The sequence below is a fragment of the Eumetopias jubatus genome, unplaced genomic scaffold, assembly GCF_037043125.1.
Source record: "Eumetopias jubatus isolate StellerSeaLion01/CBP00866 unplaced genomic scaffold, mEumJub1_p1.0 scaffold_15, whole genome shotgun sequence".
Lineage (NCBI taxonomy): Eukaryota > Metazoa > Chordata > Mammalia > Carnivora > Otariidae > Eumetopias > Eumetopias jubatus.
The window spans coordinates 94,439,466-94,568,629 of record NW_028274821.1 but is presented as its reverse complement, the minus strand read 5'-3'; the positions used below and the strand labels follow the sequence as shown (position 1 = coordinate 94,568,629).

Below are 129,164 nucleotides of genomic sequence, written 5' to 3'. Positions count from 1 at the left end.
CAAAGCACTTGCAGTGAGGAAAATGGAAGCTAGAGTGCATGCTGTATCACAAATCAGCTCACAATGCTGAGCGAAGAAGCCAGACACAAAACAAAACGTGCAGTGTGATTCCATTCATATAAAGTTCAATCAATAGGCAGATTAAAACAGAGGGTGGCAAAACTTCCAGAAAGGTAGACCGAAGAGCTCAAAAAATCCTTCCCCTAAAAAGGCAACAAAATAAAAACAAAAGTTCTGGACTCTGGAAATTGACCAAAAGTTTGAGAAGCAGGGGTGCCTGGCTGGCTCAGTCAGTGGAGCATGGGACTCTTGATCTGGGGGTTGTAGATTCGGGCCCTAGGCTGACCGTAGAGATTACTTAAAAATAAAATCTTGAGAATAAAAAAGCATTAAAAAGCACTTATTCAGATCTCAGGGAGGAAGGGCATTTTGCCTGGAGTTGTCCCCAGTTTGCATCACGCAGGAATGATGCCAGAACAGGGCCAGCCAGAGGGCGCAACCACCTCTGAGGTGACCTGGAAAAGTCCTATTAAAAACCAGAGTTGTCACAATATATTATCTAAAATGTCCAGGGTATTTTTTAAGATTTTATTTATTTATTTGAGACAGAGAGAGAGAGCATGTGTGTGCACAAGAGCACAGGGAGAGGGGCAGAGGGAGAGGGACAAGCAGACTCCCCGCTGAGCGGGGAGCCCGATGCGGGGCTTAACTCCAGGACCCCCAGATCATGACCAGAGCCGAAGGCAGACACTTAACCAACTGAACCAGCCAGGGCCCCTAAAATGCCCAGTTTTAAACAGAAAAATTAGGAGATATGCAAACAAACAAGAAAGTGTAATTCACATACAAGGTGAAGACAGGAAGAATGTCTCTGAGGGGGCGCAGATGTTGGACTTAGCAGCCATTATAAGTATTTTCAAAGACATAAAGGAAACTATGTAAAAAGAGTTAAAGGAGAGTATGATGGAAATGACCCACCAAATAGGGAACATCAATAAAGAGAAGCTTTTTTTGAAAAAAACGGACTGCTTTGGAAAATAGTTTGGCAGTTACTACTTAAAATGTTAAAAGTAGAGTTTCCACATGACCCAAGATGCATCACCCTTTTCCAAGCCTCAGCGTATACCCAGGATAAATGAAAACATACGACCACACAGGAAACTGTATGCAAAAGGTCATAGCAGCATTATTCATAATGGTCAAAAAGTAGAGGGGCACCAGCGTAGCCCAGTCAGTTAAGTGTCCAACTCTTGGTTTCAGGGCAGGTCATGATCTCATGGGTCTTGGGATCAAGCCCCGAGTTGGGCTCCATACTCAGGGCTCAGCGGGGAGTCTGCTTGAAGATTCTCTCCCTCTGCCCCTCCCCCTGTGTTCATGTGCTGTCTCTCTCTCTCTCTCTCTAAAATAAATCAATAAATCTTTTTGTAAAAATAGCCAAAAAGTAGGAAAAAAATGAGATGTCTCTCAACTAATGAAGATATAAACACAACGTGGGATATCCATGCAATGGAATATTATCCAGCCATAAAAAGGAATTAAGCACTGATACATGATTGAAAACAGACCTTGAAAACATTATGCTAAGTAAAAGAAGCCAGACACAAAAGGACCAATATTGCAGGATTCCAGTCAAACAAACTGCCTAGGGCTGTGTGAGGAGTGAGTGCTAATGGGCATAGGGTTTCTTTTTGAGATAAAAATGTTTTAAAATCAGATTGTGGTAAAAAAAAAAATCAGATTGTGGTGATGGTTGCACAACTTTTTGACTAGACTAAAAGCCATCGAACTATGTGCCTTAAATGGGTAAACTGTACGGTATGTGAATTACTTCTTAATAAAAGAACACTTTTTAAAAAACATCTTTTAAGTATGTGCAATTTTGTAAAGCAGATTGTTTTTTAAAGTTTTTTTGTTTTAAAGATTTTATTTATTTATTTGACAGAGAGAGACACAGCGAGAGAGGGAACACAAGCAGGGGGAGTGGGAGAGGGAGAAGCAGGCTTCTCGCCAAGCAGGGAGCCCGATGCGGAGCTCGATCCCAGGACCCTGGGACCATGAGCTGAGCCAAAGGCAGACACTTAACAACTGAGCCACCCAGGCACCCCTGTAAAGCAGATTATTAATAAAAACAGAGATCCAGGGGCTCCTGGATGGCTCAGCTGGTTAAGGGTCTGCCTTCGGTTCAGGTCATGATCCTGGGGTCCCGGGATCCAGCCCCACATCAAGCTCTCTGTTCAGCGGGGAGTCTGCTTCTTCCTCTCCCTCTGTGTACTCTCTCTCTCTCTCAAATAAACAAATCTTAAAAAAAAAAAAAGTCCAGCACACAGTGGACACCAATACATGGAGAGTACGGTGCTCCCTTGACTTTGGACATCTTAAGAAGTGATACCTGTAATCCAGTAATGTGAGATGAAACCACCTTCGAGACACTCTCGAACATCAGTCTCATAACTTTACAACTTGGTCCCAAAATGTGTCATCCAACTTGGTCCTGGGGGACTTTGGATTATTTCAAAACCTGCAAAGCACATCTTCACAAGATGAAGCTTTCTGATCCTGAAGGGTGTTTAAAAGAATGGGCTACTTGTTCTGAAGGTCATTCTGAAAAAGAAGTTCCAGGCATTTTGCACATTCCTGGAAAAAAGTGTCCATACAACATTCTTTTTTTTTTTTTTTTTACTATTGCGGTTAAAAGTTGGCAGCATGGGAAAAGGGAGGAACAGGTGGGGAATTGGGGTGTCATTAAAAAAATACAGGCCCCCCCCCCAACTTGGTATGCTTCAACCCAAGAGGAATCAGAAGATCAAAAGCAATTTGGGAAGGCCAGAACTGTCAGGGATGGAGGGAGGAGGAAGGTCCAGGGGGTGAGGGGGTGCTGTTTGGCAACTGGGGTGAAGGGATTGCCCTCCCCCTGCTGGGATCCCCCCAGCCCCTCTGGTCTGGCAGGAAGGGGGCAGCCTGCAACCCCCATGGGCATCTGGCAGCCCCAGACCCTGCCCATACAACATTCTTTTAGATGCATCAATTCCATCACTTTCAGAAAAAAATCAAGGTGCACTATGGCTGCCCAGTCCCCTCAAGACAGGAGGGTGAAGCCCCAAGCTCAGACACCCAGGTAGTCATCGGGTGCAAAGTCACCCTCCATGCCTCTCCTCTTGAGCATCTTAGAGCAGAAAACTGCAGAAGGTCACCAACCAGACCCAGAGCAACGTGTGGTGAGTGGGCTTGTGGCTGAAGTGTGGAAACAACACTTTCTGACTGTTGTGAGCGTCTCATCCTGGGCAGTACTGACCTGTTCTGGAAGGACGGTGTCTGTTCGTCCAGAAGTCTCAGCTGCCCACTAATCACCGCACTTCACCCATCAGCAACTCCATACACTCAAAGATCTTGGCCTGGTTCTGTCATATTTTCCACTGGTCAGGCTCTGTGAGGTCATTCTGAGAAGACCTAGATATGTCATACGTTCCATTTCAATGTCAGTGATTTGGGTTTTGTAACAACACTCCAAATGAAGGTTAACTTGCTTCAAGCTTAGGCACTCCTTGCTTGTTGACCTAAGCCCCATAGTCTATAGCAAAACTAACCTATTTCCCTTGAGATTTTGCAGACCTCTGGGCTTGAGGAACAAAGGACCAGACTTTCCCGAAAGATATGGCCTGGCCTTATTTGAAACCACTCACCACTGCCGCCAGCAAGTCTGTTCAGGGTCGTGTGGATAAATGACTAACTGCTGAGCACCAGCTTCTCCTACATGCAGCCCCCTCACCATTTCCCAAGCCTTCCCCTTAAAAACTCTGCAGCTTTCCCTAGACTGAAAGAGATGGTCTTTGGACGTTAGTCTGCCACCTTCCCAGGTTGTCCACTTCCTGAATAAAGCCACCTTCCCTGTCTCACTTGTCTCTCAAGTATTGATTTTTGAGTGGCAAGCAGCCAAACATGAGTTTGGAAAGGGTCCTCTGTCTGATAACAGTCTCAGTGACCCTCTGATCATGTAACGAGATGTGCCAATTCTGACAGTGCAAGAACTCATCGCAGCTCCGAAGAGAACTTTGCCATGTCTTCCTTCATCTCAGCCACTGATGTTTCCAGAGACAATCTGATCCTTTCCTTTAGAACCTCCAAACATTGTTGTAGATTTCCATCACTTTCCATTCTGTCCACAAAATGTTTCAATTCTTCAAAAAGAGAAGATGTTTTGGCTCTAAAGCTCCCAAGATTGAAAACAATAATTTTTGTAATATAGAATTGGAAGAGAGAAGAAGAAGAAGAAGAAGAAGAAGAAGAAGAAGAAGAAGAAGAAGAAGAGGAGGAGGAGGAGGAAGAAGAAGGGAGGAGGAAGAAGAAGGGAGGAGGAAGAAGAAGGGAGGAGGAAGAGGGAGGGGGAGGGGAAGGAGAAAGGAGAAAGAAGAACCAAATGGAACAGCTGGAGTTAAAAAGCACAATAACTGAAATGAAAAGTCCATGAGATTCTGGTGCTGGAACAACTGAACGTTCACATGCGAACAACTAATCCAGACACAGACCTTATACCCTTCATTTAAAACAAACTGAAGGGGCACCCGGGTGGCTCAGTCGGTGAAGCGTCTGCCTCCGGCTCAGGTCATGATCCCGGGGTCCTGGGATCGAGCCCCGCGTCGGGCTCTGTACTCAGTGGGGAGCCTGCTTCTCCCTCTGCCTCTGTCCCTCCCCCCACTTGTGCTCTCTCTGTCTCTCTCCCAAAATAAATAAATAAAATCTTTTTAAAAAACTGAAAATGGATCACAGACTTAAATGTAAAATGCAAAACTATAAAACTTCTGCAAGGAGGAAATCCAGATGAGCTTGGGTTTGACAATGACTTTTGAGATACAAAATCAAAGGCACAATCCATGAAAGAAAGAAATGATCAGCAGAATTTCATTAAAATTAACAACTTCTGCTCTGAGAAAGACCACGTCAAGAGGATGAGGAGACAACCCACAGCCTGGGAGAAAATATTTGCAGAAGACACATCTGATAAAGGCCTGTTATCTAAAATATACAAAGATTTCCTCAAGCTCAACAAGAAAACAAACAACCTGATTAAAAAATTAGCAAAAGATATAAATGTACAGATGGCAAATAAGCATGAGAAAAGATGCTCCACATCACATGTCATCAGGGAGATGCAAATTAAAACAAGATACCACTACACATTATTGGAATGGCCCAATTCCAGAACACTGGAGTCAAATGCTGGAGGATATGGGGCAGCAGGAACTCTCTTTGCTGGTGGGCATGCAACATGCACAGCCACTTTGAGGGACAGTTGGGCGGTTTCTTACAAAACTAAACATACTCTTACCATATGATCCAGCAATTGTGCTCCTTCATGTTTACTCAAACTAGATGAAAACTTATGTCCACACAAAAGCCTGCACACATATACTTAGAGCAGCTTGATCCATAATTTTTCATGGTTGCCCAAACTTGAAAGCAACCAAAGTATCCTCCAATAGGTAAATGGACAAACTGTAATCCAACCAGACAATGGGATATTTATTCAGCACTAAAGAGAAATGAGCTATGAGGCCATGGAAAGACATGGAGGAGCCTGAAATGCATATCAGTAGGTGAAATAAGCCGATCTGAAAAGGCAACATACTGTCTACTGCCTGTATGATTCCAACCGTATGACATTCGAGACAAAGCAAAACTATGGAAACAGTAAAAAGATCAGTGGTTTCCAGAAGTCCGGAGGGAGAGGGTATAAGTAGATGGGGTGCAGAGGATTTTGATCCAATAATGGTGGATATGTGTCATTCTACATCTGTCCAAACACACAGAATATACAACATCAAGAGTGAACTCTAGGGGCGCCTGGGTGGCTCGGTCGTTAAGCGTCTGCCTTTGGCTCGCATCATGATCCCAGGGTCCTGGGATCCAGCCCCGCATCGGGCTCCCTGCTCAGGGGAAGCCTGCTTCTCCCTCTCCCACTCCCCCTGCTGGTGTTCCCTCTCTCGCGGTGTCTCTCTCTGTCAAATAAATAAATAACATCTTGAAAAAAAGAAAAGAAAAGAAAAGAAAGAAACCCATACCAAAAAACAAAACAAAACAAAAGGACTGATACACAAGCTCCACAGGGTCACGGGATCCAAGATCAATACACAAAATTCTATTTTGTTTTTATATGCCATCCATGAAGAGCTTGAACGTGACCATAGCACCATTCCACTCGCAATGGCATCAAAAAGAGTGAAGTGCTCAGGAATATGCTGAAGACGAGAAGTGCACGGCTCACACACTGAGCTACACCTCATCTCGACGAGAACTGAACACTTGGGAGCCTGAGCGGCTCCACGTCCGGGGACTGGAAAGTTCAACATTATTGATCTGGCAGTTCTCCCCAAACTGATCTCTAGAGTCAATGCAATTTCTATCAAAATGTAGAAATTGGGTTTTGGTTCGGGTTGTTGTTGTTCTTTTCTTCTCAGAAATTGGCAATCTGAATTTAAAATTTATCTAGAAAGGCAAAGGACCCAGAACAGCCAGAACAATACTGAAAACTGAGAACAAAGTTGAATGACTCACACTTTCCAATTTCAAAACTAACTGTAAAGCTACAGAAATCAAAAGAACGTGATTCTGGCATGGACACACAGATCAATAAAACTGAGAGTCCGGAGGTCAGCCCTCACCTTCGTGCCGGTTAATTTTTGACAAAGGTGTTATGACGCAGTTGTAGGTGACGACTTGGCTAGTTACTCAATCAAAACCTAATCTGGGTGTTGCTGTGAAGGCATCTTGTAGAGGAGATTCAGGTCCGTAATCAGTCGACTTTATGTAAAGGAAATGATCCTGCGTGACCTGGGTGGGCCTGATTCAATCTGTCTAAAAGACTTAGGAACAGAGCTGAAACTCCACCTCCGGCAGCTCAGGCCGGCCGGAGCCCCAGCCTGCCCTTCCCCGAGGCTTGCCCTCATGGGGATCTCCCACAGATGCTCTTCCTCTGTGGAACTTCAACTGCCATAGGCATCAAGGCAATTTAACAGAGAAAGGAGAGACTTTTCAAAAAACAGTGAGGGGACATCTTCACGCAGTAAGATTGATTTCAACCTTCATCTCACAACATGCATAAAAATTAGTTCAAAATGGTTCACAGACCTAAATGTAAGAGCTAAAACCTTAAAACCATTTAGAATAAAGCACAGGGGAAAGTCTTTATGATCTGGGAGTAAACCAGGAGTTCTTAGAAACACCCAAGTCGGGAACCATGAAAGAAAAAAAATGGATACATTTGACTTCATAAAAATTAAACCCTTTTGCACTTCAAAACGCATTTTTTAATTATGAAAATTAAGAAAAACCTATAGACTGGAAGAAAACATTTGCCACACACATCCGATCAAACACCTACGGCCGGGATACACAAAGACCTCTCCCAAGTCAACAGTCAGCGAAACCACCCAAATAAAGTGAAGGTCTACGCAGCACGTGGAGCATGCTCAAGACCATTAGTTATTAGAAAAACGCAAACCGAAACCAGCCCCTGGGACAGGTGTCATATAAGAGACTGTCAGTAACAAGTGTTGGCGAGCATGTGGCGAAGACTCATCCCACACACTGCCTGCCGATGGAGTGTAAAATGGTACAGTCACGTTGGAGCAGGTTGGCAGTTTCTTTAAAAAAATCACACAAGGGCGCCTGGGTGGCTCAGTTGGCTAAGCGACTGCCCTCGGCTCAGGTCATGATCCTGGAGTCCCGGGATCGAGTCCCACATCATCGGGCTCCCTGCTCAGCGGGGAGTCTGCTTCTCCCTCTGACCCTCTTCCCTCTCGTGCTCTCTATCTCTCATTCTCTCTCTCTCAAATAAATAAATTAAAAAAAAAAAATCACACAAAATGTTCTTCATGTGAATCAGCATTCTACTCTTTGGTATTTATTCCAGGTAAAGGAAAATGTATGCCCACACAATTTGGAGCAAATGTTCCTTGCACAATTTATTTGTAACAGCCAACAAATGCGAACAACCCAAATGTACATGGGATGCATCTGCCATGGAACGAGTCTGGTCCACGGAATGGAACACTCATCAGCAGCAGAAAGGAAAGCACTCATCCACATCAGCAAACAGGGCATGGCCAGGCTCCTAGAAACTCCTAGAAACCATGCCCTATGGCTTGGGCAAACCCCAAAAGCCGTATGCTAAGGGAAGGAAGTCAGACACATAAAGCTAAAAAGAGTCCATGTATGCAAGAAACTTTTAGAAAAGGCAAACCTCGGGAGACAGAATGAGCGGTTGTCTGAGGGAGGGGGGAAAACAGGTATTCACTGAAAATAAGCAGGATGGATCTTTCTGGGGTCATGGAAAGATCCTAAGCCTGAATTGTGGCAATATCTGCAGAAGCCTGCAAATTTACTAAAAATCTTTAAATCATCCACTCTTTTAAGTCGATTTTGTGGTATATAAATGATACTTCAATCAAGGTGTTCTGTTGTTTTGTTTTGTTTTGAATTAAGCAAACAGGAAAGCTACAACATGAAAAACAAACTAAACCAGACTGGTTAGAGTTGTGAAGTTAGGTGGCTGAAGTATGAAGGCCACAAGGCTGTACTTTGGTGAAAAGTTGGCTGGTCATCGCCTGGGGAGGGGAGGAGGGGCCGGGGAGGAGGGGCGTGGAGAGTTTCTAGGAGCCTGGCCATGCCGTTTCCTGACCTGGATGGGTGCTTGCTTTGTGATAAAAGTTTGAATATATATTTTGCTTTATCCACTTTTCTAGATGTATGTTATATTAGACAACATTAACCTTTTACAACACCAACCAAACATTATTTGGTTTTTAGGAATAAATCTCACAAAAGTGAGCAAGACCTGTCAGCAGAACATTATACAGGTGTATTCAAACTCGTGAATCAGGTCTCGTCAACCGCATCACAGGGTGACCGAGTCACACTCCCCACACTGTCCTGTGGATCAGTGCGGTTCCAGTTCAGATCCTAAAAGGTTTTCCAAAGACTTTGACAAAACCAGGGGTGCCTGGGTGGCTTAGACAGTTAAGCTCTTGATCTTGGTTCAGGTCCTGATCTCAAGGTCATGAGTTCAAGCCCTGTATTGGGCTCCACGTTGGGTATGGAGCCTGCTTAAAAAAAAAAAAAAAAAGGAGAAGAAGAAAAGATTTTGACAAAACCAAGTTCTAAGGAAAAAAGCCCCAGAAGAGCCAAGTAACTTTTCAAGAAGGCTGTCTTGACCCAGGGAAAACAAACTGACCCACAGCCGGGAAACTGTCCCACCTGCACAGAGAGAACCTTGGAACCCAGTTTCTAGCAGAATGGAAATTACAGAGCCTCGGGAAAAGAGGGAACTAGTTGATGAATATATCAATAAAATAAAATTTAAAAATCAATAAAAATGAACTATAATGTCTGATATGTGGAGTCGGATAAAAGGACGGAGTTTAAGTAGGCGGTGAGACGGCCCTGAGCGTGGAGAGGGTGGGCTGGCCCTCCGAGGACCACAAGTCGGGGCGCTGCCCAAGTGAGGGTGTAAGTCCTCGGTTGGCGGTATAACTGCCAACCTATCAAGGAGGCAGATGGGACCCTGAGGGGGACCACTACCAAAAAATAAAAATAAAGCAAGATATAAAAACGCATGAAAAGGCAAAAGACAAAGTCCCAAGAGAAGTGTAAGACGTCAGTACGCCGCGGCTGTCGCCCACACCCAGACGCAGGGGCCACGCCGGGGGTCTCCGAACTGGACACGGGCCCCTCTGGCACCTACTCGGCCTCAGAGACTGGGGCTCCTGTCCCCAGCTGCAAGTGCGGTCAGTGGACAGAGCTGGCCATGCCTCCCAACCCCCTGGGGGAGCAAAGCTTCCCAAGGTCGCGTGCACCTCCCCTCCTCCTGCGCCCACCCCCCCGCCCCGGCGGGTTCTCGGGGAGTTCTTCCGCCCTTCCCACCTGGGCCCCGGTCCCCGTGCTTCCCCCCGTGCTGCTTCCTTCTCTTTCCGGCAGACCTCGGCCCAGGGCCGCCGCCGACCGCCAGGACGAGAGGGGATGGCGCGGGGGTGCCCCTCCACGAGAGAGCCCCAGCGAGCCGGCCTGCGCTGGTGCCGGGGTCTGCGGGGCGCCGGGGGCGTGCTGAGCTGTGCCGCGGGTGGTGGGCGCGCACAGCCCCGCGCCGGCTCAACCAGAGCTTCGCCTCTGCTCCCCGAGTCCCCCGTTGGCAGTAGCGGTGGTCAGCGTCGTCGGCGTCTGTGCACGTGTCCCCGCGACCACGCGGCGCCGCCGAGCGGCAGCAAGGAGGCCACCCCAGGTCTCGAGGGAAGCGCGGCTGCGAGAAGTGGGGTCCACGTGGACGCGACCACCGCCCTCAGGGAGACACGCGCAAAAGGCGCCCACAGCGCCTGAAAAGCAATGTGGGACCAAAAACCTGAAAACCTCTGCAGTTGAGTCTAAGGGATCTCTCTACCTTGAGGCCTACCCTGGTTCGGCGCCCTGAAGCAAGCTGGTGACCAGGGCAGGGGGGTCTGAGAAGTCAGCGCCCCTGTCACCCTGAGAGAGCTCTCCCCACCTTCCAGAGCATTCGGGGGATTCCACTGGATCAGCTCATTCTGTGGAGATTCCCACCCATCCCGCCTTCCAGGGAGCTACTGGGCGCCGGAGTCCAGGAGAAATCCAGGGAGTCCGCACGATTCTCCTGGCCGGAGGAGCATCCAGGATTTCGGGGCCCAGGGGGTGGGCAGGGGAGCAAGGGCTGGACTGGACGGGAGTGTGTGTGAGTGTCACTGATGGCTGCTGCAGGCGCCCCACAGAGCTGAGGTCATATCCAGTGCAGGGGACCAACTATGTGACTCTGGGAGCCACGCACTTTCTCTGAGGCCATCCCTCCTCTGTACCGTGGAGACTGGACTGCCTGCCTCCTGGGACGCCTGCAATGAGGTGCACACAGCAGGTGCTCAGGAATGCAGGCTGAACTGAGGATTGGGAGGTGGCAGACTGGGGGCTGGAATGGGGGAATTGTTCTTGGAAGGGGGGCCACAGAACTGACCCACCCCCACCAGCCTCCTTAGGTCCCAGGGTGAACCACGGGTCGGGGAGGGCAGTGGGGGCTGGAGACAGATTTATTAGAGGCCTCAGGCAAATCCACAGGGTCCCCTCCCTCCTACTGCCACCAACAACCCCAAAAGTCCCACGGTACCTACTAGCGGCCATCATGTCCAGCTGCGCCTGTGCTACAAGAGATTCACCCTGGCCACCACCTGCTTGCAGCCAGTGACGGCGAACTCACGGCCAGCGACGCGGTAGTAACTGAGCTGCGCCGCCAGGAGCTCAGCGCGGGCCGGCTCTGGGAAGAAGCCCTCCCCGGCCATCTCGTCCCGGAAGCAGTTGACCACATCCCGCTTGTCCAGCAGCAGGAAGGGCACGATGGCCGCCGCCTGCCACAGCGGGTGCTCGCGGACCAGGAGCGCCCGCAGGCCCGCGCGCAGCTCCTCCTCGGCCTGCACCGCTGCCGCCCCATCCCGGTCACCGTGGGCACCGTGGGCGCCGTTGGAGCGCTGGGGCAGCACGCGGGATGCGTTCTGCAGCACGAAGCGCGTAATTTCCGAGCCGCCTGCACTGCTGAGGAGCACATAAATGGCGTTGCGGAAGTGGTGGGCACGCTGCGGCTGCAGGAAGCTATGCAGCTCGTCCAGCAGCGCCAGCGGCAGGAGCTCCGCCTCATCCAGCACCACGAGCGGGGTCTTCTCCTCCACCTCGGCCCGCGCCACCACGTCGTTCACGAGCCCGGCCAGCTCCTCACGGCAGTCCTGCGCAGCACGCGGCTCGGGGCAGTGGTGCCGCGCGTGGTACTGCAGCACCAGCGCGCCGTCCTCGAGGACAGCGCGGAAGTGGCGTGCCAGCAGGCGGCCCACGTGGCTCTTGCCCACGCCGCTGGGCCCGTGCAGCGCCAGGAGGAGCGGGCGGCTGTGCACGTGCGTGGCCAGGTAGTCCCGCAGCAGCGCCACGATGCGCCCCACAGCACCCGGCTGACCGAACACGGCGCGCTGCAGCGCCTTCTCCAGCCCGTCGAGGTCGTAGCGCTGCGCGTTATCGTCCAGGTTCTCGATGGCGTTGAGCACCTGGAAGCCCACAATGGCCACAAGCAGCAACAGGCAGCGCTGCGCGCGGCTCCGGCGCTCCGCGTGAGGCCGGCACTTGCGCGAGGTCTCGGGGTAGAGCACCACACGGCTGCGCCGGCGCCTCTTGCGCGGCGTCCTGGACTGCAGCTCCGCCGGGCCGTCGAAGGTGAAGAACTGCGGCTGGTCCAGGTCAGCGTGCGGCGCCCCGGAGCTGCAGCCGGGTCTGGGCGCTCCAGCCCCGGAGGCCGGCCCGGTGCCTGGCGGCAGGAGGCGCCGCTTGCGCAGGAGGCACACGCGGCGACGCAGGCGGACCACGGCGCGCAGCGGCGCGATCACGCTCGGGCCGGGGATGCTGGGGCCCGCGGCGGCGGGCGCCAGACTGGGCTGGTCGCCGTCCATGGCGCAGAGGCGGCGCTCGGCATGCAGGTCGACCTCCCTGCAACAGGGAGATGGGGAGGGTCTCCAGACTTCCGCCCGGCCAACTGGGACCCTTTCCCCGAATGATCTCACCCCTCTGAGAGGTCCCCAGGGAGCGCGGCGGGCGGGGGGGGCGGGGGGCGGTTCCTGGTGCCGGCCTTGCGGAGCCTGAGTCTCGCCCCGCTGACCAGGAAGCGGCTCCCCGCGGGGCCCCAATGCAAATCTCTCGGGTCCTCCCATAAACAGCTGCGGGCCTTGAGGAAGTGGCGGAGGGGGGAGGGCGCAGCTTATCGGGAAGCCACCCGGCTTCCTGGAGGAGAAGTCGGTGCCAACTAGGCGCCGATTAAGGGTGAAGAAGGGTCAAGGCCCGACCCTGCTGCCCGCCCCCCTCCCCCGCCCACAGCTCCGACTGCCAGGCGCCAGGGGCCCTCTGAATGAATCCCAAGCAGGAACCAAGAGAAGCAGAGCCCCGAGCACCCCTAGATTCCAGAGACCTCCCACACACACTTAAGGACACTTGAGGGGGGGATCTGGTCTCGCCCTCCACCCCCAAACTGGGAACCCCCCACATCCCTCCAGTGAACACACTGATGGAGTGGCCAGCAGGGAGCCCCCAGGGACCAGAGGGGTGGGGTGGAAAGATGGACAAAAAGGGCCAGAGGAGGAAAAGAGCCACCGAGGAGACAGAGCTGAAGAAAAGCAGGACAGATGGCCCTGGTCCCCGACCCGCCCCATACCTGCAGCTGTGTCAGCTTAAGCTCCTGCCGGTCCCCCAGCCCACCAAGGGCAGCCCCCTGCCCAGGCCAGATGCGGGGGCTGCAACTCAGGACACAGAAAACACCAGCTTTCTGGGGAGGGTCCCAGTGGGGTCAGGGGCCTGGCTGGGCCAGCTCAGGCCTGGAGGGAAGCAACACCTGCGGGTCCCTGGGGTGCAGTTAGGAGGGGAGGAAGCTCTGGGGAGGTTTCCGCTTCTAGGCAAAGGAAGTGAGTCAGGGGTGTGGCAAGTGGGCGGGACTTAGGCTGGACGGAGGCGCCAGAGGGGAAGGTCTGGCCGGCCCGGCCCTCGGGTCACCTATCCTCCTCGGCCCTACAACCCTCTTGGCGTGTCCTTGCCACCCGGTAAGGCTCGGGGGCGGGGGGCATCCCCACAGCCCCTTGCATCTCAGCCCGTCCTCCACAGAACCCCTACCTCCCCAGGGACATCAGCTGCGCCCGGCTCCCCACACGGAGGGGAGTAGGGCAAGAGCAGAGGGGACCATGTGCCTAGCGGGGTCTCCCCAATCCCTCCCTTCTTCCCCTCCCCTGGCCCCAAGCGGGGGGCTCCCAGAGTAGAGCTCCTTTCCTTCTCCTCCCCCTCCTCTTCCAGAGTCTGGGGCTCCATGCCCTCCTTCTGCCCTTCCCTCTTCCCCCATCCCCACCCACCCACCCCCTGCCCCGGCTTAGAGCCCTCCCACCCCAAGGACAGTTTAGCACACTGGGACAGAAATTTCTAGAGCTGGGGGAAGACCCCCATGTACAGCTCAGCGTCCTGGTCAGGGAGCAAACTTGGGAAGAACTTAGGCCAAGATGTGGCAGGTGGGGGTTCCTGTGTCCCTGCCGCCAGCCCCGTTCCCATCTCCGCACAGACGGGCCCTCCTGGATGACCCTCTCCTCTGCCCGTTCTGACCAATGGAAGCACGTCTTGGCCCAGGCTTGTCTGCAGTCCCCTCCCCAAGTGAGTTCATCAACCCACAGTGTGCCCAAAGCTAGTCCGGCCCTCTGTCCCTCTGGCACCGGCAGTCCAGAGTCCCTTGGCTGCCCTGCTCGGGGTCCCTCGACGTCACCCTCTTAGCCTCCCTTTGCCCACACAGGCCCCCCTGCCCAGCACACTGCCTCTGTAGCTTTCCTGCACCTGTGACCAGCAGCGACCTGCATCCGGGAAATGTTAGTCATGGGCTGGGGAGTTCCTGTTTGTCCATCAGTTCAGTGCCCTCGGGCAGGGTCACCGCACTGAGACAGCACTGCACTGCTCCTCAGCATCCTCCTCTCCAGCTGTGGGCCCTGGCTCCCCAGGACCCACTGCCCCCTCTGCACAGGGGCAGGTGCTTGGGGCCTTGGGCACCTTACCCACCCCATGGGCAGGTGGTACTCTCAGGCTTCCCGGGTGTCCCACGATCCCAGCATGGGGGGGCGGGGGTGAGGTCCTGCCTGGCTGCTTCTTAGGGAAATTGGAGGGGGACCACCCCCCAGCACCTGCACCCACAGAGGTCTCCTCCCTAAGAATGTCCCTCCTCCCAGGGACAGGGCCAAGCATCCAGACCATGGCCCACAAAGGCAGAAATGCCCTTAAGAAGGTACCTGCCCGGGGTACCTGGGTGGCTTAGGTGTTAAGCATCTGCCTTCAGCTCAGGTCACGATCCCAGAATCCTGGGATGGAGCCCTGCATCGGGCTCCCTGCTGGGTGGGAAACCTGCTTCTCCCTCTCCCACTCCCCCTGCTTGTGCTCTCTCTCCCTCCCTGTCAAATAAATAAATAAAACCTTAAAAAAAAAAAAGTACCTGTCCACCTGCACTACATCCAACCCTCAGGCATGCCCAGGAATAGCTCATCCACTGGATTTACCCAAACACCTTTTATTTACATAAGCGAAAGTCTGTGTGCAACAGCTCTCACTTGACCAAGACGGTGCAGCTGAGCACACTGCTCCAAGGGTAAACTGAGGCAGCCATTCCTCAGCCACGCCTGCTACACGGGGTGCTGCTGGCCAGGGGAGAAACAATTCGTTGCCTGTGAGGCCATGGGTTGGCCAGACCATCCACTGTGAAACACTCAGGAGCTCCTCAGAAGAAGCCAGGTTCAATCTGCAGGTGATCGGACCCAACAAGCCACATGATTCTGCCAATCGGTGCCAACAGGGCTGGGCCCACCGCTTCCCTCAGGCCTGGGTCCTCCTGCCCTCTCCCCATGGAAAAAGGTGGCTTTTTCCTAATCCCAACTGCTGCCAATCTGCCTCCCCTACAGAAGTGGAAACCCACAACAGGAGGCAGGAATGAGCCAGAAGCTTTCCACAGCCTGGGAGTGAGTTCCAGGGGCCAGCTGGGCACATCAGACCCAGAGCTGTCCTCCAAAGCAGCAGACAGGGGCCTATGAGGAGCAAGAACACAGGTCCCAGGATCCAGGTCAGGGTGGGGCTGAGGCACAGCGGAAGGGTGCCCCACGTGCAGGACATCCAAGGGTGGGGGGTGCTCAGCTCCATCCAGCCCATCCCCATGAGCAGCCAGTCTGCCTTCAGGAGAGGTGGGGTCCCCGACACTCCAAGTCCAGGGGAGCTCCTTCTGGCCAGCCAAGGTCCCAGACCCACCAGGGGCCCTGCCCAGTCCTGAGCAGCCCCGGTGAAGCCTCAGAGCCCAGCCGGAGCGGACACAGTGGGGAGGGGCAGCTCCAGGGCCGGAGTCTCTGCAGCCTGGGCCGGGCTGGGCTTTCGGTGCTCTAGCTGCTCCAATTTCTCTCCGAGCTGAGAGTAAAGTTCCTTCACCGCCTCTCCACTCTACGGGGGAAAGTGTTTGGCTTTGGGGCGGGCCCCAGGGCTACTCGGAGCAGACCCCATGGTCACTCGGGACACGTCCACGCAGGGGACATGCACACAAGGAGAGGGTCAGGCTGGCACAGGCCGAAGGCTGGGGCACCCACCTGGCCGGTGGGCTCCAGTGCCTTACGCAGGGCTTCCAGCTTGGACGGGGCCACCCGGTGGTGCAGGTGGATGAGGAGCCGCAACACGTGTCGCTGCACACTCTCCTTCCTGGAAGAGGCCACAGCAGCACTGCAGTGACCCAGAGCTGCCCCCGCCCAGCTGGGCCACACGCCCCGCCCCCCGCTGCCCAGCTGTGTCACACACCCCCGCCCCCCCCGCCCAGCTGGGCCACACACCCCCACACCTGCCCCCCTGCCTAGCTGTGCCACACCCCCTGCCCCCAGCCCCCCAGCCCTGGCAGCGCACAGGCGGAAGGCAGGCACCTGGGTGAGGCTGTGAGGAGGAAGCCATCAAAGAGGCTCCTGCAGAAGTCCTCCAGGGCGAACTCGTCAGCTAGCAGCGCCAGGTTCCCCATGAGCAGGTGCAGGAAGATGTCACCAAATGCCAGGTCGCCAAAGGTCTCCACTGCAAACACAGCAGCGGTCGGTCCCGCTCACCCTGCCATCCCCGCCCCTGGACCGGTGGATGGTGGGGAGGCCGCAAAGCAGCAAGGTCACCTGAGGACAGGGGGGCCGGTTTTCCTGCAAGCCAGAATCAGGGGCCTGCACAGGCGAGGTGGACAGGGCAGGGGGGCGGCCAGGGGCCCAGACCTAGACAGTGAAGCAAGGCTACAGTGCGAGGGCTGGGCTGGGCACGAGAGCCCATCACCAGTGGCTGTGACCCATGGCCAAGGGACTCTGGATTAAGTGGACTCCAGGAGAGAAAAAAACTCTGAACAGATCAGAAAGCAAAGAAAAACCCAGGCAAGTGCCACGGCACCAGCCCGTGAGTTCGACCAGACTGCTATCGGCACGGTTCTGGAACAAACACAAGAGAAGAAAATGACTTCACGCTTTGAAGCCATGGACTCCAAAACTTAAAAGAAACAGCTAAGGTGACTACCAAGGAACCTCACTGATAAGCAGTGACAGAAACGCCTACGTGCACAGCCAACGGGGTCAGAGCCCCAGCTGGAGGGCAGGAGGCCACAGGGGGACATGCACGCGGACACAATGCTGTGTACCAGCTGCTCGAGGTGCCGCCAGGGTGCTCTACGACAACGGACCCGGCCGACACCAGCGGCACCGAGTGCAAGCTGACCCGGGCGCGTCAGACGCAGCCGAGGCGCGCTCCTGCCACGCACCTGAGTGGACAGGACACGCAGGCAGGTCCACAGTCACGACAACAGGGGACACTGCCCACAAATTCCCAACAAATCCCACAGACCCTACAGACCGTGCGAAACCCGGGAGGCAACAAGGAAACACGAGAGTTGGGAAGTGAGACACTTGTTTGAATCCTGATTTGAGCAAACTACTCATAGAAGAATGTCACATGGCAATTGGGGAATCATGGCCACCAGCAGCACCTGGCCCCATGTGTGGCCACGGCTGCACCGCGGTTTCTGACAGCACCCGTGTCTTGTAGAGACACCTGCTAGGTCCCTCACAGTTGCAATGCTGCCAGTCTGGATTTATGTCTAGACCATCACCGCGGGCCCCCATGTAGGCAGCTGATAGGCACCGGGCTTCACCATGCTGTGCTCTTTACTTGTGATTTCATCAGAAATCCTCACAATAAAAAGCTAAAACATAGGGACGCTTGGGTGGCTCAGTCGGCTGAGTGTCTGCCTTCGGATCAGATTGTGGTCCTAGGGTCCTGGGATTGAGTCCCACATAGGGCTCCCTGCTCGACGGGCAGCCTGATTCTCCCTCTGCCTGCCACTCCCCCTGCCTCCCCCTCTGACAACTAAATAAAGTCTTTAAAAAAAAAAACAAAAACAGAAAGGAATTTTTTAAACTGGCATCCATTCTTACTAGCTCCCACTAATCACATAAAGGAACAACTATACTTGGGGCGCCTGGGTGGCTCAGTTGGTTAAGCGTCTGCCTTCGGCCCAGGTCATGATGTCAGGGTCCTGGGATCAAGCCCCACATCGGGCTCCCTGCTCAGTGAGGAGCCTGATTCTCCCTCTCCCTCTCCCTCTGCCTCTTGCCCTGCTCATGCTCTCTCTCTGTATCTCTGTGTCTCAAGTGAATAAGTTAAAAAAAAAATCTTAAAAAAAAAAAAGAAGGAACAACTATACTCTTCCTAAACACAAGAAAAGGCCTGCATCCCTGCCCACGGGGCAGGAGCACGTGGCCGGGAGACGCGGGTGCTCCTGATGCAGGCAGAACATCCGTGTCTAGCCGACACTGTTAAACAAGAGAAAGAAACAAAGAGAAGTGCTGAAACGAACAGAAATGATGAGACAAATGCAAATTATTTGCAACCGCACTCTTGGAAGTTTTCAGAAACATACTGAAATGCTCCAGCCTCTGTGGCCAGGGGGAGGATGGCCCCGAGATGTGTCCACGTTCTGATCTAGGGGCTGGTGAGCGTCCTACCTCACGTGGTAAGAAGCCCCAGGATGGGCCCAACACCATCCCAGGTTCCTATGCTGTAAGAGGGAGGTGGGAGGCCGGGGGCCGGAGTCAGAGAGACACGGGGTGAGAGCACCTGGGAGGGTGAACTGCAAGATGCAGCCGGGAGCCAGGGTGTGGGCGGACCCGAGGAGCTGGAGACAAGGAGACAGAGTCTCCCTGGAGCCTCCAGAAGGAGCCAGACCTGCCCACACCTCGACTGTAGCCCCAGGAGACTCACTTCATCCTTCCGGCCTCTGGGGCAGTAAGAAAGTAAGTTCATGTTGTTCACTTAGATGAAAGCTGGATATAAATTAAAACCCACAAACAGCTTCCTTCGCAAACAGAACACAGAAAACGTAACACACGCGCCATCCTCAGACCTGTCAATGACCCAGAAACATGCTTAGCAAGGGACGTGCGACATCTCTATGAAGCAGCCTCAACTCCCCAGATGAGCCCGGGGGCGGCAGAGGGAAGGCCAGGTGCTCCTGAACACTAACCTTTCTCCCTGGCTCGGCCTGCAGCTTATTCCTGAAGGGGTCCACTCAGGCCCCCTCCCCTCTTCTTCCTACCAGGAAGCAACCTGGCCCCCACCCCACATAGCCAGACACTGTTGAGGGTGGGTTCTCTGCATGGTCGCAGGACTGAGGGGCTCCACTCCCTCGCCAGGTAGGGTAGAAGTAAGACAGCTCTTGCACCACAGTGGAAAGCGTCCTTCCACACATGGTGACCACGGTAAAGGGTGTCTGAGTCTACCAAGCCGGGCCCCACTCGCTCTTGTACCAGAACAACTTCCAGAAGACCAAGACTGAGAAGTGAACCCAGCTGACCCCACAGAGGTGGGGCAGGGCACGGGCCTGCACACTCACCGAGCCCTGGCAGCAGGCGGAGGAGAGCGTTCTTGTTCCTCTGCTTGGTGATATGCAGCACGTAGTAGAGCCCCACCTCGCAGGCCATGCGCTGCTCCTGCAGGAACCTGCACCAGCGAGGACGGGTCGCCCCTGAGCCGCACGCCCTACACAGCCTTCCGAGGGGGGCCACAGGGGGCGAGGAACCCCCACCCACACCCCTTGAGCCCGTACTTGGTGAAACTCTCTGGAAGCGTGTTTGGGTACGTGACTGGGGCTTTCTCCTCGGCTGGGAGCTTCTGATCCACGTTGAAGGTATGGTCGTCCACCACGAAGGACATGAGCATGGGCAGGAATCTGGTGATGAGCTCCACCTCCTAGGCCAGGAGAGAACCCAGAACTGGTCCCGCACAGCCCCGCCTTTGTCCTGCATGTGCCCCACCCTTCGCCCACCCACCTCACATCCATCTTTTCTGGATATCAATCTAAAGGCCTGGCCCTCCTTCCCACCTCCCAAGACCCCACCTTGCTGATCTTCCTCGGGCCCACAGAGCCTCTCGAGAAAGCCACGGAAACAATCCCACCACAGTGCCGTTACCATCTTGGGCTCCTTGAAGACCTGGCTGTCAATCATGTCCCATGCCCCCTGGCCCAGGGCCAGCAGCCTGAGCAGCAGGAGGAGATCAGGGCTGTCCTGTGGGAAAGTGAAGGCCTCAGCACATGCACACCTGGGCCTCCCTCCCCCAGTGAAATTACTCGTTGCTGCAGAGTCCTCGTGGTGCAGCCAGAACCATCAGCTTCGCTCACAGGCTCCCCACATGCCCACCACCCATCAGGAGGAGTACGGGCTCTCACTGGGGCCAGCAGACCTGGCCGCCAACGGTCCACACCCAGACATCTACCCAGGAGGCAGCATGCAGCCAGCTCAGCGCACTCACCCTGGGCAGCGTCTCCTGGCCGACCAGCTCCTGCAGGTGTCTGACGGTGCTCAGTGACAGCGTGTTGATGGCAAAGGGGTCACACAGGATCATGGACAGATCCCTGTGAGGACAAGCACACTGAGCTAACGTGGCATGGCCACTGTCCTGGGGAGAATGGCCCCTCCACACAGAGCAAGACTGCCCACCAACTCTGGATTTCTTCCCAAAACAACTTCACCGTTCATAACTTACCTTTAACTTAATCAAAATGCCAAAGAGTCAAAAGAGTTGTTTTTTTTTTTAATTAAGCTCCCATTTTGGTTCTGAAAACCTGACCCTGATTCTGTAAGCACATCCAAGATCCCACAGAGACCGTCACAGAGAGAAGGTGGTGCTGGGAGCCAGATCCCACCAGCACAGAGGGCCCCGAGGATGGTGCTGACCACCCACCCCTCTGTTGCAGGCAGGCCCCAACGACTGCAGGCACCAGAGCCCCAGCCCAGGCCCGGGCTCCCCCGAAACTCTGAGCGCCTCAGCCGCAGTAGCCAGGCCTCTCAGCCGTGCGCACGAGCACCAGGCACTTCTAAAACACACTGGAACAAACCGCAGAAACAACCTGCTCATCCGAACACCTGTGGACAGGACTTTGGGGGCCGGGGAGCACCTGTACAAGGCTGACCCTTACCCCAGGACTTGCTCCTGCCCCTTCTTCACTCCGTCCAGAAACCCCTGCAGCTCCCGGGCCCTCTTGCTGTCCACAAACCGCTCGCGAATGCAGGCGTCCAGGCACCAGGTAAACTGCGGGGAGGAAGGGCGGTCAGGACGCGATCAGAGACCATGGCCTCCAGACAGCACTCGTGCTCACTGCTCAGGAGCGGCCAGGGCCCAGGCCCCACGTAGGCAGCAGGACTCACTGCCTCACATGGTCCAGGCCCAATATGGTGCAAAGGCAGACAGGCCTGAGGTCCCACATCCCCAGGGGGCCAGACGGTGCATGGAGGAGACAGTATTTGTGCTCTGTTCTCAAGGGGCCTCCCTGTCGGCCCCCCTTTGTGGGGGTGGGTGCTACAGTCTCACATCCTGACACGACACAGCCCCCCGGGAGGTGACACTGTCTCAGGCTGCACAGAAAACCCCACCCCTGGAGCACAGTACACAAGCGGCCCCCAGGGGCTCTGGAGCAGGGGAGGGCCAATGGCCTAGGAAACCCCAAAAGAAGCTAGAGCAAGCGTCCAGGAGCGGCCACGGGGCCTGTCCCAGCCGTAGCAGAGGAAGGCCCGGAGCAGGCAAACAAGGGGGGGTGCAGGGCGGATGGCCCCCTGCCCGAGCCTGGCTGGCACCCTGGGGGGTGGGCGTGGACGGGGAGGAGATGGGGGAGGGGCCGGCAAGGCCACCACCTTGTGGCAGGGGTCCACAGAGCAGATGTCGCCGACGTCCAGCTCGTGCAGAGACATGAGCAGCTCGGCCCGCAGTGTACAGTAGTGCACGTTGCGGGTCCGGAGGAAGAGGGTCCGTAGGAACTGCAGCACCATGTCATACAGCTTCACATTCTTCCCCACCATCTGCGTCAGCTTCTGCACCACCTGGTGGGGAGGACCCGCGCCACAGTGTCACCAACGGCCCTGGGGCGGCACCGCCCTATCCTGACACCCGAGAGTTTCCTCTCTCACAAGACGCCAGCTCTGTGTCAGGAGGTGGCATTTCTGGTGTTTAAGGAGATGAAGTCCACATCAGATCCCACAGCTTCTCTGAAAGGCCATCGACCTGTGACCCCAGATCCCCCGAGCCGCGTGGGAGGTCTGCCGCCCGCCTGCCCAGTCCGCTGGTACAGGGAGACTCAGGCCTGGGACTCTGGCTCCCCGCATTGTCCCAAAACTCGAGGCCATGTGGCAGCCCCGTCCCACGTCCAGCACCTGTCCCTATTCCTCGGCAGGGACCACCCACTTCTGCAACCCACACCCCACACAGAAGGCTCCTGCCGCGCCACCGCAGCCAACAGGAGGGAGCGCTGCTCACTGCTCGCTGGCCGTGAACAGGAGCTGGGCCTCTAGCTCTAACGCTGTTTAGAACACACAGCACAACCTGAGGTAACGGACAACACAGCACCCCAACAGCCACCAGGCCGGGCACAGTGACTGCAGAGCGAAAGCAGGGACAGCCGAAGCAGTGAGCGCAGGACAGGCAACCTTGGGGGGCCCGGGCAAGGCCTCTTCAGCAGGAGTCAGGGACCCCAACACACAGAGCAGACCTGGAGCACCACCCAGCGGGCACCTCCGGTGCGGACAAGAACTGCCACATGCCTGCCCTGACCACAGCCCAGACCTGGCCTTCCAGCAAACAAGAAGTGGTGAGGCTCAGGCTCAGGCCAGCTGGGCCCAGAGCCGTGGCCCCAGTGGCTGAGCCACACCCTACATACCATGGGCGATACCCTCTCCCCTTGCAGTGGGTGAAGGCCCAAAGGACCCAGGCCGCCAAGGGGGACACTGGCTTGGAGGAAAATGTGAAGAAGAAGCAAAAGACCACAGGCAGGAAGTAGTACCGCAACCACCGGCCAGACCGTGGGAGAAAGCATTAGTTCAGATCCCACTTCACGCCAGCGCACACCCCTCGGCGAGAAAGCAAAGGACCAACAAAACACCCAGCGGCACTCAACTGACCTGGTGGCTCGCCACCATCACCTCCCTCCACCGTTCAGCTGTCATGCCGGAGCAGGTCAGGACACTTCAGTGACCCCCAACTCACTGGGAAATGCCAAAGTCTCCATGGGGGTCTCAAGCCCTCCTGAGCTCACCCCCCAATCTACTCACCCGCTTGTTTTCGGCTCCAGCCCTGTAAGCCTTCTCATCCCAGTCAGCTTGCTCCCCTTCAGAGCCCGTGCTCACTTCCCAGCCCTGCCGCGCCTTACTCTGCGGCCTCATGTCTCTGCAGCCCTTGGCCACCCCTTGAGCTCTGGGTGACCGTGTGACACTTACTCTGTAGCATCTGCCTCCCTACAAACTGTGAGTGCCCCAGGCAAACACCCTGACCTCTGGGATCAGTGAAGAGTACAGGCACCTATGGCAGAAAGTCAGGACTCAAGAAACGTTTGCCAAAGCAATGAATGAATCAGACATAGAACAGGAGAGAGGCAGGGCACCTGGGGGCTCAGTGGGTGAAGCAGCTGCCTTTGGCTCAGGTCAGGATCTCGGGGTCCTGGGATCAAGCCCCACGTCAGGCCCCCCTGCTCAGTGGGGAGCCTGCTTCTCCCTCTCCCTCTGCCCCTCCCCACTGCTCATGCTCTCTCCCCCTGTGCTCTAATTAAAAAAAACAAAAAAACAAAAAAACTTAAAAATAAAAAAGGAAGAAACAAAAGAGGGGCGCCCGACTGGCTCAGTCAGTAGAACACGTGACTCTTGATTTGAGGGTTGTGAGTTAGAGTACTTACAAATAATATCTTAAAAACAAAAAACAACTTCCCTGAGCCGAAAGAAGAAACGATGAACTTCACTGCAAAGGCTTGCCAAGTCACCAAGTGCCAAGTACTTAAGAGCAGAGACCCACACTAGGCACAGCATCACAAAGCCCCCTGGCCAGCCACACATACAAGCCCACCGTCCCAGCAGCAGAACAACTGAAACCCGCACGGGGGTGGGAAAGGGGGTGGTCAGGGCACCCCTGCCTCACCTCGCCCTGGCGCCTCGTCTTTGGGGAAGGACTGAAGAAGTTGTGGAGCACGGAGAGCTCGGTGCTGAAAAGTGCACTCTCCTTCTCCAGGATGTACTGCTTCAGCAGCGGGGAAACTTCATCCCCGAACAGTGCCTGGTTGTCCTGCCAGATCTGCCGCTTCACCTCCACCGCGCAGGCCCGGTATAGCTCCTTGTCGGCCATCACCAGCTTCAGCTTCTTCTCCGGAACCTACACGCCCACACAGACCACCCCCTCCAGACAGCTCAGGAGGCCTCAGCGCCCCCAGCAGAGACCACCTCAGGCTCAGGCCCAGCCCCACCGGCAGGGGCACCTGTGCCCGCACACCGGGCCCAGCAGATGCAGGCAGCCAAGCTGAATACAAACAGCTCTTGCCAAGCCGCCATGGGTCCCACAACCCAGTCTACACGCCAAGCTCCAGTCTCTGCCTGGCTCGTGCCCCTCGTCTGGGCAGACAGACAGCTCAGGGAGCCTCCCCAAGTGCAGAGCTGCCACCCTGAGCCAGGGCAAGCTCCACCTCCCCAAGTGAGGGCGCTGGGCAGAGCGAGCCGAGCTCGTTGGCCTGTGGTTTTTACCTTGGGCAAGTGTTTCATGACGCACATTACCACGGGCTGCAGGGACGGCATCTTCACCAGAGAAAAGCTCTTCTCCAGGAGGTCTTCCAGTTTCTTGTACCTGGAAAGACTCCCTTTCTGAGGCAGCACCACAGGCCCCAGTGGGAAGCAGCTGTCTACTGGTCCCAAACAGCTGCCACACCAGGGGACGGGTCTCCACGGGCGGGAGTGTGGCCACGGGGTCGGCGGCCCACCTACCTCTCCTCGGCCTTCCCCTCTGAGGCGATGGCCGACACGCGCTCCAGCAGCTTGTCCCGGAGCTCGTCGAACACCGACTGGTGGAACTCCAGCCGCGGCGTCCCGTGCAGGTCCAAGAAGGGCAGGGCGGACTGCAGGGAGGGCAGCAGCACGCCATTCTCCGTCTGCGGAAACAGAGGGCCCGTGTGCGCGGGGCTCGGTTTTGCTTCCTGGGGCGGGGGGCGAGCACAGACGGCTCAGTCGCAGCCACGCCTGGCCAGCACCCCGGGTGCCCGGAGCACGGCGAGGCAGGTGCAAGGGTGCTCCCGGCAGCCGGGCCATAGCCCAGCCGGAGTCCGTCTGCGGGGGCCCCGGTTCCTTCGCCGGGAACAGACGCAGCTGCCCGCAGGAACACATGTGCCCGCTCCGCGCCGGGCCCCACCTGAAACTGCTCGATGGCCTTGAGCGGCTCCGTGCAGTTGGTCAGCGTCTCCTTCAGGTCCTCGCCGTTGGCCACGCCCAGGTCCTGCAGCCCCGCGAACATGGCCGAGGCCGCGGCCCCCGCCCGGCTCGGCGCCCCATCCCCGCCGCGCTCCGCCGGCGCCGCGGCGGCCGCCGCAGGCCCCCCCGGAGTCCGCTCGCTCGGGCCTCGGAGGCCGCCCGAGCTCCGCTCGCCGGCACCCTCCAGCTCGGCCAGGTCCCGCCCGCAGCGCGGCTCCGCCTGGACCGCAGCCGCCCACTTCCGTCCTGCAAGGCCGGGTCCGCCCGCCAAGCGGTCCCCCGGAAACGCCGCCGCCGCGCAGAGGTTCCTGGGAGAGGCGCGGCGCGGCGCCCGGCGCCTGGCTGACCCGACGCGGGCGCGGGCTGTGTCCCGGTGTCGCGCGGGCTGTGGACGAGCACCCCGCCCACCTGAGCCGCGGCCCGCCCCCGAGGCTCCAACCCGCGGCTCCTCCGCGGCCGCGTCTCCTGCCCGGCCCCGCGGCGTGCGCTGCCCCTGTGCGGGCAGGGCGGGGTGCTGCGGCGCACCTGCGGGTGGGGCGACCGGGGAAGGGGTGCTGCCGGCGGGGGTCGGCCTGCTTACGAATTTCAGAACTGATATTTGGCCAAGTACACTTTATTTTTTATAATCATGAAAAATCCTGTGGCTGACTTTTGACGCTGAGAGTATTTTCGCTTCAAGAAAAGGAGCAGTCCGCCCTAGCTGCTCCCTGCCCCTGGGCCTCACCAGGTGCACGAACCTCTCTCTCCCTGGGACTTGGCTCCCTCCTTGTCAAACGGAGGCGGGGATGAAGCTCACCGCATAAGCTTGTTGCAAAGACTAAACTCTAAGTGTGCTTCCAGGTGCCTAGCAGAGACCTAGCAGAGACCTGGGGGACGAAGTGGGATCGTGACCAAGGACAGGTATCCTCGCTCTCATCACCGTGAGCATCTAACCCCCAAGCTAACCCAAGGTGGTAGGCCCTCAGGCTGACTTGTCCGTCCTGACACACTGTGAACGCAAGGCTCAGGTTTCATGGTGTCCCTTGTCCCTTGCAGTGCAAGAAGCTCATACAAAGTCAGTGGACACTGCCTGGTGCGCACCCTCCATGGGCTCCTCACTGCTAAGTGTGCAAGCCCCTGAACCCAGCATTCAGCCCTCTGCAGCCTCTCACCTCACCAGCTCACCTCCTTCCATCCAAACAGCCCTGTATCCTCCCAAGTTTGGACACACCAAACATCACACCCTCTCCCTTTTTGTGTGCCATGGTTTCTGAGGTTTATCCTGCTAGAAATTCCCTTCCTACTGCCCAGCAAACTCTTGATCATCTTTAAAAGTCACTTCCGCCACTGCCTCCTCCAGAAAGCCCTCCCTCTTCAGCCCAGCTGGAGGGCATTGCTCCATCCTTACTGCTGGTCCCACTCCTGACTTTGAGCCCTAGGGGTTGCTTTCCACCCCCTTCCCCCCGAGCCAAGCTCCCGAGGCCAGACCTTCCACAGCTCTGTCTCTGTTGCCTGCGGCTGAGCTGGTCAGCCCGGGGCCTAAGGACAGCCATCTGCCATGCCACTGCTCTGATTCTCAGGGGTGTTGGGGCTCAACCCCCAGTGGCTGAGCCCTAGAGGAGGTCACAGGTGCACTGCACTCAGACTCCCTGGGCTTTGGCCTCCCTGCAGAATGGACTGCTGTCCACACCACAGCAGCTGTTGCAGTGCCTTTTTGGAGGGGTCAAGCTCTGGCTCAGGACACGGGTGGCACAAGAAGGGCCTCTGCAAGAACTGGCATGGTGACAGGAGCCTCCACCAGCTGCAGGTGAGGCCCTTGGGAGGGAGGCAGTCTTGGGGACAAACCCTGGGTAGAAAGGCGGGTTGCTGCTGTGGGCACCCTAACAAGTGAAGGCCCAGGAAGTCTTTGGGTATGGCATGGCCTGCACGGTGCTGGGCAAGTTCACAGGGTCTTTGGGCAGGAGCCAAAGAAGTGGGGCCAGGCCCTGACCAGCTGGTCCTCTGGGCCCTCCCTGGTGGCTGGGCAAGCTGACCTCACCTCAAGAGGGCAGCTGACCCTTGGGTAGACTGGCAGCTTGACCACTCCTCTGGGTAGCACAACTAGGTGGGGGTGTCCTGTATTGCCCACAGGGCCCCCTCCCATCGTGTCCCCAGCCAGGAGGTCCCAGGCTGCTACCCCACCCACCCTAGAGAAGAGGGCACCAAAGGGGAAGCAGAGGAAGACCCCTGGCCAAGGAAAGCCAAACATGACAGGTGGGCAGCAGGCCACATCTGAGGGACAGCTCACCAGTCAGGCACACAACAGAGTTGGGAAGAACCCACAGCATCTCTGTATGGCAAGGGTGGGGGGCAGATGGACTTCAGGCTGGGCCCTCCCTGATGTCCACGGCTCACAGAGGGGTTGGCCGGCCAAGAGCGTGGATCAGAGGCACCCAGAGAGTCAAAAGGCCGAGTTGGAGGCCCTTAGTTCCCCAGGGAGGCCTGGGAAGGCCCCCAGGGAGACCAGGGTTCCATGGATAATCGGGTGGCCGGCTGTGCGGAGGACGCACTACAGGGCGCAGAAGGGCCCGGTGTCATGGCGCTTGGGTCTTCGGACACCCTGGATCACCACTCCAGGCGCCGAGGGGAAGCGCGAGTTACAGCAATCCTCCACGTAGTAGGCGGCTGGGCCGGGACTGCGGGCTGCAGGGAGAAGGTGGGAGCCCCACCTAGGCTACAGCGCCAGCTGCCACCCAGCGCCCAGCTCCCCACAGGCTGAGTCCCCACCCCTGCGCGCGGCCTGGCCTCCTCTCTCAGAGCTCTCCTTACAGGAGCTGACCCAGGAGGCGAACGCAGGGGAGCGGCTCATGGAGAAGGCGGGCGGACGGGGGCTCTGCAGGCGGCACCCAGGCAAGATGTTGTAGGTGTTGGGGCTGGGGAGCTTCTCGCCCCCCGGGGCCTGCGGAGGGGCCTGAAGCTGGGGCTGGGTACGGTAACCCGCACCCCCGGCCCGCGGCAGCCCCGGGCGGGCGGGGGCCTCAAGTGTCTTGGAGGCGGGGCGGCGGCCCCCAAAGCTGAAGGCCCGGAAGGCAGGCCGGCTGAGGGGCTGATAGTCCGCGGGCGACGGCCACTACAGGGAAAGAGGCTGCTGCAGGCCCCTCCCGCCCCGACAGGCTCCGCCCCTCGGCCCCCGCCTCCAGCCCGCCCTCCCTCGCCCCCTCCTCCAGCCCGCCCCCTCCACGGGCCCCGCCCCTCCCTGGCCCCTCCTCCAGCCCGCCCCTCCACGGGCCCCGCCCCCCCGGCCCCTCCTCCAGCCCGCCTCCTCAGGACTAGCTAGGCGGGCCCTCCACCTTTTGCTCTTGGTTAAAGTCGGCCTTCTGCGTGAAGGGGCTTTCGCTTTGGAACCACAAGACCTGCCACGCCCTGCGGCCACCGCCGTCTGCAGTAGCAGCAACGTGGTTGGGGAGGGAAGGAAGGCTGGTGGCCGGAGCCCCACTCCCAGGGCAGGGGGCGGGGCGCAGGGAGGGGGCCCGCACCGCGGGTGGGGAACCTGCGGCCGATGCTGAATTGGGGATGTGGGGAGGACTCGCGCACTGAAGCATCCGGCACCGGGTACTTGGCGGGGCCGGGGATCTGCAGGTCGATCACGATGGGTGGGCGTCGTTCCAGCCCTGGCAGGAAGCAAGCTCTGGTTTGGGGACTCAGCAGACGCCTCCCACCCCTGCCTGCCTCCCCAAACCAGACCGAGGTGGGGGGCAGCCAGGGCCCTTACTCACACAGCTCTCTCAGGTTCTGGGTGCAGATAGGGGGGCGCTCCTGGAGGGAGCCCGTTTGCATCCTGAGGCCAGCTTGGAACTCCTGCACTCCTGGGGGCGGCGTCTCCTTCCAGTCGGTCTCTGGCTGGGGGCCCCACAAGAACACACTACCCTTGGGCCTACAAGGGAGAGAGGGGAGCGCTGTCCACCCAGCCCAATGGCCACCCCATCTGGACTGTTCCCCCAGCGCACCCAGCTCCCTGAGAATTTACTGGGCTGGCTCAAGTGGCTTCTGCCTCGGGGAGCCATGGGTCCAGTGTTGGCCTCCACTGATGTAAAAATTCGCCAGGAATTTCACAGTTTTCTGGTCAAAATTCATTGTCAAAGTATCTGGCTCCCTTCCCCAGGGACACCTTGGGGCTCTGTGACCTCATTAGCCAGCCATGGACACCCCCTGCCTCAGTTGCCAGGGACTCCCTGGGGAAGGAGCATTGTCCAGCCCTGGAGGGGCTGCTACAGTGGGCCCCTCAGAGAGACCCCTCCCCTGGCCAGCCAGGTGGGTCACTCTGGCGTCAGCCTGGGCCAGGAGGACCCCTAGCCTGCCTGCCCCAGCAACTTCTGGCTTGGCCTCCTTTCCTCTCTTCTCCCCTTCCTTACCCCAACCCCTCTCCTCTCGTAGGATCTGGGGTCTCTTGGACGGCCAGGGTCCACCTTAGCAGGGCTTCTGGGACGACCGGGGCCTCTGCACAGGGATGAGAAGAGCAGCTGCTATGGGCTGCCCAGCTGTACCAGGCCATCCAGAATGAAGGGGGAGGGTGGAGGGATCCAGGGAAACTCCCTGGAGGAGGAGCTCCTGCTGGAAACCCAGCCCTCAGAAAAGCAAAGCAGTGGAAAGTGGGTCTGGGCGGACCATGCTGACCACAGAGGCAGGCTGGGGACTGGAGCTGCCTGGTGACCCAGGCAGGGGGCCCGTCTTCTGCTTAGTTGCGCAGAGGCTGTAAGGTGTCCCAGACGAATGGGGCTGCCCGGGCTGAAGAGTGAAGGAATAATGAGCCCAAATGAGGGAGAGCCCGCCTGGGCACCAGGGCCCTTGCTGTGCCCTTCGCAACCGGCCAGCCTGCCAGCCCTAGCCCTGGTCTTGACCTAATCCATGCAAGCAGGGCCCAGTCAAGAGCAGCTCATCCTCCAGGCCTACCCCACTCCGACCAAGTCTCTTTCTCTGCAGATCTCTCCCATCCAACACTGACCCTGCCTGGCCTGGGGAGGCCCTCCGGATGGATGGAAGGAGGGACAGATAGAAACCTGCTTCAGGAAACACGTGTTTCATTAGGGTGAGGGGCTCTTGGCCCGTGCTCTGGGCCCCTCCCTTGTTGCATGGTGTTCTGCAGGTGCAGCTTTCGTAACAAAGCCCCCGTCACTGGACATTTGAGATAGCCCCAGTTTCTCCCTGTGTCAGATACTACTACGATGGCTGACATCCCACAGATGTCCTCAGCTGGATGCCTGTCGCTTCCTTCAGACGGATTCCTGTGAGCAGAAGCGGCCCGTCCGAGTAGGTAATGTCCGGTGTCCCCCAACTGCTTTCCGGACCCCGCGCCTGTGGCCTTGCTGGGCCAGCACCAACCACCTCCGTGAGGTTCAACCTTGTGTCTCTGTGTCCCCCGACTGTGGATTCTCTTCTTGAGATGTTCACATTACGTTTTCCTGCCATAGAGCTACTTTTTCTTGTTTTTGTGAAGTTTTTACACTGATAGTATATCTCTTCATAACACTTGTTGCGATATTTTTTTTTCCCCAGCTTGTAGTCTGCCTTTTAGTATTTGTGTGTGTGTGTTTGACATGTACTAGAATCTGCTCATCTTTTCCTTTGATACTTTCCTTTGCTTTTATAGTTAGGAAGTCATTCCTATACAAAAAAAAAAAAAAAAAATCAGGGATTATTTAAAATGGCAAATGGTGCGCAGTTCCCGGGGAAAGACTCTCCAGGACAGAGTCCCAACAGCCCTGAAGCTCAGACACCTCCCCGAGGAGGCCTCCCACAATGCCCGAGAAGCTTCCAGGGCCTCTGGTCTGAGGAGGGGGCTTGGTGGGAAAGCTACTTTTCAGTTGGCCACTGGGGGCAGCAAGTCTGGCGGGGCCAACGCGGCCGTCCCGATTCCCGGAGCTCTGAGGCCCCCAGGCTGACACTCCTAGCCTGTTGCCTGTCTGGGCCCAGGAGTTCCACCTGTAACATGGGAGCACTCACAGGGTTAAGGAGGGGTCCTGGGCCAGGTAGGGCCCAACAATGGCAGGCCCCTTCACAATGGTTTCCAGGCAACTGGGACTCCTCTGAGGGGAGGGAGGCAGACGCTGGAAGGGGCTGGGGCCACCAAAGGTGCTGTTGAGGCCAGATGACAGCTACTCAGAAACACAACCTCTTCACGCCAGAACCTCACTATATCCCTGGGTAAGTGCTGGAGCCCTGGAGGAGGATGGGCTCGGTGGAGGATGGGGCAGCGGGGCTGGGCCTAAGGGCTCAAGGCCACCCGTGAAGAGAGCACCAGAGCTGGTCTCCAGGGAGTGGGGGTGAGGCCTGAGGGCAGGAGCACTCCCTGCTCGGCCTGTGCTCAGAGCCCCACCAGACGGCCAACATGCCTGTGAAGAGCAGGACACGGGAGACAGCCCAACAGCTGCCCGAGGCTGGCTAAGTAAACCCTGGATGCCCCAGAGAGGGCTGCGTGTCTTAAAGACTTTAGCCTCCAGAGTAGGCTGATTGGCAGGGACGCCAGGCTGCCTCGCTAGGTACCCCTGACGTAAAAACTAAAAGCGAGCCCTCTGTGGAGTGTATGTGTGCACCTACGTGCACACGGATCCCTGGGAAGGCAGGCAGGCTGGAAGGAGTCAGGCCCAACTTTTCACAGTGGTTCTGGGGGAAACGCTGGGCCAGGCGACACGGAACAGGGCTCCTACCCTTCCTGCCCTAGTCCTGCTTCTCGCTCAGACTAGCAATTCTGCATTCGCTTTGGCAGTTTTTTCAAAAGAAAACAATTCTCACCGCTTGGGTGATCATTCCGGCCCCAGCACTACCCCCACTTGGGGCCTGCGGTGAGGCCTACACTACTTCCCCTTGTCTCTCTAAACGACACTCAGCTCAGCCACCTCCTACCAGCAGCACTCTTGCCTGCCTCTCAAGTCCTGGCCTCGCGGGTGGCCAAGGTCCAGGCCAAATCCCTGCAAGGCCTCCCCAGCGGGACCACCTTGTATAGATTGGGCGGTGCCTGGGTCCAGGCCCGGACCCTGTCACCATCCCTGTGAATGCTTCAAGGGAGCAGTTCCCTGTTCCCTCATCCTGGAGCTCCATGGCTGAGGATGGCTGGGTAGAGAGCAGACGGTGACCTGGTGGTGAGGACCGTGCAACTCACCTGTGGGCCAGGCCTGTTCCTGGCACCTGGCCTGAGCCGCCCATTCAAGCCTCAAGAGCCTCAGAAGGCAGGTGCTCCTGGGACTGGCATCTGCAGGTGAGGGCAGGTACCTTGCCTGTGGCCCGGCTCCACGCCCTGCGCACAGGGGCCCTGCCTCCACTTCCCTCTGCAGCTATGCCGGATTCTATCCGCAGCTGCGCTACCAGGTGGGGGACACCTATGGGCGCACCACAGCACAGCTGCTCACAGACCCCAGCGTGCAGAAGAGCCCCTGCTCTGTGCTGTCCCCCATATCCAAGCCCAAGTTCACCGAGGACTTCAGCAAGTCCAAGCCACCTCCGATCCCCCGCCGTGACCTGACTGAGCCCTACGTCCCCCACTACACAGGTGAGCCGCCCGCCCACCAGCCTTGCCTGCCCCAGGCTCACCCTCCTGCTGTTGTCACTCATACCCACCCTGTCCGTACAGATCTGAAGCCCTACAAGCACTTTGAGATCCTGGGCCAGTTCCCACCCCGGAAAGTGGATGCCCAAAGCGGGCGGCCGGGGGTAGAGAATGTATCCAGGCAGGTCCTGCTGCCTGTGGGCTTCATGCCCTACCCTCCCTACCCCCCGTGCCCACCAGGCAGGAAGGGGGACTCCAGAGACTTCGGACGCCCAGGCCTGCGGCTGGCATACGGGGAGGAGGGCTGGAGGAGCACCACCCCCGTCCGTGAGGCCTCTGGGCAGGAGCAGGTAACTGGGAGAGGCGGAGAGGCGCTGGGACCAAGCCTCAGCGCAGCCAGACCCAAGCAGGGGCTGAGGCCGTGACTCGCTCCTCTCCCACCCCAGCTCTACCATTGCAGGAGGGATGAACACCCACCCCCAGCTCACCAGCAGGAGACGCTAGACGTGGGCAGGTTCCACAGGCTGCCCCAGCTCGACCACCCCAGCCTGATCCAACGCAAAGCCATCTCAGGTGGGTGCCCAGGGCGTAGGTATGAGCTCGCTCACTCCCCACACGCACTCCAAGGCTCCAGGGGCCCAGACAGGATGAGAGTGAGAGCAAGTGAGAACTGCCCATGGGCCTATCCCCAGCCCTGCCCCGAGAACTGTTTCCTAGAACCCGTCTTCTCCCAGAGCTCCTGCCCACCCACAGGCCCCTGGCCCCAACAGGCAATTGACAAACGTCTAGGAAAGGGGAAGAGCCCCAACAGACGGCCCTGACACACCTGGGAGCAGGGGGGTATGCCCAGGGGAAGGTGGACGGGACCTGGGGCAGGACCCTGACCACTTCCTCCCCTAGGCTACGCTGGCTTTGTCCCTCGCTTTGCCTGGGTGATGGGGGTGAATTACCGCGACGGTGTCACACAGGCTATGGATGAGTTTGACAAGAACCAGGTACAAGGACGCCACCCCTGGGCCTGCTCCCAAATGCCCAGCACGGCCCGCAGAGTGGCATCCACACCTCTGGGCAGGCACCAGCATGGCCAAGGTTCAGCTGGCTTCCCTGGAGGGGGCTGTGAAGGGCAGCCTTCCTTAGAGGCCCCGGGAGGAACCCGTCTGTTCTCCTGGGTCTAGGCTCCCTGCTCGGTAGTGCTGTGGGGAGCGGTGAAAACAGAGGAGACCCCTGGAAGGAGTCAGGCCCAACTTTTCACAGTGGTTCTAGAGGAAACGCTGGGCCAGGCGACACGGAACAGGGCTCCTACCCTTCCTGCCCTAGTCCTGCTTCTCGCTCAGACCCCAGCCGCCACCACGACCTACTCCTTACTGGCTGAGCTGAGGAAGGTAGCATAGGTCAATACCTGCCTCTTTCCACAGTTCCTCTTCAGAAACCCCATCTGTGCCGTGGGTGAGAGGCTGCCCAAAACACACTGGCCTAGCAACACCATCTACAACAGCCAGGGCCTGATACCTTTCTACATGGGGTTCATACCATGTACGTACCCAGTGGGTCCCCTCACCTACCTCCTAGACAAGGGCGCAGTGACCAGGCCACTCTATGGAGGAGTTGGGTGACTGGCCCTCCAGAGGTTCACTGCGGATAGGCCAGGCCGGGCAGGAGGCAGGTGCCCAGGGCAGCCCAGACCCTCCAAAACTGACCGCCAGCTGGGCATGTGGCAATGCCAGGGACTCAGCTGCAGCACTGTCCCTTGTAGCCACGCAGGACAACTATGCGCTGACGTTTGGCAACAGTACCCGCAAGGCGTATCAAAAGGAACTGCAAAGACGACACCAGACACTATGAAAATGCTTTAATGGTGGCGTCTGTACAGCATGTGACGTCAAGACAGGAAGGAAAGCAAGTGCACACAGAGAACAGGTTGTGAGTGAATAAAGAGTTCACACAGCTTCTGTGCGCTTTACCAGGTAACAGCTCTAGGCCACCTCCTCCTCGGCCTCCTCCTCAAACTCGCCCTCCTCCTCGGCCGTGGCGTCCTGGTACTGCTGGTACTCGGACACCAGGTCGTTCATGTTGCTCTCGGCCTCGGTGAACTCCATCTCGTCCATGCCCTCGCCCGTGTACCAGTGCAGGAAGGCCTTGCGCCGGAACATGGCGGTGAACTGCTCGGAGATGCGCTTGAACAGCTCCTGGATGGCCGTGCTGTTGCCGATGAAGGTGGCAGACATTTTTAGCCCCCGGGGTGGGATGTCACACACAGCCGTCTTCACATTGTTGGGGATCCACTCCACGAAGTAGCTGCTGTTCTTGTTCTGCACGTTCAGCATCTGCTCGTCCACCTCCTTCATGGACATGCGGCCCCTGAATACTGCGGCCACGGTCAGGTAGCGGCCATGGCGTGGGTCGCAGGCGGCCATCATGTTCTTCGCATCAAACATCTGCTGGGTGAGCTCAGGCACCGTCAGGGCCCGGTACTGTTGGCTGCCTCGGCTGGTCAGTGGGGCGAAGCCGGGCATGAAGAAGTGCAGGCGAGGGAAGGGGACCATGTTGACAGCCAGCTTGCGCAGGTCAGCATTGAGCTGGCCAGGGAAGCGCAGGCAGGTGGTGACCCCACTCATGGTGGCTGACACCAAGTGGTTGAGATCTCCATAGGTAGGTGTGGTCAGTTTTAGGGTTCTGAAGCAGATGTCATAGAGGGCCTCGTTATCAATGCAATAGGTTTCATCTGTGTTTTCTACGAGCTGGTGGACCGAGAGAGTGGCATTATAGGGCTCCACCACCGTGTCCGACACCTTGGGCGAGGGCACCACACTGAATGTGTTCATGATCCTGTCTGGGTACTCCTCCCGAATCTTGCTGATGAGGAGGGTACCCATCCCGGACCCAGTGCCCCCACCCAGGGAGTGGGTCAGCTGGAAGCCCTGCAGGCAGTCGCAGCTTTCAGCTTCCTTCCTCACAACATCCAACACTGAGTCGACCAACTCCGCGCCTTCTGTGTAGTGCCCCTTGGCCCAGTTGTTCCCAGCACCGCTCTGACCTGGAAGAGGGCAGCCAGTCACTCTTTGCTGGGCATGTGGTCACCACTGGTCACCCGTGCCAAAAAGCCCAAATAATGTGGTGGGAGGGAACACACAGAGCTCAGCCTGCAGGTAGAGCAAATGGACTCCCAGACTGATAAAGCAATAACCCACCCGTTTAAAAATTAAGTTAGGAGTCAAGCCAAGATGGCTCAACAATAAGCCATGCCCTCCCACAGGCAGCCCCTGCCAATTCTCAAGGACAGATGAGCTGCAAACACAGCTCCCACTGCCTCCAACTCAATGTTGGTAGCAGAAAGATTACATCTGCAGCTTCCTTCCCTGCGGGTGGACAGCTGGGCCTTCCTCCCAAAGCCGCTTTAGGAGATTGAGAGACTCCAGGAAGAGGAGGTGTGTGTGGGGGGGGGCGAGCTTCTGCCCGGAGTGGATCAGGACCTCAGCTCTTCGGTGCTGCCGGCAATGACCTTGGGCACCCCCCGACCTTTGAGCCATCCTGGCCATCAGGCCGCCGCCCAGCCCCTATGCCGCGGCTCACCGAAAACGAAGTTGTCTGGCCTGAAGATTTGCCCGAAGGGTCCCGAGCGCACGGAGTCCATGGTGCCCGGCTCCAGGTCCACGAGCACAGCGCGGGGCACGTACTTGCCACCTGGGGCGGGTTGGGGGGAGGGAGGAAAAGGACCTCAGCGAGAAGAGCGCCGCGGGAAGGCAGAAAGGAGTTGGGGAAGAGGCGTGGTGTCTCACCGGTGGCCTCGTTGTAGTACACGTTGATCCGCTCCAGCTGCAAGTCGCTGTCGCCATGGTAAGTGCCGGTAGGATCAATGCCATGCTCGTCGCTGATCACCTCCCAGAACTGCGAGGGACGCGGGCGGGCCGGGCTCGGGCTGAGTCACGCCGGCGGGGCCCGGAGCCGGCCCCGCCCCGGATGGGCGCGGCCCTCCCCTCCCCCCACGCCGCCGCCTCCGCCGCCGCCGCCGCCAGGTCAGGTCCGTCCCCGGAGGCCCGCGCCGCCCCGGCTCCCACCCCGTGCCGGGCCGCAATGCGGGTGGCCGCTCGCCCACCCGCCCGCTGCCGCCATCTTTTCTGCTGCCCGCCCGTCCGCCCGGGACACCCGCGCCGGGCCCCAGGCGCCCCACTGCTCACCTTGGCGCCGATCTGGTTGCCGCACTGGCCGGCCTGCAGGTGCACGATCTCCCTCATGGCGGCGGCGGCGGCGGCAGCGGCGGCGGCGCTGGCGGAAGGACGGACGCAAGAGCGGAGGAACGGGCGCGCAGAGTGCTACAACCGACGCTCCGCCAACGCTTATATAGCCGCCGCGCCCGCCCCCGCCAGCCTCCTATTGGGCTGCCAGAACGAGGCTGGCAAGCGTCCTGGTTTGATTGGCTGCGTTTCCCGTCAATCCGGCCGCCTAACGCCCACCTTCCCAACGCCGTTCGCTCTTTATTGGTCCGCCTCGGCCTCCGCTCTCCCTATCAAAACCCCCTCCCTCGCGCTGCAGTGCTCTGTCCATTGGATGTTTCAAATGATTGATTTGCCCCCTCATTGGCCGGCTTCGGAGAGCACGCCGCCCGGAGGCCGGCGTCCTGGTAACCGCCGCAGTGCCGCGGGGACGCGCGCGGGCGGGGCGGGCCTCCCGGGGAGGGCCAGCGGGCGGGGCCGGGCCGGGCCGGGGGCGGGGGGAGCGCAGGCCCCGGGTCCGCGCCCGGAGAAATGCAGGTGGGGCGGCGGCGCGGAGCTGTGCCTTTGCGGGCGGGGCGCGCTCGCGAGCTGGAGACTGCAGCCCCGGGGGGCGAGCGCGCGGGCCCGGCCGGCCGGCCGTGCGTCCGGCCCGCCGAGCGCCTTCCCCGGGTCGGCTGCCGGGGACCCAGGGCAACGGAACGAGGGGTCGGGCCCACCCCGCGTGGTCTCGGCGCGGAGGAGGGGGGCGGGGGTTCCGCACGCCCGCCCGGCTGGCGGTCAGGTGAGGGAGCACGTGGGGCCGCTGCCCCCGGGGAGGGCGGGGGCCTGCCCGGCTGCCGCGCTCTTGTTGTGGAGACGGTGCTGGCCCCGCGCCGGTCGCCTGGTGCCTCGGCCCCGGGAGCGCACAGAGCTGCGTGGTGACGCGGCGGGCCCCCGACCTCCGTCCGGGCTCCCTGTCCCTGCTACCCCAGCCATACCTGCGCTGACAGATGCTTTTACTTTTCCCTGACGTTCGGAGGGGGAAAGTCTATGAGGGAAAAACAGTTAAATGACATGTGGTCGCACCTTCCATCAATCGCTTTTAAAAATTGCACTTCGGTATGTTTTTATAATCTTTTTAACACGACTAAATCACGCCCCTGCGTCTGCCTTGAACGGCGTCCCTTGCTGTGGCCACTGGAGCCTCTCTAGATTCTGGTTTTCTCAGTGAGCTTTTTACCCCATGGGTGCTGGGGGCAATACCTGGCTACCTATTTCTCCCTGAAAAGAAGGCGCGCTCTTCAGCTAACACCGTACAATACTGTACACTGTGGTACTAGGGCACACATGCGGTCTTAAAACATAGAATGGGACGCAACGTCCCCAGGGGAATCTCGATGAGATTGTTGGAGCAAGCAGCATGCTGGTGTAGAGATTGGCATTTTCTCCCTTGGAGAGTGGTCTGCGGCTGCGCCGCTACCGGGTTGCAGTCCTGGCCCGGACGGTGAGTCAGCACGTCCCTCCGAGGGCCAGTCCGTGCAGCAGGGCCTTAGAGAGCCGGCCCCTCCCCCACATACCTGTGCAGGGAGGTGGGCTGAGCGGCTGTGGCCCGCAGGTCTTACCCGCTCAGCTTGTGCACAGGCATCCTGGTTTCCTCGCTGTGCCCTACAAAGTAGCTCAGCTGCCCAAGCAGCAGCCGGCAAGGCCCAGGCTCTGCGGCAGTCATAAATCCACAAATCAATCGGGTGAGAAAGGGAGAAGCTCGGATGTTTCCCCTAGTGAGTCAGTGACGTGTTTGTCAAAGCCTTCTCTGCTCACCCCCCTACCCCAAGCTGTGTGGCCTGAGATGCCCACGTTCTGCCCAGGTGTGAGCCCCAGACCTCTGAGACACCAGGTTGTCCATCTTGACCCTCCCATGGCCTCAGGGAGATGGACACTGAGAAGAAGACTGCAGAAGTCTCCCTGCGGCCCTTGGGTGTGAGCCCAAGGAACACGGTGCTGTACAGGGCTGGTTGGGGGAGGCCCTGCAGACCCCCACCCTGAGCCAGGGTGTTCCTGCCACAGTGTGGAGAGGTGGGCCTGCATGGGGCAGGAGGGCCAGCCCCAGTGGCCTGGGCCCAGTGGAGGTCTGTGGCCAGGAGGGGTGCAGAAAGGGCCAGAAGTGCAGGGAAGCCTGGGCAGGGGCCGTGGGAGTGCCGGGCGCCTGGCTCTCCTGCCCCGGCCTGCAGCTGTTGGCGACATCCACAAATGAAGGCTCTGTTTACTTGTGGCCATGGTCCCAGTGGGAGGGTGCCTTACCGCCAGGCAGGGGCAGCAGGCAGACAGTCGTTCACGGCCTCAAAGGACCCGCAGTCAGCCTTTGTGGGCGGCCTCACCCGCCCCGGAAGGAGGGGTGCATGGCATACTTTCTTCCCCTCTCTGTGTCTCCACTGTAGGGAGAGGGAGCACCCCACCCGTCTCCCCAGGGAACTGGCCAGGCCCAGCTCCACCTCAGGGACCATGAGGCTGATGTCCACCCCCAGGAGCATCCTGAAGGCACAGGAGTCGGGTTGGGGGGGGCAAGCTGGAATGTACGAGCCTGCCCCGGGGTCTTGCTCCCCTGAGCCCCAGACAGGTAGCTATCTCCCTTGGTGGGCAGCGAACCCCAGGCTTAGGAGGCCTGGAAGCTTGTTGCGGGGGGTGGGGGGTGGGTGCTGAGGGGACTGAGAGCTGGGAGTTTTGAGGGGAATGAAGACAGGACCGTGGACAAGCATTGGCCCCGAGGCTCCCCAGGCCTCCTCTCCCCACACTGGGCCTGGGTGGGCAAACCTGGAGGGCTGGGGAGGGGGCGCCCCTCCATCAGGGCAGCATTCTCTGGACAAGGAGGAGGTGACTGCCCACAGCAGCACACTAAGACCTGGGGCAAGCCAAACCCCTGCTCAGGGTCACCTCCACCTCTGGTCTGTGGGTGTGTGCCCCTCAGTGCGTGAGTTCTGGGCCACAGACTTAATCCTACTGAAGAAGCTTTGTTTTCTCCTCATGGTATTTCCGGGCAAGTGTGTTGTGGGAAGCCCTGGGCTGGAAGGGGGGAGGCCCAGACGGCTTCCTGGAGTTCCCTTACCAGCTGGCAGGCAGACAAGCCTTACCGCCCCCTGGGCAGGGGGTGGGCAGGAGTCCCCGTCAGGGGACGCACCCTCAGGTGGGAGGGACAGTGCTCAGGCTCACCTGACCTTCGCCTGCCTCACGGCCGAGGGGTTTGGGGTGGCATGGTGGCATGGGCTCCGGGCGCGGCTGGCTCTAGGGGTTGCCGGCAGGACCTACTTCCTGGTGGGTTTACGGGGGGCGGGGGGGCGCTGACTACCTGCTCTGCTGGGCCCATGGCAGCCCTATGCCTGTGTCTCACATGGACACCGCCCTGCGCCCTGCCCATCCGAGAGAGAGAGAGAGAGAGAGAGAGAAGCATGGGAGGGGGGAGCCTGGGGCCTCCTGGTCCTCACTCATCCCCTCCTCACTCCCTGGGCACTTGGGGGACCCATGAGGCTGGCCCCCAGAGGGGCTGCCAGCACCAACCACCTGACTCCTAGGGTGCGCCGTCTGCGGGTGGTGGGGCATGGGAGCCGGCAGCCCCTCCCTCCTTCACCCAGGGGGAAGGGTCCCGGCCACATCCAGCCACAGATGCTTTCTGACGGATATCTCCACGCTCCTGACTGGCCGCCACTTGGCACCTTCTGTCTCCAGAGGCTCAGGAGAGAAACAGAGTTACAGCCTGGGACTCTGGGTTGGCTGTGTGCTCACACCTACTCAGGCTTGCAGTGGGTCCCGGGTGTCAACTGGGGGACAGCTAGCACTTGTCTGCTTCCAGCTGGCCTTGGAGCCTGGTCAGGGGCCCTCCTCAGGCAGGGGACTGAAGACCACTCACACCTGGGTCACAGCCTTGTTTATTTGCAAAGAAGGCAAGCCAGGTGACTCAGAAGTCTTCTGCTTCTGGGATCCCCCAGGGCACCCAGGAGTCAGTGAAATGGGGGTGCCCCCCCTTCACAACTGCTGGGAGGCCAGGACCTCAGGGTTCTCATAGCAGTGGGCCTCCTTGGCAGCGGCCTGAGGGGGGCTGCACACCCTGCAGGGGCAGCAGCAGCTGACCAGGCGGTCCCAGGGCTCCAGAGAACGGAGCCAGAGTGGGAGCCAGGCCCAGGACCGCAGACGGTGGGGCAACCAGGCTGGCCGGTGCCGCTGCAGGACATTGATCAGGATGAGGAGGAGCACCAGCCCCACCAGGGGTCCCCCGACTGCAGCCAGCACCGTGCTCCCTGCCAGGGAGAGCCCAAAGGCTGCCAGGGGCAACAGCAGGAAGCTGAGCAGCAAGTAGGCAATGGCCACCCAGCGGTAGTTGGCCGTCAGGTCCCCGAAGCGCTTGGCCAACGGGATGGGCAGCCGCAGGATGGGCACCACGTACCACAGCAGGATGCCGGCCAGGTTGAAGAAGAAGTGGATGAGGGCCACCTGGAGGTCCAGAGGGCAGGCAGGGGTTAGGAGCCTGGGCCCGATGGCACACAGGTCCCGCAAGGCTGCCCAGGACTACCCAGGACACCTGCTCTCCCTCCCACCCCTCCTCCCCCCACCCCTCCTGCCCCCGCCCCGGCAGAAAGGGTACTAAGTCTGAAGGCTGTTGGAGGTCCGCTTGTCGGCCATGACGGGCCACCTAGTAGGGCAGATTCCAGCCGGGTATGGGTGTGCCCTTCCAGTACCGCCCCACTCCCCCCAACACACTCAACGCTGGGAGCCCAGTGTGGTAACTACATCACCAACGACCACATGGATCTGCTCCTCCCCTGGGCCGGCTCAGCCTGCCCACACCTCATGCCTGGTGACCCCATTCCTGCTTATCCATGAGTGGGCTTAGCCACCCAGCCCTGGGCTCTGGCCTGGCTCCTGTGGGGAGGAGGTGCAGGGCCACACGTGCAGGGAACATAGCCCCCTCCAGGGGCTGCTGGTCTTGAGGAGTCGCTGTGGAAGGTGCAGTCCAGAGGCCTTCCTGGAGGGGGTGGACCAGGGCCCTGCACTGAGAGGGTCTGAGTGGACAGAGCAGAACCAAAAATGCAGGAGGGTGGTAGGGAGGGCTTGTGGGCAGAAGCCCCGCAAGATCTGGGCTTTCAGGAGCTGCGTCTGTCTGGGCACCTAGGCAGAGGCAGTGGGGGAGGGAAACTCAAGCCAGGGCAGCGGACCACAGAAAGGGTGACTTAGAGATGGAGGTAGCAGGACTAAACGGGACTGGGTGTGGGGCACAGAGCTAGGGGACCAGGGGGAGGTGTCCTGGAGGCAGAACTGTGGCCGTGGGCAAGGGCAGCTTGGAGCACCCAGCACAGATGAGGTAGGGCTTTGGAGGAAGATGGCAGGTTGTTCAGGTAGGGGCCTGTTGGGTTTAGATGGCTGGGGGGGGGGGCGGTGCATCCCGGAAGTGGTGGACTAGAGGGGCTTGAGGCCCCCCAGGGCCTTGAAGGGGCACAGCCAGCAGCACGGGGTGGGGGAGGAGGACAGGGGCTCCTGGAGGGAGTTTGGCCAGGAAGGAAGAGCGGCAGCACCCCAAGACCAGAGGGTCCTTGAAATGACCTGCTCCCCGGGGAGGAAGAGTGTGGCTAGGGGTCCCAGAGATGTCCACAGGATCCCTAGGGTTTGAGGAGGTGGGACTGCAGGTCTGATCGGGCAGCCAGAGGGGGGTCCCAGGGACGTGTGGGCCGTGGCCAAGCTGGCCGCAGGGCTGGACAGGAGGGAACTGAGCCCAAGGGGAAGCCCCAGGCCTGGGGTGGGAGTGGGAGGGGCTGGAGGCCAGGGAGAGGTGAGGTAGGGTGGTACCTGGAGGGCACTGAGCAGCATGTCCGCGGGGCTGGCCAGGGCAGCCAGCAGGGCTGTGGTGGTGGTGCCCATGTTGGAGCCCAGGAAGAGAGGGTACGCCCGCTCCAGGCTGATCACCCCGACCCCTGGGGGAGCCGGGGGTGAGCACCGGGGCCTGAGCCCTCACCCCCGTGGCCCGGGGTCCCTTGCCCATCCCCTGCGCTCACCCATGAGCGGCACAATGGCCGCGGTGAAGACACTGCTACTCTGCAGCACGAAGGTCAGGCCGGCGCCCACAAGGATGGCCAGGTAGCCGCTGAGCCAGCTGAACGGGAAAGGGAAGTCTGCAGGGGGGGGGGACTGGGTCATCCTCTGCCCGGCCTCCCCCCCCCCCACATGCCCCTGTCCCCAGTCTGGCCGCACCAGCGTTGATGACCTTCCGCACGGCCTGGGCCACACGGCCACGCAGCACAGAGTTGAGCAGCTTAACAATGAGCACGAGGCAGGTGCAGAGCAGGAGCAAGGAGGCCGCCAGCAGGATGCAGCCCACGGCCAGGTCCGTGAGCACAGTCCCCGTGAACAGGTGGTGGCCTGGGGGCAGCGTGGGGTCAGTGAGCCCAGGCCAGCTCTAGGGGCCAGTGGGGCACAGGGACAGGGCTGGGGGGCCGGGGGGGCTGGGGGCCTCACAGGGCAGATGCTCCACCAGGACAGAGCTGTTGTTCTCAGGGCAGGGGCCGGAGGTGAGCACTCCACAGTCACTGCTGTTCCACGGAGTCTGGGGAGGCGAGGCAGGGCAGGCTCAGGATGGACCCAGAGCCGGCGGGACTGAGCAACTGGCAGGTCGGAGATCGGGGGTCAGAGGCACCTCACCATCACCTCCCTGGTGCCGCACCATTGCTTAATGAGGCTGCTGTTGGTCGCATTGCCTGTAGCACTGCTTGCAATCCTATCAGTGTCCAGCTGTGGGACAGAGGGGTTGGGACCATGGACTGGACCCTCAGGGCTCACCTGGGACCCAGATGCCCACAGCCCAGCCCGTTGTGCCCTCCCGCCCACTGTGCAGGGCCCAGGATAGGGCTGGGGCACGGCCCCCCCACTCCCGACCCCCAGCACTTTCAGGCACAAAGGGCCCCCCGAGGGCAGCACCTTTCCTCACCTGCACAACCAGGTGTGTGAGAGGCTTTGTTAGCACCTTGAGGATGTCGGGTGCTTGCCCCCCAGGCTGCAGGTTGCTGGCGCCCAGAGCCACGGCGCTGAGCCTCTCCAGCAGGGCTGTGGCGCTCTCCAGAGGCAGCAGGATCAGCACCGTGAGCCAGTTGAAGATCCCATGGACGGCCGAGCCGCCAAAGGCCCTGCCACGTGGAGCACAGTGGTCGGTGGCTCGACTGTGGCCTTGCTCACAGCCCCTGCCCCCCCCCCCCACTCACCTCCGAAACTCATCCCGGTCCCCTGACTGTGCCATCGAGACCAGGGTGCTGGTGATGGACGTGCCCACGTTGACGCCCATGATGATGGGCACACACGCCTGGACGGTCAGCACTGTGGGGGTGCCGCATCAGCTTCCCGCACTCTGCCCGCCCACCACCAGCCCGGGGTGGGGGAGGGGGCACTCACATTTGGAGGCCACCATGCTGACCACGATGGAGGAGGACGTGCTGGAGCTCTGTACCAGAACTGTGACCAGCACGCCAATGACCAGTCCAGCCACAGGGTTGGACAGCACCACGTTGTCCTTAAAGATGTCTCCAGTCATTTTGCCTGTGTCCAGAGAGAGGTGCACTGAGGCTGAGCAGGACTGGCTGCCCGCCCCACCCCCAGACCCCCGGCACTCACTGCTGAGCAGCTGGAAGGCAGAGCTGAGGATGTCCAGGGAGCAGATGAAAAGATAGAGGTTGCCCAGGAGCCCACAGGCCTTGAGGAAGCCAATGACCACCCGGAGGACCCTGCCGGCCACGCTGAGCTCTGAGAACACAGGGCAGGGCAGTCCTCAGCCAGCCCCCCAACCCAGCCCTACCCTGCCTGGAACCCCTCCCAGTCCCTTTCCTCTGTCTCCCTGCAGGGCAGGGCCTGGGCCCCCCTTCTCTGTCCCCACACAGGGCAGGGCCTGGGCCCCCCTTCTCTGTCCCCGCACAGGGCAGGGTCTGGGTCCCTCCTCTGTTCCTTTGCAGAATGGCCAAGCCGACTACCCCCGGGACCTCCCAGAAACCTAATGGTCATTAGGAGGGAGAAGGAGGGGCAGGCTTGGCAGGGGTGACTCTCATATCCAGACACAACAGGCAGCTGAGCTGAGGGACAACCATCCCTGGGGTGGTGGTCTGCGCAGTAGATTTCTATATGGCCTGTCGAGGCCAACCTCTTTCCCGCTCTCTCTCCCCAAGGACCTCTCCACGCTCAGACCCTGGGAAGTCAGAGCCCCATTTGGCCAGTTGCCCAGCACCTCCAGACCTACCTGTCCAGGACTGGCCAGTGTCCTTCAGCTGAGGGAGGGCCCAGGGGTCCATTTCCCCCTCTTCCAAGACTGGGGCAGAACCAGAGGTCCCTGCAGGAGCCAAGGTGAAGTAGGGCCAAGGATAGGCAGGGGCAAGAGGGTGTGGGGGGGCTCTGGTATAGGGGTTTGGGGCAAGAGGCAGGAACAGGAAGCAGAGAGGAAAGGGGGCCTCCAGCTTGTCTGGCCCTGACCGGAGTTGTCACGAGCCCCCATGGGCTCTCCGGGAGATGAGCGGGAGCCCCCTCCCCACTTACACAGAGCGTCGGATCAGGGGCTGGACGGGGAAGCAGAGAGGCAGGCTGAGGCCTGGTGCCCTGGGGCTCCTGGTACCTGCATTTCCCAGACTCCGGTCCACCAGGCCAACTGTGTCCAGAGTCAGGGGGGGGACCTGGCCATCCGTGAGGGAATTCGGCATGGATTTCTGGCAGGGACAGACCCAGGTCCAAGCCTGGATCTGCTGGGGGGGAAAGGCAGGTCAGACACGTGCCCTCCCGCTGCCCCACCAGGTCCTGCTGGGGTCCTCCAACCGGGGATCTGTCTTCCCTCCCCACCCCTGCTGGCCTTGGAGATTTCCCGCTTCCTCCATCTATGGGGGCGGGCGGGGGGGAAATGGCTACAGTGACCTCAAGCAGTTGTCAGGCGAGCCCAGTCCAGTTTCAGGGGCAGAGTCGAGGGGGCCCTGGCTCCCTGGCTCCCTCGCTGGTCCTGGCTGGAAGAAGACTTGGTGGGTGGCCCAGGGCACAGGGTGCTGGGTGCCGGTAAGTGCCTAGGAGCAGGGAATCCAGTGACCTTCTCATCAGGCAGGTGTCATCAGGGACACTGCAAATGGTCCCAGCTTAGACTTTGGCATTTGATACCAAACGGTGACGTCTCCGCTTGATAAGGGCCGCACCCCCAGGGATGGGGGCAGGGCAAGGGGCTTGGGTCTCCCCATCCCACCTCAAGGCTCCTTTCTTCAACCCTCTGGGTCTGGATCCCTGTCCGGTCTTCTCCCCCAGCCCCCCTCCCAGTCCCCAGGGTCCAGGTCCTGGGCGGCTCTCTGTCACCGCTCCCTCCTGGCTCTCATCCTCAGCTCGGGGAGGCTCAGGGTGGGGCCTAAGCCCTGAGCCAGGAGGTCACCCAGCCCTTGCACTGGTGTCCCAGGGCCCCACCTGGTTCTAGAAGCTCCTACCTGTGAGGGTAGTGAGGGGGCACCTGCGGGGAGGAGACACAGGGCGGGAGCAACTGCTGGTCAAAGATCTGCTGGGTGCACACATGACCTGCTGTGTACTGAGCCCCATTAATGTTTACCCAGGAGTCGAGGCCCCTGAGGGGTACCTGTCATAACCTCAGGTGCCTGCCTTGTCTGCATCCCACTAACCCCCTGGGGCAGGAGCTCCAGGCCCCCAGCTCATCCCTCTCAGAGTGGGGCTTCTCCCTGGCTGGGCCCTGAGCCAGGCCGGGGCTGTTGCAGGGCTGGGCATGGGCTCCTTCGTGCAGGACTTCCATGAGTAGACGCCTATGGGACGTGACCAGACACTGCACGCTGCCCGCCCAGCGCAAGGCAGGATGCTGGTTGGCCTGGAGGCCCTTGGAAAGTTTCCCCAAGCTCTGCAGACCTTACTATGGTCATCCCTACCCGATCAGATGGTGGGAGGGAAGCCCTTTGCACTAGGTGGGTGGGGAGGGCCCCAGTCCCTAAAGTCATCCAGTTCAGACCTGGGCTCAAGGCAGAGCTGGGCCCAACAGAGCTCCCAGTGGGGGCTCAACCCCAGCGGTGGGCAGTAATGGTGGCGGGTCTTGCACCTCCATCTACAAGTTGGGGGGGCAGGGCCCATCCCCAGGCCACCCTGCCGCCCAGCCCACTGCCCACCCCGCCTGGACCTGCAGACTCAGCCCGTCCTGTTCACTTCCACAGGGGGACAATCCTGACTGGCCCCGGGGCTCGTGGGCGCCTCTTGGGGTCAGCCCCTTCCTGCCGCCCCTGCTGGGAAATGCTCCTCCCCCTCCCCCCGGGCCTGGTCTCCCCAGGGGCCCGCTGGCCGCAGCGCCCTGGTCTAGTTGCTGCCCACCAATCGCTGTGTTCCTGGGGGACTTTGCCCCAGAGAAGGAGGAGGTTTCTGAGTGTCCTCTCAGCAAATTTTCTTGTCCCTCCCTGTCCGGCACCCACTGCCCAGGGCAGGCCCAGCAGTCCCTCCCAGAGGCTCCCGAGTGACCCTGTGACAGTTCCTTTCCAGATGGGGCAGCGATGTCACAGCCTGACCTGGGGGAGGGTCTGTGTCCGTAGCCTCCAGCACCTGCACTGGCGCCTCGGAAGGGTCTGTGTGCGGGCCGCTGTGAGGCGGAAGGAAGCTGAGGACCGGGAAAAGGCCTCGTGGGGGAGCGGCTCCGCTGAGCTGTGCTGCCTCAGGCAGACCCCCACCCTCTCTGGGCCTAGAGCTAGCCCGGCCCAGGGCCCTCTCCTTGGACACCTGTCATAGCAGGGGCTTTGTGCCTGTAGGAGACCCTCCCGGGACGGTGCCCAACACATAGCTGACGCTCAGTGGGCTTTGTTGAATGAATGAACTTCACAGGGATGCTTTACAAGCCAAGGATGAAGGAGGTAGCTCTGTCTTTGCTCCGGCTCACACCTCTGGGACTTTTTATGGGGAAGGGGAGATGGGTTCCAGCATGAGCAGGCACAGACGTGGCCAGGCCCCGACCCTCTGGCCTGCAGCCAGAGACCCGTGGAGGCGTCTGAGCTGAGTCCGGGCCTGGGCTGGGCCTGCAGGTGACTCTTGACAGTCGCACCCTCTTCCTGCACACAGTCAGGCTAGCTTGAGGCCCAGGAATCCCAGCCAAGACAAGCAGGAGGTCACCCGCTTTCTCGCAGAGTCTCAGAGGACCAGGGGCACAGCCCCCAAGCTTAGGCTGTGATCTGGGGGAGTCCGTGTAGGGCAGCCCACAGGGTGCTCTGCCCCCGGGCTGTTCTGGGCTGGCTGTGCTGCAGTTGGAGGTTCCAAGGTAGGGACACGCTGTGGGCAGCCTCTCCCCTGCTGTGAGGGGCAGCAAGCAGCACTCAGACCTCGGGGCTGCTGGGGGCATACCAGCAGAGGCCCCTGCAGCACCTGGACTAGGGGAGTTGGGGCTGGGTGCCCAAGGTGGGACAGAGCCTGGCCAGCTGCTGAGCGATGGCAGTGCTGTCTCGGGGGCGCAGGGGCCCATCCCCCGCACGGGACGGCTCCCGCTCGGCCTTCACAGCCAGGAGGGCGGCCAGGTCGAGGTCCAGCATGCACCCCTCCGCGGGGTGTGGGTGTGCTCTCGTGGCACCATGGGCAGGGGACCCAGCACTGCCCATGGGCCGGAGTGTCCAGGCGCCGCACACACGCCTGGTTGAAGGTGTGGCCGCAGTAGAGGCGGCAGGTGTCCCGCGAGGCCGTAGGCTCAGTAGCAGGTGATGAAGTCACCCCACCGGGACCCAGCGGTGTCCCCTCCTCGGAGACCCGGGCACTCTCTGGCTGCTGCCCACCCTGCCCGCCTCTGAGACTGTCTTGTGTGGTTGGGCCCTGACCCCAGGAGTCTGTCCCAGAGGACAGGAGCCTGGGCCTCTGCAGAGGTTGGGTGGTGCTGCAGAGGGTGGTCGGTGGCCGGCTGGGCAGCAGCCCATCCGGCTGTTTTGTCCCTCTCCATGACCCTCCTGCCCAGCACCAGGCCCCCCCCCCATCTGCCTAAGCCCCAGGCCTCTCTTGCCTGCATCTGCTCTGCTGGGCAGCTATGCCCAGCCAGAGCATGTCCGGGGCTTGGGGGGGGGGGGCCAGGGCGCCCTGCGGCTCCCTCCTTGGGGCTCGCATTACTGGCCGAGCACGGACGAGTCAGCAGGGAGGCAGGTGGTGGCTGGAGGCAGGCGTGGGCTCCCGTTTCAGCCACAGAGTGCTTGCAAGTGGATCCACCAGCACCACCCACCCGTCAGGAGATAAGCCCACCACCCCCCACCCCCATGCCAGGACCCAGCTCCACTAGTCCGCCACCCAGGCCTGGCTTCACAGCTCACCATGGTCCCTCTCCCCACCTGGGCCACCAGACCCACCTCCACACCACCCCTACTCTCCTGCTCCCCCAACTTCACGCTAGGAAAGCCTTCTGGCCTTGACCTGGGGGATGCTTCTTCAACTCTCAGCTCAAGCATCACCCCTTCCAGGTAACCTGCCAGGACCCTCACTGGCTCAGAGCCCTGGGGTGTCCTGCTCTTCCGAAGCTCAGTCGCAGCGTATGTGTCCATGTTGATTTGTCCCAGCACCTTCCTCCTGCCTGGTCTGGGTCTGTCGTGCCCCCATTACAGGGCAGCAGCCAGCCCCGCAAGGTCCCGAGGCGGTGCTTAAGCACAGGCGTGGAGATCCCCACTCACACACTGTGGCTAGCCCTGGTCGCCCGCATTACAGGCCACCTCCCCCCTAGCACCTGCCTGGCTGTGGCCCCTGGGCCAGCACGGTGGCCGTGACTGCGGGCACAGCAGAATGGGGTGTGTCAAGAATGGTCAGGATGGGGATCAGGACCCTCACTGCTCAGCTGGGTGGAAGCCGAGAACCAGAGGGGCTCCTCCTCCGTCCCACCACCCCGATAGTCCGCAGCTTCCCTGACCGGTCCATCGGGTTTCTGCTGCTGGCCTGGGTGGGGTCATCCTCTGGTGGAGGCAGGCCATGGGGCCAGGGCCAGAAACCTGGCCCACCTGAGGGCCTGCACAGTCAGACCAATGACATAGCTACCCACACCCAGAGATAGGTCTTGCCTTGTGGACAGTCACCCTGGGTCAGAGGAGGGCTGGCACCAGGACCCGTCCATCCTGCAAGGCCAGCTCCGCTTCCTCCTCTGGCTGTCTCTGCCTGGCCCTGGAAACGTCAGAGTGCCCAGTGCGGGCCTTACCACTCGCTCCTTGCCCCAGCCTCCCCCAGCAGTGAGGCGATGCCAGCGTCAAGCAGCTTAGCTCCCCACACGTGCCCCCGGGCAGGCATGTTACGCTGCCTGGACAGATGGGAGATCTGTCCTCCGAGGAGCCTCGCCGGCCAGCTCCTTTCCTGTTCCCCTCACTCAGGAGGGCTAGGCCCTGGAGGCAGGACAGCAGATGAGCAGCATGGCTTGGGTGCCACACAGCAGATGTTGAGGAATTGGACATTTCATGAGGAACCAGAAAAACACCCCGGTGAGGTAGGGCAGTGACTCACGCATGGGCAGGGCCTGGTGCTGGCTGCCTGGGTTCCTACTCCCAGAAACTTGCCAGAGTCAGTCCCACCCGCCACGGTCCTGCCAGGGTGACCCTCCTCCTGGAGGCCTCTCTCAGGCTCCCCCCACCCTACCCCGGCTCCATGCATAGCATCCTCCTACCGACTGACCCACTGCCTGACCTGTCTCGCAGCCTTGGCCTCAGCCCTATGGAATGCAAGGCAGCTGGAACCCAGGGCTGGCTGGGCCAGGGCAGGGGACACACTCCCACCCCTCTGGTCCAGCCTCTGGACAGACCTGAGACCCGCAACATAGGGTGGCTTCCCCGCCCCTGAATGTCCCACAGAGGCCGAGGCCTGCGGTGTTGTGCAGCCCGGGACCCTCTTCCAGGGCGCAACAGTGAAGAGGAGCGACCAGAACAGAGCTCGCTCCGCTTTATTGCCTGGGCCATGGGCCTCGGGGGAGGTGGTGGAGGCTGTCCTCCAGGCCATCGCAGCCGGTGCCCGGGCCCGCGTGCAAGGGGCTGGAGCTGGGCGGTCGGCCTTCTCGGCAGGTAGGCGCTCCTGTGCAGGGTGCGAAGGGGCCAGTGCCCGTGCCAATGGGCCGGTGGCTGCCCCGAGGAGGAGGGCAGCACTGTGGCCGCCCAGGCCGCGGCGGGTCCTGCAGCAGCCCACGGCCTGGCAGGGGCTGGGCTAGAAGATGGTGCAGCAGCTGTGGCAGCGGCAAAAGCGAGGGCAGTGGCAGCAGGGACAGCAAGGGCAGCAGCAGCAGTGGTGGGCGATGTCGTCCCCACGCCCGATGGGCGGCCGGCCGGCGTAGGTCAGTGCTGCCGGGCGCTGCCCACTCCCGTGGGGGTTGCCGGGCTGCGGCCAGACCTGCTGGCCCTGGATCTGGGCAGCCCCCTTGGTCCCCTTGGCGCCTTTGCCCTCTGGGGCCTCCTCGGTGGGCTGCAGGAGCCGGGTGGGCTCTGAGGGGCAGGACCCCGCAGGCAGAGGCTGCGACCCCTGGGAAGAGGGAGCCACCTCCAGCTGCTGCCCCAGGTCGGGCCGCAGGTGAGCCCGGGGGATGCTGACTCGGGCATAGGGGTTCTTGACGACCGTCTCTTGTGGGTCCATGGCCCGGCCTGGCAGGGGCAGGCAGAGGAGACAATATGGGCTCAGGGGAGGAGAGAAGCTACAGCCCAAGAAAGCTACCCCGCCCCGTGGAAAAGCCAGGCTGTGGAGATGCCGCAGTGTAGCCGGCCTGTGTGTCAGCGTGCCCGTGCACGGGGGGGAGCTCAGTGTGAGGGCCAGTGTGTCCCAGCCGCCCTCCCCGCACGGCGGTGCCCTGTGATGGAGCTGCGAATGGGCCGGGAGGCTGGGGGAGGCAGCTGGGCTGTGCCCATGGTTGAGCCCCAGTGCAGGGAAGCCCCTCAGCCCAGGACCCACCTGAAGTGGTGATGGCAGCCGTCGACCCTCTCGTCCTGTGGGCCAGGTCCCAGTGCCTATGAGGTAAGTACCTGGCAGCTAGCTGCCTTTTCCCTCCTGGGGAGGGGCGGGGCCACGGGGTGGAGCTCAAAGATGGGGTTCCCAGGATCCCAGGAGGCCCCGGCTCATGCAGCACAGAAGTCACCCACCCTTCCTCCTCTGGTGGGTGGTGGCCCCTGCTGGGGCTCCAAGGGGCACTGACTGCCTGGGTGACTCAGCCTCCACACATCTGGGGCACGTCCTCGGCCCTCCAAAGGCCTGCAGCTCGCCAGGAAGGAGGGCAGCAGGTGAGCCTGCTGTCAGCCTCAGATCCCAGGCCATCACTCACACACCTCGAAGCCCCTGCTTTGAGGCAGAGGACAGAGGTCCTCACTTCAAGCCAAGCCTCTACCTGGCAGACAGAGACTAAGGTGTTTGAGAGCACAGCCTGCTTGGAGGTTTGCATTTTTTAACCAATAAAAAAGGTTTGAATTACACACCTTTGCTATAACTATTCTTAAAATTGGCGATGCACAGGGGCTTCATTGACAAGTGACTCTTCTGGCTCATTTTTTAAAAATATTTTACTTATTTATTTATTTATTTATTTAAGAGAGAGAGAGGGCGAGCAGGGGGAGGGGTAGAGGGAGAAGCAGGCTCCCCGCGGAGCAGGGAGCCCGATGTGGGGCTCGATCCCAGGCCCCTGGGACCATGACCTGAGCCGAAGGCAGACGCTCCACCGACTGAGCCACCCAGGTGTCCCTTCCGGCTCATTTCTGAAACTGCAGTTTCCCTCTCCTTGGTGGGCTCGCAGACCGCAAACTCCCCACCTCACCAGCGTCTCCATCCTTGGAACTCACACCTCCTCCCACCTTCATCTGTGAGGGGGCAGGTAGCACCTGCCCCACAGGGTCGCCTTGTTTTGTGGTGACAATGGATGTGAGCACTCGGGTCTGGGCCTGGCACTGGTGATCTTCCCCCAGAGCCATCTGGGCGGTAGGGTGGGGCCGGGACACGCACCCCCAGTCCTTGGTGCCCAAGGGAACCCCCAAGGAAGGGCGGGACCAAATCAGACGTGGCTCAGAGGCCGGGGTGACCGGGGTGGCCTGCATGAGGCCAGTCAGACCGGTCCGGGCACGAGTTCTACAGATGTGGCACCGGGTGAGGAGGGAAGTCCTCCCGGGGCCCGGGACTTCGCAGGTGTATGACAGATGTTCATTGCGCAGGCTCCAAGAGCCCCGCCCACTGCCCCTACAGACTCCGCCCCTTGCTGCGAGGCAGAGGCTGGCGCATGCGCGCAACAGGGGCGGCCGGCGAGAACTTTATTCCCCAGAAGCCTCCGCGCTCAAAGGTTTCTCTAAAGACCCGGTTCGGGGTCCGCTGGCCTTGGACGGTCCAAAACTCAGCCTGGGCGGCCCAGCTCTGACCCGCAGGGCTCCGGCTCCGGGGGCGTGGACTTGGGCGGGCTCGGGGAGGTGGGCCTGCACGGGGCGGGACCTCATGTCCAGGGGCGGGGCCTCAGGGCAAGGGGTGGGGCCTGGTGGCCGATGCCTCCTTGGGTGCGCGCCCAGCGGGTCGCTGGGAAGTTGAGCAAAACTGGAGAGGCTGGGTTCCTAGCCCTCCCCTGGCCGGGGCTCTCTCAGTTGCCCCACCTTCACGCCAGGGCCCATTAGGGCCTCGCTGCCCATCCTGCCGGGCACCTGCTCACCTGCACACCTCCCACACCCGCTCTCGCTAAATGGCTTTGGAAACTGATCCTGAGGTCGCACAGAGCTGCAAAGTACCCCTATGGCACACGTTCGCTCCTCCAGTCTGTTTTGCCCGCGTGGGCTTCCTCACCAGGAATAGGGACCTCTCTGGGCTCTGCTGCCCTGAAGGACCCCTGGGCAAGGCCTACAGCCAGGTGTGGTCAGGCCTGTCCAGAGGAGAGGGGCCTGTGGCCAGAAGACGCTGAGCCTGTCCAGGGTCAGGCACAGGGCCCGGTGCCGGTCGCAGGAATGCTAGCATGCCATGTAGGAGTGGGAGCAGGTCAGGGGGTGGCACTGCGGAGGCCCCCCACCCCGCAGCTGTGGTCCCCTGCCCAGTAGTTGTCAACATGTTCTCTGCCTTTTCTCTCAGCTGAGGGCTCCCCACAGGCAGAGGGTATATCCCAGGGAATCGAGGAAGCCTGGCTTGAGGAGGAAGCAGAAAGGAATGGGGCCTCTATGCTGGGTGGGGTCAGGTTAGCACACAAATATGTGACAGCAGGGCACGTGCTGACCTGGTGGGATGCCGGGAAGGGCCACCCCACCCTGGGTGCGTGTCCTCCGTGGGCTGCCCCGCTGGCCTGTCCAGGTGTCTGCCTGACCTGCACCCCTCACCCCACCCATCTGTCCAGCGTTCTTGCCCTTGGAGTCTTCTCCCAGCTACTGCCCCCCCTCTCCATCCTTGAGTATCTTGCTCACCCTCTACGGTCACCTCGTCCTCGTTGAGTCCGTCCGCCTTGAGCACAACCTGGGTGCACTTGTGAGCGGGAGGCATGCGCACTGGGGACAGAGTGGAAGGACAGGCAGAGACCCTGACTCTCTGGGGGGACACCTGGCGGTCTCCCGGTGGGGTCTGGGAGCCAGCTTTCCCGAGACCACCTCTCCACTCCTCTTGCCTTCCTCCCTCTGGTATTGTGAGGCCCCAGGCTTCGAAGAACAGGATTTCCCTTCTAGAACTGGAGGTGGGGATCCCTGACTAGGACCCAGGGTCGGCCAGGCAGGACTCGGGGTGCGGGGGTACTGGAAAGGGGCAGCGCGGGGGTCCTGGTCCACACGCGGCTCGCTGGGGCGGGCAACCCCGGGAGCCGGCGCCAGGCCCGCGGCGATGGAGGGGCGGCTGAGAGACTGGCCCCGCCCCGCGGACCCCGCGCGGGTCCCCAGACGGGGGGTGGCGCTGCGGGCGCGGGCGGGCGCCGCGCGCACTGCGGTCCCCGCGCCTCCGCCGCAGAGCGCGCCACGCTCCGCACGCACCTGCCGCCGCGCCGCGCTGCCCGGAGCCCCGCGCCCCGCGCCCCTGGGAGCCGCCGTGCCGCGCCATCGCCCGAGGTCGCCGCCGGAGCCGCGGGAGCCGCCGGGCCGAGGCGCGCGCGTCGCATCCGGGCCTGCCTTTGAGACAACCTCTGCGGCGGCGGCGCGCGGCCCGGGGACGCCAGGCTGGGGCAGGTGAGCTCGGGCGGGGCGGGACGGACGCGGGGTCGCGACTCGCCGCCCCTTCCCACCCGGGCAGGGCTTGGGCCGTGGGGGCGGGGGCTGGGGCGGAGGCTGGGTCCCGAGTCCAGCGAGGGTTAGGGTCAGAGGTCGGGCGCCCTGTCTTTTGTGCAGGGTGAGGGTGGGCCCGGGCGCTGCCCTCACGCTGTCTCTCACCTGCAGCTCGGGCCTGGTCCAGGCCTCTCTTCTGCTCCCGCCGCCGCCGAGCCCGCGGCCTGGGGCCTCCCGCAGCCAGGGCTCAGGCTAGCTGCCTTCCCTGGGCGCCCTGTCCTGGAGCCATGGGGCCCACCTAGCCCCTGCCTGCCCGGATGTCCCTGCTCAGGGACTGCTGACCTCGGCTGCAGGGGGAGCTCCCCCCACGCCCCCTCGCCAGCCTCAGCAGCCAGAGACCCTGGGTGAGCCTCTGGGCCAGACCTGCAGCCCAGGGCAGCCTTCCATACCCCCCTGCCCCCGCCTCCCTCCTCCTCCCCCGCCCCTTCCTCCTCCTCCTCCTAGGACTGGACCAGAGAAGCCACTGGGGGGGGCCCTGCCCCCCCAGCTCTCGCCGGCCGCCCCCAGGAGTCCTCGGGGCGGCCGGGGTCCCCACCAGGCCTGGCGGGACCAGGATGCTGCTCCCTCTCCTCCTCCCCGGCCTCACCCAACGCCCCCACCCACCCGAACACCCAGTCTAACTGGAGAGAGCCGGATGCCGGTTGACCCTGGGCCCGAGGTGGGCAGTGGCTGGCCAGGCCTCCTCATGTCCTGCCTGAAGGGCCCCCATGTCATCCTCAAGATGGAGGCCATGAAGATTGTTCACCCTGAGAAGTTCCCTGAGCTGCCGGCGGCTGCCCCTTGCTTCCCACCTGCACCGCGGCCCACCCCTGCTCTGGCACCCAAACGCGCCTGGCCCTCAGACACAGAGATCATCGTCAACCAGGCATGTGGGGGGGACATGCCTGCCTTGGATGGGGCACCCCGCACCCCTCCCTTGCCACGACGGCCCCGAAAGGGCAGTGTGGAGTTGGGCTTCCCCCGAGTGGCGCCAGCAGACGAGGTCATTGTGAATCAGTACGTGGTGCGGCCTGGCCCTGCCACCTCGGGGCCCCCCGCTACAGCGGCACCAGCTTCAGGTGAGCCCCTGGAGTGCCCCACCTGCGGGCACACGTACAACGTCACCCAGCGGCGGCCCCGAGTGCTGTCCTGCCTGCACTCCGTGTGTGAGCAGTGCCTGCAGATTCTCTATGAGTCCTGCCCTAAGTACAAGTTCATCTCCTGTCCCACCTGCCGCCGCGAGACTGTGCTCTTCACGGACTACGGCCTGGCTGCACTCGCCGTCAATACGTCCATTCTGAGCCGCCTGCCACCTGAGGCACTGACCGCCCCGTCCGGTGGCCAGTGGGGGGGTGAACCCGAGGGCAGCTGCTACCAGACCTTCCGGCAGTACTGTGGGGCCGCGTGCACCTGCCACGTGCGGAACCCGCTGTCCGCCTGCTCCATCATGTAGCACCCACCCGCTCACCACTGCCCGCCAGTCCTTGCTCGCCGCTTCTTCAGGGATCCGGCCCTGCCCTGACGCCCGTTGACCCCTCGCCCACCACAGCTTCTGGCCCCTACCCATGTGGCATTGTCGCTGCAGCCAACTCTGCCATTAAAACTCTTTGCCAAAGTTTGCACCTTGTTCCCTGGACTGAAGCCTGCTCTTGTGGCCTGTGCCCAGGGCTGCAGCCCAGACAGGGTCCAACCAGAGGTAGGCCCAGTGCCGCTTGGGGTCAGCCTGCTCTGCTTGCTGGGGCCAGGCTGGGCCAGGCACGGCACTCAGGAGGGCTGGGCCTGGTTGTGTGTATGTGTGTGCATGCGAATGCCCCACATATCTGTGCAGAGCCAGCCAGCCTCCTGTGTGTGGGCAAAGGGCGGACGTGTCCTCTGCACTGGCCACTGGAGGTGGGGGCAGCTGGATGGGGGACACCTCAGTCTCTCAGGCTCCTGGTACCCACCAGACCCTCTGAGGTCGTATGGGAATGGCCTCTGAGCCAGTCTGAGCCAGGGTCGAGACAAAGGCTGCCTGAGACCATGGTGGGGGAGGAGGACCCAGGGGCCTTCGATCTTGTACTCCACTACCTGGACTTGGGAAGGAAGCTTTGTGGTGGAGTGGGGAGAGGAGGCTTGGGGAGAGCCGCAGGGTGCCGAGGGAGGGGTAGAGACGTCGAGAACATGGGACGAGGTCTCGGTGGCAGCTGCTGTGTATTGAGAGCCGTTTCTTGGGCCAGGCACAGCACTCAGCATGTCACCCACCAACCCGTGAGGTCGTGCTGATTGTGTCTGTCTTTTAGATAAAGGTCCCAGGCTCAATGACAGGAGGTTACAGGGCACTCAGGGGCCTCGGGTCAGTGCTGCCCAGCCCCAAGGCCTAGTTGTTCGGGGACATGTGCTGGACACCGGGCCGCTGGGGCCACCCCCTTGGGTCCTGACCCAGTGAGTGAGGAAGCTGTCTGTGGCCTGAGCTGGCACAGCAAGGGCCCCTCCCCTCCGCTGCCCTGACCTTCAGGGAAGACACACTGGCCCTTCTCTGGAACATGACAAGGTGGGGACCCTGCAGCCCCTGCCCAGGGCCCCACCCTCACCAGGGAGTCAGCTCAATACCAGCCTTCTGGGTTCACTTTTGCGTCCGCTGTGTCCCTCTTGCAGACAGGCCGGGTGGGTCAGGGAGAGGGGGGTGAAGTCAGGCCACAGGCCTCCTCCAGCGCTGCCCACGGGCACCAGCAGTTAGCATCAGGCGGCAGGGTGGTTTGAAGTCTCTGGCTCCTGGGTAGGCCTGGCCCCAGACCCGGGTCTGGATTGAAGGCTAGTGCCCGGCTCCGTCTCAGGCTTTTCAGTTTGGTCATCAGGCCTCAGGGCCAGCCTGGGGCTCCTGGTCCGTCGGTGGCCAGGACTGAGGCCCGGTGGTGCCGGTGGCAGGTGTGATAGGCCCCGCTCAGTGGCCAGAGCGGTCCAGCAGCACGAAGAGCAGCCCCAGCAGCATGAGTGGTGTGAAGATGAGCAACAGGCCCAGGAGCTCAAGGGCCAGCAGGCCCAGCAGTGCTAGGCGGCGGGTGCAGGGCCCTCGCTCCCGCAAGGCCCAGAGCCGGGCACCCAGGCAGGGCGGGCAGGGTAGGAAGGGTAGGCAGCCCTGGCCGCCCACGGGCCCCGCCAGGAAGCGTAGCTGGTAGCGGTGTTCTAGGGAGGCCCAGGGCCCAGGGCCCCGGCGGGGAGGAGCAGGGGGGCTCGGGGCCCGTGGGCCCTGCGGCCCGTCTGCCTGCAGCAGCTCCTCCTGCAGCCGGCAGATCTCCCACTCAAGCATGGGTGTCTTCTGACGACACAATGGGCAGCACACCTGGCCCAGGTTGGCGCTGGGGGCTGTGCCCAGCAGCTGGTGCAAGCAGCCCACGCACAGGCCGTGGCCACAGTTCAGCAGGGCCAGGCGGTGCTCACTGGGCCCGTAGGGCTCTGTGCAGATGGGGCACTCCTCCTCCCGCCACTCCCCTGCCTGATCCCCAGCCACATCCTCCCTTGCTTGCCCAGCCCAGGGGCAGGCTGTGGCCGTGGCCCCGAGCAGGGGCTCACTGTCTAGAGCCCCAGCACCCTGGGCGTTCCTAAGAACCCTGCTGTCCAAGTCTTGCTCTGCCAGCGCTTGGCGCAGGGGGGCCAGGCACTCCGGGCCCAGAGAGGCTGAAGGCAGACCATTGAGTCCAGAGCTGAGGTCACAGGGGCCATGAGTGGGGGCCCTGGGGCAGGAGTTCGGATGCGTGGGCGGGGTCCCCAGGGTGGCGACCAGGGTGGTCGTGGCCGTGAAGGTCAGTGTGGCCCTCTGGGCACGGGCAGGGTCTGGCACTGACCTCGAAGCAGCGGCAGCCTGGTCCCCAGCGCCCAGCTCCTTGCCCCACCCTGGAAAGTCACGGTCGCTTGGGCCGGCTCCGGGCAGCTCTTGGGCCCACAGGTGCCGTCTCCACCGGATCTGACCCGACCCAGACGTGGCCACGGCCCTCCGCAGTGTTCGCAACTGACGGACGGAGGGACGGACTCCAAGTGGCAGCCTTGTGGGTAGGCCAGCCAGCCTGACTCCTCCTACAGGAATTCCCCTCGGGACCCTGAAGGCCCCTCCCAGGGGCGGGGACAACGGCTGCCCCGCCCCCCGCCTTCCCGCCCCCGCCGGGGGACTGCTACTCCCGGGCTGGGAAGGAATGGTCAGTGCGCGCCCTACCTTCCAGGGCCCGCTTAAGGCTGCCCCCTGCTCTTCAGAGCCAGGGCAGACCTTGTACAAAGTGGGCAAACAGCCGGCACACATCACAGTAGAATCAGACCCCTAAGTGTTGCAACAAAGATGGCTGAGCAATGGTGCAGTGCCCACCATGGACGGCTGTCCCCCTCCAGACCCGCTGTGGGCCACCCAGCCCCCGAGGCACCAAGAGCTGTCCCCCTCCAGACCCGCTGTGGGCCACCCAGCCCCCGAGGCACCAAGAGCTGTCCCCATCCAGACCCGCTGTGGGCCACCCAGCCCCCGAGGCACCGACAGTCACAAGGGAGAGCAGGTCAGAAGCAGCCACCCAGAACCCACAATTTATTACCGAGGCTTTCCAGGAGTGGGGCGGGGAAAGTCTGACTGGCTGGGGGGCCTCCTCCCACTGCTCTGGTCCTCACTGACTTCGAGCCCCGTGAGGCCCTGAGGCAGCACCGGGTGCTTTGTGGCAGAGGGTGACTGGGACCTGCTGTCCTCTAGGGCAAATGGGGGGGGGGGCATCTGGCACTCCCAGGGACCCTGCACCAGCTCAGAAGGCTCACTGGGGGCCCCTGCACCCCAGGTTCCTATGCTGTCTGGGGAGCCCCTGATGTCCATCAGGTTGCCCGCTCCTTCCTGAGGCACCGTCCCCACACAGGGTGATGCAGCCCAGGGACCACCCTGATCAGGACCCAAGTGGGGGCCAGTGGGGCAAGGCCAGCAGGAACCCTGGATGGGGGCAGGGTGGGGTGGTGGGTGGGCAGTGGTGTCGGGGCCGAGTATGGGACCCCAGGTGGACCGGAGCGAGGCTGTGCAGGGGACAGGGTGGGAGGTGATGGTGGCCCCCCAGAGGGCAGTGGCTAGAGTGGCCGAGGCCGGCAGGACGGCTCCTTAGGCCCACGTCTCACTCTGGAAACGCAGTGTCCGCTGGAGCCTGGCAAGGTAGGTAGCTGCATCAGGGGCCGAGAGTCCCCCCTGCTCCTGGAAGACCGATGTCAGGGCTTCTGCCACGTCTGCTGGCATGCACTTGGCGTTGCTGGAGGGACAGGCCAGGAGGGCTCAGTGTGGCTGGGACCCCTGAGGGCCAGCTCCCAACCCCACCCAGTGGCCCAGGCTCACCCTGCCAGGTAGAAGTAGGCACCCTGGCGGTCCAGCAGCTCCCACACCAGCGGCCCGAGCTCTCGGAGCCGATGCTGCACGTACACCTTCCGCTCCTACTGGGAGGTGGCAGGGGCTGGGGAGGTGAGTCTGCATCCTGGCCCCTTCCCCTCCCCTCCCAGCACACCCACCTGTTCCCGGGAGAAGGCCGTGAAGAGTGTCAGGCAGCCCCTCCCCTCCAGCTCCATCCACTCAGCCTCCCAGTAGAAGTCCTGGTCGCGCAAGCGGCAGCCAAAGAACAAAACGTTTCCTGGGGGAACACACAGTGGCCTCGAGGCTTGGCCCAGTCCAGCCCCAGCTGCCGCCCTGCCTAAGATCCCATGTGCTCACCGCTCTGACCCTGGGCCACGCGCTCCTGGACAGCTGCTCGGAAAGGGGCCACGCCAGTGCCAGGGCCCACCATGATTACAGGTGTGCCTGGTGTCTGTGGGAAGGTCAGGCCCCCAGGCCGCACCCACAGTGGCACCTGGACAGGTCCTATGGCAGGAGAGAGGAGGCATGAAGAGGCTCCGAGGACCAGGGCCCTAGCCCAGGACTGGCCGTGGTGCACAGGGGAGCACAGAGGCCCTGGGCCCAGTCCTCTACGCCCACCCTCCGGAAAGCAGGGGCCACCTTGCCCAGGATCCAGCGACGCCAGCCAGGAGGAGCAGAGGCCCCGGCGGGGCTCCTTGAGGCGGGTCTGGTACTGCACCACAGCCACGAGAATCTGCAGCCTCGAGGGGTGAGCCTGGGGGATGCGTGGTGGGTGCCCTGATCCACTGCTGTCCCTGCCTGCCACCCTGGCTTCAGGCTGCACCCACTTCACCCAGGGCTGGTCCCAGACGTAGGGTAGATGTGGAGGGTCGGGGTGACCCCCCAACCTATATGCCTGTATGTGGCATGGCCCAGCGTCCCCGCCCTGGGCTCTGCCCCACAGGCCCTCACCAGCAGAGAGGAGGCGATGGAGAAGGCCCGTGGACGGATCGGGGGGATGAGGTCCAAGAGGTAGTCTGCGGGGATGGCTCCAGCCGTGTGCGGGAAGTCACACAGTACCTGGGTAGAGACAGCCTCACGTGGGCTTTGGCCAGCATGGCCACGCGTGCCTGTGGCTCAGAGCCCCGGGCCTGCCCGCCTGCCCACACCTGCTCACACCTCCAGGATGGTCCTGCGAGGCCGGTTGCAGTAGGAGTACAGCTCTTCCTGACCTTGGGGGGAACTGAAGTGCAGCAGCTTCTCCCGCTCCAGCTCATGGGGAGAGAGACAGGCCAGGAGCTCAAAGAAGGAACGGCGGGGCACACTGGCAATGTCCAGGTAGTGGGACACAAGGTGCCTCACGGAGCAGGGCTGGGGCAGCCGCGCCGGGCAGGGCACACCTGCAGTGGGGGGCAGGACACGGGGCAGGGCTGAGTACGCCAGCAGACCCCCGCGGGGGGCGGAGAACGGGTGGCCACGGCCGGGCCTCCCCTGGCCCCTGGCGCTCACCTGGCTCCCGGGGCAGCAGGGTGAAGTTCTGGTCTGGGTCCAGGCCCAGCACCTGGCAGAACCGCTGGGTGTGGCTGGCCGCGTTCTCAGGCTGGATCAGCACCACGTCGCCAGCTGCAAAGCTGTGTGGGAAAGCCGCAGGGAAGAGTGAGGGGGTGTGGGCAGGGCACCGGGGGTACAGGGGAGGGTGCTAGGGGATGGAAGCGAGAGTCTAGGGAGGGCTGGGGTGAGGGGTCCTCGGATAGAAGTGTCTCCCTGCCGCCTGGCCCGCACCCCTCCACCCTGCTGAGTGCCTGCTCTCCAGGTTTGGGAGCGGACCTTCTGCACCCCCAGCCACGGCCCCCCAGCCACGGCCCCCCACTGCCCGCCGGGTGTCTCAGGCCCCTCACCTGAGCCCAGAGCCTGTGATGTCGAACTCCATCAGCCGAACGTCCTGGAAGTGCGAGGGGCCGGTGACTCTCTGGTTGGTGACCATGGGTGCCAGGAAGGGCTGCTGCTCGGATGGGGGACCTTGAGGCTCTGTGCCAGCCACGCGCTGCCCCTCAGAGCACACCCTGGGGGCCCCCGGGAGGAAGTGCAGCGTGAACTTGGAGGGCAAACTGTGGAGAGGGACATGCCGGTCAGGCCGCCAGCAGGGCCTCTGGCCGCTCCGCCGCACCTGTCGGCCCACACTCACGGGACTCCGGCGGGGATCGTGCCAAGGTCAAGGGGCACGGGGTACAGCCCCAGCACCTTCCCCCATAGATCGGGCAGCCAAGGGTCGATGGCAGCATCAGGCCTGGAGAGAGAGCGTGTGCAGGCTAGTCTGAGGGGCCCCTGCTCCCAGGCCCTGCAGGGCAGCGCTCCCCACTCCACTCACCCCAGCTCATGCTGGTCATCGCCCAGGCACACGGGCAGGAGGGCGCGGCCCCCAAGCTGCAGCAGCCGACGGTATAGCTTCTTGGCCACAAAATTGAACCTTTGGAGGGAGAGTGAGGCTCGGGCAGGCTCCAGCCCCAGGGCCGCAGGGTGGCGAAGGGGAAGCAGCCCCAAACGAGCCCACAGCGCCTCGCAGGGAACGCTGTCAGTAGGAGGGGCTCCCCACCCCCAGCCCCCTCGTGCCTGTGTTTGCGCCACCGCACACAAGTGTCTACGGGAGGCACAGAACAAAACCCCCAGCAGGGGAGTGTCACACCGCTGCTGTCCCAGCCCCCCTCCGGCTGCACCTGGCTTTGGAGGCGGCAGCACCCAGCGGGCCCTCCCTCAGCCCCTGCGCACACGGTTGGGGGTTTCCACGATTCAGTGACCTGACAACTCGCATACCCTTAAATGCAAAGCCCTCGGTGCTGCTTTAAGAAGGAAAGGTAACATACCCTTAGCTTAGGACATACATGTGTCCTGAAGATCTAAGAGGTGGTCACTCCACCATACCCAGGGAAACAGTGGCCTTGGGGGTGGCTCCCAGGGGCTGGGGGCCTTTTGGGCCCCTCGCTTATCCCCACTGCACCGTTCTCTCTTCTCTTTGTACACCCAAATATCTCCCGACTACGTGCTTTCCTAAGAGTGCGAAGAGTCGGTAGGCCTTTGCTGCTCTGGGTCCCATGTCCACTTAGGATGCTGGCCAGGTCCAGACATCACCCCCTGCCCTAGAAGACATCCCCACTTTGCTGCCCTGCCAGGCTCCGGTCTGTTCCCTGCGCACCCTTCAAAACCCCGCTGCTCCCCGGTGGTCCCTGCAGAAGCAGGACGCACAGCCTGGTCCCAGCCCGAGGTCCAGCGGGAGCCCTGGGGGCCGAGTCAACCGTCCCTCTACAGGACGCTTTGTGCTCAACCCCGAGGACAGTCCCCGTGGGCCAGCAGCCCTCCCGCCCCTACTCACTTGGCATACGAGGAGTCGCCGAGGCCCAGGACGGCAAAGTCCATCTGACAGAGGGAGGTCGGTGGCAGATTCTTCCGGAATATGAACCTCCAGAAGTTCTACAGCCAGAAGAAGCCAAGTTAGAGGTCCTGCTCTAGACCACCGGGGTCCCAGGGTAGGGTAGGGAGGAGCTGCATGCTGGACCCACCCTGCTCCTCTAGACCTTTGTTACTAAAACAAGACCGGTTTTTATTCTATCAGGATGGCAAAAATAAATAAATAAATAAATAATTGGGAAAAGGCAGAAAATCATAAAAAAGAAAGTTGCCCAGGGGGCGCCTGGGTGGCTCAGTAGGTTGAACCTCTGATTCTTGGTTTCAGCTCAGGTCTTGATCTCAGGGTTGTGGGATTGAGCCGCATGCCGGGCACCACGCTGCTCAAGATTCTCTCCCCTCCCTCTCTGAAATAAGTAAATCTTAAAACAAAACAAAACAAAACAAAAAGCAGAGAAAGAAAGCAAGCATGCTGCCCCAGAGCCACCACCAGAAGGTGGAGCTTCACCCCATCCTGGGCAGAGGACTCGGAGAGAAGGCTGCTGGGGTCCAAAGCAGGGAGGCCACGGCTGCTGCCTGCCCCCCAGGTCTCCCCAAGGTGGGGGAAGCCCCTGCTTCTGCTCGGGTCTCCCCTGGCCACGGCTACGCCTCTGTGCCAAGAGTCCTGCGTCCCGAAGGCCCCTCCACCCCCAGCTCTGAACCCCAGGCGGCCACAGGCACCCCTGCAGCCCCCAGGGGTCTTAGTCCCACCCGCTCAGTGGAAGGTGAAGTTTCTCTCCCTTGGGAGCCCCCTCCGGGCCCCAAGCCCCCATCAGCGTGCTTGGTACTCAGTGCTGCCCCCGCGGCTTCCCACCTAACTCACTGTGCAGGCTGAGGACCCAGAGCTGTGCCCTTCCCCAGGGCACGCTCATCCCCACTGTCTGGCCATCCCAGACCCCCAAGGTCACAGCCCGGTGCCTCTCCTTCCCACCGGGGGGCCCTCACGGTCCTGGGCCTCTGTCCCAGCCTCCAGGGGCACTTTGCCAACACAGATCACCTTCAGCCCGTAGCGGCCTGAGCCCTGGTGACACCTACTTCTGTGTGTGGTCCAGGACTTGAGCTGCACTCCACCTCCCTTCTGCTTCTTAGCTCTAGAGACAGACGCCCCCCGGGGTGGAGGGACCCTGGCCCTGTCCAGGCACAGCTCTGCCCACTGGCCCTGGGCCACCCCTGGCCTCCCCAAGGACTGTGCTGCATCAGCCCCTGCTGGGGACTACACCCACTCTGCCTCCGGGGACCTCTCCTGTGCGCTCCTCCTTAGAGACCGGTTTCCTGAAGCCTGCAGAGAACGTCCTTCAGGTGCTTGCTGAGAAGAAGCCCAGTGAACGTACACTTCTCACAGCTCTGCATCTGAGCATGCCCGGGCCCTCCCTTCACAAGGACCGGCAGGTTAGCGGGGAACACTGCCACGGGAAATCCTCTTTCCGAAGAGCCCGAGGCCCTGCTCCAAGCTGGTCCAGCTGGGCCACGGGGGCCGAGAAGCCAGTGTCCTCCCGTGTCCTGCTGTCTGTCCCCAGGAACTGCAACCACCACGACGTGGCGGGGGCCTTTCCATCCAGGTGGGCCCTTCCCAGGCGCGGGCGGGCTCTCTCCGTTCTGGGACATCGTGTGACTCTCTGGTCAGTCTCTTCCCACTCTGTGGTTCGCCTTCTGAGGCTACTGGAATGACCTTAGGGTTTTGATTTGTGTCCTAGCTCATTTTTTGTTACACATTCCAGTAGAATGTCTCAACTTCACTCTCTGATCTTTTCAAGTTTTCCTGACATCGTTTTCAAGAGCATTTCCTCTGTTTACAGGTTCGTCCTGTTTCATGTGCTCTCGTCTCGCGGGTGCCGGGCTCTGGAGGGTCTGCCCGTCTCTGCTCCTCCAGGTTACGCCTGCGCTTGTCTTGGTCTCTTTCAGTGGCGCCCTTCCCTGAGGCTGTGGTGGTTCTTCACGGTTCCCTTGGACTTCAGAAGCTGACAGAAAACCGTGAGTTTGGGCCTGTCACCCAGTGTGGGTTTCCCGGCCAGGATCCTGCTGGGTCTTCTGCTGTGGTTACTCACTCTCCTGCCAGAGGGCTCCCCCTGTCCGCTGCCTGGGAGCCCGGGCCTGACCTCAGGGTTCTGAGAACCGAGGCAAGGCAGCCAGCATTTAGTACACAGCTGGTCACTAAGCCAGGTCTTCAGCAGGACCCATGCCCCCTCCTCCGTGTCCCTGGGCCCTCAGTCCGCAGCCTCTCCAAGGAGCCTCCAGGCCCCGCTGTGGTTGCGGAGGGCTCTCTCCTGTCCACGTCCATGGTGGGGTCTATGCCTGCCATCTTCCTTGTCCACCCTCATTCAGGGATGACCAGCACCTCCTCCGTGCTGCTGGTGTCTGATATCCCGTCTGTACCCCAGCCGACCTCCTCCAAGTCTTTGTCTCCCCTCCCCTCCCTTGCCCTGTGCCCTGGGTATCCACCCTTCACCTCCTGCTTCTGACTCCCAGGTTTGCCTTCTCTTCTGCCCCTCTTCCTGTCTGAGGAGACCCCCTCGATCGTGCTGGGGTCTCAGCCCCAGGTCTCCTATGTCATCCCCGTGTGACCTTGTTCTTCAATCTTAAGCCTCTTTCTCCCCCAGACTCCCCACTCCCAGCATTTAACAGGTCTCTCTCATCTTTTTTTTTAAGGATTTTATTTATTTGAGAGTGAGCAAGCAAGCAAGAGAGCACAAGCTGTGGGGGCGAGGCATGAAGGAGAAGCAGGCTCCTTGCTGAGCAGGGAGCCCGATGCAGGGCTCCACCCCAGGACTCGGATCATGACCTGAGCCGGAGGCAGACGCTTAACCGACTGAGCCACCCAGGCGCCCCATCTCGCTCATCTTATTAACACCTTCTTTCCAACCCCTTCGCCCCAATCACAGCCAGAATCATTTGTTTGTTTCCTGTAGGCTCCACGTTGGGCGTGGAGTTTAAACTCATGACCCTGAGATCACAAGCTGAGCTGCGATCAAGAGTCAGACACCCAACCGACTGAGCCACCCAGGCGCCCCTTTTGTTTCACGTAGAGACATTCTTAAGATTCTCTCCACTCACTTGGTTCTCGACCCCGTGGCTCACTTCTCTCCCTGCGAGTCACTGAAACTGCTCTCCCCAAAGTCACCAGCAGGCCCTTTGCTGATAAACCAATGCTGCTCAGGCCTTATCTCACTTCTGTGCAGCTTTGAGTGCTGGAAACCTTCCTCTCAGAAGTCACCTCTGTGCCCTTGACCTTGGATTTGGGACACTCCCTTTTTGCTGCTGGGGCCACTTTCCTGACCCTCACAGGCTTTCCTCCACCTCTCATGCCCTTGGTTTTCAGGGCAATCTGTCCCAGGAGAGAGGGAGAGCTTCCTTTCTCATGCCTCATCCAGGATACTTGCTAGAGCCCCACACCAACCTCGCACCTCGACCTGAATGACTCCTAGCACTTGACCTCCCTGGTCTCTACCTCTGTGCCTGGAACTACCAGCCATTCTGGTCCCCGAGCCCGAATCCCTGTTTGATTCCGTGTCCTCTCGATTCTACCCTGACATCTCCGGAGTGTGTCTATTTTTCTCTACTGCCTGCCACCCTCCTGGTCCAGGCCGCCAGTCTCGCCTGCACTGTGCATACTCTGGAGCTGTTCTTGCTCTGCTATAGCCCATCCCCCCTCTTGACAAGTGGCAGTTTTGCTAGAGTACCAATGTGACTGTGTCACCCAGTGGACTCCACAGCCCTTCACTTCAAGTCCTTCCACCTTACTGTGGCTGCTGGGCTCCTTGGGGTCAGGTCCAGCTTCCTGCCTCTCTTCTCCCCTCCCACCCTGATGCTCTCCTTGGCTCTGTCCTACTGAACTGCTTTCACTCTTCCCACTCTACCCTCTGCACAGGCTTCTTCCTCTTGCCTGGCCAGCCCCCACTTATCCTCAGGACTTAGCCCACACACCTTTCTTCTCGAGAGCTCTCCCTGAGCCCCTAGGTTGGGCTAGATAGCTTTTATGAATGCCCCCATGACATCTGGTACTTTCCCTGGCAGTATGTATCTCCTAGTATTGTAACTGCCTGTGAAAGTTGTTGCTTGTGCTATAATGTGAGCTCCGTGAGGACAGAAATAGGTTCATGGCTGGATTCCCAGCACTAGATCATGCTTGGAATGTTCACAAAGAATTGAAGAATGTTCTGGGAAGGTCCACCAGTTCTGAAATACACACATAGACCCAGACTTGATTCATATACAGCCCCAGAGAAAATATTACAGGTTAAAATGGAGAACAAGGCTATTTGGTGGCCTGTGAAGAGTTTATTAGGGAGGACAGCCGGAGCCAGAGCCCCCAGCTCCATCCGAAGATACCCTTCCCAATCCATAGCTCACGGGCAGCGGTAGGTATAGGAGGGCAAGTGTTTATTGTGCTTCTGGGACTCTCCAGGCAAAGAAAACAGAGTGAGGGTCCAGGGCAGTGATCTGAGCTCCTGAGCAAAGAAAGCCTTCAGGTCGGCCTTACCTTCATGTTGTCAGGGGGATCTCCTTGGCCTGTAGTTGCACAAACAAATATCACCAGGGTCTCATTAATCAGATTCACCTCAACAAAAAGACACACGTGTTAAGACCTCGGGCTGTAATGACTAGGCATCCTCTCGGCAGCCTGGCGCCCTCTCCCTCGCTCACGGTGGTAGGACACCACCTCAGTGAGCGCCCGCGAACGGCCGGCCGGCCCTTTTTCTCTTTCGGGTTCCACCCTCCCACCTTGCCTGCTCCCTCCCTCCATGCGCTGAGCCAAGCCACTGTCCCCAGGTTCTCCCGCCCCCTAAACCCGCCGTAAATGAAGGGCCTGCTGTCAGACAAAATGCGGCGCCCTGCGGTCGAGGGCTCGGAGGGGGGCTGGCGCCCCAGGCCTGCTCGGCCTCCCCGCCGAGGCCCTAGGGCGCCCTCACCACTGAGTAAGAGTCCAGGGCCTGCACCCGGCAGTCGAGCCGCCGGCGCCGAGCCTCGCGGCCCAGCCTCTCCGACACATCCTGAGCCGTGCCTGTCTGGCTGCCGAAGAGCACCAGAAGGCCCGGGCTCGGCATCGGGACGACCGGGAGACGCCCGCACCCAGGCACCGGGCCTGCTAACAGCTCCTACGAGCCTGGGCGGCCCAGACCCGCTTGGACTTCCGACTTCCGGTGGTGGCCGGAAGTGACGCCTTCAGGCCGCGCCCTGCAGGGCATGGCGTCCGAGAGAGGCGGGCGTCCGCTCGCGGCCAGTACTGGGTCTCGGGCCGGGGCCAGGGTATTGGCGGCACGCCAGGGCCGAGGGCCGGGACAGGCAGAGCCGCTCGCTGTCTCCCGCTCGCAGCAGCGGCGACGGCGGCAGGCGCCGGCGAGACCCGCGGGGAGAGGAGGAGCAGCTCCGCCGGTGGGACGCTCGGCCGGGCCCCGGCCCGCGCTCAACCGGCGCGATGCTCTTCTCCCTCCGGGAGTTAGTGCAGTGGCTGGGCTTCGCCACCTTCGAGATCTTTGTGCACCTGCTGGCCCTGATGGTGTTCTCCGTGCTGCTGGCACTGCGTGTGGACGGCCTGGCCCCCGGCCTCTCCTGGTGGAACGTGTTTGTGCCCTTTTTCGCCGCCGATGGGCTCAGCACCTACTTCACCACCATCGTGTCCGTGCGCCTCTTCCAGGACGGAGAGAAGCGGTTGGCCGTGCTCCGCCTCTTCTGGGTCCTCACGGTTCTTAGCCTCAAGTTTGTCTTCGAGATGTTACTGTGCCAGAAGCTGGTGGAACAGACTCGGGAGCTCTGGTTCGGCTTGATCACGTCTCCAGTCTTCATTCTCCTGCAGCTGCTCATGATCCGCGCCTGTCGGGTCAACTAGCCTCGCAGAAAGGCCGGAGAGAGAACTCTGGATAGCTAGGATGCTGGACCCCAAGCTGAGGTCCCACTTCCACCGCACCAAAGGAGAAGTCTGGGTCTGAAAGCAAAGTCAGCTCCTGCCCTGGCGAGTGCCCAATTTTCTCTATACCAATCATATGTCTAAAATTGTTCCCTCAGCAGGGCAAAAAAGAGCAGCCTTGATCCTTAAAATGTATTTCTTGTTATTTCATGCTTTGAATAGCTAATCCTGAATTGAGATGCTGAGAAGTACCCAGGCCAGACAGTGCAGAATTCCTCTGACAGTTGCAAACTGCATATATGTAAAATGCCCCGATGGGCTCTGAGTATTTTCATGGATCTTGGAAGAGTACTCCTTGTGCAAAGGCTGCAAAGCCGGACTCGGGGATTTCCTCTGCCCAGCAGCGCTGACCTAAAAGAGCCCACTGCCCCATCCAGCCAGACAAGACCTAGATGCTTAAGCTCTAAGTGGTGTAAACGAGCTTGTGTCTCCTCCCCTGAGCCACTGGGGAGGATGGCCCTTTCTTCATTCCAGCCCAGGCAGACAGGCATATGTTGGATAAGCATTGATTGGGACCCTCTATTTGTGGAGATCTGCCCGAGAGAACCTTGCTTATAAAGCACTGCTTGGCTTCCTATCCCAGTCAATTGCAACTTCTCCACCACCTTGTGGCCAGCACTGTTAGCACACCTGAGACAGATTTAGGCCTCCCTAAGGGACCAGAGAGAGAGGAACAGCTTTGATGCTCACAGGCACTGAGACCTGCAAATGGTCTTGGCCCACGTTTGTTGGGCTGGGGTCTTTAGTTTAATGCCAGTCAGGTGCCAAGTCAAATGAGAACGTTTGCTGAGATAAAAATAAAATAAGAATGTTTTGCTGAGATGTACAGTGGTTGCCTGAGCTCTTAAGGGTGAAATCAGATGAATGCTGAGATGCTCCCCCCTGTGTCATGTAGCTGGTTACAAAGCTGACTGTGGGAGACTGGAATGTACTAGAGCTTCATTGGTGGATGGGGGCATTCCCTCGGAGAAGCCTGTCTTCCTGCCCGGGGAGCCAGGGTGAAGACAACGTAGGGTAGGCCTGTGTTGAGGCACTGCTGAATAGTTTGTGTGACATCAGAGCCTTGTCTTCCTGCCAGTGTGTGGTCTTTATAGGCCTTGCTGTGGAGCAGGGGTCAACAAACTCTGGCCTGAGGCATGTTTTTGTACTGCCCATTAGCTGAGAGTGATTTTTTACATTTTCAAAGGGTTATAAAAACAAAGACCATGTGACAGCAAGTGAATGTGGCTTGCATTTGGCACTCTTGGCCTTTTGGGTCAAATCATTCTTTGATTGGGGTGGGTGGTGGTGCTGTTCTGAGCATTGTAGAATGTTTAGCAGCATCCCTGTCCTCTACTCGCTAGACGCCAGGAGCACCCCTCACTTGTGACAAGCAGAAGTGTCTCCATACACTAACAAGTCTGGGAGACAAAGCTGTCCCTGGTGAGAACTGCCTAAAAATAAAATATTTACTGTCTGGCCCTTTACAGAACAGATATGCAGACCTTTATTTTAGTGAAGCAGCTTTGTGACCCTCTGCCTAGAATGGATGCTGCATGGCCTGAGCCATTGAGATTCTTGCATTGGAGACTGGTCTGGTTTGTCCCACAGCTACAACCCAGGATTGGCATAATTTGTGTCAAAATCAGATAGAAGATGAACATTGCCGGTGGGTTTCCTTTATTTTTTATTTTTATTATTTAAAGTTCGTTTACATAATCTCTACAGCCAACGTGGGGCTCGAACTCAGGACCCCGAGATCAAGAGTCACATACTTCTCTGACTGAGCCAGCCAGGCACCCTGGGAGTGGGTTTTCTTTTAATGTTATTTTTAGGTTGCATGTTTTGTTGTATCCTGTTTTATTTTGTAGTTCAGAATTGAGTGATCCTGTTGCTATAGAAGTGATGAGCATAAGAAGGCTTAGTTTCCTTCGGAAAAGTGATTTGACCAGAGTCCTGAAAAGGAGACACTTGACCTCTGGAAGGCTGAAATCCAGTTTATTTTCTTGGCTTAGTAGAGTGGGAAGGAGTAAGTCAATGTTAAAGTAGTTGTAGTGCAGACCACTATGGGACCCGGAAGCTGGGAAGGGCACCCCAGGTTGAAACCTGCCCGCAGCCTATGTGGAGCCCCAGGTGTCCTTGGAGCCCTGTCCCTGAGAGGGAGTGTCCCACTCCTTGAAAGGTGAGTGCCATTACTGAGCAAGTGCTGAGTGCAGGAGAGGTGAGGGGAAGGCAGGTAGCATCCCTCTGTGTCAATGCCCCCTAATCTCATCTCCCCTTGGCTTCACTGGGCCTCAAAAGTGTGGTGGGTGCTGGGAGTGAGCTTCTTCACAGCAAGGGCAAGAAAGCTGGGCCCTTAAGGTCACTGGCACCCCTACTAGCCTTGGGATGGGGGAAGTTCAGAAGATGAAAGAGGAGTGTGGGGAGGCAACAGGGTGGAATGCACAGCCTGGCTTTCGTGGCTGTCTGCATTGGAGAGCTTTCTCTGTGCCTCCTCACGGCTTCTGCACTCCTGTTCCTGCTCAATGGGCCCTGGATGGCAAAGTGTGGGGTAGGGCTTCTGCCACTTGTGTGAACAACAGAGTGAGTTCTGGGGGCTGGCAAAAGTTAGGGGTTCCTGAGAAGCAATTCCTCAGCACTGTGTGGGGCTCCAGCATTAGCCTCTCCAAGTCCTGCAGAGGACCTAGGACCACAGGTGGGCAGTCCCTGAACCAGCGGGGACAGCTTTCCAGTCCTGGGCAGGCTCTTCTTCCACTGCGTTCTGAGCGTCAGGAACAGGTGGACTGGATGCTGGCACGACGAGGAAGGACCGAGCCCAGCCAAGGTCACCCACCTAGCTGCGCCCAGGGGCCCGTCTGGCGTTGCCGGCCTGGACCTAGCCCCGCCGGGCTCCGCCCTCAGGTCCTCGCAGGCCAATGGCGCAGAGGCGGAAGTGGGGCCGCCAATGAGCGGCGAGGGGTCGGAGGCGCGTCCAGGAGGGCCGTCCCCAATGGAAACCGGCTCGGAGACTGGCGCTCTCCAGCTAGGCGCCCCGGGAAAGAGAGGTCAGGGAGAGCAGTCTCCAATCAGCGCGGCCGGCCGTTCTCTTCTGCCATAGGTGGGGCCGCGGGACGCGGGGCGGGTCCGAGCCGGCCCCTCCCCAATAGACGGGGGCCGGGGGGCGTGGCCGCGGCGCTAAGGCCGGCGGCTGGCGGCTACCGCAGTTCCCCGCGCACGCTGGCTCCGGCGCTCGCTCCGCAGCATGGCCGGCCTGGGGCGGCCGGGCCCGGGGCCTCGCGCCGCGCTGCCCGCCTGGAAACGGGAGATCTTGGAGCGGAAGCGGGCCAAGCTGGCCGCCTTGGGCGCGGGCGCGGCACCCGAGACTGGGGCCGAGGCGGGCGCGGCGGAGACCTCGGAGCCGGCGGCCGAGCGGCTCGTGCTGGCCGAGAGCCTGGGCCCGCTGCGCGAGAACCCGTTCATGCGGCTCGAATCGGAGCGGCGGCGCGGGACGCGGCGCGGAGGGGGCGAGGGGCCGGCGGGGGCGCGGCCGGTGCAGCAGCTGCTGGAGCTGTACCGCCGCGTGCCGGGTGTGCGCACCATCCACGCCGACAACATCCTCATCATCGAGTCGGCACCGGGCTTCCCGCCCGCTGGCCCCGGCCCGGGCCCTGGCCCGGCCGCCCGCATCCGCGCCGCTGAGGTGCTCGTGTACGAGGCGCCGCCGCCGCCGCCGCCGCCGCCCGGGCGCGTCAGCCGCCTGCTCCAGAAATTCGACGTTCTGGCCGCGCCGGTCCGCCGCAGGAGCCCGGAGCGCGGACGTACCCCGCCGCCGCAGCCACCGCCTGCTCCCGGCCCCGCCGCCCCGCGCGTGGGTGAGGGCGCCGCCTGCTTCGAGCCTGAGCGCGGTGCTACAGGCCCTGGGGCGCGGCGCAGCGACTTCCTGCAGAAGACCGGCAGCAACTCCTTCACCGTCCACCCTCGGGGCCTGCACCGCAGCGCTGGCCCTCGCCCGCTCCCCAACGAGCCTGCAGCCCCCGAGTTCCGAGCCGGCACTGCCAACGGCCTCGCGGGCTCTGCGCCTGGGCCGGGCGAGTGGAAGCCAAAGGTGGAGTCGGGGGAGGCCCCGGTCCACCCGCCCCCCAGCCCCGGGATCCCCAGTGCCACTCCAGCCGCGTCCCTGGCCTTGCCCACATCCAGCCCTTCCAGTGCCACTCCCAGCCAGCGCCAGTGGGTCTCCGCGGCCACCAGCGCCAATGACTCCTTTGAGATACGGCCGGCCTCCAAGCCAGACATGGATAGGATCCCTGCTGGGGACCTCCAGGCCCGGGCCCTGGCCAGCCTCCGTGTGAACTCGCGAAACTCCTTCCTGTTCATCCCCAAGCGCAAAGACTCTGGGGCCCCTCCTCCTGAAGGGAGGCAGGCTAGGGGGCTGCCAGAGAGAGAGGTTGGCTGGGCCTCCCAAAGCCTGGAGCTCGAAGCCCAGATGGTGCCTGGGAGGGATAGCGTGCCTGCCGCAGGGAGGAGCCCCTTGGGGGTGGAGGAGGGGGCCTCCCCCAGGCCAGCTACTGCCCTCGTGGACCAAGCTGTTCGGCAGCAGCGGCTGTCCTCACCATTGCTGTGTGCGCCGGCTGCTGCCGAAGCTAAGCCTGCCCAGGGCCTCGGGGTTCCCAGCTTGGCCAAGAACGGCAGGGAGCCTGGGAGCCCAGGGTTGCCTGTTACCTTCATTGATGAGGTGGACTCAGAGGATGAGGTCCCCCAAGAAGCCAAACTGCACTGCTCCGGAGCTGGTGGGCCTCCTTGGTACCACCCGCACCCCACTGGGCCTGGGCACCAGTCAGGGCGCCAGCACCGAGGTGGCAACACCTTCACTGTGGTGCCCAAGAGGAAACCAGGGTCCCTGCAGACCAATGGGGAGCCCAGGCCACAGGAGGCTGAGGAGGAGGAGGCAGGCAGCTTGTCAGATCCCCCTGCCGCCCTGGGGACCACATTGAAGAAGCGCTATCCCACCGTGCACGAGATTGAGGTGATTGGTGGCTACCTGGCTCTAGAGAAGTCCTGCCTCACCAAGGCTGGCTCCTCGAGAAAGAAGGTCAGTGGGGGGAGCAGGGGGGAGAGCCACTGGGTGGGAGGGAGTAAAGGTGACGGGCCACAGAGCTGTGGGTCTAGCATGTGCCCGCTTCCTGGGGCACTGGGCTTGGCTGGAGGGTGGCTTGGGGGATGGCTTCTGTGTGGACCAGAGGAGACCCTGGACTGGGTGGCCACTCAGGCTTCAGGAGGGCCTGAGCTGGGGAGGGGGGATCCCTGGTTTGGGCTCTAGTAGAGCCTTAATGGCCCAGAGGGGACAGTTTGCTTCAGGTGTGCTGTGTCAGGCTGTGGGGAGGTCAGTCCAGCCAGCACCATGGCTGCCGTTCTGTTCCTGCGGCTGCATCTGGAATTGCTGGGGCACACCTGTCTCATCGTGGGTCCAACTGGAACAAGTAGTTCTGGGCCTCTTGGTGCCACACTGGCCCTGGCTTTTTGGTCTTCTGGAGTCCTGGCCTATGTGGGTCGCAGGTGCCAGGACAGAAGTGGGAAGGCACAGGAGGCCTGTGATTTGGGTGTGGTCAGATCCCTACCCCACTGTCAGCCCAGGGGTGCAGCACTGGGAACCATTCAGTGGGAGGCTGTCAACTGCCCCAGAAGGCATGTTGGCCTGGAGCTCAGCAGGACCTGGCTTCATGCAAGTGTTTCTTGAACTCCTAGTGTGTGCCAGGCCTGGGGTGTGATGCTGGAAGCAGTGTAGACTCTCCCCCTCACTGGGGAGGATGGGCTTCAGGCAGAGACCCAGCTGCAGGACCAGGAGCCCTGCTGGAACCTTAATCCCCATCTGCCCAGTGGCCTGGAACCGTCTGGGCACAAGAAAACGTTCCTCAGATTCTTCCTGGTCATTCTAGCGTCTGGGTCCGGCCCAGGGGCAAATTCCAAAGCCAGCCCCACCTGACCCCCATCAGCGGACACGGGGCAGATGTGCCTTCCCCTGGAACTGAGATGGCGCCTGGCAGGCTTCTTCGTTGGCTCACCCTTGAAGCTACCTTTGCCACTACCCTCAAGTTCCTTGGGGCAATGGGGGTGGTGATGTGCTTTGTGTCACCAAAGGCCCCCCCCCGTCGGTGGTGCCTGCTGGTTGTCTAGTCACGTGAGCCGCCACCTCCCTCTGTTTGCCGTGGGGTGGCCTTGCACTGCTCTTCCTCCGTGTGTCCTTTCCTCCTGCTTGGGTGAGGGCGTTGGTGCTCCCGCCCACTCCATCTGCTGGGACGGGCATCCACACCCACCTGCCCTTGCACTTCCGGCGGGTCCATCTTGCCTGCCTGACCTTGACTCACCCTCTCTCTAGTGCTATGGGCCGCAGCCCCCTCCCACCCTTGCTCCTGCCCTTGCCGTGGCCCTCAGCCCTACCTCCCCACTCCTGCTCCCTGACTGTTGACCCTGAACTGGGAGGCAGTACCTTTCCATGCTGGCCCCAAGAAGCGGAGGTGGTAACGGCCCCCCACTTTGTGGATGAGGAACCTAAGGATGGCTGGAGGTCATGGGGCAGGAATTGAGTGCTAGTTCCTGTTTCTAGAGCCCCTACTCTTTCCTCCCCCCGCTGGGGAAAGCACTGTGGGGGTCACTTGTGGCAGGGTTGGGGTGAGAAGGACGGGAGGAGGTGATGGGAGGAAGCAGGCCCTGGCCCAGCGTGGAGAGCAGTTCAGACCAACCTGGCCCTGATCTCTGTGCCAGCCTGAGGGCGTTGGGGGTCCAGATGGATGGCCTGGCAGGGCCAAGCGGCCAAGCTAGCCCTTGCCAGAGCAGCACGATCTATCGGAGGTGACTTCCGGCTTGTGAGCACTGCCCCACCCCCCGCGCCAGCTGCCCTGCCCAGGAGGAGCCAGAACTCCTGTCGCGTGGGGCAGAGGCGTGGGTGCGCCCGGCCTTCAGAGCCGTCTGCGTCCCCTGGAGAGCCTCCTGACTGTAGCCCCTGGGCATTGCTCCCACTGCTCCTCGAGACCCTGGGCTGCTGGAGCACTCCAGCCAGCCTGTGGTTTGGATCATTGTCCTGCTCACCCCTCTCCCGACGGGGGACCTTGGGGCCCACCGCTCACCTTGACCCCTGCACGGCTGGCTGACTGGGGTGGTGGTGGGAGGGGCTGGGGCCTTTCCCAGGCGGCCGGTGAGGTATGGCTCTCCCGGGCAGCCTGCCCCTGAGCCGGCAGGTCTGTGTGCCTCGGAGGGCTAGAGCCCTGTCCAGGGTGGTGGGGGCGCCCAGCTGGACAGTGTGACCTGGGAGGCCTGCCTGGGGGGACCTGTCCCCACTTGGTTGTCTCTGGGCAGGATTGCAGATGTCCCATCTGCCCCTCTCCTGACAGCCAGGCAGGGGCTGGCTGCTGTGGGGCATGGTTGCCATGCCCCGTCTCACCTCTGCCCCGGCCCCCAGGCGGTGGTTGGTGGGACTCTCCGGCCGCTCTCCTCACCCGCCTCCCGCAGGGTTTATTGGGTTGGTGCTGTGGGCCTCTCCCCTTTGTGAGGTGCCGCCTGGCCAGGCTCCTGCACGTCTGAGGAACTCCTTCCCCTCCCCTTTGCCCTCCTCACTGCTTACGTGCTGGTTCTCTGCGCAGCCTGAGTGTGTCAGCGTCCCCAGAGCTCAGTCAGCGACACCCTTGGCCATCTGCCCTCACCCGTGGTGTAAGCGCCACCCCGACACCCCAGTTTTGCCGGCCGGGTCGTGGCCCTCGGCCTCGCTCCAGCGCTTGGAGCTGTGGTGCAGTTATAGCTGCCCTCGGGGGCCTGCTTCCCCACCCGCTCTTCCGCACCCTCCCACCTCCAGGCGTCCTGGCTGTGTCTCCTCTCTGCCCCCCCTTCCCGCCCTTCCCACTCCCCCAGGTCTTCTGCAGGTGCCTCCCGCCCCCATGTGGGCTCTCTAAAGCCCGGTGCCATGAGAGCAGGCTGGACCCTGCTCCACCAGCGTCCCCACTGGCAGAGGGTCTGCCCTGGGCTGGTGCTGCACTTGACTGGGGGCATCAGGAAGCAGCTGTGGGAGCTGTGGCAGAGGCTGTGTGGGGTGGTCCTGTGGTCCTTACAGCAGACTAAGTAGGGGATGGGAGCGAGGGCTGGGCGGGGGCTCACCACCAGCACGGGCTGGTTGAACCCAGCTCCCAGACCAGAGTCCAGGCTGGACGCCCTTCAGTAACCCAAACTGGGTGTGCGCAGGTGGGGCAGGGTGAGGGGGGCAAAGGGCATGTGGGAGCTGGGAGGTGGGCCAAGCCAGGAAACACCTGCCGGCTACGCTTGGCGCAGCGGGCAAAGTCCACCCCTCCCCCCCCAGCCAGGTGTGCACGAGTGCCAGCCCCTGGCCACTCCCGGCTCGTCTGCCCAGGGCTAGAGGCTGGCCCCTTCCCAGCAGCGTTCGTCACAGGGTGTCCTGTGACCCAGAGACCTGCACCCACAAGGCCTGTGAGCCCCACCGGCCTGTAGAGTGTGGGCACTGAAGGGGAGGTGGGGTGTGACCCAAGCCCGGGGCCGCAGCTGGGCGCAGACAGTGGCCTGGGAGCACCGCCCCGCCCCTGCCTGGCCAGGCCGTGCCAGGCTCAGTGCCCCATGTCTGCCCAGCCCCCTCAGCCTCCCCACTAGGAGCTGGTCATGTGGACTGATGAGGGCACGCTAATCTGGCAGGTCCCTGGCAGCCAGCCCTTCCTTTGTCTTCAGTGGTGGGGGATGGGCCTGGAGGGCCCGGGGTCGTTGAGAACAATGCCGTGGACCCAGGGGTCACTGGAAGCCCTGTTCACTGTGGGGCCTTGGGGCAGGGGGAGGCCCCTGGGTTGGCAGTCCCATCCTGCTTGGGCTTCTGTCCTGCTAGGCCTGGGGGGGCAGGGGCAGCTGGAGGGCTGGGGCGGGCCTGTGTGGGAGCAGGGCCGCGCAGGTGGGGACCGTGGGCCTTCAAGTGACAGGAGCAAGTATTTTGCTCTTGGTTTTGCCTGACTCAGGTGGTCTGCACCTGCCTGCTCTTATCCGTGACCACTCATATGTACAGCCGGCCGGGGCCTGGGCCTGAGATTTGCCCAGCGGATGTCTGTGTGTGCACCGTGCTGAGATGGGGATGCCCACGGCCGTGGGGGCCGTGTGTGCACGGGTGGTTGTGGGAGGAGCACGGTAGGGTGCCAGGAACAGGTGCCCTTGTTTCTGAACAGTGGCTCAGCCTGGAATTGCCCTCTGAGACCAGTGCCGGGGGGTCCCTCTGCTGCCCCCAGGCCCCATGGTGCTTTGCCTGGGGGCCCAGCTCCTGACTCCGGCTCCTTCCAAGGAAGAAGGAGGAACTTGAGCCGGCTGCTGGTGTCCTGTGCTCGGGAGTTTAATGTTTCGAGCTCCCGTAGGGCTGCTCCCATCTGCTGCAGGCTGGTGGCTCTCAGATTCATTACCAACCTGCCGGGCCTGGCTGAGCCCTGCTGAGCAAGCCTGGGGGGCCTGTGGCTGGGGAGGGGAGTCCTGCGTCAAGGAGGGTGAGGGTCTGCCTGCAGTCCTGCTCGTTCCTGACCCCGCTTCCTCTCAGAACCAGCAGCCTGCTGGACTCTGAGGCCGTTGGGAGAGGAGAGGATTTGCTCAGGCATGAGATTCTGTAGCCTGCAGAGTGGACAGGGTGGACTCGGGCCACATGGGTAGTCCAGGTGGGAGGAAAGGGCCCCCACAACCCCCACTGGGAGCAGCTTTGCTCTAATGCTGACTCAGTCTGTAAAACAGGGTGATGGCCCTTGGTGCCACCTTCCTGGGGCTTAGGTGTGCCAGCCACCCTGCTTTGTCACCTTGTGGTGACCCTGGGGCTTGGGTGTGCCTGGTCCTTGCCCAGCAGTGGTGTCCATGCTGAGCTGTGCAGACAGCCTCATTCAGGTGGCTAGCCAGCCAAGATGTGAACTCAGTCCTGGAGAGAGGCCCCAGCTGACAGCAGAACTGCTGGTAGCTAAGAAGGTAGGGCCTCCCAGTATGTGGGCGCCCCAAAGTACGGTCCACCTGGACCCTGCTCCTGCCCTGGAGCTGCCACAGAAGCTTCTGGAGACCCTGAGGCTTTGGGCTCCTGCTGGCTTCGATCTGGTCCTGGGAGGGGTAGGCTACTCGAGGTGACTCGACCCTGGGCCCGGGGTGGGAAGCGATGGGTGGGGCCTGGGATGCAGGTGTTTAGACACACTGGCCCTGGGTTGCCCTGGGCATCCAGACCCAGTCTTCCTGGGGTCCTTCTGGCCCCGGGCCTACAGGGTACAGGTAAAGGAGTTGTCTCTGATGAGGGGCAGCTCCTTCACCTTTCAGCTCCTGAAGGGTTGATGGCCTGCTGTGCTACCTGCCTGGGCCCGACAACCCCTACCATGTTCTTCGGGGTCACTGGGCCCACCTCGGTCGGGCTCAAGTCCCGCTGGTGGCTAGGCAGCAGGGCCCCGCTGATGTGCCTCCTGCCCGTAGATGAAGATCTCCTTCAATGACAAGCGCCTGCAGACCACGTTTGAGTACCCTCCTGAGAGCTCCCTGGTGCAGGAGGAAGAGGCTGAGGCCCAGGAGGGGGCGGAGGAGGCCGAGGAGGCCGAGGAGGCCGAGGAGGAGGAGGAGTCCAGCTCAGAGGGGGTGGTGGAGAAGCCCTTTGTGCTCTTCCTGCCCCGAGCCACTTTTGTGAACAATGTGGGGCCTGAGAGCCCTCATCTGCCGGACGGCAGCTCAGGTGAGTGCCCGCCTGTTGGAACGGGTGGCCCAGTGGGTCGCCGGGCCACACATCCACACGTGTGCCTCCCGGCTCACAGGCCTGTCCAGCTACACTCCAAAGCACTCCATGGCCTTCGGTAAATGGCAGGCGCAGACGCTGGAGCAGGCTCCACGTGAGGCAGAGCCCGCACCAAAGGAGGTCATGGTGAGTAGGGACGGGACTAGCAGGGGAGACACGGGACATGGGGTGGGGGGTGGCGTGGGTCTCTAACGCCTGGATGAACCCATCCGCTCCCTCTGTGTCTCTCTCTCTCAGCTCACCCCTGCCAGTCAGAACGACCTCTCAGACTTCCGCAGCGAGCCAGCTCTCTATTTCTGACCGTGGCCCTGCCAGGACGGCCAAGGCTGAGCCCTGGGAGCTGGGCAGTGCCCAGGAGCCCTGCCCTGTTCTGCACCCCCCTTCTGCCCTGCCAGGCTCTGCCCTGCCATATCCCACCCTCCCTTCCTGGGGCCTCACAGCTGTGCTGGTGCTCGGCCTGAGCCTAGGGCCCTGGGGGCTCCTGCCTCCCCTGGGGCTGAGTCTTGCTCTCCAGCCCTGATTTGGGGGCACTGCCTATGGAGGACGGACAGGGTCCTGCTGGACACCATGCCCGGCAGCTGTCCGATGTGTGTGAAGGGCCAGCTGGGCTGCCTGTCCTCTGTGGGGCTTCAAGCCATTCCCAGCCCGTACACCCCAGCAGCAGACCTCAACCCACCCACTCCCTTTGTGGCGAATGGCAAGTCTTTTCTTGCGTTTGATGACGGATTCAATAAATAGCACTGGACAAGGCCACTTCTGCCTTACTGTGTGCTCCTTGGCTGGAGAAGCAGGGAGCAGGGCTGGGGTCTGGGGGCTCCCTTGAGGCCCTGGCAGCGGGGAGGAGGGTACGGGGGAGCCTGGCTAGGACGTCTGTGCCCAGGTGTGGGGTGGCCCTGTGTGGCACCCCCACACATAACAGTCCTGGTGGTCCAGGCGTTCACGCCCTACCACCCCCTTGTCTGGGAGAGGGACCTTCCTGTGAGCACTTCTGGCCTTTGGGGCCGCCCCCTCCCATCCAGGGCTGACATAGTGGCAGCTGTGGTGGGAGGGGCACTTCAGGCTTACTCTCTGGGATCTGGCACTCTGGGAGTGCTTGGGAGGGGACGAGGAGCGGGCAGGGGTGGGCAGAGCCTCCTGTGTGGCTTAGAAAGCTACCTGACCCACAGGAACCTGCAGCAAGGTTGTGGCAGGCAGACTACTTCCCTGGGGTCGGTGCTAGCGGCTGGCAGGCAGACCCAGCAGATCCCGAGCGGTAATGGCAGATGCAGAGCCGCCTGCTCAGCAGCAGCCTGGAGCTGGGGAGCTGGGACTGTTTACAGTCCAGGCACTGAACACAAGTGTATCCCCCCTGAAGAGTCAAGCCCATGAGGAATGCTGCCTGGCCAAGCTTGGGAAGGAGGAGAGTGTTTTTAGTTAATGCCTGGAGGCCCAGCTGTTTTTCTGGGTGCGGTGGGCCCGGGTTTTTCCAGACCCTCTCAAGCTGCCTCCCAAACCTGCCAAACCTCTCCAACCGGTAGTCATAGGGACCCCATGGGGGCTGACAGGCCAGCAGACGGTCGCAGAGAGGACTCAGGATGGAGGACTGGGCCCCAGGCAGCATGGAAGGCTGGAAGCTTGTGTGCTTAGTGTGACCAGGGACGGTGGGAAGCAGCGGAGCCACCGGGCTAAGTTCAGAATCCTGCAGCCGGGGGGTGGCAGCCCTGTCTGGAGGCCCTGTGCCAAGAGCGTGTCTCCCTGGGCCAGGCCTTGTGCTGGTCATAGGGCATGACACAGACCAGGACCAATAAGCAGACCACCTCCCAAAGGGCAGTCTAAGTGGAGTTGGGAGAGAGGGGCCAGCAGTCCTGGTGGGGAGAAAGAACGGATGACAAGGTCACAGCAGATGCTCAAAAGTACCCTCAACTCTGTCTCCAAAGCCAACAAGTCTTGTTACAGGAAAAGCCGCTCCAGGCTTTCCTCTCCCGAGGAGGAGCCATACCACAGCTGGGCAGGGGCTCATGCCCATTCTGGAGATGTCCAGCAGTCCTACCCTCAAAACATAGACCATAGGCAGTAGGGTATTTTTACAAAGACAATCTTTATTGACAGTCATAGGCTACGAGAGCAAGCTCCAAGGTGGAGGGCCCCAGGCCCTTGCCCACTCCCCTGGCCTGGGCACCACAGTGAGCGCACTGCCATGGTGCTGAGACTAGGGAGCAGGGCTTTACCAGCAGCACAGGGGGATGTGGGGTCCTCAGGCCCTGAGCAGGAGTGACCCAGAGCCTGGCCTCACCAAATCCTGCAGGGCCAGGACCCTTACCCGGTGGGCTGTGCCCAGGGCTGTCCTCATCACCTGGGGTGGGTGGAGCTTGGCAACGGCCTCTTGGTACCCAAGACAATGAAAGGAGACAACTGCTACCATGAAGAGCAAAGACACGTTGAAGACAGATTATTGGAGGCCCAGCTGTTGACGGGTGCCGGGGGGGGGGGCAGCCCCTCCCGCCTGCAGCTGGTCAGCTGTCCTTGCCCCCACCGCCGCTCTTCTGCTCTGAGGCTGTGGCCTTGGTCAAGTTCCCAGCTTCCCTCTTCAGGACACTGAGCAAAGTCTGAGAGCTCTCCAGGATCTGCAAACAGACGTGTGATGGTCACCACCGTTCCACCGACAGGAAGCTCCCACCAGGCCAGCGCCAGCCCCTGGGGCAGAAGCACGGACAGGAAGCCCCTGAGGGAGGGTCGGACAGGGTCAGCAGGGGCCCTTTCCCCTGAGTCTAGCCCAAAGCCCCTTCCTCGCACCCTGGGAAGCCAGGCTAGGTTAGGTCCGGCCAGCGCCATGCAGCCCCCTCCCCCCGCCCACCCCGCCAGGTGCCGCGGGCCCCACCTTTAGGTAGGCGGCCTCTGTCTCCGCGATGGTCCGGTCAAACTCGTTGCGAGAGGCAATCTTGCGCGCCAGGTTCTCATTGACTCGAGCCAGTTTCTCCGTCAGCTGCCTCACCTCATTCTGCAGCCGCTGCTTCTCATCCTCCTCCTGCTGGATCTGCCGACACAACTCCTCTCGCTTCTGGCACAACTCCTCGATGCCTGGGGGAGGGCCGAGCGGAGGGCAGGCGCTGTGGACCCAGGGCAGGAAGGAGCGCAGCACCCCTCCCACTCTGGAGCCCACCGCCTGCTACGAGAGAAGCGTGCTGGAGGGCCCAGTACTGGCCGGGCCACCTTCCACCCGAGCCAGGCTGGTGTCCCACCTCCCAGGGGTTCTAGGGTCAAGGAAAGCCCCGCACCAGACCACCGGGGGTGTGCCGGGGAGGCAGTGCGCGCTCCAGCGGTCCGTTCTTGCGCTCACTCCGCGGACACCTAGCGCCAGGTGTGTGCGGCACGCCCGCACGGCCTCCGGCGCCGTCAGAGCCGAGACCCCCACGCACGGACCATGCACCCCGCTCGGCCACGCGCGGCGGGCCCGCTACCTCCTGGGCCTGCAAGCCGGCGAGCCCCGCGCCCTCCCAGCCCGCCCGGTGGACCCCGCCGCGCGGTCGCTCACACTTGACCAGCTCGTTGTTGTAATTCTGCAGCGCCGCGCCCTGCTGGGTCATGGTCGCCGCCGGGGCCGCGACCACTCCAACCGCCGCTACCGCATCGCCGCTCGCGCCTGCGCGTTGCCTCGGGACAGCGCGCCCTCCGATACGTCACCGCCGCGCGCCTCTCGTGTGCGTCATCGCGGCGCGCCGCGCCTGGTGGCTCTGGGAAGCTAGGGGCCCGCACAGATGGCGGCGGCGGTGCGCGACGGCGACCCCGGGCCTGCACAGGAGCTGTTGGTGGCCTGGAACACCGTGAGCACCGGGCTGGTGCCGCCGGCCGCCTTGGGACTGGTGAGGCCCCGGAAGAGGGCGGCGGACCCGCGCAAGGTTCCCGGGACGTCCACCCTGGGGTTCGTTAGGCTCCCCGGGCAGCCCTTCCCTAGCGTCGGTTGCAGCTTCTCCTCCGCTCCGTCCCTTCCCCGCTTGTCCCCGCCTGTCCCCGCCCTTCCCACCTCCACTCTGCGTTCCCTCCTCACTCCAGGCGTCCTCCCGGACCAGCGGTGCGGTGCCGCCAAAGGAGGAGGAGCTCCGGGCGGCGGTGGAGGTTTTGAGGGGCCACGGTCTGCATTCGGTCCTGGAGGAGTGGTTTGTGGAGGTGCTGCAGAACGACCTGCAGGCCAACATCTCCCTCGAGTTCTGGAATACCATCTCCCAGCGTGAGAACTGTGCAGACGAGCCTCAGTGCCTTCTGCTTCTCCTTGACGCTTTCGGCCTGTTGGAGAGCCGGCTGGATCCCTACCTGCATAGTCTGGAGCTGCTGGAGAAATGGACTCGCCTGGGCTTGCTGATGGGCGCAGGCGCTCAGGGGCTGCGGGAAAAAGTCCACACCACGTTGCGGGGCGTCCTGTTCTTTTCCACTCCCAGAACCTTTCAGGAGATGATTCAGCGCCTCTACGGCCGCTTTTTGAGAGTGTACATGCAGAGTAAGCGGAAGGGGGAAGGGGGCACAGACCCGGAACTGGAGGGAGAATTGGACAGCAGGTACGCCCGGCGTCGGTACTACCGGCTTCTGCAGAGCCCGCTATGTGCGGGATGCGGCAGCGACAAACAGCAGTGCTGGTGCCGCCAGGCCCTGGAGCAGTTTCACCAGCTCAGCCAGGTCCTGTGAGTGCTCGCGCCTGTGTGGCTGCGCCTTGCCCCTGTTCTTCTTGACTCTCAGTTACTGTCCCGGGTCCAGCTGGCCGGGGGTTGGGGTGGGGCATGACAAAGGGAGGGTCCCCAGGATCTCTGTGCTGTGAACTTATACTTCCTGTGCTGGACACAGGTGTGTCTGCCACGCACATTAGCCCCAGGTTTCACACTTTGACTACACTAAGATCCTACGCGATTCCAAATTTCCTGGGCCAGGTAAATTTTAGCTGTGCCTTGTGTAGGCTCTCCAGGAAAGGGATGGCATCTGTTCTCCCCTGTAACTGCAAAAGTGCGCTTACCTTTTTTACTCTTTACAGTACAAGCTGGGGATTAGGCCAGCGTGCTGCAAAAGCAGATTGCCTTTCCAGCCTTTTAAAGAGGAAAGGATTTTGTTGTTGTTAAAGCCAGGTTCTGAGTTATAAGCTTTTTGTGTTTTGTGGTTGCTTATAGTGATTTTGTCACATTGAGTGAAGCGGCAGCAGTGGTTAGAAAGGGAGTGGTCTTGTTGCTGGCAGGGGGAGGGAGGCCCTGTATGGCTTCTGCTGGGTTCATCCCAGATGAAGGATGCACAGAAATGTTCTGTCTCCTTTCCTCTTGAGTCGCTTTGCCGTTGTTGACCAGGGTCTGCACCCAAATGCCTAACGGGACGTCTGTACTCAGGTGGTGTATTTAGCTGTTGTTTCAGAGCCATGTTTAGTTGATGAGGCTTTGGCCCTGAGGAGCCACACCCACTGTTCACATGAGGAAGGCCAGTGTCTGAGCCGGGGCAGAGAGGCCAGCTGGGGAGGGCAGGGCTCTGTCTTCCCAGCAACTTTTTCTTGAAGCCTTTGTTACTGAGGGCACTGGGTGTGGGGGAAAGGAACGTGGTCTGCATGCTCCACGGGCAGGTGTCTCTTCCAGACACAGGCTCAGTCTGTTGGAGCGGGTCAGTGCCGAGGCTGTGACCACCACCCTGCACCAGGTGACCAGGGAGAGGATGGAGGACCGTTGCCGAGGCGAGTATGAGCGCTCCTTTCTGCGTGAGTTCCACAAGGTAAGGACAGCCTTTCAGGCCCTGCCCCTCGGGGCTGTAGAACAGGGTTCTGGCAAACCTGACCCCCTGGTTTTAGAAGCAGCGAGACTGTGGAGACTTGGGTGAACTAGGACCTGGCTGGTGGTCAAAGCTGTCTTGGTGCTGGGTGAAGGCTGGCCCTTCCCGGCCTTCCTTGGGGACAGTGAGAAAGAGCCCGTGACGTGTTCAGTGAGGTCTGAGCAGAATCACTTGGCTGGAGGCAGTGCCAAGGTCTAGGGTGTCCCAGGGAGGGCTCTCGGGGCACCCATCCTGTTGGGGGCATCGTCTGGGGCTCTGCTCTGGACTCCCCAGAGCTGTGAAGGTGCTGGGTCCAACCACAGGGGACTGTCCAGCCTGCTCCTGTTTTTTGCCTGTTTTCTTCCACTGTCTCCTGAGAATGCAGATTAGCTGTGATGGAGAATCAAAGCAAGTGTCCCTACAGCAGTGGTCTTGAGTGGGTGTGAGCCCAGAGGCCTGGCTGGGGTACCTTTGTTGTCCCCACGTAGCAGGGCATCCAGATATTCTCATTAGTGGCTGTATAGTTTGTGGGGGAATGTATGCATCCTGGGGTCCACGTGGCCACGTTGCCTATACACGCACGTGTGCTCGGAAGGGTCCTTACATCTGTCTGCTATGGCTAGTCAGGTACGTGGCCCCCAGGGTGTGTCTGTCCACCGAGTCAGAGGTGAGCATTCTCTTCATGCCCTGCATCAGGGTCACTGTTGCCAGAGATAAGGGCACTGATGCTCTTAGGGTGTGGGGGCATACTGATGGAAGGCCTGGGGCGCCCCCTTTGGGCCTATTATCCTGATGATTTCGCTGTGCTCCTACTCCAGAGCAGGCGGCCTTGGGGACTACCCAGGACTGGCCACAGGGTGGGTAGCTGTGTGGCTTCTCCTGGCCTCTGTTCCACGTCGGGCTGGGGCTCAGCACCTTACGTCCCCACACCTGTGCTCTCCCAACAGTGGATCGAGAGGGTGGTGGGCTGGCTGGGCAAGGTATTCCTGCAGGATGGTCCAGCCAGGCCTGCATCCCCTGAGGCTGGCAACACACTGCGTCGCTGGCGCTGCCACGTGCAGAGGTTCTTCTACCGAATCTACGCCAGCCTACGCATCGAGGAGCTCTTCAGCATCATCCGAGGTTGGCCCCCTGCCCTCTGGAGTAGCCACCTTCCCTGGGCCTTTGCCCTTCAGATCTGGCAGGCAGTGAGGGGCGCTTGGGCAGAGCGAGGGCCCGTCAGTGTGGGCTGCCCCCAGCTCAGCGTCTGGGTCAGGGCAGGTGTGGCAGGGCAGTGGACAGGGCTTCTGGGTGTCCACACTCGTCCTCTCAGCCTCACGTCCCTGCTCTGTCCTTCTGCACCATGGGGGGTGCGGGCACAGGAGGGCACAGGATGACCTGAAGCACCTCGCAGGTGTCTCTCGGGGTTACTGAGTGGAGGTGCGGCTGCTCAGCCTTTGGGCCCTGCCGACTTGTGTCCTTTGTTGCACGCACAGTGTGTGTGTGCTGGCGTGTCTGTGCGAGGGCTGGTGCTCTTCTGCAGACTTCCCGGACTCGCGGCCAGCCATCGAGGACCTCAAGTACTGTCTAGAGAGGACTGACCAGAGGCAGCAGCTGCTCCTGTCCCTCAAGGCTGCCCTGGAGACACGCCTCCTCCATCCAGGTGCCGAAGCTGCTAGCCGGGAGTCGGGTCTCCCTGCCCTGGGGCCTGTGTAGAGCGTGGGCCAGTCCTCAGGAGGGCCAGGGCACTCCACTTCATCCTCCCTTGAAGGGAGTCATAGGAAGTGAGGGGTGTGGCCTAGAGGCAGAGGTGGTGCATGATCCCTTCAGAACAGACCACCCGGTGAGTGGGGGCTTGGATCTTGGAAAATTCTGGAGAAAGCACCTGAGAGCTGGGGGAGAAGGGGCTAGTGTCCTGCGTGTCACACTGGTATCCTGGGGAGTGAGGTCACGGTGGTGACTGGAAGCTCGCCTGGCCAGGGTGCAGCTGCTCACTTGTGGAACCACCACTCCTGGGTGCTGTGGGGACTACCATCCTCCCTCCTGGCCATAGGTGTGAACACGTGCGACATCATCACCCTTTATATATCTGCCATCAAGGCCCTGCGTGTACTAGACCCATCCATGGTCATTCTGGAGGTGGCCTGTGAGCCCATTCGCCGCTACCTGAGGTGAGCGCTGCGGCCAGGCCCCAGGGAGCGGATCCGACTTGGGGCCCTAGTCTCCTGGCTCCACGCACGCAGCCCAGTTCCCCTGGGTCCTCTTGGGCCATGTGGCCTGGCCAAGGCTGGGCCCCTTCCTCCTGCTGGTGCTTGCCGCTGTACCTTTTGCCCAGTGTGCAGACACTGGCCCCACTGTGCACCCCTGCCCTCTGTCCCTTCCCCTCCTCCCAGCCCAGAGAGGCCCCCAGACCCTGGGCTCAGCCTCTCCTGCAGCGAGAACCAGGGACTGCTGGCTGGGCTCTGAGAGAACATGTTTGAGCGGGCGCCCCGCCCATGGCACAACTGCCCAGAAACCCCTCAGAACGGTGGAGGCTCAGGGCTGGGGCTGGAGCCGCCCCAACTCACATCTACTGCCTCTTGGTGGGAAGCGCCCGGTCTCGGTTCTGTCTTGTTTGTTTGTTTTTTTTAAGATTTTATTTATTTTGAGAGAGAGAGGGAGAGTGTGTGCACCAGCACAGGGGAGAGGGGGAGAGGGAGAGGGAGAAGCAGACTCCCTGCTGATCAGGGAGCCCAACACAGGACTCGGTCCCAGGACCCTGGGATCGTGACCTGAGCCGAAGGCAAATGCTTCACTGACTGGACCCCTGGGCACCCCGGTTCTGTCTTATTTCAATTCTTGGTGTTCCCAGAAAGTGGTGGGTTTTTATTTTATTTTTAACATCATTATTATCTTTTGAGAAGAGTCTGGTAGACTTATTTTAAGCATGGGGCCAACGGGCACTGGCTGCCATGGGTGAGGTGGGGTACGCGGGCTAGTGAGGCAAGCAGGGAGAGGTGCTGTGAGGGCCAGCAGACTCACATTTGGCAGGACACGGGAGGACACGGTGCGGCAGATTGTGGCTGGGCTGACGGGGGACTCAGACGGGACAGGGGACTTGGCTGTTGAGCTGTCCAAGACAGATCCGGCGAGTCTGGAGACAGGTCAGGACAGTGAGGATGACTCTGGCGAGCCCGAGGACTGGGTCCCCGACCCCGTGGATGCTGATCCAGGTCAGTGCCCACCAGCCCTGCCAGGCTCTGGATTGTGGGGGAGGCTCCAGTAAGGTCGGCGCTCTGGGCTAGAGTTTGTCTCCACATGTGCCCCGAGGCTTGAGGGGGTCAGCTGTCCCCGCCCAACCCAGCCTGTTCCCCAGAGCCCTTCCACTGGCTTGAGTGGGCCCACAGTGGCCTGAGACCCCATCCTGGTTGCTAGAAGAGCAGATTTGCAGGCAGCCTGGGCACCACCCAGCCCACCCCTACCCTGGGATCTGAGCCTGGGCCTCATGGGTGTGGCAGGGTGGGCCCCGGCTGGACGCAGATGGTGCTTCCTCAGTGGCACCCCCTCCCTGTGCTGTGCAGGGAAGTCCAGCTCCAAGCGGCGCTCCTCGGACATCATCAGCCTGCTGGTCAGCATCTATGGCAGCAAGGATCTCTTCATCAACGAGTACCGCTCGTTGCTAGCTGACCGCCTTCTGCACCAGTTCAGCTTCAGTCCTGAGCGGTGAGGATTGCGAGCGGCTGCTGGGCTGCGGAAGGAAGCTGCATCGCTGATGCCAAGAAAAGCACTGGCCTGTGCTCAGCCGTGGTCCCGGGAAGGCCTGGGCGGGAGCAGCCCAGGAGCTTGGGGAGTCAGGTGCCCGGGCACTCCCAGGCCTCCGCTGGGATGGAGAAGGCCCGGGGTCTGGATGGCTGGAGCTGCACTTTCCAGTTCTCCTCTTGGCCTGGGGGTGTCTTTGCATTGGTGGGGGCAGGTGCCTGTGCAGCCTGTCTGGGTGGGGGTGCACTACGCCCCCTCAGAGATGCTTCTTTCCAGGGAGATCCGCAATGTGGAGCTGCTGAAGCTGCGCTTTGGCGAGGCTCCGATGCACTTCTGTGAGGTCATGCTGAAGGTGGGCACCCAGGGCTCCCCGCCCACCTGGCCCAGCCTCACCCCCAGCGCAGTCCAGGGGCTTTTGCCACACCTAGCTCTTCTGCCCAGGACATGGCGGATTCCCGTCGCATCAATGCCAACATCCGTGAGGAGGACGAGAAGCGGCCCGCAGAGGAGCAGCCGCCTTTTGGGGTCTATGCCGTCATCCTGTCCAGCGAGTTCTGGCCGCCCTTCAAGGACGAGAAGCTGGAGGTCCCCGAGGACATCAGGGAGGCCCTTGAGGTCTACTGCAAGAAGTATGAGAAGCTGAAGGTACCGTGTACACCTCCCTGTGTCAGGAACCGGGGCAGGCGCCCCTTGCACCCATGCTGTGCAGCAGAAGCTGGGTGGGGCCCATCCCTGCAAGTCCTCTCCGGACCCCTCTGCCTCGGGGCTCCCTGAGGAACCCGTGCACGTGTGCACGTGGGTGCTTCCCCACACTGTACCAGGAGAGGGGCCGTGTGGCTCCTGCCCCCCACACTTCTGGGCTTCCTCTTCCTCTGTCTACCCTCCGGTATCTCAGAACCAGGGGCTGGGGCGCCGGGCTTGTCCCAGAGAGAGTCAGGGAGCTGTGTCTGCTCGGTGGGTGTCTGCCTCCAGGACATCTCCAGTCACCCATAAGGCACTTAACTTCCAGGACCCTGCCCTGTCCCTGCCCAGCTTGCTTCCCTAGAAGCTGCTTTTCCCAGGCTCCAGGGCACTAGACACCAGGACTATGCTGTCTACTGTTGGGTCCCTGACGGCCTAGGACTCGGGCAGGAGGAGAGAGAGAGGGGAGCGCTGCAGGGCGTGTGGGGTGGTCCGGAGCCCACCAGAGCCCGATGTGCTGAATGCAGAGCCCACTCCCTCCGGGAGTGCAGGTGGCAGGTGTGGGCCGGTGGAACCTCGTGTGGGCAGGGATTAACGGCACGAAGAACCCTTCCTTGCAGGGGTGGCTCAGTGGAGACATGTCTGGAGAGAGCGGGGAGCTAGGGTACCTGTCCTAGGGTTCTGGGGACTCGTGAAGCAGGTTCTGGGGCATTTGGTCTGATAAGTGAGTTGTGGGGCTTGAGGGGCTGCTGGGTTCCCGAGCAGAGGACGAGTCCAGTAGGTGCCTAGGGAGCAGAGCCTGAGCCCTGGGACCATCTGGAGAGACGGGCCAGCAGCCAGGGCTTGAGGAGCCCTCAGAACGGAGCCCTGCGAGGGAGACCAGTTGGCTGGGGTATGGAGGAGTTGGTGGGGGGCTGGGCAGCAGAGCCAGGTAGTGGGAGGGACAGCAGGTTCTCCAGGTTTGCTGTTCCAGGTCAGGGAAGCTAGTTCTGGAGGGAGGAGGGCTCCCTTCCAGAGACAGGCAAGGGCAGGAGCAAGGCAAGGGGCTCTGGAGTGGGGAGGCAGAACAGGGGCAGGCCATATTCAGGGGCAGCACCGCACAACGCTGCGACGGTCTGTGTGGCTCTCCCTGGCTCCCGCTGGGCCATTGCACCATCCCGTGGTTTCTGCTCCTGACTGTGGTGAGGTGCTCGCTCTGGAGCCTGCCCACGGGGCACCCCCACCTTCCCTTGGTTGAGGACATCTGTGTGCTCGCTGCCTTCCCCCTGCCCCTTCTGGCTGCCTTGTTGGCATGCTGCCACCGCCAGGAGAGACCCCATGACCCCCCACAGGGGTCTTGCCATGGGTCCCGGGAAGGCTCAGGCCTGATGCACCTGACATGATGACCAAGGTTCAGCCTGCTTTGTCTTAACTCCAGCTGGATCCTAGAGTGGCGGGGGCAGGCCCCAGAGCTGTGCTGGAGCTCAGGCCTGTGGCCACAGTGTCTCTGCCTCCCGCCAAGTGAACTCTTGGCCCGAGGATCATGCTGGACACCTGTGGGTGGCTGTGCAGTGCACAGAGTAGCCTCGCCTATGTTTTCTGCTGCTGGGCCTCACATCTGCCGGTAGGAGTGGTGGCTGTAAGGTCACGGTCTCAGAGCCAGAGGGCCTGTCCGTGGCTCTACTGGATGTGACCTGGGCAAGCTGTGGGTTCTGCTTCTGTTTTCTCTGAGCAAAGTGGGGTTCACTGCTGTCTCCCCTTTTAGAGCTGAGGGGTTCTTGACAGACTCTTAGCACTTGGCCCAGAGTGGTTGTGTCAATGTTCTGGGGCTGCCGGAACAAAGTACCATGAATGGGGCTTAAGACAGTGCGAATCTCAACTCTGGCAGCTAAAAGTCCAAAATCGAGTGATCAGTCGTAGGGCTGCACTCTCTCCAGAGCCTCCAGGGGACAATTCTTCCTGCCTCTTCCAGCTTCTGGTGGCTCCAGGCATCATGTAACTTGTGGCTACATCAGTCACCTTCTGCCTCTGTTGTCATGTGGCATTCTCCCCGTGTCTCTCTCTGTCCAAATTTCTTGATAGAGGACACCAGCCGTATTGGGTCAAGGCCCACTCTATTCCAGAGTGAGCTCATTGGAACAAATTGAATGTGTGATGACCTGATTTCCAGATTAGCTTACGTCCTGAGTTACTGGGGGTAGGACTTCAGCATCTTTTTGAGGGACACAATTCAACCTGCAACAGTCCACCCTCCAGCTCCCCTGAAATTCATGTCCTTCCCACATGCAAAACACATTCAAGCAACATCCCCAGAAGTCTTAACCCTTCCAGCACCAACTCCAAGTTCACAACAACCCCAAAGTTCAGCATCTAAGTAGCATCTGATTTGGTGCAGCTCATTCTGGCCAGGGTTCCTCTCCGGCTGCGAACCTGGGAGAGCGGACAGGTAGTTGCTGCTTCCAGAATGTGTTTGTGGGACAGTGTAGGGCAGACTCTGCATTCCAAGAGGAAGACTTCTGAAGAACGGAAGGGGTCACAGGCCCCAAGCAAGTCCGAAAGCCAGTGGAAGAACTTGTGTGACCTCATGGTCATGTTCCCAGCCTGCTGGCCAGGCCTCCACATCACAGCCCTGTGTGCAGAGCCAGGCTCTCCCGTGGCTCCCCCTTCTCTCTCAGCGCAGGCTGTTGTAAAACTCTCTGGAGCCTTGTCCATTCTCACGCACCCCCTTCCTGGACAGCCCATCTCCATCCTGGCTCTTCTGGGGCTGCCGGTGGGCTCCCGCTTCAGAGTGTAGGTCTCTGGTACCCTTGGGGGCTCTGTGTCGAGCACGCATGGAGCACCCCTGCGCGGTCCAGGCTCGCGTGCTGCCATGCGCCACCGTCCCACACTTCCCTCAGTCTGGCGTGCTCACACGGGCTCTGCCACTGCCTGGCAGGGTCGCACATTCTCCAGTTTGACACCTCCCCAGCGTGGCTTTCCTGGCCACGTTCCCGGCAACTTGCCCTTCGGGGCAATGCAGCCATCACGAGCGTGTGGCTCATGCACTCCCAGCCTCTGCCCCCCCCCCGAGTCCGTGGACTCCCACATTCCTGAGTATTTGCTACAGTGGCACCCGCTTTACGGGACCAAAATGTGTGCCTTTCTTGTGGCTGCCAGAACAAAGTGCCACAACTGGGGTCCTCAGAACAAGCTTTTCCTCCGTTCTGCAGGGCAGCACGGAGACCAGGGTGTCAGCAGGGTGTGGGCTGGTCCTTCCCGCCCCCCAGCATTGGGGAGCAGGTTTGAGGGCCTTGCTTGGTGTCTCGGCTGTGGCTGCGTGCCTGCAGTCTCTGCCTCTGTCCTTCCCGCCCCCCCCCCCCCCCGAGGACACTGACCGTGTTCCGTCAGGGCCCCCTGTACTCCAGATGACCTCATCTTAACTGGCCCCACCTGCCATGACCCCATCTCCAGCTCAGGTCACACTCTGGGGTCCTGGATGTTAGGACACAGACGTATTTCTCGGAGACTGCAGGGATCTGTCAGTGGCCCTCACTGCGTGTTCAGTGCCTGCTGACTGAGCTGGCTGAGCGGGTGGGAGCCAGAGCCCTGTCCTCCCCTGCTGCTGCTGCTGATGGCCGGGTGGGGGCAGGTCAGGGAGCCCTTCGCTCCCTGGTGCCGGGCTGCGGGGTTGCCGGTGCTGACTCCGGCCTTCCCCAGGCCATGCGGACCCTCAGCTGGAAGCACACCCTGGGTCTGGTGACCATGGACGTGGAGCTGGCCGACCGCACCCTGTCTGTGGCAGTGACTCCTGTGCAGGCGGTGGTCCTGCTGTACTTCCAGGACCAAGGTGAGCCCGCTGAGCCCTCACCGGCCAGCCCCAGCCTTGCCCCCCCCATGCCCGCCCCACTGGTCCTGCTGACCTCCAGGAAGCCAGGTGGTGGGGGGGCAGGGAGGCTCGGCCTCGCCCCGTGTGCCCAGTGCTCGCGGCTGCTCCACACAGCCAGCTGGACCCTGGAGGAGCTGAGCAAGGTGGTGAAGATGCCCGTGGCCCTGCTGCGGCGGCGCATGTCGGTGTGGCTGCAGCAGGGCGTGCTGCGTGAGGAGCCTGCCGGGACCTTCTCTGTGGTGGAGGAAGAGCGGCCCCAGGACCGGGACAGCATGGTGCTCATCGACAGCGACGAGGAGAGCGACTCGGGCATGGCCTCGCAGGCGGACCAGAAGGAGGAGGAGCTGCTGGTGCGGCTGTGCGGGGGGGCGGCGGCCTGGCTCGGCCCGGGCGAGGTGGCAGCCCGGCGGGCGGTGGCCCGACTGCTGGCCTGGTCTCTGTCTCCCCAGCTTTTCTGGACGTACATCCAGGCCATGCTGACCAACCTGGAGAGCCTCTCGCTGGAGCGCATCTACAGCATGCTCCGCATGTTTGTGGTGACCGGCCCCGCGCTGGCCGAGATTGACCTGCAGGAGCTGCAGGGCTTCCTGCAGAAGAAGGTGCGTGACCAGCAGCTGGTCTACTCGGCCGGCGTCTACCGCCTGCCCAAGAGCTGCAGCTGATGCCCCCCACGGGGCCCTTCCCGCACCATCCACCCCACCCACCCCCTGCCCCTGCCCAGCCCCCAGAGTGCAGAGTAAAGCAAATGGTTCTCTATCCTTTCCCTGTCCTGGTGGTTTTGTGGGCCATCATGAGCTTGGGGGCCAGGTTCTCCCTCCACACCGACCTCTCCACCCCCACTCAGCAGGACCTGGCTCCCTGGGAGCAGGTGAGGGGAAACATGAGTGGCCGGGCCCAGTCCTGGCCTGCACACCTGTGTTGGAGCTCCAGACCCAGAGTCCTGGCACATGGGTGTCCCTAGGCCACACCAGCTGGGGAAGGCCCACCTCTGAGCCTGAAGCTCAGGCAGGAGCACACCGGAGGCCTCCAGCCCCAAGCCTCACTCTGGCCTTTGGAAGGAGCCCTTGGGTCACCCACCCTCTTCCTGGCCTGAGGCTCCAGGGCTGTTGCTGGGACACGTGGACGCCACTGGAATGTGTGAGATGGGCAGGCAGCTGAGCGTCCCCTGATGGACCAAGAACTCCCCATGTCTGCAGCAGGAGGGGCTGGCTATTTGTGGCTCACAGTGAAGCTGGTTTCTGTGCCCTCAGACTCGTGGTCGGGAGCACACCGGGGCCTCAGTGCTCAGAGTACAGGTGAAGAACCCTGTGAGCCCAGTCTTCCCAGTGCAGCTGGGAGGCCAGCAGTGTCCAGAGCACACACGGGGTCCTGTGCAAGGGGTTTTAGGGGCCTGGCACTGCCCCAGCCCTGAGGTCCCAGGAGGCAGGGAAGGGTGTTGGCTCCGCCCAGCCTGGTGCCATGGCCTCCGGTGCTGGGAGCTCCACTCTAGCTGGTGGCACTGTCCTCCAGGCAACAGAGGCCCTTTGGAATGAGCCTCCACTTCTGCTCCCACCTGCCCAGGGTGCCTTCCCAGGCCTGGAGCCATGCCTGTTGCCTCTACACACTCTTGGGTCCCCCCCACTCCCCTGCCGGCTGTCTTCCAGTGCCTACCCCCACTTCTCCACTTTGGCCTGTTGCACAGGGCCCTGCAGTCAGCGCCGTTCTGGGACTTCCCCTTCTTACCCCAGAGTGTTCTGTTTGCCACGGGTTTGGAGGGCAACGTGGTGGGAACCAGGTGTGTGGTCGTAGCAGCTGACATCTCCCTCTCCTGCACCCTGCCCACCACCAAGGCTGCTGAGCCGTGGTCACTAGAAGAGGGGCCTCCCGCTTTCCTCCGGGTTCTGGTGGGGGCCCAGGAGGAGGCTCTGACAGCCCACATGCCCTCCAGGCGGAAGGCCACCTGGCACTGGGCTGAGTGTACCTTTGTCATCCTAACCAGGGTGCAAACCTGCTAGACCGGCCTGGCAGGGGGCTGTGTCCGCTTCTGGGCACGGCACTCCTGCTTCCTGTCCCTTCTGACTTGGTTTGTGGATGAATGTGGTAAAAAAGCTGTGTCTTGGGTCACAGCGTTACTCATCAGGCCAGAAACCGCTGGCTGGTCCCTGAGGGCTCCCCTAGGAGGGGCCACCTGTGTCTGGAGTCAGGGAGGTTCCCCAGCGAGCAGGGGTCAGCTGGGGCCCCTCTGCACCCTTGCGCCTGGCGCCCTGTGGGGTCAGCTGTGGGGTGGGGCAATTCCTCCTGCTGCCTGGGTGGTTTGCTTGGCCAGGTCCTTAGGGGAGGAGGGAGGAGGCCTCAGGGTGGAGAGACAGTGCAGGAGACCAGGGAGGAGGCTGAGGTTAACTCTAAAGATGCCATCCTGCAGGTGAGTCCCTCAGGCAGCGCTTGTCAGGTGGCAGGAAGATGCACCAGGAAGCAGCCCTCAGAGGGTCAGCTGGGCTCCGGCTTGAAGGACACTTAAGCTGGAGCCTCAGGTGCTACCTGCAGCTGCTTCTGAACCAGGTCCACCCAGAGGATGTGGTGCTGGGGAGACTTGTGGGCAGTGCCCCCCATCTCTCCTGGGGGGTTGAAGAACCCCTGCAGGTTCCTCTGGACCTGAGCATTGCTGGGAGGTGGGTGTGGGCGGGACCGGGACCCTCCCCCTCCCCCTCCCCAGGACAGCCAGCGTGAGGGAGGGCAGTGAGCACAGGTCCACGCCTTGCCCACCCCTTGGCCCCTGCTTGTCCCAGCCTCCGGGGATCCTGAGAGAGGAACCAGGGCCTGTGCTGCACGCTCTGGGCCCCCCAGGGTTTCCAGGCCACTGTCTCCACCTTCCCGGGGGCCTAGGTGTGGACTCCACCCCCTTCCCCACGAAGCACACCCCCCCCCCCCCCGCCCAGGCCAGGACAGCCCCATCCTTGCCTTGGCCTTGGGTCTGGTAGGGCATTCAGAAGTGGCTCTCAGGCCCCTCTCCACCCTACCTGCCCCACCCCAGGGCTGCCTGCCCAGGGCTCCTCCACTTGGGCACCGAGCTCAAGTGAAGCTCAAGCTGAAGCCCTGCCCCCACCCACTCTGCTTCAGGGCCCTACTGTGAGGTCAGCGCCTTCTGATGGGTTCCGTCCGGAGGTGTGTGGTGGGGTTGGGGGCTGGACATGGCCCCCTGTCCCCGGCCTGACTCCTGCCTGGTCGGCAGCCCCCTTGGCCTCCTATGTTTGTCCCTTTTGCTCGTCCCTGCTGCAGGTGCCTCCTCCTGTCCCCGAACCCCGCCCCTCCCCGTACCCTTCTGGTGGCCGCCAGGGTGAGGGGCGGCCCTGGGGTCCTCCGCTGGCCGGTGACGAGGGCCCCTCGGCCGCACGGGCCCTGTCTCTGCAGCTGGGACGTACTGCGAGTGCAGCCTCGGCCTCAGCCGCGAGGCCCTCATTGCCCTGCTTGTGGTGCTGGCAGGCATAGGCGCCAGTTGCCTCTGCAGCCTGGTCATCGTGGCAGTCGGTGTCATGAGAGCCAAGAGGTGCATGAGCCCAGGGCTGGGAGGGTGGCTGAGGGCCGCAGGGCCGTGCTGGGGGATGGTGGGGGTCACCAGGAGCCGGGACGCCATTTCCCAGGCTGGGCTGCGGAGAGGCGGGGGGCTGGGGGCACGTCTGGGCTCCGTTGTCCCAGGATTCACATCTCCCCTTGTCCCTCCAGTGAGCCATGCCCCAGACACACGAGCAGCAGGTGAGTAACCTCAGGGGAGGCCCACAGGTGAGCTGTGCCCCAGCTTCCTGCCCCTGGGAGGTGCAGGGGGGTCACAGATGGGTCGCGAGCACTGACTGGAGGCCCGGGCCCACCCTGGGAGGGGGGCCAAGGCCTTGCGAGGCCTGTGCTGGTGGCTGCCTGCAGCCGGCCTGACCCGGCCCCTGTCGTGCAGGTTGGTGGGGCGCTACGGAGTCCAGGAAGATCGCATGGACCTGCACTCCGTGCAAGTGGAGTCCCATGTCATGGACCCCGACCTGGACTCCATGCTGCCGCCCCTGGACGAACAAGGCCTCATGGCCATTCCCATGGACCCGATGACCCCAAACATGACTGTGGAGGAGCAGCTCCCTCTCACCCCCCCAACCTGAGTAGGGCTGCAGGCAGCCTGGGGGAGGGGAATTAAACAGTATTCAGTGCTTCTGCCCTGTCCTCCCTGCAGACTCATCCTCGAGCCCCGGTGCAGCTGTGCACCACGGGGTGCGGAGGGCTTTGTGTGCACCTAGGTCCCCTCCTGGATCTTGGGTGGGAGGAGAAGGCACCCACTGTCCACCCTCCAGGGCAGGGAGGCACAGCCCTGGTACTTCCACCTCCTCTTGCCGTGGCCTCAGCCTAGCCCCTCCCCTCATCTTCCTGCGGCTGTATTCCATGAAGTTGGCGGGGGCGCGGGGCCCCTGTCGCCCCACCCCCACCCCGGGAAACCCCAGGGCAGGGTGTGTGACTCTGATGACCCCAGAGCGAGCAGTGTTTGACAGGAGAACTTGCGCTGGTGCCTCTGCCCTACCCACACTGTCTCCTTGAGGTTCTAGGACAGTCCTTACAGGGCCAGGTGGGGAAGACATGACTGTCCCCCTGTCTCGTACCCCCTCCACCCTCCAGCTTACCCCCTGAGCTCAGGCCCCCATCATGTGCTCCTGACCCCACCGATCATCCACTATGGGGATGGGACCATCCCCAGGTGGTGGGGGGGGGCACTGTGTGTGTGCTGGGGTCACTTTGCTGGGCAGGAGATGGGCAGAGACTGGGGAGAGCAGCAGGGCTCACGGAGTCCCATTCCATGCGTGGCATCGATGAGTTTGGTGGGTGTGGGTGTTGTCCAGCCCTCAGGCCTCCGCGGGGCGCAGGGTGGTGGACACCTCGGGAGGAGGGGCGAGGCGTCTTGTCAGCGCCGCAGCTGGCCCAGAGCCAAGAGCAGCCCAGCTCTGGGACAGGTGGCTGGCAGTGCAGGACGCTGGCTGTCTGCCCAGCCCCCGCCCTAGGTGCGGGACTGGCCATGGAACAGGAACTACCGGCACTCGGGCCGGAGATTTAATATTTGTGCAGGCGCGGCAGAGACGCACTGGCTCCGTGGACGCGCGAGCAGCGGGCTCCTAGCGCTGCTCCATGAGGAGCCCCTCCTTTCTCTCGCGGCGGCCGCCGCCGATGTTGCTCCTGCTGCTGTCGCCGTGGCCAGTCTGGGCCCAGTCGTCCACCGCGGCCACCTTCCCAGGAACCCCAGGCACCCCGGACTGCCCCGAGGCGTGCGAGTGCGCGCCGGGCGGCCTGGCCAACTGCTCGGGGCGCGCTCTGCCCGCCGTGCCCGCGGACCTGAGCCGGCGCGTGCGCGCGCTGATGTTGGACCACAACCGTGTGCGCGCGCTGCCGCCCGGGGCCTTCGTGGGCGCCGGCACGCTGCTGCGCCTGGACCTGCGCGAGAACGGGCTGCGCTGGGTGCACGCGCGGGCCTTCTGGAGCTTGGGCGCGCTGCAGCGGCTCGACCTCAGCAACAACCAGCTGGAGGCTCTGGAGCCCGGCACCTTCTCGCCCCTGCGCGCGCTCCGCTCCCTCTCGCTGGCAGGCAATCGGCTGGCGCGCCTGGAGCCCGCGGCGCTAGGCGCGCTCCCGCTGCTGCACGCGCTCAGCCTGCAGGACAACGAGCTGGCCGCGCTCGCGCCCGGCCTCCTGGCCCGCCTGCCGGCTCTCCACGCGCTGCACCTGCGCGGCAACCCCTGGACCTGCGGCTGCGCGCTGCGTCCGCTCTGCTCCTGGCTGCGCAGGCACCCGAGGCCGGCGCCAGGTGAGCCCTCCGGCCGAGGGTGGGCGGGTCGGGACCCACGGACACCGTCGCCGCCGCCGCCTGACTCTGCACCTGTGTCCCGCAGAGGCCGAGACGCTGCTCTGCGTGTTGCCAGGGCGCCAGACGCTCAGCCCCTTGACCGCCTTCCCGGACGCCGCCTTCAGCCACTGCCCGCAGCCGCTCGCTCCGCGGGACCTGGCGGTGGTCTACGTGCTCGGGCCCGTCTCGTTCCTCGCCAGCCTGGCCGCCTGCCTGGCGTTGGGCTCCGTGCTCACCGCCTGCCGCACGCGGCGCTGCCGCGCCACTGCCCTCAGCCGCCTGAGGAGACCGCGGGACTCTGGCCCTGGGAGCCCCGCCGCCTCTGCTCAGGCCTGAGCGGGCCTTGGCTGTTCTCGAATCTTCCCCTGTCCCCTGCCCTTCTTCACAGTCCCCGCACGCGTCAACAAGCAACACAGACAGAAATTTTCGTGACATTCCTTTAGACATCACCACTGCACAAACCGGGTCAGGGGCAGCGCGCGCCGGGCCCCTGGGCGGAGGGGCAGCGCGCGGCTGCGCACGGGCCGCACGGGGAAGGCACGCGCTCGACGCTGGAAGGGCTGGGCCTGTACAAGTTGGCGGGCAGGGCTGAGGACAGTCCGGAGCCAGCGCGTGGGGGGAAGCCTATCTTGGGCTGCAGGCTGGAGGAGGCAAACGGCTGGCTCAGCCCTCGCGGAGACCGGAGGAAAGGGTCAGAGGCGGCGGAGAACCCCAGCGCGCTCCCAGGAGGCAGCTGTCCGCTGAGGGTCAGAGTCTGCCGTTGGGGAGGGGCAGGGCCAGCTGGATGGAGGGGGGTCAGGCCGAGAAGGGACGAGGGTAAGAAAAGGAGAGGGGTGGAGCCGAGGCTGCCAAGCCAAGAGCAGGCGCTGGAGGAGGGGGTGGCCCAGCCAGTTGGGGCTCGCACCCACACCGTGGCTCTGGTAGTGGCCGGGGAAGCCTGGGGCTTCAGTCTCTGCTCCAAGCCCCTCCGGGGCCAGGTTAGCCCCTCTCCCCCACTGCTTAGAGACCCCAGGGCCCTGCCTCTGCCGGAGTGCCCTGCGGCCCTGCCCAGCCAGCTCAGCTCTGGCCTGTCCTCAGCCGCTCTGGTCCGAGCCTCGGTCCAGCAGGGGCTGCCCGCCCGGCAGCAGGGCAGACAGACAGACGGGAGGCCCAGGGTGGGCAGTCTTGGGCGGGTGGGCTTCCCTCAGGCCTTCCCGAGCAGCAGGACCCATCAGTGTCCTTGGCCGGGCTAACTGGGCAGGTGGGTGCCTCCGGGGGCCTCACACCACGGTGCTGACCGAGGGATCTGAGAGGTTGAGCGTGCCCGTGATATCAGTGGGATGGTACTGCTGCAAAATAGAAATACACAGACAAGGCAGCCCGTTAGCCCCCACGCTCGGGGGCACGCGCAGGGCCGGGACGGGTGGACCGGCCAGCCGGCCGACCGGCGGGTGGGCGGGCGCGGCCTGGGGGAGGCTGGGGGGGCGCTCCTCCCCCTGACCCCGTCGTGCTCCGGGACTCTGCGTGGGCCGGGCCGCTGTCCCGTCCATCTGTCTGTCTGTCTGCGGGGGAGGGGGGCAGAGGAGGGCGGGCAGGGCGTCTCAGCTCTCCCTATGACGGGCACACATCTGCAGCTGGCCCTCCTCCCTCTCAATAGCGCGTCGCGGCAGCACTGTGTCTTTTTGGTTTTGCAAAGCGCCGCGTCCACCCCCGGTGCTCTATAAATAAGAACCAACAATCAATACCCGCTGGCCCCGCTGGCTGCCAGGGACCCCAGCCCTGAGCGCCCAGTGCTGCCCTGGCCCAGACCGGCCACAGGACAGGGGCAGAGGATCTTAGCAGCCGGATCGACCCCACCCCTCCCAACAGAGCCCCCCACCCAGGCCTCCCTCCAAGCAGGCGCCCAGCCTGAAACAGGATGGGAACTAGGCTGCCCTCCCCCGCCCGGACCCTCCAGCTGGCAGCACCCCAGTCACCCCTCAGGGCAGGGCCAGCCCCAGATGCCACATGGTGTCAGGGCTGCCCTGGGAGATGGTCCCTGGTGCCCACAGAGGCTCGGGTAAAGAGTCTACTGGGATTGTGTCCCCAGAAAGGCACCTCGAAGGTCTCTGAGTTGCACCTGGACGAGCTAAGGAGCTTGTCTTTGGGTAGGGGTGTTGTTGGGGGGGGGAATCAAGGACGCCCTCACAAGGCAGCTTTTGTGCTCCTCCCTAAAAGTGCTGTCTACGAGGATAACCTCTCCCCAGGCCTTCCCCACCACCTCTCCTCTCTGGTCTTGGATCTCTTTCTGAACCCCTTGGCAGGGCCCCTGGCTCAACCCACTTTCTCGGGCCTGTGAAGCCCCGGCCTGTGCTCGCAGCTCCCAATCCCTCACTCTTCATCTACCCTCCCAGTGCCAAGCCCCTCCTGGGAAGCAGAGCAGCCAGGCCACGTGGGCCCCTCTGGGGGCACCCTGATGGCTTCACCCTGGCCTCGGATCATTCTGTGCCAAGCCCTGTCTGTGTCCTGGAGATCTGCCTCCTTCCCAGTGCGCTGCGTGTGTGTGTGTGTGTGTGTGTGTGTGTGTGTGTGTGCAAATTCCTGTTTCCACCTTGGAGCATAAGCCCCTGCAGGATGGAGGCCAAGCTGGCCCCTGGACGGCAGGGAGGCCAAGGACAGTGCTAACTCTGGGCTGCCCCCTCCCTACCTTGGATCGGGGTGCCCCTAGCAAGCCTGGGTCCATTTGAAGGGCTTTGATTCCAAGTGTGCACATCTGGTGTGGTGACAAGCTGTCCAGGGTAGGAGGCCCTGCTCTGACGCGCTGTGGGGAAGGGCTAGAGGGTCAGGAGCTGAGGAGCTGCCCTCCTCCCTCGAGGCCTCTGCTTCCTGGGCCTCTGTCTGGGAGCCTCAGTGACTCCGGCTCTGCCTGGGGTGGGCTCCACCCCTCTAGTGCCACCCAGTCCCCGCCTGGCGGTCCCCTGTGGCTGGGGGCCTGTCCCAGTTCCAGGCCCCAGCCGTCCACCCAGATGGAGCCAGGCCCGGCCCCCAGCCCCGGCCCACACAGAGACCACATGGAGGGGATGCAACAGGCATGGCTCTGGTGAGACGCGTGACACAGGTGTCTGGGTGGCGGGGCTGGCAGCCAGACAGATGGGCGGATGGGACACCACAGCCACCCCCCATGGATGTCGCGACGGGGGAGAGAGGGCAGTGGGCTCCTCTGGGAGAGGCTGGAGAAACGGATGTGACAGAGAGGTGGCGTGGCCTCCCACAGGTGAGGAGTCCAGGACAGATTGGCTCTGGGCTCCCAGGGGCCCTGGGCTCAGAGGCTGACTGGCTGACCAACGACATGACACAGCTTCAAGATGGCGCATGGCGTCATGGCATGGGGGGCAGACCAACGCAGAGACACATGGGGAAAGAGGAGACCCAGTGAGGGCCAGTGGGAGAAAGGACCAAGAAAGGTCTAGAGAGAGAGTGAAGACCTCATGTGCTGGGCAAATAGAGATGAAGGCAGAAGGGCCACAGCGGTCAGAGGTGGGGGTGGATGGGATGGTGAGGGAGAGGGGGAGGGCACGCCTGAGGCACGGGACACAGACACGGGGGCGGGGCGAGATAAGAGTCGGAGACGTGGGACTGGGCGTTCTTCCCCTTACCGTGTCTTTGGAGGACCTACGTCTCTTGAAGCTGGAAGCCAAGGTGGAGGTGATAGCCCTAAATGTGGCTTTCTTTTTAGGGTCGGGCTCTGCTCTACCACTCTTTCTATCCTAAAATGAATATGTATAAGTGATTAGACAGCTAAGGGCGGCGGCCACACCTGCCCTCGCCTGCTCCTCGGGGGCTGCTGCCCAGCCTGGCCGGCCACTCAGGCCCTCGCTCCTGCCTGCCTCGCTGTGCTGGACAGACGGACCAGCAGCTGGACGTGTGCAAGCAGCCCCTGCTCCTGCCCGGTCTTCGGCCTGACCTTGCTTGTGCTGGGGCTGGGCTTGGGGCGTGGGGGTCCCGTCTGGCTCTCTTCCTGGGAGGTCAGTCTGGCTCCCTGGCTCCTGGGTGACCCTGGATTACAGGTGTCCCAAGGAGGAGGGTCCCCCAAGCCCTGGAGGAGTTGCCCCTCGGGCCCTGCCAGCCATTCTGTCCCAAGGGGACGCCAAGATTCAGGAAGGGGCTGAGGGGCCAAAGGCAGGCGGCAAGATGAATTGGAGAGATAGATGGAGGTGGCTTCCAGACCCTGGCCTGGGGTCTGATGGCCAGAATGGCCCTGTGCCAGCCAGTGAGAGCAGTGACCAGGTCCCGAGAACAAGAGTCGGCAGATGAGAGGTGTGGGGGCTCCAGCAACCCGCCCCCCCGTGGCCCTCCCTCTCTGGACACCAACTTCATCCCCAGACCCAAGCTCTGGGGAGGCACCCAGAGAAAGAGAAGAGATGAAGGAAGCCAGAACTGGGCCGTGGGGCGTGAGCCCACAGGCCTGCACAGGCCCCACTGCCTGCCCTATCCCAGGTGGGCAGCCTGTTTCCTGCTGGCAGCGAGTTCCCACAGACACAGCCTGGGGTGCCAGGCAGGGCCAGCTGGCCCGATTCAAGGTGGAGTCATGGAGCAGAGGACAGAGCAGGGCAGCAGGGAAGGGGGTTCCTGGCGGATGCCGAGGAGAGGCATGGGGCGGCGAGGGCAGAATATGTCTTGGACTCACGTGCTACACCCAGGTGGGTCCCTGTCTTACCCTGCCTCAGTTTGCCTTCCTATGGAATGGGCGCCGCGGGCGACTCTGGAGACAGAGGGGCCAGGCAGAGGCTTGGAGCGGGCTTTGCAGGGGGCAGCCACCTGCAGGTGGCCCCCCAGCAATGCTGCCCCTGGTTGGGGCTCTTAGCTCCAGTCCTGCCCGCATGGGCTCCTGGGAGCCTGAGCCGGTGCTTCGGCCTGCGGGAATGGAGGAGGGCCGGGGCCAGGCCGGGCCATGGGCACCAGGCCTCGGAGGCTGGCCTGTCCTACCTGCAGGTTCTTTCTCCACACGTTCACGGCTGCGAACGCTAGCTGCATCTGCTTCCGGCGAGCGTCCTTGTGTCGCTTGTAGGCTATCTCAATGAAGATCAGGAAGATCCCGGCCACGATGCCCCCAGCCACCAGCATGAAGACCCCTGTGGGCCAGGACCCAGCACCTCAGCTGTGGGCTGGCCAGTCTGCAGGCCCCTTGGAGGACCCCACCAGTGTTAGCAGGGGCATTGAGGGAAACGGGGAGGCCTACCTGCCATGTTCTCAAAGGTGAGGGTAGCAGGGGCGTTGCTGCGAGAGTCACACTCCTGGTACCGCACCCATGTCTTGTCCAGATCTTCCATGAAGCCATTCTCATGGGACCTGGGAGGGAGCATCCTGGAGTGGGCGGGGCACCGGGGTGGGGCCCCCGTTGGGGTGGCGGGGTCTGTGTGCCTAGGGGTAGGGTCTGGCTCTGGGGAGGGGTTGGCCTCTGGTGGGAGCCTCTTGGAGAAGGATGAAGGGCAGCAGGCAGCGGGTGAGGCAGACTCACTTGAGGATGGACAGGGAGACATTCTGCTTCCACGGGCTGTCCTTGCGCATGCCAATGCCAAAGCCCGAGCGGAAGAACAGCTCGCCAGTGGTCACTAGGTCGCACTTCTGGGAGGCCTCAAACTCCAGCACTGCCGAGTCCCAGATGAAGGCGTGAAGCTTGCTGTGGGCAGGGGCAGGGGTCACAGGCGCCCTGCACAACCAGGCTGCTCGCAGTCTCCACCTCCTGCCCACCTGGAAACCTTACCTCTGTTTCCATCCCGCGGTTCCCATCCAGCCTGGACACACTCACTTTTCCTGTAGGGGTGGATGCCCCTCCCTGCCTGTCCCCCCACAACTTGTCCCGCCCGCCCCTCCCCCTCACCGGTCCCGCCCGCCCCTCCCCCTCACTTGTCCCGCACGGCCTGGATGGCCTCGGCGGCGCTCTCGTAGTTGTGCTTCTCCATGTGTCGGTACATGGTGCTCAGCTCCACCTGCCGCCGGAAGTAGATGTCCACCGAGCTCTGCTTCACCGTCGCGTAGATGAACTTGTCGGAGGGATTCCTCAGCTGCAGGGTCAGAGGGCAGAGCTCGCTGCTGCTCCCGGGGCCCACCCCAGGCAGAGTTCCGCTGACCTCACTCTCCTCTCCCCCAGCCGGCCAGGCCTCACCCGTGGGTCGTTGATGCCCGTGATGCGCTCCTCCGGCCGGTCCAGCACCAGGAAGGCCGCCAGGTTGGCGGTATAGGAGGCCACGATGATCATGGCGAAGCCGGCCCACACCATGCCCAGGATGCGCGCTGAGAAGCTTCGGGGGGCGCCTGCGGGCAGAGGACGGTAAGCTCCGGGCAGGCGGGAAGGGGCGGAGCGGGATGCGGCCGGGCGCGGCCTCACCTTCCCCGATACCCGAGTTGAGCAGGACGCCCCAGGAGAACCACATGGCCGAAGACAGGGTCAGCGCGTCTTCCTCCTCCTCTTCACTGTTCACCTTGAACCGGCCGAAGGGGCTGCGGGGCGCAGAGGGCGGGCGGGAGAGGGCGGGAGAGGGCGGGAGGGGCAGCCCTGCCCCGCCCCCTCGCCCGGCTCCGCCCGCCCCCGCAGAGGGAGGTGTCCGGCCCCCGGGCCGCGCTCACCTGAAGCGGTCCAGCAGGTACAGCATCACGGCCACCACGTGCACCGACAACCCCACCAGCAGCCACAGCGTGCTCTGGAAGGGCTGCATGAACGAGTCCAGCGTGCTACGGGGGATCTCCTGCAGGTGGACAGGTTGTCAGCGCCACCCGAACTCACCTAGGACCCCACCCCAGCCGCGCTGGGCCCTGCCCACCTTCTTGACCAGAATGGTCAGGCCCTGGTACTTGAAGGGCTTGGAGAACTCGATGTACTGTGCACGCTCGTTGTTGATGGTCAGCGGCGCCACGATCATGTCCGCCTGCCCGCTGAGCAGCTCGCCCATCATCCCATTCCACTCCTTCTTATTGCTGTTGTTCACCTGCGGGGCGATACAGCTGGTGGGCGCGCGAACGATGTCAGCCCCACTCCCGCGACAGACTCCTGCCCTAGCTCAGCTCTTGGGCCCACCCACTCCAGACCCCATCCCAGTCCGTTGGCCCCGCCCGCCCGCCCGCCCCCGCCGGGCCCGCAGGCCCCGCCCACCCCGGCCTTGTCCTTAGCCAGACTGCTTCCACCCGGACCCGTCCCTCGTGGCACCCAGTAATCCACGCGTACCCGCTCTTGAGTGCCGAACTTGCCATCAGCCACCAGGTGCACCTCGTAGGTGAAGTTCATGGTGCGCGCCAGCTTGATGAGCAGATCGATGCAGAAGCCGTAGCAGCACTGAGGCACTGTGTGGCGAGCTAGAGACGCGACAGGGGCCATCACCGCCGAGCTCCCGGCCCCTCCGCCCCGCCCCGCCCCGCGCCCCAGCCCCGCGCTCACGGCTGCCTGGCGACGTGTCGTTGGGTCCAGTGCAGATCACTTTCTTGACCGGGTCCCCATTGACGGTGAACTCCTCCTTGCATGTGCCATCGCTCAGCGTGGGCTTGACGTACACGAAAGGCTCCTGATGGATCGTCACAATCTGCGGGGGAGGGGGAGGGAGAAGACCCAGCTTGGACCACTCACCCTAAGCCCCCAGACTCCCCTGGATGCCCTACAAATCCCTGACATCCCCCCACCTCCAGCCGCTGCCCCTCCGTGCTCAGCTCCACATCTCCCTGGCCACTCTCAGCAACATCTGCCTGTTGACCCCTAGAGGGTCCCCAGACTACTCAGCGTTCAGAAGGCTCATGGCCTCCTGAAACACTGTCCCCTCCTCTTGGCCACTTGTCTTTGGGGTATTGGCTTATGCATCACTCCCTCCATCAGAGCCTGCTGGAATGTCCAGTCGGCCCCGCATCTTCTCTGATTTCTCAGTGGTGAAAAACTCCCTGTCCCAGTGCAGAGCATGCATCCTGCCCCCCACTGCCTACCATGAGGACAGGGGCATGTCTGGCATCCAGCCCGAGTCTGCACAGGACCTGAGACCCACAGGGATCACCCTTATCTGATCACCTGGCCTCTCCTGGCCCTCAGCCTCCTCAGCAGTGCGTATTTGACCACCTAGCTTTGCTCCCTTCTTCTTTCCTCCGTGGTCGTCGTCCTCTCTCCCATAGCTTGCCTCTCAACCCAAGGCCCCCTTGAGGCTTATGCTGGGGTTCTCTCTTCTCCCTGTCTTTCACGGGCCCAGAGGCTGGGGGTGAGGAGGACACGTATGGGACATGGGGAGCTGAACCAAGTGCAACATACTGATGAGGGGCCCCAGAGGAGGTGATGTTGGAATTGGGCATGCAGAGTAGGCAGGGATCAGTTTGAGAGGGACCGTCTGGCACACTGGGGAGGGTGGGTCTGCAGGGTGGGTTGGCCAGAGTCTCAGCTGCAAGGGCAGCATTTTGACTTCCCCCCCCTGGGGGATTGGGAGCACCTGAAGGAGCTTATTGCTTTTTAAACTTTCATCATGTTTTCTTTTAAAAAAAGTGTTTTTCTATTATACAAGCAATATATGTTTGTGCCTTTAAAAAATCGGTGAGACCAAAACACCTTGCACAAAGCCATCTGCAATCTGGCAGCCTGAATGGGACCATCTGGCCATCAGTGTTTGGGCTCCTACTTTCAGACTTTTAAATACAAGGTATCGAACTGCTTTGGAAAAGCCCACTCTACTTGTTGGGAACGATGATGACTGTGAAGGAGGGAGGAGCCCAAAGGAGCAAGGAAGGGAAGTTTCGAGGGGAAAGGCCAGCAAAGGAGGGGCTCCCAGAGGCCCAGGGAGAGAGCCAAGGAGGGAACAGCCTGCTATGGGGAATGCCCCGGTGGTGGGGGACAGAGCCAAAAGGACAGTGTGACTCAGTCACAGCAGGAGGCTGTGAAGACTGGGGGTGGGGGAGGTTAGGTGATGAGTGTGGAAGTGGCATCTCGAGAACCAGAACTCAGGATGGAGAGTGCTGCAGCTGAGGCCCCCAGAATAACTACCTAGTGGTCCCTCTGTCCCCTATCAGCTCATCCCCGGAAGAGTCCTGTCCCACACGGCTTCTCTAGACTCAAGTGGAGTTGGATCAGGAGAGGCACTGGAGAGAGCCCATGGGATGGGGGGCCAGCAGCTTCCTCTCGTCCCTCCACCTGCTCTCCCTGCTTCCTCTGTGGTGCCAAGTGTGGCCTACAGCAGCCAGGTGCCGGTCATTCCCCACTTCCTTCAGTCACTTTCATTGGCCTCACTGTCCCCCGCCCCCCAGGCCCAAGGAGCTGGAAGGAGCATCGGGGGTGTGGACGCTGGCAAAGGGGGGCAGGATCCCTACCTTCAGCCTGGTGGACATCTGGTACCCTCGGGGCTTCTCTGTCTCTCCACCTGGCCAAATGATCTTCCTGTCATTGGGGATGACCTGGGGGTGGGAGTATGAGATGGAGGGTGGCCACGCAGGGGTCTTGGCCCCAGGACCCTAAGGCCCCAGCCCCCACCCCCTCATGACCCCCACCTACATGGGTGCCGTTGTAGATGCCCACTTGCACCAGCTTCCGGTTTTGCAGGTTCATGATGCTGTAGTTAGCAAACTTCCGATCCCCATCCTCATTGAACTCCACGCGGCCTGTCACCCCGTCTGCATACTTGGAAGACATCAGCACTCTGGAGAAGGCATTGTGGGCAGACTTATCAGAGACGCTCCCTCTCCCTGGCCTTTTGAGCCCAAGCCCCTTTTTCTGCCTCAATCCCAAGAAGGAAAGATCAGCAGATGTCAGACCCTCGTGCTGGGCATCTGGTGGACAGTGTGCCGGTCTGCCAGCACCAGATGGACAACACAGCTATGGTAGCCCAGTAACTCCTGAGCACCAGACCCTATTCGAGGGCTTTCTGTGGGTTGGGACAGTCCCTCCCAGCAGCCATCCTTGCTTCACAAACGAGGAGGAGTAAGTCCAGGTAGGATGCAGTAGCCTGTTCACAAGCAAGTGGGGGAGGTGGGGTTGAGGTCCTGTCTTGTGTGCACACGGGGCCACATATGTGACACACGTGATCTTTGTGTGGATGCACCCCTATGCACGTGCTTGTGGCACGCCTGTGTATGTGCCACACGCCTCTCTGAGTCTGTGCACACGTGCTGCATAGATCTGCAGTTGCGTGTGTACCCCTGTTGTGGGCACTATAACTGTTCTGCACATGCTACTCACTGTTTGCTATTTAGTGGGGTGGGGTGGATCTGGTGATGGGCTGAGTGGTATAGCGTCCGGGGTGCTGTGACTTATCTCCTGCCCCCTTGTGGCCATCCACTTGGGCATCTGGCCAATCCTGGCTCCCTACAGGCTTGGTTTCCATCCTTGGGGTCTCCTTTGTCTGATCTGCTGGGTCCCTGGAAGCCCCCTGTCCCCAAATGCAGCAGGAGCCTCCTCCCAAGGGTTGTCAGGCACCCTGTGTAGGTGGGGTGGGTCTCAGGGTTGGCTGCAGTGTTAAAAGGTGGGGTCAGGAGCAGTGGAGAGAGCCATGACTTCACTGACATTTGAAGCGTTAATGTCGGTGTTGGAAATGAGGTGGATGATTAGCACAGTGGAAACGGAGGTGGTGGTGGTAGGAGAGAGGTGGGGGAAGAGGAGCGAAGTCGGGGAGATGACGGTATCTGCACCTGCTGAAGAGAACTACTCCCATCTCCTGAGAGGCCCCGCCCACCCGTAGAAGAAAACCTCGCCCACCTCTGGAAGATAGTCCCCGCCCACCTCTAGAAGAAAGCCCCGCCCACTTCTGGAAGATAGTCCCCGCCCACCCCTAGAAGGGAGCCCCGCCCACCTCTGGAAGACAGTCTCCGCCCACCCCTAGAAGCGAGCCCGCCCACCTCTTGAAGAGCGGCCCCGTCTTCCAGATGTTGGTATTGCCCACGCAGCCCCGGGGCGGGTCGGTGATGTTCTCCTTCTCCAGGAGTTCATGCACTGCCTGGGCCACGACGCCCACGGCGTCGCTGATGTGCGCTGACTCGTTCTTGCCATTGATGAGCTGCAGTCCGATGATGCCTGGGGCGAGTGTGGTGGGCTTAGAGCCCGTGGGGAACCCCGGCCCACCGGGACCCGGAGAGGCCCAGCACTCACCATCCGGGGCGTAGCGCAGAGCGTTGCCTGAGATCTCGCGCTCCCCCACCAGCCACACGTACCCGGAGCCGGTCATGTTCAGCATCGCGGCTGCGCGGTACACGGTGGCAGCATCGTCCTCGCTGTGGGGCAGAGGGCGATGACGAGCCAGGACTCCAGCCCCTCCCCACCGGACCTACGGGTTCTCCTCTGGAGTCTGGGCCTGTCCCCGCCTCTCCCCCAGCCCACCCTCGCCTGGAAAGAGGCCTGGGGACACTGCCGAGGTGACAGGCCCAGCCCTTCCTGGGTCCAGTGATGGTGCAGAGGGCCCGGTACCAGCCTGCATCGCCAGCCCACACCTGGGCCAGGAGACCGCCCCTGCCCCGCAACAGAGGTGAGGGGGGTGGTGGTGGAGGGTAGGGATGGGGTAATGGGGCCCAGACCCCCAGAGCTTCCAGTCTCTCTTGCTGGCCCTCTGCCTTGGTGAGCAGGGTCAGGGTGCCCCAGATGGTAAGGGATCATTGTTGATTGCTCGCTTGCTCACCAGGTGCCAGGCACTGCTCTGAGCGCTTTACACGGACTCTTGTATTTAATTATCACGGTATCCCTATGCAGCGGACATCAGTACTATCCCTGTGGCAGGAGGGGAAACCAAGGCACCCAAAGCACACAAGTAATGGTAATTGGCAGAGTTGGGTCTGTGTGTGGACAGTCACCCCAGAGCCCATGCCCCTTCGACCTCCTGGACAAGCCGTACACGCTCTGGTTCTCCACATCCACACATGCAAGTTGAGGGGTGGGGGATGCTCCGGGTTGGTCAGATGTTGGTGGGACCCAGTGCCTGGGAACTGCCCTCCGCTTTGCAGCGAGAGCTGCTCGAGAGAGATGAGTGCCGAGAGCTGCTGCCCAGCAGCTGTGCATGTCCTGCCACCCAGGGCTGGGGCGGTGGCAGGATGCAGTGCAGGGCCTTGCCTTGGAGGCGCATGTGATCCTGAGCTCTCGAGGTATCCTTACAGGTGAGCCCCTGTGCTCCTGGCCCCCTAGGGCTCCCCTTGTCAGGACAAGGATCCTGGGCCTGGTGGGGCTGTGGGGGCCTCTGGGGGTCCTCCCCCTGCTCTGACCTTCCCTTCTCTACCAGCTGGGACCTGGCCACAGATGGCCAGAGACCACAGCTGGCATTTGGCTAATGCGGGGTCCAGAGGGGATGGACGGACTGTCTGAGTGTTGGGTTATTTTCACAATGACTGACTCTGGAAACTGAGGTGGCTCTAGACTCCCTAAGGGGCCTGCCCCCAGTTTTCTCAAGGGTTAGCCAGAGAGGACACGTAGACCTTCCATGTTTGCTCTACACGACATGCTCCTGCCTGATGTAAGCCACGCACAGAGAGGTGCCCCGGGCAGCACCTCACCCGTGACCAAAGCAGAGCCTCCAGCCAGGACTGCCCGGCAAGGCCAGTGCCGCACCTGTAGGGGCACAGGCTGCCCGGTGAGGCTGGCAGAGAAGCCTGTCTGCGTGACATGGTTCAGTTCCGGGACGTCTGGCTGAGTGGGCCGAGTGCACCGCCACGCTTGTGTCTGTGCGAATCGTTATGACCAGTAAAAAGTTGGAGGCAAAATCCTGATCAGCCCATCCAACTGTTTTAGGGAAGTAACTGGCCCCAGAAAAGACAATCTCGGAAGGCAAGAAGGAAATTGGAGACACGGCCTCTCGACGCTCCATAGAAAGTTGCTCAGAAATTGAGACTGGCTTCATGAGGCCTGTCCCCAACATGCTCTCAAGGGCCCTCAGGCAGGAGGAACCCGTGTGTCAGGTGGAAGTACCGGGGTCAGGAAGACCTGTGTGTGCCGCCCCCTTGCCTCCCTGGCTCCTGGGAACCGGGGCGTGCGGGGCGGCCGGGAGCCCCGTCATCATGCCACGCGGGCGTCTCTGCTCCCAGGAGCCCAGGTGTGAGGGGAGGGGTACCTTCTGCTCTTAACGGTCCAGGGAGGGGCCTTGTGTGGGTCCAAGGGGGGTGCTGGTGGTTGTGTGGTTGATGAGTGCTCTGCCTTTGTTGGCAGTGTCTGTGCACATGGGGGGTAGGTGCGTGCATGTGGTGTGTGGTGTATGTTGTGTTGTGCCTCTGTGTGTGTGAACGTCTTGTGTACATATATGTGTGCACGGTGTGTGGCGTGTATATGGTGTGTACCCATGTGTGGGCGTGCACACGTGTGTGTGTCTATATAGTATGTGTGTAATGTGTGTTCGTGTGTGTACACACTTGGCATGTGTTGTGCATGGTGTGTACATGGTGTGTGCACATGCAGTGTGTGTGTGTGTGTGAGTGGTGTGCATATGCTGTGTGCCTGTGGGCACGTGCACAAGGTTTATTTGGGGGTGTGTACACACACGTGTGTGTGTGTGTGTGTGATGTGCATGACGTGTGTACATGTGGTGTTCAGTGGTGTGTGCTCATGTGCATTCTCGCATGTGGTGCACACATAGTTAGTGTGCATGTTTCCATGTGTGCATGGTGTGTGTGCAACTATCAGATGTGACCACATAGCCTGCCCTGGGCTGACCTTTGTTTTGGAGCCATACCTGCCAAACCTGTCTTCGAGCCTGGGAGCTGGCAACGAAGGGCAAGCCCCTCCCAGCCCATGCTCAGGGAGCTTCAGAATGTGGTGTGGGACCTCACGGACCAGAGGGAAACCGGAGAAAGTGCCCACCCCTCTGCTGGGACCCGGGTATGGTGGGAGTCTGTGGATCGGTTTTACTTGTGGCTTTCCAGCCAGGGTCCTGGTGGCCACTCTGGTGATAAGGTGAGGGCTGCGGGGGTCTAGTTTGATGTGACCTCATCCTTTGTTAAGGTGCCCAACAGTTGAACATCTATGTTTTGGCAGAATGAGTTCCTAGAGTTGCTCTGTCCTGGTTGAAGGGGCCTTCTGGTTGTTAGCTAACTGTCCGTTCGCCCATCTGTCTGCCTACTGGTCCACCCACCCACCCACCCTTTGATCCCACCACATGCGCTGAACCTCTCTCAAGCCCCATGATGAATGAGGGGGAGTACAAACAAATTGGGAAATCAAATGGAAGGATCTGGTGGGGCTTTTCCCATGGGGCTTGTTCTGGGCAGGGCTTGCCCTGGGAGGGACGGGGCAACCCCTGGCCTTGCCTGCACCTGTCCTTAAACCTTTCTCCTGGAGCCCTCCCCACAGTGCCCAGGGTCAGTGGTTGGCGTGAGCCCGGGTTAGCCACTGTAAAACAGGGGCAGAAGGGGATGAGCTCCTGGCTCTGGTAAGCGAGGGGCTCCCTGTCTTCCAGCCCAAGGAGGCTTGGTTGGCCCCACCCTCCCCAGCACTGGGAAGTGGGGCACCGGGGTCTGTGTCAGGGGTTTGTTGACGGAATGTCCAAACGGACACCTGCCCTGCAACTCAGAGTATTGCTTCCTCTTTGTGGTCAGCTGGACGGCAGCATTTGGGGAACGCTCCTCTGGGCAGGGTGACCCCTGTTGTCTTTCTCCACTCTGTTGGAGCCCAGTGGCACTTCTAGGAACGGGCAGACTGGAGTGTGTCCATGTGGGCCCTCCTGGCTATTCCATGGAATGGGGCTCTTCCTTTTCCTAGTCCAGGGGCCTGGACTTTCCCTTCCCAGGGGAACTTAGCCATTTACGGAAAGGGAGGCTTTTGCTGAGGTCTCATTTCCAAGGTCAAGGTGGGGGTCAGGCGCTGGCTGGCTGCAGCTTGGTTTCCACAGGTCCCTAACTGGTTCCTTTCTCCTGCTGTCCACTCCAGCTGCTCCAATCCTGCCGTCCTAGGACTCTGCCTCTCTCTTCGCTGTGGCTTTCTCCCCTGGGCTCACCTGCACACCCACATGTCCCTTCCCTGGGCTTTGCCCCTGAGCCCGGCTCCCAGAGTCCTGGGTCACATCTCTGCCTTTGGGCCATGTTTGCCTTCCTGAGGGCAGGGACTTCTCCATCTCCCATCTCAGAGCAAGCAGCCACAGGTGACTAGAAGGAGGAAGGATGGACAGGTAGAAGGTATTGCATTGGCCAGGTCTCCAGGTGTACGTGGCGGGGGTGGGGGGCGCTCCTCGACATGGCATTTTGGAAGCTGAAACTCAGCGTCAGCCCCACAGTGCCCCTGGCCCAGGTGCAGGCCTGGGCGAAGTAGGGGGAGGGGTCTAGCCCAGCCTCACCTGGCAGAGAGGATGATGACCCGGGCCTCCAGCTCCCGCGCCTCCATCAGCAGGGCCGTCACATTCTTGGTCCCCGGGTCGAACTGCAGCACCTTCTCAGCCTGCGGTGTGAGCGGGAGTGTTAGCAGATGGCTGGGGCAGGGGCATAGCGCCTCAGGGGCGAGAGTCGGGCTGCAGCTGCTAAGAGCCCAGAGGCAGCTTAGCTAGGGCCGCCACGGCCTGCACCTGCCACCTGCACTGTGCACCTGCTTGCCTGGCTCCTGCCTGGCCTGGCCTGGCCTCGCCTGCTGTCCTTTCTTCAGCCTGCTCGCTCTCCTGTGCTCGCTCCATCTCTCTCCTGTCCTCACTTTTGCACTGAGCATGCAAGCTGAAGTGGGCCGAGACTCAGAAGGATGCGTGCAGCGGACAGGAAACAGAAAAGAGTTTTGGAATGCAACCGGGCGCAGAAATAGGGCCGACTTTTCCAAAACCATGGGAGATCCTCTCAGGCCTGACCCTGCAGGCCCCTGCAGGAGTGGCTGGACCGACAGGGGCAGGCGGGCAGCTGGGCGGGCGGGCTCCCTCCTGGGTTCCGCGAGGAAACCCTGGGGGTCCCAGAGATTCGCATGCACTTCCCGGAGAGCAGCTCCTCCTGCGGCCGGCCCGGCCGTGCCTGCTTCTCGGTGCAGGCCAAGGCTGAGGCCGCGATGGGCGGGCCGCGGGCACCCACGCGGCCCCGCTCCTGCCCTCTCCTGCCTGCCGCTGCCTGCCTCACGACCTCACTCTCCTCCAGGCTCAGGCCTGCGGCGCAGCACAGCCGGGCCGACAGCGGCCCTAGCGGCCGAGGCGCCGGAGGCCAGGGCTCCCTAGTCGGTGGGTGGCGTGCACGTCCATGCATATATACCTTGGGTCCGCGCTTGTTGTCATAGGACAGTTGGTCGAGGTTTTCATAGTTCCTTTTTTTACTCTGATGAATAATGTGCACAGAGAAAATATGCAGACACAGAAGAAGATTATAAACGGTTGAAAATGACGGCGCTGAAGCAACCACACCACCTCCTCGGCACGTCTGCAGACGGGCACATACCTGGAGCTCGCAAACACCGCGGCCCGAGCGGGCTGGGGGCCAGGGCAGTGCTGGGGGCGAGGGGGCACGGGGGCCACCGGGGCTCCCAGCCACGGAGCTGTGCTCTTGGACAAGGTCACACTTGGGAGAAAGGGCGGCCCTGTCTGTGTCCCTTTGGGGACCCACCTGCCTCCCCCACCCCTGCCATGCACCTGCTGCGTGGTCCCAGCGGTGCCCAGCCCGCCCCAGGCAGTGCTGAATGGGGGTGAGCAGTCCCTCCCTCATGCCCTGTGTCCCCTCTGTCCCTCCCCTCCTGGCACCCTCCCCTCTATCTCCCTTAGAGGCCCAGGTGCCTGTTCTCACTGATGGGTGTGTGCACAGCTGTCGGCCCACGCGTGCACTGGTGAGCGAGTGTGATAGGACTCTGTGTGTGTGTGTGCGTGCATGCGTACGGGTCGTGTGCGTCTGCGGGCATCTCTGTGAAAGTGTCAGTCTACACAAGATTTTGGTGGAGAAATGAGGGCCAGTGCCATCTGCGCACTCGTGTGTGTGTGTGTGTGAGAAGGCGTGCGGGCACGTGTGTGGGCGTGTGTGTGAGTTGGTGGGGTGAGTGTGTCTGTGGGCTACAGACCTGTGTGCGTGTCCAGGTACGGTCTCAGGCTGTGGTGGGAGATGTGAAATGTGAGCGGATTGTCTTGGGAATGACCACATGTCCCTGTGAGCATGGGCGCACGTGGGTGGGTGTGCAGGGACACGGCCAGTAAGCGTGTGAGTGTGTGCAGCCATCGGTGGGCCCGCCAGGAGGTGACCAGCCTGCCAGGCGCTGGGGGATGCTGTCTTGGGAGGAGTGGGGCCCACGGCGCTGGTGGTCAGCCCTCCCTCTCAGACTCAGCCAATCTCCCACAGCAGGGCCCCCCCCCCAGGAACCTCTGGGTCTGCCCTCTGGCTTCACCCACCCCAGCCGGTGCCCTCTACTCCCTGCAGGGGCCTGTGAGGGGCCTGGGGTTGGCACTAAGTTGGTTGAAGCCAGCTCTGACTTCACAGACAGAACATGCTTCCCACCACCCCCTTGGTCTGGCCTCCCCGGGCCCGCCCCAGCCTAGGCCTCCCCCCCAACTCTGCGCCTCGGCCTCCATCCTAACTGAGGGGCCATGGCACAGGGCTTGAGCTCTCAGGGCTCTGGGCTGGGTGAAGGCGGGACCCTGGGCTTCCTCAAGCTGGCAGTGGGGGCGGGCAAGGAAGGGGGTGGGGGTCACCTGGACCCCCAGAAATGGCCACTCTGCCCTCTCTGCGGCCCCACAGAGTGGGGGCCAGGCTGGGGCTGTTGGTCAGTGTGTCTAGAGCCAGGAGGGTAACTGGTCTCTTGGAGGAACCCAGAGCCCAGCCCCACGGTGGGAGTGAGGTGAGGAGGGGACAGCCTCCGGGCTAGCTTGGGGGAGCGGGAGGCCTGCAGGGGGCAGAGCCCAGGCAGAGGAGAGGGGGTGGCAGCTGTCTGTGGATGAGCTTCGGGTAGGACAATGGGCAGCTGAGAGGGGGAGGGCGGCAGGGGAGGTGAGGTCGTGCAATGCAGGGAGGGAGGGTACCGGGTCCTTTGGGGGAGGGGCACGACGCACGGTCGCTGGGGCTCTGGGGCCGCTGTGGGGAGGGTTGGGGGCGGGAGGAGGGGAGGGCCGCGCCGGGTCTGGCTGGGGCCTCCGCCTTCTGGGGTTGGGGGCGCTGCGGGGGACGGGGGCGCAACTGCAAGGGGCGGGGCCGGGCCTTGCAGCCCCGTGAGGAGGAGGGTGCTGCGCTGGGCGGGGTGGGGTGTTTGCGGAGCTCCAGGTGGTCCTGCCCTCGCCCCGCAGGGACTGACACGAAGGAGATTTCGACTAATGGCAAAGCGAGTGAAATGAGCCGAGAACAGGCTGGGGCGGGCGCTCGCCAGACGTAGTGGTGCTGACCATGCACGATGGAAAGAAAGGGTGTTCACACACGGGCCACAGACACAGCGCAGGCAGCGCGCCGGCTCCTCCGGCTCCTCGGCTCCTCGGCTCCTCCTCGGCTCCTCCCGCCCGCGGCCCGGGCCTCACCTTGGACTCGCGCTCCTCCAGCAGCGTCTCCAGGCGCTTCTGCGCGGCCCTGCCCTCGTGGTCGTCGCTGACCAGGAGGATGATGTGGTTCCAGCTGTAGACGCGCATCATCTCGAACCACACACTGGACTGGTGGGAGTAGGGCGGCACCGTGCGAAGGAAGCTCAGGTGTATGCTCTGCGGGAACACAGGGAGGCTGAGGGGCCGGCGGGGGAATGGGGGCGCTTCCCCCACGCTGCCCTCCTCCCGCTGCAGACGCCAGCAGACCCCTCAGCCCGGGACCCTGCTTCCTCCTAGCTCTACCCTCAGACCGCTGGGGGCCACCTGCCAGAGCCAGGGACCCCACTGCCCCTACTGCCCCCCACGCCGTCCAATCTGAGAAACAGCGCTCGGTGTCTGCCCAGGTCTCTGGAACTGTCGGAAGTGTCCCTGACATGAGCTCCCCGGCTCCCTGGCTGCTGTCCGGGCACAGCCTCTCAACTATCCGCAGTGGGGCTTCGCAGGGCTCCTTCCCAAATTCACACAACCGTAGTGTTTGCCAGAAGTCTTTATTTGGGGCCAAAACCTTGTCTTCAAGTCCAGAGGTTGCTGCTTGCTGACCCTGCCTTCCTTCTCTGTGTGTACATGCAACTGCCAGGATGGGGCAGGACAGGGCAGGACAGGGCAGGAGCGCACAGCAGGCTCTGCCCTCTGCAGTCTCGCCCCTCCATGTCTGCCCAGGGAATGCTAGTCCCATGCTGATCTTGTGGTGCTCTGAGATGTCCACATCATTTCTCCACCTGCTCCCTCTTTGTGGCCTGGGGGCAGTGCCTTGGAACCTGAGCGCAAGAATGCCCCTTTGCCTCTGGCCCTCATCCACTTGTCAGCATGGCTGCAAGGGGGTTGTAGTTGGGGTCTCGGACTGGCTCTGACCCAGGCCTTCCCGGTCTGTGTGTTGGGCACAGATTGGCCATGGATTGGGACCCTGAGTGGGGCCAGGGCGGAGTTGTGAGGTTTGGTCCTCATGCTGGACCAGGGAGTTGGGCCACAATCTGAATCTGGGCTGGGGTTCTGCCCTGGGAGAGGGCGCCTCCTCCCAGCTGCTTTCCTTCCTTTTGCTTACGAGGGGACGGGTGCCAGACAGCTAAGGAGGTTGGAGGGCACAGGAAAGGGTCCCCCACTTCTCTGCAGCTGAGGGCTAAGTGCATCTGAACAGTCTGGGTGCCTCAGCTATATGCTGGGGCTTCCAGAGCCTCAGGAAGGAGCTGCCGCTCCAGCCTCCAACTGGCTTCCTCCCTTGGGGGCTTCCTGGACAAACTTTGGCACTGGCCTCAGTTTCCCCTCGCCTCTGGGCAGACCCATCCCTGACCTCCCCAGGCCCCCTGGCCCTGGCTGGGATGACCTCCATGCCTTAGGCAGCTTTATCTAGAACTGTGGACTCCCGGCAAGATGGACCTGGAGGGGATGGGAGACTGGGAAGCCCCCAGCACACGGCCCCTCCTCTGGCCCCTCCTGATCTGTCTGCAGGTAGCCCAAGGTCTGGAGGAAGACGTGGAGCAGGCTGTGGGGCCCTCCCAGCCTCCTGGTGGTTCTTGGCTTCCCCAGCTGATGAGTCCTCCCAGGATCATGGGCAGACGCTGTGGGAGAGCTGTGTGTCCTAGAACGAGTTCCCCACCTCTTTGGGATACCAGCTCAGTGACCTCTTGGCTCCTCCAGCTGCTGCTCCAGGATTGCATGGCTCCAGCCAGACCCTCATTCCCCACCCGGGGGCCACAAGGGTCCTATATGCTGCTGAGTGTTGGTGCTTGCAGCCCCAGGACCTGCAGACCCCAGTCTAGCCTCTCCTGCCATGAGCTGCCTCCTCCATTACCCTGCACATACGGGGACATCTTTTTCACCTGTGCCCTACAGCGGGAAAGGCTGGGGCCCACAACCTCATGGCTGCCTGGTGCACCCCTTCCAGGCTTTTCCTCCCCTGGCAGCGCCCCCTCCAGCTCTCCAAAATCCACCTGTCTGTCCTTTCTCCCGGCCCACGGGAACTTCTGCTGCTTCCGAGGGCTTGTTATTGGTGCCTGTCGCTTGCCAGAGTAAGTGTATGTGTGTGTGTGGGCATGAGTATAAGTGCACGAGTGTGCCTGTGAGTGTGTGTGTGATGGAGCATGAGTGTGTGGGAGGGTGAACACCTTGGTGTGTGTGAGTGTAAGAGTGTGTATGGTGTGAGTGTGCATGTGTGAATGTGTGTAAGAGCACCTGAGTGTTTGTTCATGGGGATATGTTTGTGTGTGCACGTGAACTTGGTGTGAATGTATGGGTTTATTTGTATCTGTGAACCTGTGTGAGTCTGAGTTTGCCTGCTAGGAGAATGTGTATCGGTGTGTATGTGCGTGTGTGTCAGTGAGTCTGTGTGTGTCTGAGGCTCTGTGTATGGGTATGAGTGTGTGAACGTGCATGAATGCATGAGCTCACGTCTCACCCTGCTGCTCCTTGAGCCCAGAGCCCATGGTCTGAGCACCTCTGTGCCTCCGCCCTCCTCCCTCACCCCAGGGCAGCTGCCAGTGGCCCTGGGCTGCCGGACTCAGCCACTGGGTCTGAACACAGGAACAGAGCCAGCTGGGTCCCCACGGAGTGGTCAGGCTTACCTTGTCTGAATAGATGGACATACGGGTGGTCAGCCCCAGGACGGGGATGCGGTAGAAGCCGGCTGTGTAGGAGACGGGGGTGGGAGTGAAGTGGTCGTTGGGGGTAGGTGGGTGGCTAACTAGGATGGCGTAGACCTGTGGACACAGGGCACAGGGTCAGCTCGAGTGGGGGGTGAGGGTGGGGCGGGCACTGCACTGGAGCTGGCTGCCCCGAAGCAGTGGAGGCTGAACTCAGCAGGCCAGGGGTGGGGACATCCAGGGGCACCATTTGTGCACACATGCAGCCCAAGGGGTACACACCCCCAGGCAAGGGGACAAGACCCTAGAACCACCCTCAGAGTCTACAATTGAAGGGGTGAGTGAGTCAGAAGCAGAGCAAGACTCCAGGGGGCAGACAGGACACACAGGGAGATGACAGACCCCTCCCCGCACTTTTCCCTGCCTGGGGCCTCCCTTCATCCCTCACACTGGAGGAACTGTCCTGGGATGTGTATTGAGACCCTGAAAGGGAAGGCAGAGACTGTCCTCGGGATGTCCCAGGAGGTACACATCGCCCCCAGCATGGGCTGGTGAGAGTGGCTGGTCCCGCGTCATGCTGACGAGCACACCCACTGTCCCTCCGCCTGGGCACGGAGGCCAGTGCTCCAGAAACCACGAGCTGCTCCAAAAGGTCTGCATCTAATACTGCAGATGGAGCTTTGTTGGGAGAAGCCAGGCAAGGAGTCACGGGCGCCCTCAATCCTGCAGGTGTCTTCCAGGGGCCGGCTGAGCTCAGCCTAATTTGAACCAGACTTAGTCCTGACTTTGAGCGCTGACCACATCCTCAAGAAAGGAGAGTGCTGGGGAGGGGTGGGCAGCCTAGCCTTCCTGCCTGGACCACGGCCCCTGCAGGCAGGTCTGAAGCCAGTGGCTCAGTGCTCCAGGGCAGGGGAAGAGTGGTGGCGGGGAGCAGATGGCTTGGCACCTCCCTGCCACCCTCCCATTAGAAGGGCCTGGGTCTGTCCCAACTCCGCCTCCCAGAGTCTGTGAGCCACAGGGCCCACCTCTTCCTGCCCATGGGGTGGGGGGGGTGGCATGCTCCGGCCCCACACGTGGGGCAACGGCTGCCAAGCTAGCACAGCCCTCACCCATAAGGTGTGCCCCGCGAGGGGCAGCTGCTGCTGTCACTGTCACTGTTGCTCCTGGCACTGGCTGTTCTCTGAGGGAACAATGCTCACAGATGGCGTAACTGTGAGTGGGAGGAGGGGCCCCCAGAAAGGGCCCTACCCGGACTCTCTAACTCCGCTTCTTCACGTCTCTCCCTCATCCCAGATGGGACACGTGACCTAAGCTGCTGGCCACGAAGACTTCACCCAGTCCTATCTCTCGTGCTTGGGGCTGGGAGCATGGAGGTGGCTTGTGAGGTGGGGAGGGGGAGATTTCTGAGCAAAGCTCAGCCCCAGCCTCTGCAGTTGGAGCTGTTTGGACTGGCTATCCCTTCCCAGGCCCTCACCTCCAGTCCGCAACCAAAAGTGCCCAGTCTGTGTCTGCGTGAGTGTCTGATCATACAGGTGTTCACAAGTGTGTGCTGGAATATGCATGTGTATAAATGTATGCCCCAACATGTCCTTATGTGTATGTGCATGTGTGTGCATGATTGAGCCCCTGTTTGCATGTGCACCTGGGTGTGCCAAGCACTGTGTGGCCCATGAGCATGTGTGTCCATGGGTGTGCATGCGTGTTGGGCAGATGTGTGTGAGTGAGCATGTGCAATCGATTGTGTAATGCTGGTGTGCATGAGTGTGTGCTAATGTAAGTCTAGGCATCTCTGTGCATAAATACAGATGTGCATGTGTGAGTGTGCCTGTCCACCGATGTCCACAGATGTGCTGTGTCTGGCAGGTGAGCAAGGATAAGCATCATTTGGCCCAGTGTCGGTCCCGACTCTTACATAAAGGGCTGCATTGCAGTGATCCCGTGGATTCATTGGAATTCAGCAGGCAGCACGGCACAGGGGCGGACAGCTCTGACGGGCAAAATCCTAGGAGTCATGTCCTCCCCCGCAGCGCTGGCAGTCAGCGGCTCCCGCGCTGTGTGCCCGGACACCTCCCACATGCACAGTCCCTGCTCCCACCCTCCAGAACACTCTGCTTCAACACCTGGGCCATTTCCCATCTCAGACAAACCCATGGATGGGGGAAGAGGAGGGAGGAAGGGAAGGAGGTCTAGAAGCAGAGACAAAGATGGCCCCAGGCCCCATCCTGTTTAAAGACCTGCTCACAGTGCATGCTTGGGGCTGGGAGAGCCCTTCTGCCATAAGCCCAGGATACCCACCCTTCACTGACACAGTGATGAAACAAACCATGAAATGCTTGCCACACGTCTGCACACATGGGTCAGGATCTGGAGCCCTGGAACCTTGTGAGGACTGACCATGGTGGCAGGTGATCAGTGGGGGGGCGGGGAGCAAGACGCGGCAAGATGGGGAACTGGTGTTTGGCTGCTAGTGAGACCAGCCCTTTCCAACATGAGCCAGCTCGCTTAGGGGTCCTCTCTCAAGAGGGCTAGGAAAGGGTGGGATGAAACTGGGACAGTAGGAGGGATGGAGGGTAGAGGAGGGGGGATGGTGGGGAGGCGTGGGGGGAGGGGTAAGAGCTGCGCTGCGGGAGCCCTGGTGGGGGGTGGTGGGCACCTGGCTGGAGATGAGGTCCTCGCACACCGACAGGGCCATCTGGATGGCGTTGGGTTTGTGGGTGACGGAGGTGGCATTGAGTTGGATCTTCCAGGAGCCATGCCGCTTGTTGGCCTGGTTCACGGCCTCACGGAACATCTGCTCGTGCTTCCTCGTGCTCAGCACAGCTCCGATGTTGACGATCTTGGGGTCGCAGGCAGCGCGGGCAAAGGAGCAGGAGAAAAGCAGGGCGAGTGTCAGCAGGCGCATGGTGCTCATGGGCTCCGGGCAGAGCCCTAGCTCTGGGCAGCGCGAATACGGGGCCCTCGGCGCATCCCCAGCGGGGTGTCCCGGCCGTCCTGCGCGCGCCCGATCCCGCGGGCTGGGGGCGCCACGTCTTCCCCCGGAGCCGTAGTCCCCGGACGTCTGCGGGAGGGAAGAGGGCACCCGAGCCCTCGGTGGGCGGGCGCTGTGCCGGGCACGCGGGGGTCCCACGGCCGCGGGAGCGGCTGGCGCTGTCCGCGGTGCTGAAGCGGGTCCCGGCGCTGCTCCAGGCGCCCGGCGCCGCCGAGAGCTCGTCGCAGCCGCGGCTCCTCCGCGGGCTTCGCTGGTCCTGGTCCCGACGCTGCGGCGACCGCGGCAGCTACGGAGCCGCGAGTGGGGCCAGCGTCTCCTGCCCCTCCCGCCGCCCCCGCTTCCCAACACGGAGCGGCGCCTCCCGCGCCAGAGTGTGCGCCTGCGTTGGTGCGAGCATTTATCAGAGCACACGAGGGGTGGGGGGGAGGCTGTGCGCGAGTGTGCGTGTACGCGCGGGTGTGTTTGGAGGGGTCGCTGCGACAGCGACCTGCAGGGAGATGAGTTTAGAGAGGTTAGAGGGGTTCGTGTCCCTGCGGCAGCCTTGCGTGTCTTTAACATGACCAAATGTGTCCTGGCAGTGTGTGCGTGTGTGGGGGCACGCGCGCGCGCGCACGAGTCCTCACCCCTAGTCAACGATATTTCGGGGCCTGACTCTGCTGGCTGGAGACCCAGGGGTGTGGAGAGGCCCTAAGCCATGCCTCTAGGGGAGGGACAGCGGGACTCCCCTCTCCAAAAGGCTCAAAAAGGGGGGAGAGATCCCATCTGCCTGGCCATGTGACTTGGACTCCCCCCAGAGGGTTGAGAAGAATAGAAAGGGTGACAGCGGCTGCCCCCATGTTGAGCTGGGTCTTCCAGCGGAGTCTGGGGTCTGGACCCAAATCAGTTATGCAGAAGCCAAGGCCAGAGGGAGTTGTGTTTGTAGCGGATGGGACCAAGGTTAGACATCAGAAAGCACTTGCTCTGGTGAGGTGTGTGCCAGGGTAGACATCCAATATCCCCTGCTTCTACTCTTCCCCTGCTCTTCCTCCCCTAATTCACTCCCAGCCCCCACCCCTCCTGCCCCTTTCCAGAGCCTCCCTTGTCCCCACACCCCTGGAGAGGGCTTCACTTCCCTAACTCAAAGGATGGCTGAAGCTCCGCCCCCTGCCAGTGACATCATTGTTTCCAATAGCAACTGAGGATTCTGCAAACCCAACTGCAAAAGCCCCCAGTAGGGATAAAGCAGGGCCGTCGCCACACCTAAGTGATGTTCTGAGCAGCAGAGAGGGGAGAAGCCCCTCCCTTTCCCTCCGGATCCCACTCTCCCTGTATCCCTGCAGTTCTCACCACTAGGCTGACCTCCCGCCCCACCCCCCAGAGCCAAACACAGACACCAAGGGATATCCCTGGTTCTGAGAGGCAGGGTCTCAGCTCTTGGCATGCTCCCTTTCTCGACCCCTTCTCTCTCAATGCGAAGGAATCATTGCTGGGGGGCTAACCTACTGGTGGCTTGCTGCAGGCCCACTCCTCTCTCTGCTCCAGGATCGAGATCCACAGTGGAAGGAACATCAGTCCTAGACACGCTTACTCCCTGTGGGCTCACAGAAGGATATATTGGGGGGCGTTTGGGAGCCCAGAGCCAGCCCCACCTCCACAGGGTCTGTGGCCTGTGGCCTGTGGCAGGTCAGAGCTTGGAGGCTGTGTGGGTGCATGAGGGCAGGCTGCCAGCTCTGGTGTGGCCCAGACAGCTCCAGAACACCTCAGGGACAAAAGAATTCATCAGGGGACTGCAGCCAGACAGCCAGGCCCCTCCCATCTACCCCCACCTGCCAGTTGGGTGTTGGAGCAGCTCCGGCTAGCCCTGGAGAGGCAGTTTCTAAATATTCAGATATCTGTGAGCTAGTTTTCACGCAGCTGGGAGCTTGAAACTGGCTATGGTGGAAGCAGTTACACCAGGGAAATCATCAAACCCTGCAAATCAGTGCTTATTTTTCCCTATGGACTGTGAGTTTGCAGCATACCGCCACCTCCCCCAGGCTGCTGGTGCTCATGCTTTTGTCTCAAGTGTCTGGCACAGGTTCCAAACATTCAGGGCTGGGGTGGAAGCTGTGACCGCCCACCAGACCTCAGCCCCCTCCTATGGCTGAGTCCCCTCCTGGGCTCTCCCCTCCATTTTACTTTGTGGGCTTCTCCCATCAAGGAGGGAGGGGTGCAGCCACAGAGGGCCCAGGTCTTGCTTTGCCCTGATGAGACAGATGAACCTGCCTGGACTTGAACCCCTCTGAATCCTCTTCAGCCAAATTCTGTAGGGAGGCCTCAGGGGCCTGGGGTGGTGCCACTGGCCTGGGTGGAGAGGGAGTCCGGGGTCTGCCCCAGGCCTCCCCCTGGGGAGGTACTCCTGGGGAGGGAGCTGCTCCCCCCTCAACCATGCTCCAGAAGGGGCTGTCAGTCCCAGGCACAGCCCTCCTAAGCCTCAGTCAATTGGCAGACTGGCCAAGGGGTGGTCACAAAACCCAAGCAGACCACTCAGGGTTCTTCCCTGGGATTTTGGCTGGGTCAGAAACTGGGCCAAGAACCCATTTCTACATCCTCTCTGGAGGTGAACCCCAGGTGAACTGGGGCTTCAAGAGCCACTTGTGGACACATTCTGCCAAGAGGAAACCAGTTGGAGAGGAGGAAGCTGACAGCAAGGGAGGAGAGTGCAGAAGCTTTGCAGATGCCTTGCCCATGGCCAGCTTAGGGTGCAGAGGACGCGCTTGCATCTGGTGTTCTGCTGTGAAGGCCTGCCTCCAAATTAGGACTGGGGAAATGGGGCTGGCTGTCAGACATGGACTCTGAATGGAATGAGGCTCTCCATCCCCTGATCTGGGGAAGCCTGAGGACTCTCACAGAGCCATGCTTCACAATGATGCTAGCTTGCTCTCTTGCAGATTTCCCCTTGCACACCTTGGTCCACCTGGTTCTACTGCCTGCCTCCAGCACCACAAGATCCCTCCTGTCCCTGCTCCCACCCTCTCGGATTTGCCAAGTCCCACTTTCCCCTAAGGCCATCTTCCCAACATCACAAAGTCCCCTAGGGATGACTGTGGACCCCACTGTGGACAAGACTGAGCTTTAGTTCACTCAGACATTTGCTGAGCACCTGCTATGTTCTGGGTGCCGCTCCAAGTGCTAGGGGTACAGCAGTGGGAGACTTAGACAAGTACCTTAGGCCATGTAGTGCAGCACTACATACTCCAAAGGAAGAGAAATCAGAGTAGGAGGTAGAGTGTGATGGCGCCATGTGCTGGTTTTCACATGCCTGTGATCTCTTTGATATGCATCCCTTCAAGGGGGGCCCAATGCCTCTCCCCTTGAATATGGACTGGACTTGGCGAATTTTCTACTGAATGGAATGTGGCAGAAGTGATGGTGTGTGATGTCCGAGGTGAGGTTTAGAAAGGACAGCTTCCATCTGGCACTGTCTGTCTCGGGCCATCTTCTCTGGGGCAAGCCCGCCGACTGCCATGCTCTGAGGACATTCACCAGTCCTGGGAGATGCCAGTGTGGAGAGTAACCCCATGTCAGGAGCCTCCTGCCCACAGCCAGCACCAACTCTGAGACTCCAGAGGCCCTCCAGCCTCAGCTGAGCCTTCAGATGACCACAGTCCTGGCTAACATCTTGACTGTCACATCATGGGAGACCTTGAGCCAGAACCACCCTATCAAGCTGCTCGAGAATTCCTGACCACAGAAACTGTGAGGGACAATGAATGTTTATTGTCGTTTAAATGCCGAGTTTTGGGGTAATTCGTTATGCAGCAACGGATGACTAACTAGTCAATACAGGTTTTTATTTTAGGGTATTCCTCCCCTAAAAGATGTCTGAGAAGAAATGAGAAAGCAGGCCAGGCAAATATCTGAGGAAAGAATGTTCCTGGGACAGGGAATGGCAAATGCAAAGGCCCTGGGGTGGAAATGTGGCATGGAGCAGAGTGAGTGAGGGGAGGACAGATAGGGGGAAGCCAGAGAGGTGATCGGCCAGATCCTGGGGGACCAAGGAGGTCATGAGGAAGGCTTCAGCCTTGTTTTAAGTGAGATGAGAAGCCATTGGAGAGATTAGATCAGAGGAGTAACACAATTCAATTTCCTTTTCAGAAAGGATCACCTGGCTGCTATGTGGGGAACCAAGTGACCAACCAGTACGTTACGGGATCACCCATGTGCGGGCGAGAGCCTCCAGGGGACGGACATGGAATGAGGAGGCGGGGGGGGGGCACGAATCACTCTCAGGTTTTTGTCCATGTGTGGTACTGCTGACGAGAATGGAAGGGGGCAGGTCCATAGGTCTTCTGAAGTAGGAATCAAGATTTTAATATTTTTATAAAGTTTCCAATAAGCACTGCTATAGATCCTGCAAATTTTGATAGGCTGTTTTTATTTTCATTCAGTTGGACGTATTTTTCCATTCTAATTTCCCTCATGATTTCTTCTTTGATTTATTGGTTATGTGAGAGTCTGTTATTTAACTTTCAAATATTTGGATATTTTCCGGATATATTTCTGCCAACGATTTTTGCTGTAATTTCAGTCTGGTCAGAGAACACACACTGAGACTTGTTTTCTGGTCCATAATACGGTTTTTCTTGGTGAATGTTCTATACAGACTAGTGGAAATTGTGTGTTCTAGATTGTTTTCTATGTGGGGTGAGTGTTCTAATAAATGTAAATGTTTCTCACCGTGGTTCTGATTAGATCTCCCTGGTGTCTCATGATGGTGAGTCTTTTCACATGCTTGCTGGCCTTACACATGTTTTCTTTGGA

At 61.4% G+C, this 129,164-nt stretch overlaps 18 protein-coding genes across 34 annotated transcripts in view; 7 read left to right on the top strand and 11 right to left on the bottom strand.

The window, feature by feature from the left end:
* Positions 1-13,468, bottom strand: part of TOR4A (torsin family 4 member A) — a 17,462-nt gene extending 3,994 nt beyond the window's left edge. For 2 of the 8 annotated variants that reach the window (XR_003607696.2, XR_003607694.2), the window contains exons 1-4: positions 13,232-13,468; positions 11,156-12,513; positions 3,293-3,447; positions 2,390-2,601 (exon numbers count right to left, since the gene is read on the bottom strand). Coding sequence is in view for 3 of the 8 variants with exons in the window: in XM_088019164.1 (XP_087875290.1) it covers positions 11,190-12,476 (1,287 nt within the window). In the remaining 5 variants the exon portion in view is untranslated. The other 6 variants (XR_003607695.2, XR_015766903.1, XR_015766902.1 and 3 more) reach the window with 6 other exon arrangements.
* A 1,622-nt stretch (positions 13,469-15,090) lies between these two features.
* Positions 15,091-25,594, bottom strand: NELFB (negative elongation factor complex member B). The gene is made up of 13 exons (XM_028094607.2): positions 25,294-25,594; positions 24,873-25,036; positions 24,636-24,735; positions 24,040-24,270; positions 21,774-21,959; positions 21,062-21,174; positions 20,395-20,497; positions 20,055-20,150; positions 19,691-19,833; positions 19,478-19,584; positions 16,488-16,629; positions 16,164-16,272; positions 15,091-16,020 (listed from the first exon to the last, which is right to left on the bottom strand). The coding sequence occupies exons 1-13, from the start codon at positions 25,393-25,395 to the stop codon at positions 15,874-15,876; spliced, it is 1,743 nt and encodes a 580-aa protein (XP_027950408.1). The 5' UTR covers positions 25,396-25,594; the 3' UTR covers positions 15,091-15,873.
* A 1,903-nt stretch (positions 25,595-27,497) lies between these two features.
* STPG3 (sperm-tail PG-rich repeat containing 3) lies at positions 27,498-29,444 on the bottom strand. Its single transcript, XM_028094633.1, has 6 exons — positions 29,338-29,444; positions 29,087-29,244; positions 28,847-28,981; positions 28,661-28,749; positions 28,140-28,440; positions 27,498-28,013 (listed from the first exon to the last, which is right to left on the bottom strand). The coding sequence occupies exons 1-6, from the start codon at positions 29,442-29,444 to the stop codon at positions 27,880-27,882; spliced, it is 924 nt and encodes a 307-aa protein (XP_027950434.1). The 3' UTR covers positions 27,498-27,879.
* A 1,768-nt stretch (positions 29,445-31,212) lies between these two features.
* CIMIP2A (ciliary microtubule inner protein 2A) lies at positions 31,213-34,762 on the top strand. Its single transcript, XM_028094572.2, has 7 exons — positions 31,213-31,511; positions 32,639-32,853; positions 32,935-33,200; positions 33,297-33,423; positions 33,751-33,845; positions 34,266-34,383; positions 34,604-34,762. Exons 1-7 carry the CDS (start codon positions 31,456-31,458, stop codon positions 34,690-34,692), a joined length of 966 nt encoding a protein of 321 aa, XP_027950373.2. The 5' UTR covers positions 31,213-31,455; the 3' UTR covers positions 34,693-34,762.
* TUBB4B (tubulin beta 4B class IVb) lies at positions 34,683-37,170 on the bottom strand. Its single transcript, XM_028094570.2, has 4 exons — positions 37,026-37,170; positions 36,627-36,735; positions 36,421-36,531; positions 34,683-35,884 (listed from the first exon to the last, which is right to left on the bottom strand). Exons 1-4 carry the CDS (start codon positions 37,080-37,082, stop codon positions 34,824-34,826), a joined length of 1,338 nt encoding a protein of 445 aa, XP_027950371.1. The 5' UTR covers positions 37,083-37,170; the 3' UTR covers positions 34,683-34,823.
* A 3,884-nt stretch (positions 37,171-41,054) lies between these two features.
* Positions 41,055-47,226, bottom strand: SLC34A3 (solute carrier family 34 member 3). Its single transcript, XM_028094648.2, has 13 exons — positions 47,194-47,226; positions 45,667-45,790; positions 45,298-45,387; positions 44,682-44,810; positions 44,463-44,606; positions 44,276-44,387; positions 44,005-44,200; positions 43,719-43,808; positions 43,536-43,623; positions 43,272-43,439; positions 43,076-43,192; positions 42,870-42,994; positions 41,055-41,519 (listed from the first exon to the last, which is right to left on the bottom strand). The coding sequence occupies exons 2-13, from the start codon at positions 45,749-45,751 to the stop codon at positions 41,055-41,057; spliced, it is 1,809 nt and encodes a 602-aa protein (XP_027950449.1). The 5' UTR covers positions 45,752-45,790; positions 47,194-47,226.
* Positions 47,227-48,427: 1,201 nt separating this feature from the next.
* Positions 48,428-50,303, bottom strand: RNF224 (ring finger protein 224). The gene is given in 5 exon segments (XM_088018840.1): positions 48,428-48,587; positions 48,589-48,711; positions 48,713-48,764; positions 48,767-48,921; positions 50,215-50,303. Coding segments are annotated over 5 exon segments (579 nt in total).
* Positions 50,304-51,203: 900 nt separating this feature from the next.
* CYSRT1 (cysteine rich tail 1) lies at positions 51,204-52,048 on the bottom strand. Its single transcript, XM_028094634.2, has 2 exons — positions 51,939-52,048; positions 51,204-51,634 (listed from the first exon to the last, which is right to left on the bottom strand). The coding sequence occupies exon 2, from the start codon at positions 51,624-51,626 to the stop codon at positions 51,204-51,206; it is 423 nt and encodes a 140-aa protein (XP_027950435.1). The 5' UTR covers positions 51,627-51,634; positions 51,939-52,048.
* A 3,826-nt stretch (positions 52,049-55,874) lies between these two features.
* RNF208 (ring finger protein 208) lies at positions 55,875-56,672 on the top strand. Its single transcript, XM_028094558.2, has one exon. The coding sequence runs from the start codon at positions 55,875-55,877 to the stop codon at positions 56,670-56,672; it is 798 nt and encodes a 265-aa protein (XP_027950359.1).
* Positions 56,673-58,139: 1,467 nt separating this feature from the next.
* LOC148162477 (ring finger protein-like) lies at positions 58,140-58,520 on the bottom strand. Its single transcript, XM_088018774.1, has one exon. It carries the CDS (start codon positions 58,503-58,505, stop codon positions 58,140-58,142), a length of 366 nt encoding a protein of 121 aa, XP_087874900.1. The 5' UTR covers positions 58,506-58,520.
* Positions 58,521-59,734: 1,214 nt separating this feature from the next.
* Positions 59,735-69,101, bottom strand: NDOR1 (NADPH dependent diflavin oxidoreductase 1). Of its 3 annotated transcripts, none has more exons than XM_028094624.1 (14): positions 68,876-69,101; positions 68,446-68,523; positions 63,898-63,995; positions 62,899-62,997; positions 62,716-62,817; positions 62,429-62,638; positions 62,040-62,161; positions 61,710-61,930; positions 61,503-61,610; positions 61,191-61,305; positions 60,909-61,055; positions 60,710-60,828; positions 60,540-60,634; positions 59,735-60,456 (listed from the first exon to the last, which is right to left on the bottom strand). In XM_028094624.1, the coding sequence occupies exons 1-14, from the start codon at positions 69,008-69,010 to the stop codon at positions 60,312-60,314; spliced, it is 1,794 nt and encodes a 597-aa protein (XP_027950425.1). In that variant the 5' UTR covers positions 69,011-69,101; the 3' UTR covers positions 59,735-60,311. The 3 variants fall into 3 exon arrangements, with proteins under 3 accessions (XP_027950425.1, XP_027950426.1, XP_027950427.1); XM_028094625.1 differs by having other exon boundaries at positions 68,446-68,474; positions 68,876-68,955; XM_028094626.1 differs by lacking the exon at positions 59,735-60,456 and having other exon boundaries at positions 60,554-60,637.
* A 45-nt stretch (positions 69,102-69,146) lies between these two features.
* TMEM203 (transmembrane protein 203) lies at positions 69,147-70,692 on the top strand. Its single transcript, XM_028094551.1, has one exon. The coding sequence runs from the start codon at positions 69,382-69,384 to the stop codon at positions 69,790-69,792; it is 411 nt and encodes a 136-aa protein (XP_027950352.1). The 5' UTR covers positions 69,147-69,381; the 3' UTR covers positions 69,793-70,692.
* A 2,149-nt stretch (positions 70,693-72,841) lies between these two features.
* On the top strand, positions 72,842-81,355 carry TPRN (taperin). Its single transcript, XM_028094656.2, has 4 exons — positions 72,842-74,917; positions 80,290-80,542; positions 80,622-80,728; positions 80,840-81,355. The coding sequence occupies exons 1-4, from the start codon at positions 73,091-73,093 to the stop codon at positions 80,900-80,902; spliced, it is 2,250 nt and encodes a 749-aa protein (XP_027950457.2). The 5' UTR covers positions 72,842-73,090; the 3' UTR covers positions 80,903-81,355.
* Positions 81,356-82,660: 1,305 nt separating this feature from the next.
* On the bottom strand, positions 82,661-84,230 carry SSNA1 (SS nuclear autoantigen 1). Its single transcript, XM_028094574.2, has 3 exons — positions 84,114-84,230; positions 83,460-83,659; positions 82,661-83,205 (listed from the first exon to the last, which is right to left on the bottom strand). Exons 1-3 carry the CDS (start codon positions 84,163-84,165, stop codon positions 83,095-83,097), a joined length of 363 nt encoding a protein of 120 aa, XP_027950375.1. The 5' UTR covers positions 84,166-84,230; the 3' UTR covers positions 82,661-83,094.
* Positions 84,231-84,301: 71 nt separating this feature from the next.
* Positions 84,302-95,308, top strand: ANAPC2 (anaphase promoting complex subunit 2). Its single transcript, XM_028094585.2, has 13 exons — positions 84,302-84,441; positions 84,632-85,254; positions 86,182-86,314; positions 87,298-87,472; positions 87,873-87,992; positions 88,383-88,500; positions 89,360-89,541; positions 89,890-90,031; positions 90,344-90,419; positions 90,509-90,712; positions 94,424-94,553; positions 94,707-94,942; positions 95,042-95,308. Exons 1-13 carry the CDS (start codon positions 84,337-84,339, stop codon positions 95,252-95,254), a joined length of 2,457 nt encoding a protein of 818 aa, XP_027950386.1. The 5' UTR covers positions 84,302-84,336; the 3' UTR covers positions 95,255-95,308.
* Positions 95,309-97,716: 2,408 nt separating this feature from the next.
* Positions 97,717-98,710, top strand: TMEM210 (transmembrane protein 210). The gene is made up of 4 exons (XM_028094635.2): positions 97,717-97,847; positions 97,980-98,115; positions 98,292-98,321; positions 98,515-98,710. The coding sequence occupies exons 1-4, from the start codon at positions 97,760-97,762 to the stop codon at positions 98,708-98,710; spliced, it is 450 nt and encodes a 149-aa protein (XP_027950436.2). The 5' UTR covers positions 97,717-97,759.
* A 1,012-nt stretch (positions 98,711-99,722) lies between these two features.
* On the top strand, positions 99,723-100,770 carry LRRC26 (leucine rich repeat containing 26). Its single transcript, XM_028094636.1, has 2 exons — positions 99,723-100,395; positions 100,481-100,770. Exons 1-2 carry the CDS (start codon positions 99,723-99,725, stop codon positions 100,768-100,770), a joined length of 963 nt encoding a protein of 320 aa, XP_027950437.1.
* Positions 100,771-101,693: 923 nt separating this feature from the next.
* Positions 101,694-124,304, bottom strand: GRIN1 (glutamate ionotropic receptor NMDA type subunit 1). Of its 8 annotated transcripts, none has more exons than XM_028094578.1 (21): positions 124,047-124,304; positions 121,376-121,510; positions 118,758-118,934; positions 116,527-116,589; positions 115,644-115,744; positions 111,491-111,612; positions 111,241-111,415; positions 109,901-110,045; positions 109,720-109,803; positions 107,825-107,966; positions 107,615-107,742; positions 107,214-107,378; positions 107,020-107,138; positions 106,781-106,893; positions 106,559-106,707; positions 106,300-106,457; positions 105,911-106,072; positions 105,632-105,741; positions 105,379-105,524; positions 104,049-104,159; positions 101,694-101,762 (listed from the first exon to the last, which is right to left on the bottom strand). In XM_028094578.1, the coding sequence occupies exons 1-21, from the start codon at positions 124,302-124,304 to the stop codon at positions 101,694-101,696; spliced, it is 2,832 nt and encodes a 943-aa protein (XP_027950379.1). The 8 variants fall into 8 exon arrangements, with proteins under 8 accessions (XP_027950379.1, XP_027950383.1, XP_027950382.1 ...); XM_088018923.1 differs by lacking the exon at positions 101,694-101,762 and adding an exon at positions 102,015-102,131; XM_028094582.1 differs by lacking the exon at positions 104,049-104,159.
* Positions 124,305-129,164: the final 4,860 nt, after the last annotated feature.

Bases quoted from the DNA above. Each gene is read 5' to 3' on its own strand.
- NELFB (XM_028094607.2), bottom strand. From the start codon at position 25,395: ATGTTCGCGGGGCTGCAGGACCTGGGCGTGGCCAACGGCGAGGACCTG. The intron at 21,175-21,773 runs GTGGTGGCCTTG...TCCTCCCCGCAG, and splicing joins CTGTGGACCCCTGCCACAAG to TTTACCTGGTGCCTGGACGC. The intron at 16,630-19,477 runs GTGAGTGTGCAG...CTGTGTTTGCAG, and splicing joins CCGCCTGCTGCCAGGGCTCG to TGGAGACCTTTGGCGACCTG.
- STPG3 (XM_028094633.1), bottom strand. From the start codon at position 29,444: ATGAATTTTGACCAGAAAACTGTGAAATTCCTGGCGAATTTTTACATC. The intron at 29,245-29,337 runs GTAAATTCTCAG...TCTCCCTTGTAG, and splicing joins AAGCCACTTGAGCCAGCCCA to GCCCAAGGGTAGTGTGTTCT. The intron at 28,441-28,660 runs GTGGAGGGCCCG...CTTTCCCTGTAG, and splicing joins ACTTTAACCAAGAGCAAAAG to TGGCCGTCGCCCGCGGACTA.
- CIMIP2A (XM_028094572.2), top strand. From the start codon at position 31,456: ATGACAGCTACTCAGAAACACAACCTCTTCACGCCAGAACCTCACTAT. The intron at 31,512-32,638 runs GTAAGTGCTGGA...TTCCCTCTGCAG, and splicing joins GAACCTCACTATATCCCTGG to CTATGCCGGATTCTATCCGC. The intron at 33,846-34,265 runs GTACAAGGACGC...CTCTTTCCACAG, and splicing joins ATGAGTTTGACAAGAACCAG to TTCCTCTTCAGAAACCCCAT.
- TUBB4B (XM_028094570.2), bottom strand. From the start codon at position 37,082: ATGAGGGAGATCGTGCACCTGCAGGCCGGCCAGTGCGGCAACCAGATC. The intron at 36,736-37,025 runs GTGAGCAGTGGG...CGTCCCTCGCAG, and splicing joins GCAACCAGATCGGCGCCAAG to TTCTGGGAGGTGATCAGCGA. The intron at 35,885-36,420 runs GTGAGCCGCGGC...GCCCTCTTCCAG, and splicing joins GCCAGACAACTTCGTTTTCG to GTCAGAGCGGTGCTGGGAAC.
- SLC34A3 (XM_028094648.2), bottom strand. From the start codon at position 45,751: ATGCCGAATTCCCTCACGGATGGCCAGGTCCCCCCCCTGACTCTGGAC. The intron at 44,811-45,297 runs GTAGGTCTGGAG...CTGTGTTCTCAG, and splicing joins CACTGGCCAGTCCTGGACAG to AGCTCAGCGTGGCCGGCAGG. The intron at 41,520-42,869 runs GTACCACCCTAC...CTGGACCTCCAG, and splicing joins TGCTGCTCAGTGCCCTCCAG to GTGGCCCTCATCCACTTCTT.
- CYSRT1 (XM_028094634.2), bottom strand. From the start codon at position 51,626: ATGGACCCACAAGAGACGGTCGTCAAGAACCCCTATGCCCGAGTCAGC.
- RNF208 (XM_028094558.2), top strand. From the start codon at position 55,875: ATGCCGGTTGACCCTGGGCCCGAGGTGGGCAGTGGCTGGCCAGGCCTC.
- LOC148162477 (XM_088018774.1), bottom strand. From the start codon at position 58,505: ATGCTTGAGTGGGAGATCTGCCGGCTGCAGGAGGAGCTGCTGCAGGCA.
- NDOR1 (XM_028094624.1), bottom strand. From the start codon at position 69,010: ATGCCGAGCCCGGGCCTTCTGGTGCTCTTCGGCAGCCAGACAGGCACG. The intron at 62,162-62,428 runs GTGAGGGGCCTG...TTTCCCACACAG, and splicing joins ATCACAGGCTCTGGGCTCAG to CTTTGCAGCTGGCGACGTGG. The intron at 61,611-61,709 runs GTGTGAGCAGGT...GTCTCTACCCAG, and splicing joins CTCGCAGGACCATCCTGGAG to GTACTGTGTGACTTCCCGCA.
- TMEM203 (XM_028094551.1), top strand. From the start codon at position 69,382: ATGCTCTTCTCCCTCCGGGAGTTAGTGCAGTGGCTGGGCTTCGCCACC.
- TPRN (XM_028094656.2), top strand. From the start codon at position 73,091: ATGGCCGGCCTGGGGCGGCCGGGCCCGGGGCCTCGCGCCGCGCTGCCC. The intron at 80,543-80,621 runs GTGAGTGCCCGC...CCCGGCTCACAG, and splicing joins TCTGCCGGACGGCAGCTCAG to GCCTGTCCAGCTACACTCCA. The intron at 80,729-80,839 runs GTGAGTAGGGAC...TCTCTCTCTCAG, and splicing joins CCGCACCAAAGGAGGTCATG to CTCACCCCTGCCAGTCAGAA.
- SSNA1 (XM_028094574.2), bottom strand. From the start codon at position 84,165: ATGACCCAGCAGGGCGCGGCGCTGCAGAATTACAACAACGAGCTGGTC. The intron at 83,660-84,113 runs GTGAGCGACCGC...GCCCTCCCCCAG, and splicing joins CAACAACGAGCTGGTCAAGT to GCATCGAGGAGTTGTGCCAG. The intron at 83,206-83,459 runs GTGGGGCCCGCG...GTCTGTTTGCAG, and splicing joins CAGAGGCCGCCTACCTAAAG to ATCCTGGAGAGCTCTCAGAC.
- ANAPC2 (XM_028094585.2), top strand. From the start codon at position 84,337: ATGGCGGCGGCGGTGCGCGACGGCGACCCCGGGCCTGCACAGGAGCTG. The intron at 87,993-88,382 runs GTGCCGAAGCTG...TCCTGGCCATAG, and splicing joins GACACGCCTCCTCCATCCAG to GTGTGAACACGTGCGACATC. The intron at 94,943-95,041 runs GTGCGGCTGTGC...CTGTCTCCCCAG, and splicing joins AGAAGGAGGAGGAGCTGCTG to CTTTTCTGGACGTACATCCA.
- TMEM210 (XM_028094635.2), top strand. From the start codon at position 97,760: ATGGCCCCCTGTCCCCGGCCTGACTCCTGCCTGGTCGGCAGCCCCCTT. The intron at 97,848-97,979 runs GTGCCTCCTCCT...CTGTCTCTGCAG, and splicing joins TTTGCTCGTCCCTGCTGCAG to CTGGGACGTACTGCGAGTGC. The intron at 98,116-98,291 runs GTGCATGAGCCC...TTGTCCCTCCAG, and splicing joins GGTGTCATGAGAGCCAAGAG to TGAGCCATGCCCCAGACACA.
- LRRC26 (XM_028094636.1), top strand. From the start codon at position 99,723: ATGAGGAGCCCCTCCTTTCTCTCGCGGCGGCCGCCGCCGATGTTGCTC. The intron at 100,396-100,480 runs GTGAGCCCTCCG...TGTGTCCCGCAG, and splicing joins GCACCCGAGGCCGGCGCCAG to AGGCCGAGACGCTGCTCTGC.
- GRIN1 (XM_088018923.1), bottom strand. From the start codon at position 124,304: ATGAGCACCATGCGCCTGCTGACACTCGCCCTGCTTTTCTCCTGCTCC. The intron at 107,967-109,719 runs GTAGGGATCCTG...CCTCCCCCGCAG, and splicing joins AGATGTCCACCAGGCTGAAG to ATTGTGACGATCCATCAGGA. The intron at 107,379-107,614 runs GTACGCGTGGAT...ATCGCCCCGCAG, and splicing joins AGTTCGGCACTCAAGAGCGG to GTGAACAACAGCAATAAGAA.